General features: G+C 42.4%; 1 protein-coding gene across 4 annotated transcripts; it reads right to left on the bottom strand.

Annotated features, from left to right (window-relative positions):
• Positions 1-39,157: 39,157 nt before the first annotated feature.
• LOC130276188 (spindle assembly abnormal protein 6 homolog) lies at positions 39,158-138,636 on the bottom strand. Of its 4 annotated transcripts, XM_056525204.1 has the most exons (17): positions 138,141-138,635; positions 137,119-137,233; positions 120,952-121,012; positions 117,960-118,039; positions 117,180-117,284; positions 106,838-107,009; positions 104,360-104,437; positions 95,519-95,638; positions 95,109-95,300; positions 92,548-92,742; positions 86,861-86,950; positions 86,595-86,774; positions 83,398-83,479; positions 80,978-81,114; positions 51,219-51,316; positions 40,705-40,793; positions 39,158-40,306 (listed from the first exon to the last, which is right to left on the bottom strand). In XM_056525204.1, the coding sequence occupies exons 2-17, from the start codon at positions 137,157-137,159 to the stop codon at positions 40,215-40,217; spliced, it is 1,812 nt and encodes a 603-aa protein (XP_056381179.1). In that variant the 5' UTR covers positions 137,160-137,233; positions 138,141-138,635; the 3' UTR covers positions 39,158-40,214. The 4 variants fall into 4 exon arrangements, with proteins under 4 accessions (XP_056381179.1, XP_056381172.1, XP_056381189.1 ...); XM_056525197.1 differs by lacking the exon at positions 137,119-137,233 and having other exon boundaries at positions 138,141-138,634; XM_056525214.1 differs by lacking the exons at positions 39,158-40,306; positions 40,705-40,793; positions 51,219-51,316; positions 137,119-137,233 and adding an exon at positions 51,372-52,120 and having other exon boundaries at positions 138,141-138,636.
• Positions 138,637-144,179: the final 5,543 nt, after the last annotated feature.

Below are 144,179 nucleotides of genomic sequence, written 5' to 3'. Positions count from 1 at the left end.
ATATAGCAAAAAATAGTGTCGTTTCTTGACAGCGAGGGAAATCCATGTAGTGCTAAATACTTTTGTGTCAAAATATTTCAAAGCATTTTAGGAGTGATATCTTCACTGTCTAACAAAAAATATATATATATGCAAGCTTTTGAAGTACAAAGACTTCTTCCTCAGAATTTAGGATTACAGATTTAGGATATGTTTACTTAAAGCGTACCTGTCCCACAAAAAAAAAAAAAATTATGCTCAGTACCTAATCCTGACCATGTACATAAATGTACATTTTTATGCCTTTATCACCAATCTATATATATAAAACTCAACGTGTATGTATGTATGTATGCTCCACAAAAACTTCCAAACGGCTAAAGATAGTAACATGAAACTTGGCACACATGTTACTTATATGTCAACTACAAACATAGGATAGGTGATTTAACCCTTACTTACCCCCATTTGCCAGGGGCGGGGTTTATGTTTAAAGTCCTATACAAGTCTATGGGAAATATATGTTACTGCATAACTTCCAAACGGCTGGAGATATTTCGATAATACTTGGTCACATGTTACTTATATATACACTTAAAATATAGGATAGCTAATTTAACCCTTAACTACCCCCATTTGTGAGGGTTGGGGTTTTTGTTTAAAGTCCCATGCAAATCAATGGGAAATGTATGTTCTCACATAACTTCTGTACAGCTGGAGATATTTCAATACCTGGTACACATATTACATATTATCACATATTATATGAGGACAGGATGGGAGGTCGAGATAGGAGGTCAAGATAGGAGGACAAGATGGTCAGGATAGGAGGTCGAGTTAGGAGGTCGGGATATGAGGACCGGATATGAGGTGGAGATAGGAGGATGGGATAGAAGGATGGGATAAGAGGTCGAGATAGGAGGTCGGGATAGGAGGTCGGGATAGGAGGTCAAGATAGGAGGACGGGATAGGAGGACGAGATAGGAGGTTGAGATAGGAGGTCGGGATAAGAGGTGGAGATAGGAGGACGGGATAGGAGGTCAAGATAGGAGGTCGGGATAGGAGGTCGAGATAGGAGGTCGAGATAGGAGGTCGAGATAGGAGGTTGGGATAGGAGGTCGAGATAGGAGGATGGGATAGGAGGTCGAGATAGGAGGTCAAGATAGGAGGATGGGATAGGAGGAGGGGATAGGAGGACAGGATAGGAGGTTGGGATAGGAGGTCGGTATATGAGGTCGGGATAGGAGGTCGGGATAGGAGGATGGGATAGGAGGACAGGATAGGAGGTCGAGATAGGAGGTTGGGATAGATGGATTGGATATGAGGACGGGATAGGAGGACGGGATAGGAGGTCGGAGTATGAGGACGGGATATGAGGATGGGATATGAGGACTGGATATGAGGTTGAGATATGATGACGGGATAGGTGGTCGGGATATGAGGACGGGATATGGGGTTGGTATATGACAACAATATATGAGGATGGGATATGAAGTCAAAAGCTTCCTCCTTTGTTTATTTTCCTCCCCAACAAGGATTAGGAAGGTACTCAGCTAGTATTTATTATAAAAATACCTCTTTTCATTAGCTCACGGTGTTAGAAATCCTCTCATGGGAAGGGGACTCATGGACAAGCCTGATGCTGTTGCAGAACTGGTTAGTGTCCCAGTAGGTATGGAGACCCCTAGTGGTGGGATTTTCCAGAGCTGTTTTCTTTATTAAATATTCAAACCTATTACAAAAAGTCTTTAATTTTCATCAGTAACAACATATAAAAAATGTTGAGTGTATCCGGTGGGAGTGTATTTTTTTAACTATGCTTATTGTGTAGTATATAAAAAAATAAACCGTTACTCACCTCCGGGGCTCCTGTGGTACCTCCAGTGTCGTCCTGCTTCTGTTCCTGGTGTGATCTTCTCCCTGCTTCTGTGGGTCGACATATCATGCTGCAGCTCAGCTTATTGCTGGTTACAAAGATGTCCCGCCTTGTCCAGGGATTGGTTGAGCCGTAATGTGATGTATATGGCCTGGCCCCGGTGTTCTTCCTGGTGCTCAGGCCCAATATGTCATACTTGCGCACAGCCTATCACTGGCTGAGGAAGGACATCGCTACAACCGACAATAGCTGAGCTGCAGCATGACATGTCAACCCCCAGAATCAGTAAGAGGATCACATTGGGGATAGATGAAGAAAAATGTATCCCCTATCCTAAGTGTCCGATCGCGGGGGATCCGTTTGCTTGGACTCCCTGTGATCTCCTGCCCAATGCCCCGGCTCTCTTCATGAAAAGAGTGGTGTAGACCACAGCAAAAAGCTGTTGATGACATGCCCCCTCCATGCAGCTCTATGGCAGAACTGGAGATACCTGAGTGCAGTGCTCCAGCTCTCCCTAAAGGTGCATTCACACCATGTTTCCAAGATTTGGCTGGGAAATTTAAAAACTGGGCACTTCTGTATCCTAGCCGGGCTGCGCTGAATCTCATTCATTTAAAGTCGCCGACTGGAGTCAGCTAGTGACTCTGGTTGGCTCATTTTGCCCTGTATCTGGTTTTGTCACTGCTTTGTGCGGTGGTCGACATGCCCCATTCAGTAGGAGACCTGGGGCACCGCTGGGAGATCACGGAGGGTCCCAGCAGTCGGACCCCCTGCGATCTGATACTTATCCTTTATTTAGAATAGGGGATACATTTCTCAATCCCAGAAGACTCCATTAAAGAAGCACTCTAGGTTTTGTTTTTTTGCACTCATGCACTCTGACCAACACTAGCCATATAGCACTATTTGTTTTACTGGAGTTTATATGTTCATTACTCAAATTTTGTCATGTAGTCACCAGTATGATACACAGAAGATTGCCGTGCTTAAAATGATCAGTAGATAAAAAAAAAAAATGCCCCAGACTTACTCTTTACTTGGTGCTGATTTTGTCTGTTTTTATCCTTTTATAGCTCCTAGTTCACTCGTTTATGTTACTTAAAAAAAAAAATAAATAACTTTTAAAAATGAAATGAGAAATCTTATTGGCAACTGGTCAACTTTTCCTCTGCACAGGTTTTAATATCTTTCCCACTATAATGTTATTATCTACATACGGTAATATAAAAAGATTTTGCAACTGACAGTGCACATTCAATGTGTCAAGAGCAAGTCAAGTCCTGGGTGAGTTGACTTCCACTGAACTACAGAATTAAACTATCACTGTTCTTTAAACTGTAGTTATCACTATGGGATCAGGACATATCTATATATATCAAACTCAATGGGGGAGAATTATCAAAGCTGTCTATGTTCTGCATCAATATAGACCAAACTACAGAGGGTTAGGCCGGTCTATTGTGCGCTTAATTTATCAAAAGGCGCACGGCTCTTGATAAATTCTGTGCATGGACTTCAGGATCTATGCTTTAGATTTTGTATTAAACCTGCTCCAGCTTGGTCTGACATTTCAGCGTACTTTCGGCTAGTGCGACTTTTCGTAGAAAATACATTTTGTTTGTCTAAAATAGACTACAATGGGTCATGTTCTAAAAATCCTCTATAGCAAAAGTTGCAAAAAAGTCACGCATGTTTAGACTGAGACTTTCTTTGCAACATATTTAGATGGGAAAAAACTGCCTAAATCTATATATATAAAACTCAACGTGTGTGTGTGTGTATGTGTGTGTGTGTGTGTGTGTGTGTGTGTATGTTCCACAATCACGTCCAAACGGCTAAAGATATTAACATGAAACTTGACACACATGTTTGTTACATGTCAACAACAAACATAGGATAGGTGATTTAACCCTTACTCCCCACTATTTGCCAGTGTCGGGGTATTTATTTAAAGTCCCATACAAGTCAATGGGAAATATATGTTACTGCATAACTTCCAAACGGCTGGAGATATTTCGATAATGCTTGGTCACATGTTACTTATACGTCCACTTAAAATATAGGATAGTTAATTTAACCTTTAACTACCCCCATTTGTGAGGGTTGGGGTTTTTGTTTAAAGTTCCATGCAAATCTTTGGGAAATGTATGTTCCCACATAATTTCTGTACGGCTGGAGATATTTCAATAACTGTTACACATATTACGGGTCGGGATAGGAGGTTGGGATGGGAGGTCGGGATAGGAGGTCGGAATAGGAGACCGAGATTGGAGGTCGGGATAGGAGGATGGCATAGGAGGACGGGATATGAGGACGGGATATGAGGTCGGGATAGAAGGTTGGGATAGGAGGTCGGGATAGGAGGTCAAGATAGGAGGATGGGATAGGAGGATGGGATAGGAGGACTGGATAGGAGGATGGGATAGGAGGACGGGATAGGAGTTCAAGATAGGAGGACGGGATAGGAGGTCGGGATAGGAGGTCGCGATATGCGGACGGGGTATGAGGTCGGGATATGAGGACGGGATATGAGGACAGGATATGAGGACGGGTTATGGGGTCAGGATATGGGGACAGGATATGGGAATGGGATATGGGGTTGGGATATAGGGATGGGATATGGGGACTAGATATGAGGATGGAATATGAGGACGGGATATAAGGAGGGGATTTGGGGTCAGGATATGAGGAAGGTATATGGGATCAGGATTTAGGGAGGGGATATGAGGACAAAAGCTTCTTCCTTTGTTGCTTTTCCTCCCCCACAAGGATAAGGTAGGAAAAACCGGGCAGCGCCAGGTACTCAGCTAGTAGTAGATATAGTAAATCTTCTGAGGTGGTGTTCACACATTGTATTTCTATTTTTGCCATGATTCTCTCCAAAAATTGCTTTTCTACAGCAAATGACGGTAAAAAAAAAAGTGTCATTTGTACTGCGACTTTGGAAAATCACAGCAGAAAGCCATAATGTTGTGAAAAACTGGTGATAAATGCTGTAAGCATTTAACATGCCAACATAACCTGTAGACTTTAAATCTTCATAAATATCTCGGCTGTGATTATGGGTAAAACCACTTTTGTCTTATTTCAATATTTCTCATAAACAATGCAATTTGAATAAGAAAACCCTTTAAGGGTCTATTCACATGTACAGTATCCTGACATATTTGATGCACAGGATTTTATGAACAGGATTTGAAGCTGTGTTAAGTGATTCAGTTTACATTGAAATCTGCAGCATCAAATCCTGCACATTATTTATGCACAGTATCCTGTATGTGTGAATACACCCTAAAACTGCATGTAGTGTGAACTGCTACCAACCCACAAATCACTACATTATTTTTGGTGCTGTTTAAGTGCAGACCTGTCCCCTTACTACGCATGCAAAGGAGAGCACAATCTGATGATACACCTGCTTTAAACTTCAGACAACTGATTGACATAAAAACCTGACTTATGGACACAGTTACCAACCTTCAGATAAGGTTTATACTTCAGCTATAGAAATAGGAAAACTGAGTGGACAAGTTTTTCTGAATGACACAATTTTAGTGTTTCATAGATACATAGCAGAATAACATAACTGAGTTATCAGAAAAACTACTGGAAATCCTCTGCTACAGAGCATAAAGAATAGATGAAGGCTGGACAGTTGAATATGTTTAGAATCAGCAATCAGAACTACCTGGCATCACAAGGTTGGCATCCTCGAAAACACAAGTTATAATCCCCCGAATGAAAACAAGATAACGGGACACAATTTATTTCTGTATTCCAAAAGAATAGAAGAAACATGTATAGTAGAGTTGAAAATGATTTACATTACACAATAAAGATGGTAATAGAAAACCAGTAATCTATACTATAGGCCTAAATATCTCTTTATTCTGAAAATCTCAACATCTTATTCTAGTAGCAGAGCTGAATGTTGAAAGCAATGTCATAGAGGGCAATACCACAGGTACAATTCTCATGGAGCTAATATATATACCCTACCCAGGGGTGTAGCCAAAGATGATCCTGAGTTAGAGGGGGAACTCCGGTACATAACATCTTATCCCCTATCTACAGGATAGGTGATTAGTGTCGGCCCGGTGCCCCAGTGTTCTGAACATTCAGAACACCAACTCTTTTCTTGCTCGGAGCGGCCATGTTCAACATGTCACTTATATGCATCTCTGTGGGAAATCTTTGTGTGGGAGTCAGCAGGTTCCCTTGTGCAGTTGTCAACAGTCTCCTTGCACAAGGAGAACTGGAGTGTAGGGCAGGAGATCGCAGGGAGATACCAGTGGTCGGAGCCCCAGCACATGGCTGGTAAGGGTTTCTGTTACAGATATCTGGAGATTGGATGTTGATACAGGGATTTATTCTGATTACCTCATTTGGAGTCAGGAAGGAATTTTCCCCCTCATATGGAACGATTGGCTCCTGCCTCATAAAGGTTGTTTGCCATCTTCTAATTCAACACAGTTGCGTTTTAGGTTAAACTTAATGAACTCATCTTTTTTTTACACTTTTAACTAAGTAACAGAGAATTTAAGTCCAGGGTTATACCTATTTACTTGACAGATATGTTCACACCACGTAATTTCTTCAGGAACTGTCCGGCAGTTGAAACATTACAGCAATGAGGAAGAAGCAGAGCGCAGCGGCAGGGAACAGGGCAGGTGTATATAGCTGCTTTTTTATATTCACTGCAGCTGGAGACATTGGCTAAAGATGCCTCCCAGCGTGGGGTTTAAAAAAAAAACCTTTAAGGCAGCTTAGGTCTCTTCTTCAGGCATTGTGTTATTTTTATTTCTGGGTTACAAATTTGACATTACATACTTGACATAAGGTTTGGTTTTTTTGCTGACTGCTTTTTTGTGGTCAGGGTTAACTTTCACAACCCATCCAATTTCATTATTTTTAGTTGTAATTTAGCAGCACAACATTAAAGCAGACCTTCAGACCAGGAAGACAGCACAAGACTAGATAGAGTTTTTCATTGGAATTCCAGTGAATTCCAGTGAATTCCTCCATCCCATCTTGCATCCTTCCCCCAACCTTTTCATTCAGAGTGGACACAGAGACAGCAAATACGAGATAGGCTAGCTAATCCCAGGCTCTTGCAGAATGCTCACTGGGCCTCATTTACATATTAACAGAAAGGCTTATACCTCTGTTGGGAAGGCCCATGGAGATAAAAATTAAATAAAAAGGTATGCCCATAATCCTGATAAAAGTCCTCTCTAGTTATGGGCTTATACATAGCCCTGTTTTCCTATTTACACGATGCTCATAAATCACAACTAATAAAAGTGAAATCATGGTCTTGCCCTAGCCAAATAGTATATATCCATACCTGTGCCTTGTTTGACTGTAGTAAGTGTAAGTATATAATGTAAATAGTCAATGGGCCTCATTTACAAAAATGTTTCCAAAATGTGGTGGATTTGAGCTCTGGAAAACCCACCAGCGCAAATCAGGTGTAAAAAGAACAAAATGTAGGGAAAATCACCAAATGCAAGATACAATAGTAAATACCATGGAAAAATATCTGTAGGAAACAAAAACCCACAAAGAAAACTACATTCCACCCTTAATAAATTAGGCCCACTCTGTCAGGTTTTCCAGAGCTGAAATCCATTATATTTTACATGGAAACATTAGTAAAGTTCTAGTTAAAAATGTTTTTCAAATGTAGGTTTTATTTGGATACACCCCCTTTTTACTGATGCCCACACCCCTTTGTAATGTTTTTAGATTTTGTAGCAGAAATTCTGGTGCCCAACACATCTGGATGAAGGTTGCGGGAATCCCTGGCAGAGGGTGGTGCCTGTACTTGGCTGACAGCTTCTAATGGCATCATAAGCTGTCAGCCAATACAAGACAGAGGCAGTGCTGGCAGCTAAGATGCATAGTCAGGTTGAGGAGGAGGAGACTGCTGTCTCCTCACTGTACAGGAGTGTCACACCCTTCCCCCTTGCATTCATCAACAGCCGGGACTGTTCTAAATACAAGCAGAAGTTTCGCCTCCTGTCCTCTATCCTCCTTGTTTGCAGAGCAATTCAGGAGGAGCAGGAGGCAGAGGATGGGACTCAGGAGGAGACAGCAACTCCTGCTTCTGGTGCACCAGCTTTCATGTTCATGTGAGGAGGGCAGGTGGGTAGCAAAGGGCCCCCTCTCTAGCCCAGGCCCTTGGGCAGTGCCCGAGTGCCCAACTTGTCAGTCCACCTCTGGTACACACATTTTTGAACAGGAGTAATATTATATGGTATGGTTTGTTTAATATGGTGCATAATAGTTTTATGTGAAACACGTTAAAAATAACAGACATGTTTTGTCTGATCACTAGTTTTCTTAAAAAGAATATTGCAAATTTAGCCCAGAATATGTAAACTTATGAACACAACTGTATGTCTAACAACTATGATAACTTTAGATCACTGGAGATATTTGTTTTTTATTTTCCTGTAGATCAGTATATGTGTCTTTTTACATTTTCTGTGATTCAATGTTGTGACATTATAAATCATGAACTAGTCCAATGGGGTGCATATTGTTTAGTCACTGTACATTCACATTTCAATGTCACTCACAGGATAAAGGCAAATTATTACAAAATGTCAGTGGCTGTAATGGTCATTAATATTATTATTATTATAATAATAAGATAAGTATTATTGTTGAATGGTATAGTAAGACAGGGACTGTCCATCATCAACTCGCATGGTGTTATTTTCACAGCACCTACAAAATGTAATGAAGCTTGAAGAGATTCAGTCACTGTACTTGGCAGAATAAACACAGGTTTTGTGTGATTTAAAGAAAAACTTAATAATAATGCTCTGTCAGACATCAAGATTAGATTTTAAACTATATTGGGAAATTGACTCAATGTATTGCTAAAGGTCACTTTATCCTCATAGAGGAAAAACTTACTAGACCGTAAGCTAAATAGTACATATGAAGGCTGTTACAATTGCCACTGACTGTCTTGAAAACTACTCTAAAGGGTTAATTCATTTTTCACACTTATCCTTATATGCACATTTCATATTAGGCTAAAAAATATTTGCACATCCCAAAACCAGTACACTTTTCCACGTAAAACTTCTGGCTACCACCACTAATGGTTAGGGCAAAAAGAGATGCATTGCGATTACCGTATTTATCAGCGTATAACACGCACTTTTAAAACTTAAATTTAAGGCAAAAAGTCTGCCAGCTTGTTATATGCCGATAAATATTCCGGTCACTGATTTAAAGCGGCCGCAGCAGCGTCTGCTTGTTAAGTATTAACAGCACGGCCGCGGCCACTTTGAATCAGTGACCAGCGGCGTCTCCTCCCCGCACTGTCACTTGTTTTCTCCTGCACTATCCACAGGTACTGGTGTGGTGGATAGTGCGGGAGACACTGATTAAAATAATCTTTTAATCAGCGTCTCCCGCACTATCCACTAGTACCTGTGGATAGTGCGGGAGAAAACAAGTGAGTTTCACTTTTACTTTTACTTCATTCCCCCCTCCCTCCCCCTCCCTCATCATTCCCTCTTTCCTGCTTTTTATAGTTTTGTTTATTTTCCTTCCCTTTGGCAGGTCAGGTCAGGTGGAGGGTCTTGCAGGCAGTGAAGCAGATGAGTTACGTCCTCTCCCGACATCACTCACATCACTTTTCATTTCCTGTAGTCTCCTCCGAAAAGTGACGTGCCGCACAGAGAAGCCGGGAGAGGACGTAACTCATCTGCTTCACTGACCCCGCAAGACAGCCGAAACGCAGACAAGTAAGGAAAGGGGAAGAGTGGTCTTCAACCTGCGGCCCTCCAGATGTTGCAAAACTACAACTCCCAGCATGCCCGGACAGCAGTTGGCTGTCCGGGCATACTGGGAGTTGTAGTTTTGCAACATCTGGAGGTCCGCAGGTTGAAGACCACTGGATGCCATAGGAGGAACATGATGGGGGGATGATGAGACAGGGGGAAATGATGAGGGGGGGATGAGACAGGGGGAAATGATGAGGGGGGAGAATGATGGGGGGATGAGACAGGGGGAAATGATGAGGGGGGAGAATGATGGGGGGATGAGATGGGGAAATGATGAGGGGGAGAATGATGGGGGGATGAGACAGGGGGAAATGATGGAGGGGGTGAGACAGGGGGAAATGATGAGGGGGGAGAATGATGGGGGGATGAGACAGGGGGAAATGATGAGGGGGGGATGATGGGGGGAAAAGATGAGGGGGGGAATGAGACAGGGTGGGGGAATGATGGGGTACATGATGAGACAGGGTGGGGGGATGATGAGGGGAAATGATGGGGGACATGATGAGACAGGGTGGGGGGGATGATGAGGGGGGAATGATGGGGACATGATGAGACTGGGTGTGGGGATGATGAGGGGGGAATGATGGGGGACATGATGAGACAGGGTGGGGGATGATGAGGGGGGAATGATGAGGGATATGATGAGACTGGGTGGGGGGATGATGAGGGGGGAATGATGAGGGACATGATGAGACTGGGTGTGGGGATGATGAGGGGGGAATGATGGGGGACATGATGAGACAGGGTGGGGGATGATGAGGGGGGAATGATGAGGGATATGATGAGACTGGGTGGGGGGATGATGAGGGGGGAATTATGAGGGACATGATGAGACAGGGTGGGGGATGATGAGGGGGGAATGATGAGGGACATGATGAGACAGGGTGGGGGATGATGAGGGGGGAATGATGAGGGACATGATGAGACAGGGTGGGGGACGATGAGACAGGGTGGGGGGGGATGATGAGGGTGGAATGATGAGGGACATGATGAGACTGGGTGGGGGGATGATAAGGGGGGAATGATGAGGGACATGATGAGACAGGGTGGGGGATGATGAGGGGGGATGATGAGGGACATGATGAGACAGGGTGGGGGATGATGAGGGGGGAATGATGAGGGACATGATGAGACAGGGTGGGGGACGATGAGAAAGGGTGGGGGGATGATGAGGGGGGAATGATGAGGGACATGATGAGACAGGGTGGGGGATGATGAGGGGGGAATGATGAGGGACATGATGAGACAGGGTGGGGGACGATGAGAAAGGGTGGGGGGATGATGAGGGGGAAATGATGGGGGACATGATGAGACAGGGTGGGGGATGATGAGGGGGAATGATGGGGGACATGATGAGACAGGGTGGGGGATGATGAGACAGGGGGAAATGATGGTGGGGGAGGCACTAAAGGCTTGATGTCTGTATGGCTAGTGGTGGTCTATGACAGGGGGAAATTATGAGACATGGGGGGTGGCGATGAGAGGGGTAAATGTGGCACAGGGACTGCTAAAAGGGAAGGAATGATGTGGCACTGGAGGGGACAGGACCAAACTGAGGTGCAGAAGAAAATGAAGTTGGGGGGATGATGTGGCATTTAGTCCAAGTCATTTATTTTACATTTTATCTTTTTTACTTAAATTTCCCTGTTAAAATGGGGGTGAGTGTTATACGCCGATAAATACGGTAATTTATTAGCTCCTAAGCCTATTCTTACAGAATTGAAATTCTCTCTGAGTATCACAAATAATTGACAAGCGTAGAAAACAAGCAAGGGCACACCACTTAGTATACAACATATGTAGTTCGGCAGGTTATGAATAGTTTTCATAATAGTTTAATTGATGTTATGTTTAGAATACAGGTAGAATATGCCCATATATGCATGCCCTGAGTGTCATGACGTGTGCTTGAGGCCAGAAATGCACAGCATAAAACAGCAGTTGTCTCTCATGCCATTGTTGTTTGTACATAACCCTGCTTTTATTTATGTAAGTTCAACAAATAAACATATATGGTATCACCATGTGTGTAATCGTATGAAATATCAAAATATAATGGTATATAAAAATACCAAGTTCAGAATAGTGTTTTCATAACCAACAAAAAAATGTAATTAAAAGTTATTGAAAAGTTTGCTCTATGACAAAATGATACAGGTAAAAACTACAGATTATCGTAAAAAAAATAACTTTCATACAGCTCTGTGGACAGAAAAATAAAAAAAAAAGTTATAGGGCTCAGAAAATGGTGACTTTAGTAATATGTATTTTTTATGTTTATAATTTTTTGAAAGTATTAAAATTTCATAAAAACTATACAAATTAGATATTGTCTTAATCCGACTGACTTGACAAATACAAGTAACATTTTAATATTACTGCACAGTGAACAGCATATAAACTACACACCCTCAAATTGGCATAGTTACTTCTTTTTTTTTTCAATATCACCTCGTAAGCAATAGTTTTACTGTTTTGCAGTATATTTTATGTTAAAATGAGTGGTGTGGTTACAAAGTACAATTGATCCCTCAAAAAACAATATTGCTCTCATATTGCTTTGAAGATGGAAAAATAATTAAAAATAATTGGGTAAAGGGTTAAAGATTAAACATTATTCATAACTTTAGTCCATATAAAAGGTTAAAAATAAGACAGCTGGTATAAATGTCCAGGTGTCTCAATGGCTAAAATTACTTAAAAATCATACAATTAAAAAATAAACTAGGTAGTCACCAGAAAAAAAAAGAATATCAGGTTACTTCCTACACATAAGGTTTAAGAGTCTGGTAAGTAGGTAGGCATAGGCTCGTCTCCAGTCTACAAATCCACAACACCTCCTCATGAAGGAAACATTGCTCCCAATTGCCATTCCTCTGATGAATTTTATCTTCTAATTCTAATGAGGAAGCCATTGGCCATTTCCAAATCATGATGGGGTGGAACCTAAAAAATTATTATGTATAAGGAAATAGGCTGAAAAGCCTTAGAGACAAAGAGACTTACAAGCAATTAGCCTTGGAACTGAACAAGCTCTTTCATCATCTAATAAATTTGTTCACAGAGGATGTGAATCAGGGTATCTTTAGTGACAAATAAGCTAAATCTTAATATTTTATGGACTTCCCAAAATTCAAGAAAATTCTCTACACATAATCACAGGAGTCAGTTCCGTTAATTTGAACTTATGAGAATGGGTGGATTTGTTATTATAGCCAAAAGTTACTAGGGCTACATAGAAGGGGTTATTCAGCATTTTGCAAACATTCACATCTTGCTTAAGCTGGGAATAAATAGAAAAAAACAATACTTACCTAGTCTTAGTTCCCTGCAGCTCCCATCCAGCTCCATCCTGTCCTCTGATCTTTTGTCTTCTTCCTATCTCAGAGACAAGTGTTTGGTGCAGGGCCTGACAGCTTAGTCAATCACTTGCTGTGATAGGACACCAGGGAAAATTATTGGCTGAGTTAGCATATCCTGTCTGTGTACTTGTCTCAGGAAAATGGCCAGATCAGATTGGGAGCTGCGGAGGACTGGGGATAGCTAAGTATAGGATTCTTCTTTCTAATTTTTCCCTGGCCCCAGCAGAATATGATTTCACTTTTAGTGACAATACGATCATTTACCAGAAAATGATTTAATAAACTGTAAGAATCTTGTTGCCAAAAAAAAAATAGGTGGAAACTTTATCATAAAAAAAATTATTTTAACCTCTTAGTGATCACGAAATACTGAGATTGTGGGAGCTCAGCTATCAGTATGACAGTCGCGCATCCTTCGTAACTGCCAGGACCACTTAAACCTCTAAACCTTGCAATTTAACGCCTAATGTGTCGTGGTCAAATTGTGACCGCAGCATGTAATGGATCTGTGAGGCTCTGTGACCCAATTGGCAGTCCAGCAACATGATCACCAGGTTTTGATAGCCTTCCCACAAAGCTGGGGCTTATGAAGGCCCCAGGCCTGACATGTATATGCCAGTATTAAACCGTCACCATAACGCTGACAGGCACAATACACTGCACCACAATGGCAGTGCAGCGTAATATATGAGTGATCAGTAGAATGCAGGTATAAGTTTTTTATTACACTAGCTAAAAATAAAAATAAAGTTTAATAAAATAATTTTAAAAAACACCCGCTCCCAAAAAAAACCCCATCAACTCCTCTTAAAAATAAATTGTTGTATAAAAGAGAATTAAGAGTAACTTTAAAAGCCTATTCATACTTGGTATCGCCACATCTGTTATGACCTGAACAATAAAACATTTATTTTTTATTCTGCATGGTGAATACTGTAAAAAAAAAAAAAAAACACACACAAACATACAAAAAGAATGCAGAAATGGCAGAATTTTATTAATCCACTACCCAAATTTTTTTTATATAGAGATCAAAAAGTCACATGAAACTGGATATGTTACCAATATAAAATGCAGGTTTTTTCGTCATAGATCAAGCCTCCTCCCAGCTCTATCAAGAAAAAAAGAAAAAAGTTATAGGTCTTGGAATAAAAAACACAATATTGTTAAAAAAAAAATTCTCTGTTGTGCCAAAATGTTAAATTATAACCCACTCAGCCAATCCCCAGGCTAAGATGAGACTCCGTTCCCGCTCGTCTAAGAAGGTGTTGACCAGATTGCTCTGAAGACAGGTGAGTTGCTGAGCCCCTTACAGGATAGGCCCAGCAAGAGTCCTGACTGCAATGCAGTTGAATATCTCTGAAGAGACCTGATAATGGCTCAATCTAACCTGACAGTCTCTATCTAACCTGACATAGTTTTAGAGGATCTGCAAAGGGAAATGAAAATACCCAAATCCAGGTGCATAAACCTCATGGCATCATACCCAAGAAGACTGGAGGCTGTAATCGCTGCCAAAGGGGCTTCAACGAAGTACTGAGAAAAGGGTTTGAATACTTATGCAAATGCAGTGTTTTGGTTTTTCCATTAAATTAGCAACATATCTAACATTTTGTCTTCACTCTGTCATCACGAAGGGGGAACACTTTTTTTTATTTTAGCACAAGGCCGCAACATAACAAAATGTGAAAAAAGTGAAAGGTTCTAAAGACCTTCACAACGCATTGTACAAGGTAAATCTTATTACATATATTCATTTATCCTAATGGACATTCTTTCTTGACATTTCTTGTAGATTTAGGTAGTTTTTTCTTTAAAAAATTTTTTCATATAATACCTTCTACTGTTTTGCTGTGCTACGACAATGCACTATTTCAGTTTATATTATCTTGAATTAAGAAAATGAAATATAAAGGTTAATCCAGAATCCTGGTTTATAAAGGTCTGAGAAGGAGAAGAATATAAATGCAATAAGTAAAAACCTAAAAAGTCCCCAGTTTTATTTTTCACCTTGCAGAGGAGATATATGCAGGTATAGAATGACCTAGTTGGCTATGTATTCTGTTTTCCAAATGAACACATAAGATTGATAAATGGATTTAAAGATTTACAAGCACCATCATAACTTGCCAATAAGGCACTATATTTCTTCTGTCACTAGCCCAGGAGCTATGGAAAGATTAAAAGCTCTTGGGTTATTCATTGTGTGTTATACTGCCCAGAGATTAAATGAAATTATGTTGCTGTCATGTGAAACATGTGAAGATGATTTTCCAGAACCAGCAAGCATCCTCATATTCCCATGACAGTCCAGGAAGGCCATAAACCAAATAAGTCGTTTATATGTGCAGCTTTGATTTCTAAAATCTGAAGAAAAGAACCTTGATTTGCTAGAGCTGAATGACTAAAGGACTCAAATAATTTCTCAGATCTAAACATTATTTTGAAAGGCATGATATCAAACTTAGAATGTTCCTTTATAGTTTTTATTGAAAGGTTTCCATCAAGAGTTTACAATTCTTACAGAAAATATAACTTGCAACTACCTGCCCTGACTGCCCAATTCTACACATCCTAATAAAAACAAAAGTGAGTGGGCATCTACCTTGGAGTTATCTCAGGGCACAAGTGATGACTGTCCGGGCCTCTACTAGAATAAGGAGAGTGCCTCCAGCCATGGTCAGTTTGAGCAATTCGTTGCTGACAAAAGGCTAAACTGCTCAATATATTCGATTAGTACTATGTCCTTTTCATTTAAAGGCGTACAAGTCCTGGTTTCCATTACAGAGATGCTCCGGAGGCAGTGATGCTATGTTGCTAGACAGGTTCCTTAGACAGAGCTTGTCACTCTGCTTCCTACTTCCAAGAAGGACTGGTGTTGACAGTGATGGCCCACTCTGGCCACAAAAATGATATGTATTACTCAGTAACAGGCTGAGGGTAGTTTCACTGTCAAGACAAGTCTATCTCAGAAGTAGGTAGTAGTTCACGGAGCAGGGGATATCTCAGCTAGATCTTTGAGGTATGTCTTTGTATATTTTTTTTTACAGTTGCCCAAGCAAATTATGAAAAATGATCTAGATCCTGAACTGATGACTTTCTAAGTAAACTCATTCTATCCCCCCCCCCCCCCCCCCAACGGCGTAATGTGCTCCAGGTGCACTAGTAGGGTTTGTTGGCTGGCTTACCATTTTAAAGGGGTACTCCGGCATTAAGACATATTATCCCTTATCAAAAGGCCCCGCCCCCTCTCATAGATTTGCATTGAGGGGAGTGATGGCACAAGGGGGTGGAGTAGTGATATCAAGAATCTCTGGCCCCGTAGTCATGACCCTTCTGACACGGAGCGAACATCGCTCTGTGCAGCTGCCACAGTTGGGTGTCTGCATGAGAGATTACGGAGGTCCCCAGCGGCAGGACCCCCGCAATCGGACATCTTATCCCCTATCCTTTGGATAGGGGATAAGATGTCTTAGGGCCGGAGTACCCCTTTAAGTGGTGTTACAACTGACCCTCCCACTTATCTTGCTGAATACTATGGGGCAAATCAGCACAATTACAAATTTGTCACTTAAATGTGAGGGGCGGTTGCAGCATTAGCTTATCTGATGCTCTGTTAGTGTAGTGACCTCTGTTAGTGTAGTCTGCATGGCTTGGCTGTGTCCTCCCTCCTCCACCTCACTGGCTAATGCTAATACAAAGGTTACATCAATTTAGAGATGGAGGCAGTGAACAGGGAGTTAAAGCTTGTGGGTAGGTGGGGTTTAGCTGTACTAATGCGAATCTTTGCCTCGGGAAAAAAAAAAATAATAATAAAAAATAAAAACCTAGCTACACCTCTGCCCCGATGACAGAGATGGTAAACTGCACTATTTTCCTCAGAAGACATTCTAAGAAACATTCAGCTGCTGGTGTTTTAGCGTTTGTTGGAAGTCTTTGTGACCAATAAATTTGCACAAAGGTGCACAGCTGGACTCAACAGGGAAGTAGCACATATCATTGGATTTGAAAGCACAGATTTTGCTGGAATGGTTTCTTACACATAAGCACAATTTGTATTCACAGCTCTACAGACATGTAGAAACAGGGCTTGGCACTGCTAGCTTAGTCCTGACTGCCAATCAAGCAGGGACAGTGGCCCAGAGTTTTCCATTCTCCCTCACCATTGTTATGTTGAGATTGAATGGAAAAGAGATAAAGCATGCAATCTGCCACTCCATTGAAAGTCTATAGGACTGACAGAAATAGCCAAGTACTGTTTTAAGCTGCTCCATCCAAACTTCTTTTCAGTGCAGTCATGACTCAAAGGGGTTCTGTAGTAAAATGTAAATTATCCCCTATCCAAAGTATAGGGGATACGTTATAGATCGCGGGGGGTCCGATCACTGGGACCCCCTGCGATCTCCTGAACGGGGCCCTGGCAGACTGCCGGACCCCGTTTAGGAGATAAGGGGGGACCCAGTGGTCGGACCCCACTTGATCTTTAACTTCTCCCATATGCTTTGGATAGGGGATAAGTTTCATTTCGCTGCACTACACTTTAACCCCTTAAGGACCAAGGACGTACCGTTACGCCGCGCACTATTAAAACTTTGGCCGCGCGCTCAGAGCTGAGCCGCGCAGCTAAAAGCGAAATGAGTTTGGGATAGCTGCGGCGAAATTGCGGCATCCCGAACAGCTTACAGGACAGCGGGAGGGCCCCTACCTGCCTCCTCACTGTCCGATCGCCGAATGACTGCTCATTCCATGAGATCCAGGCATGAGCAGTCAAGCGGCAGAATCATCGATCACTGGTTTCCTATGGAAAACCAGTGATGAATGATAAAGATCTCCCTATGCGAGCTATAACACTGCAAAAAAAAAGTGGAAAAAAAAAAGTGAATGAATATCATTTAACCCCTCCCCCTATTAAAAGTTTGAATCACCCCCCTTTTCCCATAAAAAAAAAACACAGTGTAAATAAAAATAAAAATTAACATATATGGTATCAACGCATGCGGAAATGTCCGAATTATAAAAATATATTGTTAATTAAACCGCTCGGTCAATGGCGTACGCGCAAAAAAATTCCAAAGTCCAAAATAGTGCATTTTCGGTCACTTTTTATATCATTTAAAAATGAATAAAAAGCGATCAATAAGTTCAATCAATGCAAAAATGGTACCGTTAAAAACTTCAGATCACGGCGCAAAAAATGAGCCCTCATACCGCCCCATACACGGAAAAATAAAAAAGTTATAGGGGTCAGAAGATGACAATTTTAAACGTATTAATTTTCCTGCATGTAGTTATGATTTTTTCCAGAAGTGCGACAAAATCAAACCTATATAAATAGGGTATCATTTTAATCGTATGGACCTACAGAATAAAGATAAGGTGTCATTTTTACCGAAAAATGTACTACGTAGAAACGGAAGGCCCCAAAAGTTACAAAACTGCGGGTTTTTTTCAATTTTGTCACACAATGATTTTTTTTTCCGTTTCACCGTAGATTTTGGGGCAAAATGACTGACATCATTACAAAGTAGAATTGGTGGCGCAAAAAATAAGCAATCATATGGATTTTTAGGTGCAAAATTGAAAGAGTTGAAAGGAAAAAACCCCGGTCCTTTAGGGGTTAAAGAGGCGCAGGGCACTCTGTATCCCCATTTTAGAAATCTTCGGGGGCCCAATAATGTATCATATATTTATTACCTACCTTGAGGTTAGGTGATAAATATTTATGTGAAAACAAGACTACGTTTTTCTTTGGCTAGAAATCCAGTGGAATAAAGTGGTTACAATTATAGAAATGCAAAGTTATCCACTGCTCTATAGATTGCAAACACTGGGGCCCCCTGCAATCTTGAGGATGGGAATCCCAGTCTATGTATGCAAACTACCGCTTCACTTGTTCTCTATGGGAGCACAGTGTTCTGAGGATAGGGGATAACTCTATCTGATGGGAAAACCCCATTAATCACTCTGATCCCTGGATACAATGGCTAAAAATGACTGCAGCAAATAGGCAGCACCAGTGCACCAGTCCCTTCTGTCCTCTGCCCCCTCTCAGGAGGCATTAAAGTAATGCTGTTTATTTGTGAAGGCCTTTGGGCCAGCTATGTTTGTGCTTCTATTCCAACCTGCCACAGGGTGTAATAAGGTAATAGGAGATTGGCAACTTGACAGTATACTGTCAAGAAATACATCAGTACTTCAGTTAAAGAGGTACTCCGCTGTTCAGCGTTTGGGGGGCTTGCTTTGAGGGGGTGGGGTGTGATGTCATGAGGGGGCAGGGCTATGATGTCATGAGCTCCTGGCACCGGCTCCAGCGTTCGGAACAGTTTGTTCCAAACGCTGAGCGGCAGAGTACCCCTTTCACTGTGCAAATAGCAATATATTCATGTTCTCTAGAGAAACAAAAAATAGCAGAAAAAAAAATGAAAATTGAGTTGGAAGGAATAGGTATAAGCAATTGCAGATACGATAATGGCCACATTAGATAGCCTTAGTCCATGAACATACAGCCAAAGTTTATGGCATAGGCATTGCTCAATGACAGGTGTAGGTACTTAGCAAACTCAAAATGTAAAGGTATAGTTCATGGCACTCCACCACTGTGTTGTTAAAAACAAGTGCTTTATTAAACATGCTTAAAAGTCCATAAGGTGTAGGAAAAGACATTCACAGTACAAATGTAGACGCTCAGGAGGTGTGAACACAGTTACAGCCATTTCAGGCGAATATGCCTTATCAGACTCCACCTGTATAATGAAGCGCATTCGTGTGAAATGGCTGTAACTCTGTTCACACCGCCTGAGCGTCTACATTAGAACTATGAACATCTTTTCCTTCACCTTATGGACTTTTAAGCAAGTTTAAATAAAGTACTTGTTTTTAACGGCACAGTGGGTAAGTGCCATGAACTGAACCTTTACATTCTGAGTTTTAATTTCATAAACAACATCTGAAAAAGTTGGCATACAACAATTTAGATCATGTTTTTAATTTTCTTTTCTCACAAAGAACAAACTCTCAGCAAGGGAAATAAATGAAGGTGATAAAACGTATGGAATAAAATATGTGACATAAGCTATCCATATAGAAAACACCTGCTTGGATAAGCAACCGTCTGAAGAAAAATGTCATAAAAAAATGGCAGGTGCTGATTTTTAAGTGTAAACAGGGCTTTAGGTGAATTTGAGTATTTTTGCTTTATAGAATTGAACATTTTCATAAAAATTTGTGACACATTTTTAGAGCAGTTTTAAACCTTACATTTGATATTGGCAAGATTTTTTATATCTGTGATATATATTAGAAAATGGTTGCAATTACGGTATCTGATTAGTGACAGAAACATGTTTGGAACCAGATCATCTAATGACAAGTATAAGTAAATAGACAAGAACTTGATACATTTCTATTGCTGGTTGCCTCTATTCCATCTGCTGAGCTTGCTATAGTGCTATGTGCTGCAGATTTAACCTTTTCACATGCTTGCTGCATTTTTGCTTGATGATTTTACTTTTAAGGCCTGTCAAAAGAGCAGCGATGGCCTGTGCTCATCATGACAATTATTCATGGTAGATTGTAAGCTCTAGAGAGCAAGTTCTCATTTCTTATCTTATTGTTTGTGCAAGCTATAATAACTCAACCTATTTTGGTCCGAAGGGTTAGGCTATATTCACACTACACAATATCCACGCGGAAAATCTCTGTGCGGACATTTCACAAACTGCAGGTGACGACATAGACATGATCATTCTTTCCGCGGAAATTCGACCATATGCACAGTGTAGAAGAATCCCATTGAATTGAATGGGACTCTGCTGCAGCGGAATCTCCATGCCGAATTCCAATACGGAATCTTTTCACAGAAATTCTGACGTATGAACATGGCCTTAAAGGGGTTATCCAGGAATAGGAAAACAGAGCTACTATCTTTCAAAAAACGCTCCCTGTCTGTCTCCAGGTTGGAGCTGGAGACAGACGTGGAGCTGTTTTTGATAGATAATAGCAGTGTTTTTCTATACCTGGATAACCCCTTTAAACTTTTCTAGGTTCTGGCTCACCTTGTGTTAGGTTGCTGTGGTTACACCCTGACCTATCCGTGGTTCTGTCTCAGATACCTTGTGTGACCACACCTGTTCAGCTGCCTGTTTAAGCCTTCACTGGCTAGTGCACCTTGCCAGTGAAAGAATTCTGTCTTTGTAGCTTACATCTTTGGCCTGCCTTTTGCATTTCCTCTTGATAACCTGGTATTTTGTGACACCGGCTTTTGTCTTAGGATATTCTGCCTGGTTATCTTCTTGACTCATATCTGTCCTCTTGGTTCCGACTCGGCTTGTTGACAATCCTGTTTGTTTTCCCTGACTTTTGTATAGTGTGTGTTTTCCTTTTGTATTCTTGACTATCCCCTGACCTGTGACTGAGTTTTCTGTAGTTTGTTATTTTGACAGGATGCTCCCAGCACTTAGGCAAGAACCATCTTAATGGGTTGTGGATCTGTTGCATAGGGCGAATACGCAATAGGAAGGGACAGGGGCTGCCGGTGGTTTAGGAACTCACTACTTCCCTGTCCATAACTGACACACGCTTTGTAAGATTTATAACACATAACATAATATAAGTAATAATTTATAGAGCTAACATTTTCTGCAGCGTATTTAATACCATGTTAGTAATTATGGGCATAGAGCTAAAATTGTATATGGTTTTAATATGTACATGGTTATTTTATCTATAGATAGTGTGTGCATTTTGAAAAGAAACATTTTCTGGAAACATTCCTAGAACTGTCTATTGAAAAACTGCTTGAGCACATTTTTCCTACTGAAATTAATGAGGAGAAACGGCATAAAAACACCTGAGCTATGCAGCTAAAAACTGCACATTTGACTAATGCAATATGTGAGTGAGAATTCATCACTTCCTGTTTACTAACACTGTATAAGCTACATAACTAATCACCAATAAAGATGTAAATAGAAAAGAGCAAATCCAAAGAAATAGAAGTAAAAGTGTTGGAATGTGTTAAAATCAAAAGCCATCAGTAAATGTTTTTTATTTTTTGTATCAACTGGTGCCAGAAAGTTAAACAGATTTGTAAATTACTTCTATAAAAAAATCTTAATTCTTCTAGTACTTATCAGCTGCTTTATACTGTACTAAAGAGGAAGTTCTTTTCTTTTTGAATTTCTTTTTTGTCAGACCACAGTGCTCTATGCTGACACCTCTGTCCATGTCAGGAACATAAAGTAATTTACAAATCTGTTTAACTTTCTGGCACCAGTTGATAAAAAAATATTTTTTTCCACCAGAGTACCCCTTTAAGGGAATCTGACAAAAGGATCACCAAATTAAACTGTTTATACAGGTTAATAGTGTGGGTGACCCTAATAACCTTTAGCCTTCATCTGTTAATCTTCAGCTTTGCTAATATGCAAATCTTTTTCTCTGCACAATGGAGGACTAATCCAGAGATTCTAGCAATCCTACCTCAGTCCCTGTGGTTGGTGGAGATCGGCAGTGCAGGATAGAGAAGATTGTGGCTGAGGGATCTGTAATGTTGGTGTGGAAGTCACAAGATTTGTGTAGAAAGTGGAGCTATACTTTGCATCTAGACCCTCTTTAATCCCTTAAGGATCAAGGACGTATCGGTACGTCCTGAGTCCTCTCCCTTACTATCTTGGCGTGTCGAACATAGCAACGTCCGGGACCCGTGGCTAATAGAGCAGGCACTGATCGCGGCTCCGCTTGCTATTAACCCTTCAAACACAGCGTCTAAAGTGAAACTTAATTGCTGCCAGTTAGCTCAGGGGGCTGTTCGGGATCGCTGCGGCGAAATCGCAGCATCCCGAACAGCTGTAGGACACGAGGAGGGTCCTCTTACCTGCATCCTGTGTGTCCGATCGCCCAATGACAGCTCAGTGCCTGAGATCCAGGCATGAGCAGTCAAGCGGCAGAATCATTGATCTATGTCATCCTATGGGATAATAAACATCAATGTAAAAGATCAGTGTGTGCAGTGTTATAGCCCCCTATGGAAGCTATAAAAAAAAAAGTTAATAAAGATCATTTAACCCCTTCTCTAATAAAAGTTTGAATCACCTCTTTTCCCATAAAAAAAAAATAAAAAAAAACAACTGTGTAAATAAAAATAAACATATATGATATCGTCGTGTGTGGAAATGTCCGAATTATAAAAATATATAGTTAATTAAACTGCACGGTCAACGGCGTGAGCGCAAAAAAATGCCAAAGTCCAAAATAGCGTATTTTTGGTCACTTTTTATATCATGAATAAATAAATAAAAAGCGATCAAAAATAGTACCGCTAAAAACTTCACAGGGCAGATCACAGGGCAAAAAATGAGCCCTCATACCACTCCGTACACGTAAAAATAAGTGTTATAGGGGTCAGAAGATGACAATTTTAAATATATAAATTTTCCTGCATGTAGTTATTTTTTCCTAAAGTACAACAAAATCAAACCTATATAAGTAGGGTATCATTTTAATCGTATGGACTTACAGAATAAAGATAAGGTGTCATTTTTTACCAGAAAATGTACTGTGTAGAAACGGAAGCCCACAAGTTACATTATTGCATTTTTCTTCAATTTTGTGGCAATGATTTTTTCTTTCCGTTTCGCCGTAGATTTTTGGGTACAATGACTGATGTCATTACAAAGTAGAATTGGTGGTGCAAAAATAATCCATCATATGGATTTTTAGGTGCAAAATTTAAAGGGTTATGATTTTTAAAAGGTAGTGAGGAAAAAAAGAAAGCGCAAAAATGGAAAAATGCTCGGTCCTTAACCTATTGGAGACGAAGGGCGTATGCATACGCCCTTCCGTCCCGGTACTTAAGGACGAAGGGCGTATCCATACGCCCATGGGAATTTCGGTCCCCGCCGCGCCGGGTGGGGACCGGACCAGGGTGACTGCTGATATCTATGAGCAGGCACTCCGTGCAAATGCCCAGGGGGGGACATTAGACCCCCCCCCCATGTCGGCAATCTGTGCAAATCGCAACTGAATTCACACTTGCGATTTGCGCCGATTCCGGGACATTACGGGTCTATGGTGACCCGGTGACCTGGAATATAAGGGGGATCGCGGTTGTCTAAGACACCTACGATCCCCCTGAAGGGATAGGAGTGAGGTGGCAGGGGTGCCACCCCTCCTATCCCTGCTATTGGTGGTCTAGACGCGACGACCAATAGCAGATCGGGGGGGGGGTTAACTTTAGTTCTGCCCACCACCGGTCCTGCCCACCAACAATAGGCGGGGCAGAACGGGGAAACCGGCGGGGACCGGCACCGAAGATCACTTACCCGTCCGGAGGCTGCGGGCGGCAGAATAGGACGGCTCCTTGGATCCTACAGAAGCCGGTAAGTTGCCTTGCAACATCTGGAGGGTTGCAGTCTTAGACCATAATACAGTGGTCTCTAACCTGTAGCCCTCCAGATGTTGCAAAACTACAACTCCCAGCATGCCCAGACAGCTGTTTGGGCATGCTGGAATATGTAGTTTTGCAACAGCTGGGGGGCTACAGTTTGAGACCATTATACAGTGGTCTCTAAACTGTATCCCTCCAGATCTTGCAAAACTACAACAACTAGCATGCCCAAACAGCTGTTTGCTGTCTGGGCATGCTGGGATTTGTAGTTTTGCAACATCTGGAGGGTCACAGTTTGGAGCAGTGGTCTATAAACTGTAGCCCTCCAGATGTTGCAAAACTGCAAATCCCAGCATGCCCAAACAGCAAACAGCTGTCTCAGCATGCTGGGAGTTGTAGTTAAGTACCTCCAGCTGTTGCATAACTACATCTCCCAGCATGCCCTTCGGCGATCAGTACATGCTGGTAGATGAAGTTTTGCAACAGCTTGAGGCACACTGGTTGGAAAATACTTAGTTAGGTAACAGAACCTAACTGAAGGTTTTCCAACCAGTGTGCATCCAGCTGTTGCAAAAGAACAACTCCCAGTATGCACGGTCTGTCAGTACATGCTGGGAGTTGTAGTTTTGAAACAGCTGGAGGTTTGCCCCCTCATGTGAACGTACAGGGTACATTCACACGGGCAGGTTTACAGTAAGTTTCCTGCTTCAAGTTTGGGCTGCGGCAAATTTTTCGCCGCAGCGCGAACTCCTAGCGGGAAACTCACCGTACACCCTGCCCTTGTGAATGTACCCTAAAAACACTACACCTACACTACACTAACACAAAATAAAGTGTAAAACACTACATATACACTCCCTTACACTGTCCCCCCCAATAAAAATGAAAAACATATTGTACGGCAGTGTTTCCAAAACGGAGCCTCCAGCTGTTGCAAAACAACAACTCCCAGCATTTCTGGACAGCCACTGACTGCCCAGGCATGCTGGGAGTTTAGCAATAGCTGAAGGCACCCTGTTTGGGAATCACTGGCGTAGAATACCCCTATGTCCACCCCTATGCAATCCCTAATTTAGTCCTCAAATGCGCATGGTGCTCTCTCATTTTGGAGCCCTGTCGTATTTCAAGGAAACAGTTGAGGGCCACATATGGGGTATTTCCGTACTCGGGAGAAATTGCACTACACATTTTGGGGGGCTTTTTCTCCTTTTACCCCTCATGAAAAGGAAAAGTTGGGGGTTACACCAGCCTGTTAGTGTAAAAAAAATATAAAAAAAATTTACACTAACATGCTGGTGTTGCCCCATACTTTTTATTTTTACAAGCAGTAAAAGGAAAAAAAAGCCCCCCAAAATTTGTAACCCCATTTCTTCTGAGTAAGAAAATACCCCATATGTAGATGTAAAGTGCTCTGCAGGCGAACTACAATGACTACCATTCCAAATGAATTATCTTTCCAAAAGCTCAATGGCGCTCCTTCTCTTCTGAGCATTGTAGTTCAACCGCAGAGCACTTGACGTCCACACATGGGGTATTTCCATACTCAGAAGAGATGGGGTTACAAATTTTGGGGGGCATTTTCTCCCATTACCCTTTGTAAAAATCGTAAATTTGGGGAAAAAACTGCACTTTAGTGAAATTTTTTTTTTTCATTTACACATCCGATTTTAACGAAAAGTCGTCAAACACCTGTGGGGTGTTAAGGCTAACTGGACCCCTTGTTGCGTGCCTTGAGTGGTGTTGTTTTCAAAATAGTATGCCATGTGGGGATTTCTGCTGTTCTTGCACCATAGGGGCTTTCTAAATGTGACATGCCCTCCAAAAACCATTTCAACAAAATTCACTTTCCAAAATCCCATTGTCGCTCCTTCCCTTCTGAGCCCTCTACTGCGCCCGCCGAACACTTGACATACACATATGAGGTATTTCCTTACTCGAGAGAAATTGGGTTACACATTTTGGGGGGGGCTTTTTCTCCTATTACCACTTGTAAAAAATCAAAAAAGGGCTCTACAAGAACAAGCGAGTGTAAAAAATGAAGATTTTGAATTTTCTCCTTCACTTTGCTGCTATTCCTGTGAAACACCTAAAGGGTAAACACGCTTACTGAATGTCATTTTGGATACTTTGGGGGGTGCAGTTTTTATAATTGGGCAATTTATGGGGTATTTCTAATATGAAGCCCCTTCAAATCCACTTCAAACTGAACTGGTCCCTGAAAAATTCCGATTTTGAAAAATTTTTGAAAAATTGGAAAATTGCTGCTGAACTTTGAAGCCCTCTGATGTCTTCCAAAAGTTAAAACATGTCAACTTTATGATGAAAATATAAAGTAGACATATTGCATATGTGAATCAATATATAATTTATTTAGAATGTTTATTTTTCTTACAAGCAGAGAGCTTAAAAAAGTTAGAAAAATGCAAAATTTTCAAATTTTTCACCAAAAAATGATGAAAGTATTGATGAAAATGTATCACTACTATAAAGTATAATGTGTCACGAAAAAACATTCTTGGAATCAAATTTATAAGTAAAAGCATCCCAGAGTTATTAATGCTTAAAGTGACAGTGATCAGATTTGCAAAAAATGCTCCCGTTCTTAGGGTCATAATGGGCTCCGTCCCCAAGGGGTTAAAGGTGTACTCTACTGCCAGACATCTTATCCCCTATCCAAAGGATAGGGGATAAGATGTCTGATCGTGGGGGTCCCCCTGCTGGGTCCCCCACGATCTCCCGTAGCACCAGCATTCTAAACAAATGCCTGGTTCCGATGGCAGTGGTCGTGACGTGACAACCACGCCCCTTGTTACGGCACGTCACACTCCCTCAAATCATGTTATGGGAGGGGGCTTGTCGGCCGTCACACCCCCTCCCATAGACATAAATGGAGGGGGCGTGATGTGATGTCACGAGGGGTGTGGCCATGACATCACAATCACGGCCGCTCGCTCCAAGCGTTCTGAACAAAATGTTGAGAATGCTGGGGCACAGGAGTACCCCTTTAAGGAAAAGACACTCAAGTCATTCAGGTGTGAGTGAAAACTAACATATTTGCAACCTAAAAAGACAGTTCACACAAGTTGGCACTACCCATTCATAGTATAGCAGTTCACACTGAGCAAATCTCATATCTGTTGATATCCAGTGGATATCCATGGTGCTCAGCAACCCATAGATAATAGAAAAATAGATGAGCAGCAGAATGTTTTCAAATCAACTGGTGCCAGAAAGTTATACAGATTTGCTAATTAAATCATATATAAAAATCTTAATCCTTCCAGTACTTAGCTACTGTATGCTCCAGAGAAAGTCACATACCGTATATACTCGAGTATAAGCCGAGTTTTTCAGCACGATTTTTCGTGCTGAAAACACCCCCCTCGGCTTATACTCCAGTGAACTCTCCACCCGCAGTGGTCTTCAACCTGCGGACCTCCAGAGGTTTCAAAACTACAACTCCCAGCAAGCCCGGGCAGCCATCGGCTGTCCGGGCTTGCTGGGAGTTGTAGTTTTGAAACCTCCGGAGGTCCGCAGGTTGAAGACCACTGCGGCCTTCGACATCATCCAGCCCCCTCTCACCCCCCTTTAGTTCTGTACAGTACTCACCTCCGCTCGGCGCTGGTCCGGTCCTGCAGGGCTGTCCGGTGAGGAGGTCGTCCGGTGGGATAGTGGTTCCGGGCTGCTATCTTCATCGGGGAGGCCTCTTCTAAGCGCTTCGGGCCCGGCCTCAGAATAGTCACGTTGCCTTGACAACGACGCAGAGGTGCGTTCATTGCCAACGTACTTCTGCGTCGTTGTCAAGGCAACGCCTCTATTCCGGGCCGGAAGCGCGGAGAAGAGGCGCCCCCGGTGAAGATAGCAGCCCGGAACCACTATCCCACCGGACCACCTCCTCACCGGACAGCCCTGCAGGACCGGAGCGGAGGTGAGTACTCAGAACTAAGGGGGTGAGAGGGGGCTGGATGATGTTGAAGGCCGCAGTGGTCTTCAACCTGCGGACCTCCGGAGGTTTCAAAACTACAACTCCCAGCAATCCCGGACAGCCGATGGCTGCCCGGGCTTGCTGAGAGTTGTAGTTTTGAAACCTCTGGAGGTCCGCAGGTTGAAGACCACTGAGGGCGGATGATGAGAAGAGGATGATGAAGGGGGGGTGTGGGATGATGACAAGGGGATGATGAAGGGGGGGGTGGGATGATGAAGGGGGGTGTGTGGGATGATGACAAGAGGATGATGAAGGGGGGGTGTGGGATGATGACAAGGGGGTGGGGATGATGACAAGGGGATGATGAAGGGGGATGTGTGGGATGATGACAAGGGGATGATGAAGGGGGATGTGTGGGATGATGACAAGGGGATGATGAAGGGGGGATGTGTGGGATGATGACAAGGGGATGATGAAGGGGGGTGGGGATGATGACAAGGGGATGATGAAGGGGGGATGTGTGGGATGATGACAAGGGGATGATGACAGGTGATGATGATGAGGGTCTGGATGATGACAGGCGGTGATGATGATGAAGATGTTAATGACGGGTCTGGATGATGACAGGGGGGAATGATGTATTTCCCACCCTAGGCTTATACTCGAGTCAATAACTTTTCCTGGGATTTTGGGTTGAAATTAGGGGTCTCGGCTTATACTCGGGTCGGCTTATACTCGAGTATATACGGTAGTTATTTCCAGTCTGATCACAGTGCTTGCTGCTGCCACCTCTGTCCATGTCAGGAACTCTCTGGAGCAGGAGAGCTTTGCTATAGGGATTTGTTTCTAACCTAAACAGTTCCTGACACGGACAGAGGTGTCAGCAAAGAGCACTGTGGTCAGACTGGAAATAACTACTAAACTTGCTCTGTAGTATACAGCAGCTGATAAGTACTGGAAGGCTTAAAATTTTCATATAGAAGTAATTTACAAATCTGCATAGCTTTCTGGCACCAATTGATTTTAAATATTTGTCTTTATTTCCCAAACTGCTGACACTCTTAGATATTAGTTAGGGCAAGGAAACACATGGTACATCTGTTATATCTGTTTGTGCAGCCATAATGTAGGAACATACTTTTATTCTCTGGTGCAAAAGAGTCAAAGAAGTGTTCCCAAGCCCCTGAAATGCTGAGGGCTGGAATGCCTACTCACATACTTGTTATTTCTGTCCCTTTAAAAAATTGCTGCCTTACTAAAAGAAAGAAATAGTCGTGACTATTATTTACTATTGTTTTCCTGCCTTTCATAATTCTGAATACTTTAAAAGACTTTTAAAGCTATGACATTCCACCTTTAAGTAATTCACCTAATAAAAAGCAGCACTGCGTACTAACACTTTTCAGGCTTTGTTCTGTAAAGTGATTTACAGGCACAATTAATTCTCATATTATTATCACCCAATTATAACTGGCATCTCTTTTATCTAACAAAGAAAGATAAAAGACACTTACTCTTTGAGAGAGCTGAGCTATTTGCATAACTGTTTTTCAAACTACTTTTCCTTAACTTTGCTTTATTTAAATGCAGGTCTCAGGATTATTGGGATAGTGTGGAGAACTGAATACAATATCTTGATTAGACAGTGTTCAAGTACTTTATTCTTCAGGTGCAATTTAAAATATGTCTGTTAATAACCCAGTAATAGGAACATTCTTTACCTGACACCATATAAAAAGCTTATTTTTCTATTTTTGGTACATGATTTTTTAAAGTCTTTTTAAATATCACTTGCTCCATCTAGTGGAGTTAATATGGTTGCTTGAACTAAACGGCTGCAAAAAAAAAAAAAAAAAAGCCTCTAAATTTGTGTCAAATGCCATTACAAAGTTTGTCCTCATTCATAAGCACTCTTTAAATGGAAGGCGTCAACTAGATATTTTTTTTTAAGTATTGAAATCAGAAACTAAACAGTCTGTGTTCTAATCTTTTTATTTTCCGATTGTAGGTTTATTTTATTTTGATACATTATTATGGGATCAGTGATCTGGTCTGGAATTGAACCACTGATTTTTGTATTATGCAAAGTAGCTCTCCACCAGAAGAAAAAGGGTTTAATCTCTGTTGCCACCCAGGCATAAGAAGTGGCTTCCCTGTAAATCAATGCTCAACCCATTGAAACATGACCATTACCTAAGCCAGAATATCTTCTAAAGGGAAGAGTATTCATATGTCGACAACTTTTTTTTTTTTTGGGGGGGGGGGGGTTCTTGCTCCTTTACAGTACAGAACACTATGCTGGCTGGCCAGCCAGCAGAGAGGCCCTTGTCCTTAAAGTGGAACTCCAATAAAAAATATATATATATTTTCAAACCAACTAGTACAAGAAAGTTATACATATTTGTAAATTACCTCTATTTAAAAAGTATATATAAAATAAACTTAAGCCTTCCAGTACTTTCCAGTCACAGTTTGATTGAAGACATTGGCTCTGCTTCTCTAATCCTGGAAACCCTCTTTAAAACAATTTAAATGCATTACTGTCTTTTAATGCACTCCTGGATCAAAACCGATGCCCATTATACATACATATCACTGGAAAAATTGAGTGGTTAAGAAACAAATATAATAATCCCAGAGCGCAATGCCTGGGGTACAGATATCCCTATTGAGAGGGGATTCCTAAAACATAACTTTTATTAGTATACGTTATAATCCAACCAAAACAAATGGTGCTCAAAAGTGAATTTAAAAACCCATGTACCATATGCCTAATTGTTTTATGTAGATTGGTGGAACACCACTCTCATTATTTCTTATTGTGGGGTTAATATGTAAAAACCCACAAAGAAAGGCATATGTGCATGTTCTTAAAAACAATCAATGCCACCTTTACATGTTACAGCGATAAATCGCCGTCATCAGGTGGTGTGGCAACGCCTAACCACGTGCAAAGCCCCTTATTTATAGACACAGGTTGTGCTGTCATCCACCTGTGCCCGCTCAACATCCAATGGACCGTCCGTTTGTTATAGCCAATTACAACAGGCAGTGTAGCCCTACCTCATAGGTGCAGATGTCCATGACGTGGCTTCAACACAGGTGTTTAATCACCTGTATATACAGCTCCACATTGGCGTCATTTGGCTGCGCCGAACCCAATCCCGCAATGCCTATGACTCCCGCGCATGCGTGAGTACTTAGAAGCCGGTCAGCAGTGAGGTAACTAGTGCGCCGGCGCGGGAATATCGCGCATGCGAAAAAACTTAGTGTCCATCCCAGGCTGACCCTACATCAAGTAAAGCAGTAACTATTGTATCTATAGCTAGGTAAATAGGGACATTAAACCCACCACAAATAAATAATACACCATATGTGGTCTGAATACATAAATACTCCTCCTGTGTTCGTGTAAATAATAAAAATGGTAAGTAATAGAAAGGAATAAGTTATAGATGAGTATATATAAAGAATTTTTTTGTCAATACAGTCAACGCATAAAAGAAAAATAAGTATATAGTGAAACATAAATCACAATCTATAACATTACCAGTGATTACAAGACAAATAATTATGAATATTGAAATACTAGGTCAGTAACCATAGTCAACAGAAAATGTGGAAAGAACTCCTTATGTCACCTAAGAGTGTGTGAGCCACAAAGAACTATACAAATTGTGTCATATCAAAAGACCACTCTATAGTCGTCATCAGACTTGTGATTATTGTATAATACCATAGTTAATATACCAACCTTGTTGCCAAACCATTACCCACCAATGGCTAGTGAACAGTCCATCAATCACCACTAGTAAAAATGAAAAGTAATGTAAGGCTATACATCAAGGGTAATATAATATATGTATAGTACATAATGATAGATAGGATAGATCGGGATAGATACACGGTTACCAGAGAGTACGATGGACAGCTAATCAAAACTAAAGAGCCTGTATGTAACAATGGGAGGTAGAACATCCCACCTATATGGGATATAGATATGGATATGTTAAATAGATACTTAGGGGCCATAAGTGGTTAGACCGAAACATCTGAGTACCAACCTGTATTAGGGTTACTCATAAAGATATTGAAAAAAATACATACTTAAACTAGAGGAAGGCTGCATAAGAATATCCTTCATTAATCCCCACTGGGGCCATACATTTAAGTCTCTGAATCCAACGGGCCTCTTCTTTAAGAAGGGCTGAGTCGATATCCCCCCGCCTGGGACCCAGCTTGAGCTGGCATAAGCCTATAAATTTGAGATCACTCAAAACACAATTATGTGCAGATTGTAGATGTCGTGATATAGGAGTGTCCCTACGTGTGCGTATTGAGCTGAGCTTTGGAGAGATGCGTCTCTTGAATGGTTGAGTGGTCTTTCCAATATAAATCTTGGGACACTTGCACATGGCAACATAAATAATATTACTGCTACTGCAGTTGATGAACTGTCTGATGTCATACCTACGGGAATCTATAGGATTAATAAAATCCCGTGTCTTGATGACATAGGGGCAAAGAGCGCAGTGGCCACATGGAAATGACCCCACTACCTTGCTCTTAAGCCATGTAGCGGGCCTTGTCTCAGTCTCCAAGTGGCTTCTCACTAGATGGTCTCTTAAATTACGGCCCCTCCGATATGTAATACTTGGTCTCGAGGTAACAACATTAGACAGTTCCCTATTGGTGGTAAGCAAATGCCAGTGGCGACGAAGAATGCCATGTATCTTATCCGTATATCCATCAAAAGTGCCAATACATCGTATCAGCTTATTGTCATCTTGGACTCGATCATGTGAGAGGAGCTCCCTCCTATCCCATTCTTTTGCTCTCTTGAAAGCTTTTTTAAGGTATTTCCTTGGATATTGACGCTGCCGAAACCTGCGGAACAGATTATTACATTCATCCATGAATTTATTATCGTCGGAGCAGTTTCTGCGGGCCCGCAGATACTGTCCGATAGGTATACCACCCTTCAGTGGTTCAGGATGCCAACTCTGCCAATGGAGGAGGGCGTTGGTGGAAGTGGATTTCCTATAGATCTGAGTATCAATGTGACCGGAATCATCAATATAGATGTGCAAATCCAAGAAATTTAAGGACCTACCACCAAACTCAGAAGTAAACAGCATGCCAATCTCATTAGTGTTAAGCTGCAAAACAAACTGATCAAAAAGTGCTTTATCTCCGTCCCACAACAGAAGAACATCATCGATATACCTACCCCAAAATAAAATGTGACTAGTGAACTCACTCAAAAAATCCCCAAAAACAATAGTATCTTCCCACCACCCTAAAAACAAATTAGCATAATTAGGTGCACAAGAAGACCCCATAGCGGTACCCTGTGTTTGGTGATAGAAGGTGCCATTAAAGAGAAAGTAATTATGTGTTAAGACGAACATAAGTAGTTCGAGAAGAAAAGAATTGTGCTCCAAATAAAAAGTACTTTTAGTGTTGAGAAAATGTGATACTGCTGTGATCCCAAGATTGTGCTGAATGTTAGAGTAAAGGCTTTCAACATCTAGAGAAGCCAGTGAAGTCGAATTAGTAACCACAACATCTTGTAAGTTCAAAAGAGTATCTTTAGTGTCTTGAAGAAATGATGGGAGCGCTGTCACAAAAGGTGCCAGCGCCTCATCAACATATCTGCTGGCTCCCTGTGTCAGACAGTCATTGCCGGACACTATGGGCCGTCCACGTATGGGAATGACATTTTTATGCGTTTTTGGAAACGCATAAAATGTGGCGATGGTTGGATTGGGGTTGTACATGTATTTAAATTCATTATTGGAAATGAGTTGCTTATCCTTGGCAGCTGTAAGAAGTTGTTTGAATTCACTTCGATATCTGCTGGTGGGATCAGAGGCTAGAACCTCATATTTGTCAGTATCTGTAAGTAGGTCAGAAACCATGGAGACGTAGTCCGATCGGTCCATGATCACGACGTTGCCACCCTTATCGGATGGCTTAATGATCACTGACCGATCAGACCCAAGCGTCTCCAGGGCCACACGCTCCTCTTGGGACAGATTGGAATTGACACGGCGGCTATCCGGTCTTATGCGTTCTATATCAAGAGAGACCAAGTTGACAAATTGAGCAAATTGTGAAAAAGCAGGAGTCATTAGTGATTTTGCCTTAAAATCAGTAAAGGGCGCCTCAAAGCCCACCTCAAAACCTTCACTTTCGAGGTATAGTTCATGCAACGCATGTCTGGCTTCCTCTTCTCGTATAAGATGTGTACGTGCATCATTATCTAGTCTTAAGTGCCATTTATGGAGGGCCAACTTCCTCGCAAAGAGGTTGACATCCTTAAGCCAATTGAAGGCATCAAATCTGGGCACCGGAGTAAATGAAAGTACCTTCCTTAGTAATGACACTTCTCCCTGGCTCAGTTCACAGGTGGACAGATTGAATATCTGTAGAGAGTTGTCACCTAACTGTGAAGCCTCTATAAATTCAGCATCGATCATGAGATTGTCACTCACCAATGCCTCTATAGGGGAAGGGTGTATATAAGATGCATCAGTGTCAACTATTTGAGCTTCAACATCAGGCCCCTCATCATCCAAGCACCCCCCCATCGACAGGGGATGTTACTTCATCTGGGGTAGCCCTAAAAAAAGGCTGGACTGTGGAAGCAGTTGTACTGGAGGGTAAGAGGGGACCCGACATTTTAGAGGATGACATAATCGTGGGCAGGAATTGAGGCAGATTGGTAACAGAACCCGCTGGAACCGTGTAGTTCTGTCCCGCTGGAATCGCGTAATTTTGTCCTGAGGGTGCATGTGCCATTGTCATCCGTGTACTCAGATAGGAGGACACAGAAGGATATTGTGAGGAGGAATACAACAAACTCAGAGTATTTGGTATTGCTTGATAATGACCACTCATTGCCCCAACTGGATAAGTGGTTGGGCATTGTGTCTTCAATTCACCCTTAGCAGATGCTATTTGTGGGTTATAGGGTCCCCTCCTAGACTGTGGTTGTTTATGTCTAAATGATTTATTTTTCCTCTTGGTATTAGGGCGTTGACTAACAGTATCTGAGGCTGCCCCCTCAGTACCCGAAGTTAACATATCCATATCTATATCCCATATAGGTGGGATGCTCTACCTCCCATTGTTACATACAGGCTCTTTAGTTTTGATTAGCTGTCCATCGTACTCTCTGGTAACCGTGAATCTATCCCGATCTATCCTATCTATCATTATGTACTATACATATATTATATTACCCATGATGTATAGCCTTACATTACTTTTCATTCTTACTAGTGGCGATTGATGGACTGTTCACTAGCCATTGGTGGGTAATGGTTTGGCAACAAGGTTGGTATATTAACTATGGTATTATACAATAATCACAAGTCTGATGACGACTATAGAGTGGTCTTTTGATATGACACAATTTGTATAGTTCTTTGTGGCTCACACACTCTTAGGTGACATAAGGAGTTCTTTCCACATTTTCTGTTGACTATGGTCGAGTTACTGACCTAGTATTTCAATATTCATAATTATTTGTCTTGTAATCACTGGTAATATTATAGATTGTGATTTATGTTTCACTATATACTTATTTTTCTTTTATGCGTAGATGGTATTGACAAAAAAAATCTTTATATATACTCATCTATAACTTATTCCTTTCTTTTACTTACCATTTTTATTATTTACACGAACACAGGAGGAGTATTTATGTATTCAGACCACATATGGTGTATTATTTATTTGTGGTGGGTTTAATGTCCCTATCTACCTAGCTATAGATACAATAGTTACTGCTTTACTTGATGTAGGGTCAGCCTGGGATTGACACTAAGTTTTTTCGCATGCGCGAGATTCCCGCGCCGGCGCACTAGTTACCTCACTGCTGACCGGCTTCTAAGTATTCGCGCATGCGCAGGAGTCATAGGCATCGCGGGATTGGGTTCGGCGCAGCCGAATGACGCCAATGTGGAGCTGTATATACAGGTAATTAAACACCTGTTTTGAAGGCACGTCATGGACATCTGCACCTATGAGGTAGGGCTACACTGCCTGTTGTAATTGGCTATTACAAACGGAAGGTCCATTGGATGTTGAGCGGGCGCAGGTGGATGACAGCACAACCTGTGTCTATAAATAAGGGGCTTTGCACGTGGTTAGGTGTTACCACACCACCTGATGACGGCAATTTATCGCTGAAACATGTAGAGGTGGCATTGATTGTTTTTAAGAACATGCACATATGCCTTTCTTTGTGGGTTTCTTACATATTAACCCCACAATAAGAAATAATGAGAGTGGTGTTCCACCAATCTACATAAAACAATTAGGCATATGGTACATGGGTTTTTAAATTCACTTTTGAGCACCATTTGTTTTGGTTAGATTATAACGTATACTAATAAAAGTTATGTTTTAGGAATCCCCTCTCAATAGGGATATCTGTACCCCAGGCATTGTGCTCTGGGGTAATTGTGTTATATTTAGTTCAGATCCCGGACTTCCTTTTGGGGACGTTTGTGATTAGGTAAATATAATAATCTTTACACTAATTTATGCTACTGTAAAAGAAAAAAAACTCTACTTTGACAGATAAAAGAAGACATACTTTTATTAAGGTGAACATGTAGGGAGTAAATAATTGTTGCTTCCAACACCATTGAAGACTGAACGTAACACTGCTGCCAGATCTTCAAGGTTATGATTAGCCTGAGGACATACAGTATCCGACACTAATGAATCGGCACTGTTCCTTACTGACACCAGGAAGTAAACATTTTAATGTTAGTGAGAATTCTGCAGAGAATCATATTAAAGTTATACAGTTCTATTTGCTCAGCTCATACATTTTACCAAGAGAGAGATGTCAAAACATTCACAGAGAAAAAAAGTTCACCAGTTGTCTATAGTAACCAGTTAGATTGATTCCTTAATTTTTAAAAGGGCCTCAGAAAATAAAAGAAGCAATCTGATTGGTTGCTAGGGACAACTAGTCACTGACCTTAAATATCTAGCTAAAGCTACACTTGTTCACACTGGTGGATTTCGTGTAGATTTTCATTAACATATTTGCTGCAGTAAATCCGCAAGAGATTTTGCTACCATTGACTTCAATGGGTCAGCAGAAAATCTACAATTGTGGCAGATTTGCTAATATTCCTCTGACCGATCAAAATCAACGGTAGCAAAATCTACTGCGGAATTATGCAGAAAACATGCAGTGGAAAGGCCACAGGAAATCTGCCCATGTGAACAAGTCTCTAAAAGGGTTTTTTCATGATTAGAAAAGCAAAGCTGATTTCTTCAAAAAACACCACCACCCGTCTTCAGGTTGTGTGTGCTATTGCAGCTTATTTCCATTGAAGTGAAAAGAGATAAGCTGTAATACTACACAAAACCGGACAGATGTGGCACTGTTTTTGGAAAAAAATAAGCTGTTTCTCTATTTCTAGATAACCCCCTTTAACGTGAAAGAGTTGGAGCAGTTTTGCATGGAAAAAATGGCCATAAATCAGTGTGTAGACGTGCTTAGGTAATAAAGACATCATTTGAGATTTCCACCTGTAACTGCAGCAAAATGTGGCCCCCACAAAGTATTGACTTTAAGTAGCAAATACTTATGAACACTAAAGGTCTTGTGTCAGAGTAAAAAATTAGTTTGTAACTTCAAAAGTGGTCAGCATGTTGTATAAATCAAACCTGAAATATCCATTTACTTCCCAATATACTGTGTGTGTTAACATACTTTAATAAGGTTGGCAGAACATCCAAATTTAAACACACTACATGGGTAATAAAGACTGGCACATTTCTTTATCCATATTATAGCCGCAAGTCCGGTAATGGTGGACATCTGAGATTCCTCCAATGTCCATCATTTAAATAGTTAAATGCTGCGATCTATACAAATCCCTGGTGTTTAATGGACCCATCGGCACCGCCACAATGTAACTCGATTGCTATTACTGTTTTGTGCTAAGCATAGACAAAGCAATGATCAGGAATATTGGCAGTATATTTCTATGTTCTGCTAGAAGACAGACCATTTAAAAAAAAAAAAAAAAAAAAAAAAAAAGATCCCCAGGCGGTTGTGACACCATCTTGACCCATTGGATGCCTGCAATCGTGCTGCGGGTGTTACAAAGAGTTCAATACAGTCTCCCTAATACTTAAGATGCTGAGATCAGTATTGATCATAGCATCTAAAAAGGTAATGCAGTACATCGGTGTCTTAGCTTATGTCCGCCATCAGCGGCAGAGAGCAGCCAGGACCGGTAGTCTATAAAGCCATCACAGCTCTGGATGCTCGCCTAATATACAGTAAACCCATTGCACCATTGGAATGAAAATTTACATTGCTGAGTGCTAAAGTACCAGGGCACAGTAAAGTACGTATATTTATTATATCTATCTAAAAAGTCCAGAAATCACCGCACAATCATCATGCTTGATAAAGGCTAATGTTGCCGAAACGTTGCACCTTATTTGGGAATAAAAAAACACCAGCTTTTATTGATCCAAGACCTGCTTATGCGGTTATTCCTGGACTTTTTGGATTGTCATCCCTGGCTGGCAGCCTGGGCAACCACATGCACGGAGGTCGGTCCCTGGTGCGGTCTTACCATTTGAGATTAATAAATATATATATATATATATATATATATATATATATTATATATTTATTTAATATCTCCACCCACAAGCTTTTCCTTCATCCACATGTTCCCTCCCCTGGTTGAGCTTTTCAACTGTACAGTATTACCTTATATCTTGTATTGGGAAAAAGTTCACAAACACACAGATACCATTTTAAATTCATAATCAAAATATAAATACTTTATTATTTTACAGACATTACATACATGTATAACCATGGAAATAGTGTATTTATATATGAAATGTTAAACACACAAGTCCTGATGTAAACATCAAAATATGTATAATAAAACCATATCAGAAAATGAAGCAGGAAAAGACAGAAACGGAACAGAATAGACAAAACAACCAGTTCTTCATCATTACAGGTACAATAGAATAAAAAAATCCAGCCACCCATTAAATCGGCTATGTTTGAAAGGTTAACTAAATGCAAGATGCCTTAAACTGTGTGTGCCCATCAGTTTACTGTGAACATTTTAATAACACTTAATACTGACAAAATTATATTAGTATTTATAAGAAAATATATGGCACTTATAAGTAGCACTACGAATGTTCAAAGGAAACATTAATAATGTAGCTTGGTATAATAAGAGGAAATAAAGGGGTCCGGATAATGTATTTTCTCTCCGTAAATCATAGCCAAGATGGATGTCTAATTGATAGTGTTATACAGCAGCAGATCCATTATCTTACTTGTACTCCGTTTATCACTTGACATTTGTTATGACTATATGAATATTTCCACCATCACTGAAATAATCATAGATCCTTTAGAATTCCAGGTAAATGTGCCGCAAATGCAGGACAATGGCAACAATTCGCCATCTCTCTTACATATGTTATATAAAACAAGTCCTGTTAAAATGTGCTTGCAGTATATCTTGCATTATATGTTGTTAAGCTCAATAATATGTATAAATAGCAACAAATACACAAACACCCCTTTAAGCCTGCTTAAGCATTGTAAACGTCTATAACAAACAATTACAGTTGTGCATATTTTAGCACCAAATACATCTTGTAACATTCCATGTCAGCTTATGGTTCCCATTTATTTTGAAGATCTAGAATGTTCTGATAAACATTACACAGATTATTATAGTAAGAAATATTCAGTTTGGATACAGCACTTTGGTCTCTATGGCAGTTTTAAACAACTGCATATCTACCCAAACCAGTGTTCAGTTAGTTGCAGCCAACAATACTCTGTTGCATTTTAAGAGGCAGGAAGTCTGGGTTGTTGCCCTGGAAAATAAGCTGATAATATTGGAGAAGATCCTGATTTTGCTAAAGCTGGCTTTGGTACTCCTGCAAGATAAAAACAAAATAAAAATGATATGTGTATGTATACAAAATTAAACCTTTTTTTTTAATTTTTTTATTTTTTTTAAGGCTAACTACAATTCATATTTTGTCTCCCAGCAGTAACTCTCTTCCAAAATATTGGCTGTACAGAATATCCAAGTAATTATTCATTGACATTCCAGGGGCCCCGATCATGTGATCCAGGAAGGAAAGGGCTCACAGTTTGATCCAGGTCAGTAACATAGGCACAGAGTCGGCTAACGTAGCTCTATTGTTTGCTGTGACAGAGGTTTCATGATCCACTGTCCATGGTATAGGTACAAGTTATAAGGGTGCAAACATATAAAAAAATTAAAAATCTCTCTGTTGTGAAGCAATGACACGTTGCCATTTAAACTCACCTGAACTTGTGCCATTCACACTCTTTGGTACTTTGATAGGCATACTTGCATTTCTTTTAAGGTATTTCATATCTAATCCAGTTGGATCACTGTGAACAAGAAATCATTTCAATAAAATATGTAGAGTCTGTAGGATTCTTAGGGTCAGATTCACAAAGCAAAGTACATTTTTTATATATAAAAGTAGAAAAGTATAGGTTAAATTAGTTTTTAAACAAAAATCTGCTTCATCCCTTAAGGACCCTTGCGTTTTTCTGTTTTTTCCTCCTTACCTTTTAAAAATCCTAACGCTCAATTTTGCACCTAAAAATCCATATGATGGCTTATTTTTTGCGCCACCAATTCTACTTTGAAATGACAAAAAATGTACAGTGAAACAAAAAAAAAAAAATCATTGTGCAACAAAATTGAAGAAAAAACACCATTTTGTAACTCTTGGGGGCTTCCGTTTCTACGCAGTACATTTTTGGGTAAAAATAACACCTTATCTTTATTCTGTAGGTTCATACAATTAAAATGATACCCTACTTATATAGGTTTGATTTTGTCGTACTTCTGGAAAAAATCATAACTACATGTTCGAAAATGAACACGTTTAAAATGGACATCTTCTGAGCACTATAACCTTATATTTAAGTATGAGGGCTAATTTTTTGCGCAGTGATCTGAAGTTTTTAGTGGTACCATTCTTTTTATTGATCAGACTTTTTGATCGCTTTTTATTCATTTTTTCATGATATAAAAAATAACCAAAAATACGCTATTTTGGACTTTAGAATTTTTTTGCGTGTACGCCATTGACCGTGCAGTTTAACTCCTTAACGCAAAACAAGGGGTATACCAGTCGGCTGCTGAAGTGGGTTTGTGCAGAGCAACGGGTATAACAGTCGTTCACATATTTGCAGCTGCTGCTGCATCCCGGGGGCTGAACTTTTCATGTCCGGTTGTCTCCGGCAGGTGAGAAGTTCTGCTTAATGATATATTTCTATAGTTTGGACAGTTACACACGCGGCGATACCACATGTTTATTTTTATTATGGTTACATATTTTTTATATGGAATTTGGGAAAAAGGGGGTGATAACTTCAACCCCTTAATGACCAAGGACATAGATTTACGTCCTTTGCCGGCTCCCACGATATAACGCGGGGTCAGGCAGTGGGGACCTGGGGCTAATAGTGCGCGACAGTGATCACGGTACCGCACGCTATTAACCCTTTAGACCCGGCGTTCAAAGTTGAATGCCGCGTCTAAAACGAAAGTAAAAGCTTCCCAGCTGCTAAGTGGGGCTGATCGGGACCACCGCAGTGAAAATGCGGTGTCCCGATCAGCTGGGACGCGAGCGGAGGTTCTCTCACCTTCCTCCGGCGCGTCCCTTCAGCGATTGATTGCTCCAAGCCTGAGATGCAGGCTTGAGCAATCGACCGCCAATAACACTGATCAATGCAAAGCTATGGCTTTGCAGTGAACAGAGTAAAAGATCAGTGTGTGCAGTGTTATAGCCCAGAGTAAAAGATCAGTGTGTGCAGTGTTATAGCCCCTATGGGAGCTATAACACTGCAAAAAAAAAAGTTAATAAATGTCATTTAACCCTTTCCCTAATAAAAGTCCAAATCACCCCCCTTTTCCCATAAAAAAAAAGTAAATAAAAATAAACATATGTGGTATCGCCACGTGCATAATGGTCCAATCTATAAAAATATATCGTTAATTAAACCGCACAGTCAATGGTGTACGTGCAAAAAATTCCAAAGTCCAAAAACAACATATTTCTGGTCACTTTTTATATCATGAAAAAATGAATAAAAAGCGATCAATACAAAAATGGTACCGCTAAAAACTTCAGATCATGATGCAAAAAACGACCCCTCATACCGCCCCATACGTGGTAAAATAAAAAAGTTATAGGGGTCAGAAGATGACAATTTTAAATGTATAAGTTTTCCTGCATGTAGTTATGATTTTTTTCCAGAAGTACGACAACATCAAACCTATATAAGTAGGGTATCATTTTAATCGTATCGACCTACAAAATAAAGATAAGGTGTGATTTTTACTGAAAAATGTACTGCGTAGAAACGGAAGCCCCCAAAATTGACAAAATGGCTTTTTTTCTTCAATTTCGTCACACAATTTTGTTTTCCGTTTTGCCGTAGATTTTTGGGTAAAATGATTGATGCTACTGCAAAGTAGAATTGGTGGCGCAAAAAATAAGCCATCATTTGGATTTTTAGGTGCAAAATTGGAAGGGTTACGATTTTTACAAGGTGAGGGGACAAAAACGAAAGTGCAAAAAACGGAAAAACCCAGTGGTCATTAAGGGGTTAAATAAGGAAGGGGTTAATGGGTGTTTTTTAAAACTTTTTATTCAACTTTATTTTCACACTTTGCGTTCCCTTAGGGGACTTTTAGGAGTAATCATTAGATTCATCATACAGATCAATGTGGTTTCATAGAACCACATTGATCTGTGTGCTCTGCCCTCGATTGATAAAGCCTGGTCCTGCCAAGCTTTGTCATTCACAGCGCAGCAGCCGGCATAGGACGTGAGGTAAGCTCTTCGGCTAACTCCGCAGTGGATCGCCCATCCCCCCCCGATCGAAGTGCGGGCGGCGATCCACCCCACTGGACCACCAGGGATGGTTTAAATGTCCCTTTAGACGCCACTGTCAACTTTGACAGTGGCAATCTAAAGGGTTAATAGCCGGACGCGGAAATCGCTGCATGTCGGCTATTAACACCGGCCCCCAGCTTAAGAAATCAGCTGGGGGCCGGACGGTATGACGCGGGCTCGAATTGGGAGCCCGCGCCATACAACAGTTGTCCTTAGACGGCAACCAGTTAAACAAAGATATGAAAACACTAATACTATCTACTGATTATATGGCTTGAGTTGTAAAGTGCAAACCTCACAAATAACTTCCAGAATTTGATCAGATTTTCAACAAACATTACCCTCCCGAGACATAAAACAGATTGTCTACAACTATATTCCTGATTACTTGGTCAGTTGGTGTTGCCTAACTGAAAGCATGCATAAAGAGTGCCTATCATGAAAAAAACTTTTGATAATGTTCAACATTTAGGCATTTAGAACACTTTTCTAAGTGTATATAATAAAAAAAATATATATAAAATAAAAAAAGTATATTTCCTAATGAATTCTCTGTTTGTAAAAGCTACCACTAGAGGTCTCCCTAGATGTTTCGGGCCGCTGTCGGGCGTGAGGTCCGAGTGGGCGGCCTCGAACACAGAAGCCCGCACACAGCGTTCGGAGTAATAAACTTCCGGACGCTGAGAGCGGAGCTCAGGAAGGCAGGGCAGTGGAGAACCCCTTTAAATCTCAGACTGCAGCCGGGACACGTGACACGCACAGCGCTGCTCCCTGCCTGTATCAGACAGGCGGTAGCAAGCGCTGTGTGCGCTGTGCGTGCTGCTGGGCTTACTTGCTGCCGAGATGAGTTCGTACCCCTGCCACTCGAGCCCATCTGAGAAGAGCTCAGGGACCCCACAGCATGCAGCAGAGCAAATTGCGCTCCTGACATGGCCGCCGCATCATCAAGCTCTTCCTTTCTGAGGAGAGCCAACACATGCTGGCCATGACTGACTGAGGATCGGGTCTGCCTTCTATGATCGAGGTCTTCTAAAGACCCCCAAAAAACGTTGCAGTGTACTAATAAGTTGCTACTTTAGTGTTTCACAAATAGGGTGCCTCCATCTGCTAGTAGTAGTTTTGAAACAGCTGGAGGCACCATGGATATGAAACACTGAGAAGGAAGAAGGGCGGAAGTGAGCCTGGTCAGGCTTCAGATGACTTCTCGCCTGCTGGGCCACTCCCCTTTCCTGCCTCGCACACAGCAGAAGAACTGAGCAGCCAGTAATGGTTAAAAAGGTATTTATGATCATTGTTATATCAAAATAAAGACAGGGATAGAGTTAGTGAGTGTCAGGGACAGATTTTTTTTTTTTTTGGGGGGGGGGGGGGGGGCTGGGGGTGTCAGGTGATTATGTAGTTGTCTCAGGAACAGAGTCCACTCATACCAGGAGGGTTCCAGCTGCTATCTGCAGCTGACACCTGCCAGTGATAACGTAGATTACTCTGATGCCAGTCATTTAACCCTAGCGACCAGGTGTAACACCAGCCCATGGCCTCTGCTAGGCCTCAACGCCTGCTCTAATTATACAGTCGTCCTTACGCAAGCTGTGCCAGCAGTGTGTGGATGTAATATAATAATGCATATCACTGATCTATATAAAAAATCAAATGTTTGCTTATAAAAGTTCCCTGTGTGAGAGTATAAAGATATAAAAATCTTCCCATATGAATAAAAACACACACATATCTATATATATTTATTACCAATAACAAAAGCATAGTTATTAACAACGTCATCATCAACAATAACACTGGTATTAATGTGTGCAGCGCTGTCCAAACTATTAAATTATAGCATTCCTGATTCTGCACGGTCAACAGTCAAAAACATCAAACTCCAATACCAAAAGCCATAACTGAAACTAAGAAAGATGGAATACACATTGAGCAACAAGTCAAATCTATGTGCATAACTGGAAAAAAAAAATCTACAGGTCACGATGCAAAAAATAAAAAAAAGTTAGCGTGTCAGGACATTTTTTTTTTTTTTATAAAAAAAACCTATACAAATTGGATATCCCTGTAATCATACAGACCAAAAAAATAAAGATAACATGTCAATTTTACCACACAGTGAACGGTATAAAAACAATGGGGGAGATTTATCAAAACCTGTGCAGAGGGAAACTTGCCCAGTTACCCATAGCAACCAATCAGCTCGCTTCTTTCATTTTTATGAAGGACTGTGAAAAATGAAAGAAGTGATCTGATTGGTTGCTATGGGCAACTGGGCAAGTTTTCCTCTGCACAGGTTTTGATAAATCTCCCCCAATATCCTTAAAAGGAGACGTCGGGTGCGGACTATTCCTACTCCATCCTGCCCGGGCTGCAAAAAAAGAGAAAAACTTTCACTTACCTTCCTACCTTCCCCCGGAGCTCCGCAAAAGCTGATCGGTCGGCCGGGCTGTCTACTTCCTACTTCCCTTAGCCCGGGACGTCACACGGCGCTTTAGTTTATCACCGACCACAGCGATGTCCCGCCTCGGCTGGTGATAGGCTAAAGTGCCCTGTGACGTCCCGGGCTAAGGGAAGTAGGAAGTAGACAGCCCGGCCGACTGATCAGATGTTGCGGAGCTCCGGGGGAAGGTAGGAAGGTAAGTGAAAGTTTTTCTCTTTTTTTGCAGCCAGGGCAGGATGGAATAAGAATAGTCCACACCGGACATTTCCTTTAAAGTGTACCTGTCAGATCACCCAAAAACAAAAAAACTGTTATATGTTGCTCAGTATCTCATTCTGATCATGTACATATCATTTTTATGGGTGTATGACCTGTAATTCTCTCTGAATTAGCTTTATTTCTGAATTACCTTAATGTTGTCGACCAGAACAACTCTCCTCCGTCACTGGTCTCGGGAGTGAGCATCTGTAACCCTTTCCTTTTTGGTTTTATGCCACACACACACACACACACACACACACACACACACACACGCCCTGATTTACTAATGTCAACCCGACTCCTTTTCTCGCGTTGTGCGACCAAATTTGTGTCGCATAGCCCATGCAACACTTTGTGTGACACAATTTCCCGGCAAAAGATATCATCACTCAGTGTGTTTTTTAAACCTGTCAAACCAAAAAGGGGCTTGTTCGCGACAAAAAAGAAAAAACATTACGAGCATGATGAAAAACTCACAGGAAAACCTGTGAATTTTGCTTCACCAAAACCCAACAGCTCTGAGCTGTCGGGAAATTACTCAAAACAGAATGAATCCTACCCCCATCATGGCACAGAGTCTGCTCCATGTTGGGGATAGTAGTACAGGGGCTGAGGGACTGATTGCATCGGGTCTCACTTCTGAGACCCGATGCGATCAGAAGTTATTAAGCAGGGCATGCTCTGCTCCCCAGCGATGTATTTTACTTTCATTTTTAATACCCTGCAGGAGTCCTGAATGGCCGGTACTGAGGAGCCATTCAGGGCTCCAAGGGGGGGTTCTCAAATAGAAGAAGAGCTGCGGTGGGGAAAGATATATAGAATTGCTGGGGTCGGGGGGGGGGGGGCGGGAGCGTATAAGTCTAGCCCCCCACAGCTTCTATATATCTTGCCCCCTGCTGTGCTATATGTCTTGTCCCCCGCAGCGCTGTCATATACCCACCGCAGCGCATGTATATATTCCCCCTGCGCTGTCATATGCCCCCCGCAGCACGCATATATATTTATATTTATTTTCCCCCACGTTATCATATTCCCCGCGCAGCACAATCATAAGCGGCCGGCAGCGCTATGAATGACAAGCATTCTATTAGCTGCGCATCTGACCCGGGAAGCTGGCTGCCCGATGCGCTGCTTAAAGAAGTCTTGTCATTCATAGCACTGTGGCGGCATATATGTATAGATGCGCTGTGGGGGCCACATAACGCTATATGTCTGGCCCCCAGAGCGCTTCTATATACATATGCCTCTGCAGCGCTATTAATGAAAACAAGTGGGAAACGACTTATATAATGCGATTCAAATGGACCCCTCTTCATTTGGAAAGTATTATTGGAATTGGTTTGAAAGAATTAGCATTTATAAAGATGTTTATGTAATGATTCCTATATAATTGCCCAAGATTCTCTTGACTAAGTTTCGCAAACAAATGTCTGCATTCTTGTGGAACCAAGCTAAACCTAGAATATCAGCACTGCTGATGAATAAGAAACCAGAGAATGGAGGAGCAGGTTTACCCAACTTGACAGCGTAATCACAGGCTATCCTTTTAAAACAGACTCTAGAATGGCTGAAACCTACATCAGACAGGAAACCTTAAGAGTTGCTAGAGGAATCCCTGTCCAAAATAACAAAACCACACTACGACTGAACAGAATAATATCAGATTCCATTAGAGTATGGTCCCCTAGACCTACTGACAGGCCAAGCCCATCTACTGATATAATGACTCACCTGTCAGACTCTGTTAAACATTTTTCTTCCCTGACTAATGTTGACTTGTGGATAAGTAAAGGCATAACCTCACTACACCACATGTTTAGAGCTGAAACTCTCTGCACATTTGCAGATATTCAACACTCATACGATCTTCCGGATACTGAGAAACGGACATCTCTCCCTCTAGTCAAACATCTAAAATCATTTAACTACACCAAAAGAAGAAGATACCAGTATACTGATTTGGATACAAAAATAGTGGATAAACTTTATTCAAGTGCATTATAAAATCATACATAAAATACAAGGTACTATACAGATGAAAGCTACAGAAAAAGGTAGTGGTACTAAATCCACAATGGTAGACAATACAGACGGCAGGGATACAGTCCACAGATGTCAAATTGCAACATGCCCATAAGTAGTAGAAATAAATAATACAACATACATATAATGAATGTATAAAGCTGGTATATGTCCTCAAAGGGGCTATGGATAAAGTGCAAATAACAAATTGTATGGCACCTAGCCCTATTCAGAGGTTAGTCAACAGCATTAGATAACAACGAAGATAAGAGCATGAAAGACAGCATAAAATAACAAATACCTGCCATACACCAAAAGGGGAGATCACTACCTGTACCCCAACGCGCGTTTCGCGTATGGGCTTCCTCAAACTAGTATTTCCGTTCCACAAGAATTGAATAACTTAATGAAATTGTCGACTGACTATTGGCAAGTTGACTACTAGGCCTTTGTATCAATTTTTCAATAACTACATTTATGTAAACAATATCCCTCCACACACTAAGTAGGAAAAGGAACTGAATATTATAATTACTAACTATGAGTGAGCCCAGGCATATTCTATATTGAAAAAAGAGACGTCCTGAGTAGGACATAAAGAACAGTTTTTTAAAATGACGAGTAAATGGTACTACACACCAGCCAAACTACATTCCATGATACCTACATGCTCACCTCTTTGTTGGAGAGGGTGTGGACAGAACGGAACTATTGGTCACATATTTTGGACCTGCCCCTTACTTCATAAATTTAAATGAGACATTAGCGAATTAATACAAGTAATCTTTGCAAGTCATTGTCCAATAAACTAGCCCTCCACTATGCAGAACCCAAATACAGAACACCTATTTGCCATGTACTGATTGTATATAGATCTTATTAGATTTATAGCTATATAAATTGCGTCTAGATGGAAGTCTACAAATATTCCTACCTCTGCTGATGTGATCGACATGGTGACCACTAACTGCTTCTATGAGACTACCTACACTTGACAAATTCCGGACCGAACTGTGAAGACAACTGGAAAAGATGGAAGAAGCTGTTTCCAGCTCTGAAATAACACTACCTATTATATATCCCCCTCCTGAACCTTCCCTATTACCCCATATAACAGGTGTCTTCTTGCTGTTGACTGCACTCATAAATCCCCATTTCCCACATATTTGAGAGTACGGTATGATGTTTCTATATTGTTGTGTTTATGTGGTTCTACTCAAACTTACTACAGGTTATTTGCAGGACGAGGGAGGGGATGATCACAGACTACGGATGACTCTGATTGTAGCCTGAGTACAGTTATGACTGTTAATACCTGATTAGGTAAATTAAGCTAATTTTTTACACTTACAGCTGGTCTTTAGTGTGCTACGTTATTATCGTGTATGAATGTCAATACACAATTATAATTTAAATTTCAGGTCTCTACAGGACATTTCTTTAAACCGAGTGATGTTTTCATACTATTATATATATATATTAATGTAAACATATAGGTTATAATTTTTTTTATACTGTTTTCTTTTTTGTCATATTGTTGTAATGGCCTTGTTTATTGTATTGTAAAAATTCTATAAAAATTCTATAAAAACCATTTGAACCTATTAGAGCGCATCTGGCCGGGAAGCCGGCTGCCCGATGAGCTGCTAAAAGAATACTTGTCATTCATAGCGCTGCAGAGGCATATGTATATAGAAGCGCTGTGGGGGCCAGACATATAGCGTTATCCGGACCCCCACAGCGCATCTATATACAAATGCCTCTGCAGCACTGTGAATGACAAGTATTCTTTTAGCAGTGCATCGGGCAGCCGGCTTCCCGGCCAGATGCGCTGCTAATAGAATGCTTGTCAATCATAGCGCACACACACACGCTGCGGGGGGGGGGGGGGGGGTGGCATATGATAGAGCATGAGGACTCCTTTAAGTTTCTCATTCAATGTAATTACATAAATCCTTGAAAGCAGAAAATTAGATATATTCTAAATTAAAACTTGCAGAACTTTTGATTACATAATGATTAAGATGTTATTTGCTAAAGTTTGTATAAAAAAAAACACTCTTTGCAACTGTTTTATACTGCAAATAAGCCTGGCAGACCACGATTTTTAGTCCGTGTCAAAAATCGGATGTGCTGAGAAAATTACTCGATCATAGTCACTAGCTGACTACGATCAAGTCTGCAGCCCCATAGAAGTTAATTGGTACATACCTGTGTGTGCACAGATACGCTTTCAGCAGATTTGAGCTTCAAAAATCTTATCTGTGCATCACAGTCTCAAATCGTGATGTGAACCCAGCCTAACCAGTTTTACAAAAACTCTGCAAGCAAAAACACACAAGACAGCAAGCAGACTCATAAAGAGGCCACTACTGTTGTAAGTCTCGTGCAGACCAGTCTCCCCTGCTTACTTACGGCTGAGTAAGATCTATGTCAGAGTGTACTGTGAGGCTACCATCACTGGGAAGGGTGACGGATGCTTTTTTCCACTAGGAAATTCCGGGCACATTCCTGCAGCCACCTGCTCGGTGACAGCGCCAACATATTCTGCTGTCGACAGTAAGCACAGACTCTTTCACTACAGCGCAGTGCTGAGACTATTGTGGATTCCAACAGAAAATTTAACATATTTAATCTTCTAGTGGAATCAAATTTTGGTGAATGGAGCAACAGAATCACACTAATATCAATGGGAGTCTGCTGCAAGTGGAATCTACATTGAAATTCCGTAGTGTGGACAGGTCCTTACAGTATAAAGAAAGGATGTAAAAGGGTTATTCTGACTTAATCTTACATATCTTCTATCCATAGGATAGGTAAATGGATGTCTGTCTGCTGGGCCCTGACGATCGCTAGCAAATGTACTGACACTACATTAATTGTCTATAGAGCCACCAGGCATAGACAGAGTACAGTGATCAATTCAAAACAAAGGAGTCAGGGTGATTTCATGCTAATCCCCTATTTTTTGAAAGGAGGATAAGTAACATTTAGGGTAAGGTTGAACAGCGCATCTGCAGCGTATGCCGGCAATCACAGAGCGACTGCAGATAGAGCTCTGTGCTTCGGCCAGGTAGCTCTTTGTGCAAAAAAAAGTAGTAATTCCCTAGGTGATACATTCATTCTAAGGGCATGAGAGATCATTGTGAACTTATCCAAATTTACTTACAAACATACCATGAGGTAGGCGGCAAAATAGGAGTAGATGTAGAAGGAATATGTCTGGGATCAGGAGATGGACTGCAGTCAGAAGGAAAATTTAAACTGAATCTCACCTATAGAGGAAAAAAACAAAAAAACAAAAAAAAAAAACTTACATTATTGTCCCATAGTAAAACTCTTAAGTGACCCTACAATGGAACAAAATGGTCCTCATTTACTAAACTAAAACTCACTAGTTTTTGTCAGGTTTTTCCAAGTTACTTTGGTGCATAGTGTCTGAGACTGAGACATGTCTCATTGTGCGACAGTGTGCACCAGGAAAACTCAACTAACCCCACATTGCATTGTGAAAAGCCAAAAAGGAGGCATGGTCTCTCACAAAGAGGGTGTGGCTGACCCAAAAAGGGTAGTGGTTTCACAACCCGGCCTATTTACTATTGAATTCACAGAAAATCCTGTGAATAAATGGCTGGATATTTCCACCTAGAAAAAGCTGGTCAGAAAATATTCCCAGTAAACATGGTGGAATCCTGCAAGTCTGAAACAACATTTCACAGTAGTAAAAACCCTACAATCTTAGTAAATGAGGCCCAATATTGTAATAAATCCAAAGATGACTCGTAACACAAACTGAACAGAAGTTTTTCTGCAATAGTATCGATGAATGTTGAGTAAAGTGCTTCTATATTCACCATAATTAATGTACCAGAAACAAAACCCAAGTGTTAAAATAGTGATAAAAAAAAAAAAAAAAAAGTGCCTGCCTGAGGGCCAAGCCTTGGACCACTAGGGCCTGATGCACTTGCTCGTAAAGCAGGGGTAAGACTGTTGGAATAGTACTTAGATGTTATAAAATGGCCAACTGGATGAGACGCTGCTGAAGCAAAATATGGGTCATTACCAGAAGAAAACGGAGGCTGGAAAAAGAAAAAACCATCAGAAATTCCATCAAATTTTTCTTTTTGTTAAACATCTTGATTATAGTATTTTGTAAGAAATAATGCATTGCACAGTATGACATTTGTGGCAAAAAACTAAATATGCATGCTATTTAAACATTTTACACAGGTTTTTCAATTGTGAATATTGTTGTTTTTTTTGTCCAATTCCTCTTTTTAATGTGTTAATGTCATAACATTGCCTTAACAACAGACATTTGCTTGGGCAGAAGTGACGCATATCTTGGGAAATACACTTCTAGCTTATTAAAAGTTAACTGTCATTTTAGAAAACTTAACATTCATTGCCAATGAGCCACCGGAGCTCCGGTACAGGTGTTCGGTCCCCGGGCTGTATTCTTCTTACTTCCTGTTAGCCCGGCACATCACACGGAGCTTCAGCCTATCACTGGCCGAGGCGGGACATCGCTGCGGCCGGTGATAGGCTGAAGCTCCGTGTGACGTGCCGGGCTAACAGGAAGAAAGAAGAATATAGCCCGGGGCCGAACACCTGTACCGGAGCTCCGGGGGCTCGTTGACAGGTAAGAGAAAGTGTGTTTTCTTTTATTTTGCAGCCCGGATGGGATAAAATGAAAAAAGTGCGCGCCGGACTACTCCTTTAAATGCAACCTTTATTTGCCTCATACCATTTCTATTTACAGTTGTTACATACATTTGCATTCAAAACAAATACCTGGACTGCACAGAGCTTAATTGACTGATAGATTGTTAGAAATATTTGCAACTATGCTTTGCAGACTAGGGAAATGATCAGAAATGATAGCAAAGGACTGAAACATATTCATAGTTAGAAAGACTTGCTTACACTACCAGAATGTGGCACAAAGAACAAGCCATCACTGTCTGCGAGCAGATTCCTGAGGAGACGGTGGTCAAAAACCCTTGAGGGATTTGGCATCAGCAGACACTGAAGTTTGTGTTTGTATATAAGGCACACACTAAATGCTGAAGGTCTTAAAGGGGTACTCTGCTGGAAAACATTTTCTTTAAAATCAACTGATGCCAGAAAGTTAAAACAGTTTTGTGAATTACTTCTATTTAAAAATCGTAATCCTTCTGTATCCTTCAGCTGCTGTATGCTACAGAGAAAGTTCTTTTATTTTTTAATTTCCTTTCTGTCTGACCACAGTGCTCTCTGCTGACACCGCTGTCAATTTTAAGAACTGTCCAGAGTAGGAGCAAACCCCAATAGCAAACCTATCCTTCTCTGGACAATTCCTAAAATGGACAGAGGTGTCAGCAGAGAGCACTGTGGTCAGACAGAAAAATGCATAAACAAAATCTGATAAGTACTGGAAGGATTACGATTTTTTAAATTGAAGTAGACCACGTTGTGGTACTGCATTTTTGAATTGGTGATACCTGAGCCAAGTCTGCCCTGGATGTGGACACCGATCTGGTTGAGTGCACTCTTTACACCAATGGGGCAAGGTAAGTCCTGAGCAGGGTTAACAGTCTGAAGTCACATTCTTGACTTGCCTTGACATAGAAGTCTTTGAAGCACCTTTTTACATGCCGCATGTACAGTTTCTCCTATTTTTCAATTTGAGGTGGATCACAAAAGCTGGAAAGAAATATTCCTTGATTCAAAAGAAGTCCTAAAACCACAGCACCAGTCAGGCCATGGATAAAAGCAGGAAATCTTTATTGTCCCTTTCACAAATGCAATGTTTCGGCAGTTTTAGCCTTTATCAAGATAGTGCAAATGAATAAATTGCACAAATACACTCAGTTACAATTCATTGGATATAAAACGAATGATCCAAATTTACAATTAATTATAAAACAAACCTCCAAGGAAATACATAGGTTCTCAAACCCATTAATCATAGTGATGTTACCATGGAGACCAAATATATATAATACATCATATTAAAAATTAAAGGTGGAGATTTATCAAAACCTGTCCAGAGAAAAAGTTGCCAAGTTGCCCATAGCAACCATATTCCTTTCATTTTTAACGAGGTCTGTGAAAAATGAAAGAAGCGATCTGATTGGTTGCTATGGGCAACTCAGCAACTTTCCTCTGTGCAGGATTTGATAAATCTCCCCCAAAGTGCTCAGTGCAATCTAATGTGCAAGTTAAATGTCCATTACACAGCTACCTTCACAGTCAGCCATACAAAATAGTGCATTGCCTGTCCATTCAGCCCATCACAAATTACCGTATATCTTCCACGGGAGCAATTGCTTGTTTGTAAACAAATCTACTGTGCACGAGGCAGTGACGCATCAGTGCACTACCCTACCAAGCGTATCCTGATGGGTCATCTATCTTCAACTGAATTTGCGCCGACAATGCTTCTCAGGCGCATCGCTCACTATTACTAGTACATAAAGACAATAGTTGAATGAATGAATGAATGCAATTTTTATTCTAAAAAGTAAAAACACAATGCATTGAACCAGTGCATTAAAACACAACCAAATTAAGATTATAGCAAAAAAAGCTAAATTAAATGACTTCAGGGTTTTGAACAAGGCTGCAGTGAAGGTTCTTAACAGATAATCTTGTTATTGAATTTCTTGTCAAATATAGGTGCCTATTAAAAAAAAATATATATATTATATTTCCAACGAACATGCATTTAAAAAATGAAAAATAGAATAAAAAAGGTAAAAAATTTTAAGAAAAAAGGAAACCAAAAAAGGGGAAATAGATCAAAATAGAAATTAAAAGAAAAAAGGAAAACAGAAAAAAAAAGGAGGTGGGAAGGAAGAAGAGGGAAGAAAGGGCGAGAAGGTAAAAAAAAGGTAAAAAGAAAAGAGAAAGGAAAAAAAAAGAAGAAAAAGAATCAGTAAAAAAGAAAAAAGGAATAGGATATTGAACTAAAGTCCACATTGAGGCCTTTATGATCCATTGTATCCAAATAGATCCATTTTAATTATTTTTGGAGCAAAAGTTGAGCGCTTCATTGGGGGACACAGGACCATGGGTTATATGCTTCCTGCCACTAGGAGGCTGACACTAGGCAAAACAAAAAACAGTCGGCTCCTGCCAGCAGGGTATATAACCCGCCTCTGGACACAGCATACCTCAGTTTTGAGCTTAGTGTCAAGGAGGCAGACACAGGTCTGGTTGCTCCAGACCTGGTCTTTTTTATTATTTTCTTAGTTAGGGCAAAGTTAGATTTTCTTTCCCTTTTTTATTTTCTCTAGCGTGGGGCGACTGGAGCATGGCGCTACCTGATCCCCCACTTGCGAGCTAGGGGCACGGGCATTTCTGAATGACCCGTTAACCCCTCCTCGCCAGCGGCAGGTGTACACCCTGGGTCTTGGTTCCCCAAGATCCCTGTTCGCCCCTTGGGGCTAAAGGCAGGGGTCCTATGCTGGCGAACTCAGATGGAGATCCTGAGGCAAGTACCCTAGGTGAGTAGGGTCCCCCTCTCCCCCCGTGGGCTTTGGCTAGGGATTAAGGGGTTAACAGGGGTTGAATAGGGAGTTTTTTTATTTAACAATTTTCATCACTTTTTATTTATTTCTTAGAACTACTACGCTGAGGTTCCTCTTAACTAGAAGAACCTCAGCGTGGCCAGCAGCTGCCGGCTTGCACTGTCTCCCCTGCAGCGAGGGAGGGAACGGAGCTCCCGGCAGGGCAGACAGCATAGACTCTCGGCTCGAATAGCAGGTGGAACTATGCCTGCGGCTCGGGCTCCCCTTGTCGGGAGTGTGCTACGGATTGCAGCGCCGCTCGGAGACCTTATCCAAGCCACAGGGCTCAAATTGGGCCCGCGGCTTGGGCCTTAGAACGGACCATAGCTCCGCCCTGACCTCACTCGCGGCTGCGTCTGCAACATGATTACAGGAGGTAGGGGCGGTCCTTCCCCCTCCTCCCGGCCGGCACAGCTGATTCCTACTGGATAGGGGCGGGGTTGATTAGGGGGAAGGCCAGGGAATCTGCAATGCGCGCAAACATCTATAAAGCGCGCGCTGTGGGCTCAGTAGCTGTCAGAAGCAGACAGAATACACAGTTCGGCTGCGCTACTCTCCAGGGACACAGGACCCGTAAGTTTTGCTGTGTCCACTAAGTTGATACTTAGCGCAATGTCTGACCCCAGACCCGACCCCCCCCCCCCCTCCAGGCAGGTGACCATTCCCTTGGTCACTTACTATACCTGTGCTACCTGTTTAAATAAACTCCCATGCGGTTCGGTTAATCCTATTTGCCTATCCTGTAAGTCCTTGCGTGCCACCCCCTCCCTTCCTGCCGCTCAGGACGGGCCCCCCACTGGCGGACGGTCTGACCCACCGCCAGAATGGGTTGCCTCTCCTGCCCAATCCATCTCTAACTTGGCCAAGGTTTCCCAGGACATGGTCTCGGCCATGGGGCGGTCTTTCATCCCCTTGGCCCCCAGGGAGTCCACATCAGATTCTCCCTCTCGCCCTACCCTACTGCCCTCTCAGGACCGTCCAGGGCGCCTCTCCTCTGCTTCCTCTCTTGAGCCAGTCCAGGTGGGATCTTCCCACCATAGTCCCTCTCGGGATCACCGGACGCCTTCTCCCAGGGAGCGCTCTCGATCTCCTCTTCCCTGCTCCTCCTGGTCCAGGACCCCCTCGGGACGTTCCCGGTCTCTGGGTATCGAGTATTCAGACACTGAACCCTCTGTTGACTCGGAAGAACTTTCCCGTATGTCAGACATGGTGGAAACTCTGGTGTCAGCAGTCAGAGACACTTTCCACCCTCCGGACCCTAACGCTTCCGAGGCTACTCCCGGAGTCTCTTTCCGCCCGGTTCCCAGGGCTACCCCTCTTTTTAGCCCTCATGCTGAATTTGAGGAGCTATTAGAGGTGGCATGGAAGCACCCACATAGACAGTTCAACGGAACCAGAAAGATGAGGACTTTGTTTCCCTTTCCTCCAGATCTTGTCTCCAAGTGATCTTCACCTCCTCAGGTGGACCCTCCCATATCACGGCTCTCCAAGACCACTACTCTACCTCTTGCTGATGCGGCGTCCCTTAAGGATCCATCAGATAAACGTATTGAGAATCCGGTGAAATTCGCCTTCGAAGCAGCGGGATCCGGTTTGTCCCGGCTTTCGCTTCTACCTGGGTTGCCAGAGCCCTCTCGGCCTGGGCCAGCCAATTATGCCAAGGAATCTTGGCAGGCGCTTCCGCTAGTGACTTGATGGCATTAACTCAGCAAGTCTCTTTAGCTGGGGACTCTCTTTGTGTGGCCTCTTTGGATTCCGCTCGCTGCATGGCCTCTGCCACGGGTAACCTGGTGGCCCTGCAGCGTTCCATGTGGCTTAAGGCTTGGAACGCTGACCCAGCTTCAAAACGTTCCCTCATAGAGCTTCCTTTTACAGGATCTCAGCTCTCTGGTAAACGCTTAGATGATATCATCTCCGATGCCACAGGAGGCAAAAGTTCCCTTTTGCCCCAAAATCGTCCATGCCGTTCTGACTTACGGCGTAAAGCTCCTCCCTTTCGCTTTTCAGGGCATACGGATAAACCGGCAGCCCCCCAGGAAAGGAGGGTCCCTTCCTTCAAGACTCGCTTCTGGAAGTCGGGCCCCTCTAACCGCCCTGCTTCTTCCAAGCTCGGACCTCGTAAGCCCCCTTCTGCCTGAAGGGGCGCCCCCATCCGAGGCATCGCCTCGGGTGGGGGGGGGGACGTCTGTCTCTTTTTCGGGACGCCTGGGTTCGGGAGGTCATCTCCCAGGGCTATCACAGAGTTCACTTTTCCCCAGAATCGTTTTTTCCGGTCCCGTCCTCCACGGTCCACCCGAGCGTGCAGAAGCCTTTCAGGGGGCCCTTCATTCTCTGTTGTCCCAGGGCGTGATCATACCTGTTCCTCCGCAGGAATGGTTTTTGGGGTTTTTACTCAAACCTTTTTGTGGTCCCCAAGAAGGATGGAGCGGTCCGCGCGATCCTCAATCTCAGACTCTTGAATCGCCATATCCGTCTGCAACGGTTTCAGATGGAATCCCTACGGTCCGTGGTGGCTTCCATGGATCAGGGGGAGATCCTTTCCTCTGTGGACATTCGGGATGCTTATCTACACATCCCAATCTTTCCAGCCCACCAACGTTTTCTCAGGTTTGCCGTTCCTGCGGGTCATTTTCAATTTGTGCCACTTCCCTTCGGTCTGTCGCCGGCACCCCGGGTATTCACCAAGGTACTAGCCGCAGTGGTAGCTCTTCTCCACTCCCGTGGCGTCTCGATTATCCCCTATCTGGACGACCTGCTTATCAAGGCACCCTCTTGGGAGCAGAACCAGGTCAGTCTAGACATCATCCTGGACACTCTGACCAGGTTCGGATGAATTATCAACCGTGCAAAGTCCAACCTGTCCCCATCCCAGTCCCTGGTATTTCTGGGACTTCGCTTCGACACGGCATCAGCTCGCCTCTCCTTTCCAAAGAACAAGCTACAGGAGCTCCTCTCCAAGATTCGTTTTCTCCAGCGACCAGGGCAGGTGACTATCCACACCTGCATGTCGATCCTCGGCAAGATGGTCGGCGCAATGGAGGCCCACTTTCGTTACCGCCCACTACAGTGGGCCACTCTCTCTCAGTGGGACAAATCATCTCAGTCCCTCCACCAGAGCATCCGGCTTCTCTCTTCGGGTTCGCCGGTCTCTTCTTTGGTGGCTTCAGTCCCCCCTCATCCAGGGGGGGGGGGGGGGGGGTCGCTTCTTCCTGCCTCTCAATTGGCATGTCTTAACAACAGACGCAAGCCTGCTGGGGTGGGGAGGCATATTTCGGGACCAGACGGTCCAGGGTCGCTGGACTCTTTCAGAGGCCAGGCTCCCCATCAACATCCTGGAGCTCAGAGCGATCTTCCTGTGCCTCCTACATCGGAGCCCCCTGCTTCAGGGTCTCCCAGTCCGAGTACAAACTGACAACGCCATGGCCGTGGCATACATAAACCACCAGGGACGCACCCGCAGCTCACGGGCCATGAAGGAGACATCAAAAATTCTCAGTTGGGCGGAACTTCACGTTCCAGCCATTTCCGTAGTACACATTCCCGGGGGTCGACAATTGGGAAGTAGACTCTCTCAGTCGCTCCACCGCTGATCCGGGCGAATGGTCGCTTCACCCGGAAGTTTTCAATCAGATTTGCCACCTGTGGGGGATTCCGGACGTCGACCTGTTCGCGTCACGTCACAACAGAAAGGTCCATCACTTGATATCCAGGTCCGGGGATCCTCTGGCTCTAGGGGTGGACGCGCTCGTTGTCCCTTGGACTCCCTTCGTCCTCCCCTACCTCTTTACGCCACTTCCGCTTCTCCCCAGGGTGATGCGGAAGCTCAAAGCGGAGGGGGTCTCGGCAATTCTAGTGGCTCCGGATTGGCCCAGTCGCGTGTGGTACGCAGACGTGGTCAGTCTTGTGGCAGATGTTCCCTTCTGTCTTCCCGAATCGTCCCGATCTTCTCTCTCAGGGGCCCTTCTGCCACCCCAATTCACTTCCGCTTTGTTTGACGGCGTGGCTGTTGAGACCACGGTTTTGAAGGCACGGGGGTTTTCGGACTATGCTCCGTGCTCGGAAACTTTCCTCTGCCAAGATTTATCACCGTACTTGGCGGGCGTACTTCCGTTGATCTGAGGCTCGCTCTCTCTCTCCCCCCCACCATTTTCTTCTTGCCATATCTCTTGTCCTTCTTACAATCTGGGCTGGAGACACGTCTCGTCCTCAGTTCCCTTAAAGGGCAGGTTTCGGCTCTTTCCTTTCTCTTCCAACGCCCTCTTGCAACAGATCGCAATTTTTTACAGGGTGTTGCTCACGAGATTCCTCCGTTTCGGTCCCCTACAGCTCCTTGGGACCTTAACCTGGTGCTGGACGCCCTACAGGGCGATCCCTTTGAGTCAGGTCTCCCTCAGCTTCCTTTCCTGGAAAATGGCATTCCTCGTGGCGATCACCTCAATTCGCCGCGTCTCTGAATTAGCGGCTCTTTCTTGCTGTTCTCCTTTCCTGGTTATTCACCAGGACAAAGTGGTACTTCGCCCTGTACCTTCCTTTCACCTGAATGAGGACAATCATCTTGCCTTCCTTCTGTCCTTCCCCTTCTCATCCGAGGGAGCACAAACTTCACAAGCTGGACGTGGTTCGACCGATTCGGACCTATTTGTCGGTCACTTCTTCCTTTCGGTGGTGTGACTCCCTGTTCGTGCTCCCTGACGGTCGGCGGAAGGGACTCCCGGCCTCCAAGGCTACCATCTCCCGATGGATTCGCTCCACCATTTCGGAGGCGTATCGCTGCAAGGGTCAGGTGCCTCCCTTTCGGGTTACGGCTCATTCTACCCGCGCAGTGGGGGCCTCCTGGGCAGTCAGCCATGGGGCTTCGACTCTTCAGGTTTGCAAGGCAGCCACCTGGTCGTCTCTTCACACGTTTGCCAAGTTTCATCGTGTGCACACCTTTGCGCCCTCTGATGCCAGTTTAGGCCGCAGGGTCTTGCAGGCGGCAGTTCAGTCGTCCGCCTGAGTTGTCTTTCCTTTGGGTTGTTTTTTCCCTCCCCAGGGATGGCTTTTGGACATCCCATGGTCCTGTGTCCCCCAATGAAGTGCTCGAGAAAAGTAGATTTTTTTTACTTACCGTAAAATCTCTTTCTCGGAGCTTCTATTGGGTGACACAGCACCCACCCATTGGTTGGTTTGTGTTCACCTGGTGTTCCCCTTCCTGGTAGGGGTATTTTTTGGTGGTCAGATGTTTTCTGTTTATTTCAGTCATAGCTTCTCCTTATGCTTTGGTACAAAACTGAGGAATGCTGTGTCCAGAGGCAGGTTATATACCCTGCTGGGAGGAGCCGACTTGTTTGTTTTGCCTAGTGTCAGCCTCCTAGTGGCCGCAGCATATAACCCATGGTCCTGTGTCCCCCAATAGAAGCTCTGAGAAAGAGATTTTACGGTAAGTAAAAAAAAAATCTACTTTTCTCACGATCGCCACCGTACTGTAAGGGGAGGGGGGGGGGGGGGCATGATCAAAATCAGATTTGACTCGCATTGTGTCCCATATCCAGATAGTGTTAAATAGGTAAATTGATTCTCTTTTATTGATTTATGTCCATTACGAAACAGCCGGTATTCATTAATTGTCACTAATTAATTGTCAACATAAAGCAGACCAAAAGGACACACTAGCGGGGGGGTGTCCTCTGGGTCATCGAATGTCTCCTCGGTGGCCGAGTGTTGTCGTGTGATCATGCCTCCGGTTCCTAGGTTTTCTTCCTCTCCACCTCGTCTTATGGGCAAATCCCTACCACGGGGTAAAAAAGGCCTTTAACCCCTTAAGGACGCAGGACGTAAATGTACGTCCTGGTGAGGTGGTACTTAACGCACCAGGACATACATTTACGTCCTGTGCATAACCGCGGGCATCGGAGCGATGCCTGTGTCATGCGCGGCTGATCCCGGCTGCTGATCGCAGCCAGGGACCCGCCGGCAATGGCCGACGCCCGTGAAAAAAAAAAGTGAAAAATCCCCTCCCCCAATAAAAGTAAAACGTCCGTTTTTTTTCCTATTTTACCCCCAAAAAGCGTAAAATTTTTTTTAGACATATTTGGTATCGCCGCATGCGTAAATGTCCGAACTATTAAAATAAAATGTTAATGATCCCGTACGGTGAACGGCGTGAACGAAAAAAAAAAAAAAAGTCCAAAATTCCTACTTTTTTAATACATTTTATTAAAAAAATAAATTATAAAAAATTAATTAAAAGTTTTTTATATGCAAATAAGGTATAAAAAAAAAAGTACAGATCGTGGCGCAAAAAATGAGCCCCCATACCGCCGCTTATACGGAAAAATAAAAAAAAGTTATAGGTCATCAAAATAAAGGGATTATAAACGTACTAATTTGGTTAAAAAGTTTGTGATTTTTTTTAAGCGCAACAATAATATAAAAGTATGTAATGAGTATCATTTTAATCGTATTGACCCTCAGAATAAAGAACACACGTCATTTTTACCATAAATTGTACGGCGTGAAAACGAAACCTTCCAAAATTAGCAAAATTGCGTTTTTCGTTTAAATTTCCCCACAAAAATAGTGTTTTTTGGTTGCGCCATACATTTTATGATATAATGAGCGATGTCATTACAAAGGACAACTGGTCACGCAAAAAACAAGCCCTCATACTAGTCTGTGGATGAAAATATAAAAGAGTTATGATTTTTAGAAGGCGAGGAGGAAGAAATGAAAACGTAAAAATTAAATTGTTTGAGTCCTTAAGGCCAAAATGGGCTAAGTCCTTAAGGGGTTAAAGAGGAGCCATCAGAAAGTCAGTATCTAATGCTGTAGAAAGGAAGCCATCCTAATTAGAATTAGGTTTAGTACAATTATGTGGACAAGGCCTGCAACGGCAGTGACCTCCTTCAGTCTCTGCATTAGATTGCCATTAAAGGGTTACTCCGCTCCCCAGCATTCGGAACATTGAGTTCCTGAACGCTGTGTGCGGGCTTCCATGTTCATGCCCGCCCCCTCGTGAAGTCACGCCCCATAATACGACGTCACATCCCGCCCCCTCAATGCAAGTCTGAGAGGGGGCGTGCCGGCCATTGCGCCCCTTCCCATAGACTTTCATTGAAGGGGCAGGCCGTGACATCACGAGGGGGCGGGGGCAAACACGGAAGCCCGCACACAGCATTCAGGAACTCAATGTTCTGGATGCTGGGGAGCGGAGTAACCCTTTAAATTGGTTCAATGCATTGAGCTTTTTGAGCTTTTAAAATAAAAATAACTTTCATTAATACACCTATTGTCTTTATGTATTAGAAGTACAGGATAGACTCGTACATGATTATAGTAGTGAGTGATGCACCTGTGCGCATTGCAGGCACAGACACAGATGGCTCTGTGTGATTAGTTTGGGTATGGGCACAGTGTGCGTCTGTGCAGCTTTGTCAGCGCAGACTCAGTTGGAGATAGATGAACCATCAGGGTATGGGAATGCAATGGACCTATACTGAGCTTGGGAGAGTGGTGCGCTGATGGGTCACTGACGTTGTAGATTTGTATACAAATGAGCGATTGCTCCTGTAGAAGCTATAATTTATAATCGGCTGTACAGATGGGCAATCCACTATTTTGTATGGCTGACAGAGAAGGTATCTGTGTAATGGACATTTAACTTGCACTGAGCACTTTATTTTTTAGATGATGTATTGTATATAGATTTGGTCCCCATGGTAACATGACATCACTATAACTGATGGGTTTGAGAACCTACGCAGTCTCTTGGGAGGTGTGTTTATAATTAATTGTACATTTGTATCACTTGCTTTGTATTCAATGAATACTGAATGAATTAGCACTATGCTTGATAAAGGCTACTACTGCCAGAACGTTGCATTTGTGAAAGGGGACAAAGATTTCCAGCTTTCATCACGATCCATGGCCTGACTGGTGAGGTGCTTTTGGGACAACATCTATATTTAATCCTGGGCTGGCTGTTGGGTAATCACTTGCACAGAGGTCAAACCCCAATGCTGTCATACACCTTCTTCTATATTCCTTGATTTAGGTTGTCATAAGAACTTTGGTAAGAAAACCTGACCTGGTTCTCACAATTAGGCAGTCTAATAATTCTGTAATAGGGATCCCTTCAAATACTCCTACAAGTTTGGCTGTAGTTATTACAACTTAAAAAGAGTCTAAGAGAAAGACAATGGTTCAAATGATGCCTGGTCAAACCTTGAGAAACTACTGTCAAGTCTTAAGATGCTAAGGGATGTTTGATCAGAAGAGCAACTCCTCAGAATCTGTATTGCGGTTTTAAAACCAAGCCCTTCTGGGCCACAAAGAATCACTAATATTATTGATTCATCCTCCACGATCTCCATCAGGACCTTTAGTATTAAGGAGAAAGGGGAAAACATATAAACATACCAGTTCAATTAGCTGATTGACAGTATGTCCAGAAAGTCTGAAGAATCCTTCCTGTTGATAGAGCAGATCATTGCTTTCTCCCTGTAGTATCTAGAGGCCATTGCATCGATCTCTAAAAGCCTAAACTTCCATGTCATCTATTGGAAGGGCTCCGGATGTAGGCAAGTTTAATGTAGACTACCCCTACCCTACCCTACCCCCCCCCCCCCCTCCACAGTCTCCGTGAGCGAACTGGGCAAACTTTTCTTTACGGGGAAAAAAAAAAAAAATACAGAAATATCAGTCAGATTACACCTCATCTTTAGGTAGGCATATGACATGCGAATCATCTAAAGAATGTGATATTGCCATGTGCTACACCTTAGGTCTCAGACGTTGTGTGGTGATGATCTTTAATTGCTTAATCATTTAATTGTTTAAGGTTTCATCTGCTGAACAGGATGAGCTAACCTAATGAAACCATATATTACCCTATTTAACTAATGCAAAGCGTCAATTTATTCATCAAGCACCATAAAATTGATCTCTGGATTTGAGGTAACATGTTAGCTTATAGACATGAGACATTTTTTTTTTTTAGTAAGAATACGTGAAGGAATAAACATTAGGATTAACAACAAGGATAAACCTGTGCATTTTCCATCAGAGGTGCAACAGATGGTCTTATTGGAAAGAAGAAAAAAATAACATTTATATACTGTTTTTTGACTCATCATAATTCCTACAGTCGAGAGCAAAGTGTTCAATATCTTTTTTCATGGAACCTGAGGGATACATTTTCTACTTTAAAACACCTGTCCATATATTCTTAAGAATTGTTTTCTCCTTCAGATTACCATCAAATTTAGTTTACAGCCATCTGTTCTACACCTGAGAAACTGTGTGTACTGCACACTTGGGAGTCATCTAAAAACAAGATCTCCTCTACTTGGATTGCTTTTAAAGAATTATTTAATTAACATAACACATTTCAATAGATATGCAAGTTGAAAAATCACATTGAAAAAAGGCTATGGACACCTCTGAACACATTTAAAAAAAATTATTATTGCACTGCACGTTTACATTTTTTTCCCCATGAGTTTTACTACTAGTTAAAAGGGTATTCCAGGATTTTTTTGTTTGACCATGCTACAGGGGCTGTAAAGTTAGTGTAGTTCATAATACAGTGTATGTTCCTGTTTGTGATGGTTTTCTAACATTTCTTCTGTGATTTTCTCCCCAATATTTATTTTTAACAGCATACAAAATTACTCAGGTCTACTGATTTCCCAGGTTGCAGTGCGTCAAGATGTGACATCACTAGTCAGGTGATCAGAGGGAGCCTGTCCTGCTTCAATGAGTGGAGTAACTGCTGGGTGGGAGAGAAATCATTTTGCAACAACTGTAGGCACCCTGATTAGAACACACTGGTCTTTTGAATGAAATTTAACTCATTTGTGTTTTAATGGGTGGGGTGGCTGACATGTGGGAGGGAGGGAGGGAGGAAAGTGACCTCACACTTACAAACTATAGAACTATGGAACTTGTAGTCTGAGAACGAAATCTAACAGGAAATACACAGTATACAAAAAGATAGCCACAACATTATGGTAATCTCACAACAATTTAGCCCCAAGACAAGCACATATCCTTCCTAAGCATGTCCATTTCTGTCAAGAAGGTATGTACTAAAAAAAAACCTTGTGGTGGATAACCCCTTTAAGCTGCGTTTCTTTTCAGCAGAATTCATGTTTTTACATATTAGTACAGAATGCTCTGCCAGGTTCAGTGTGAAATTAATTCAGTCTCAAGCCCCTTTCCTCTATTAATGAATCGTTTAAGCCAATTTATGACCACATCAATGCTGACCAGCTTGTCTAATAGTTTGTACTCTGAGCAGGACAGAGCATTTACCAGTTAAAAAAAACTCCAGAGCAGACTTGTCTCTTTCACCTACATGTATCATTGTGAGCTTCTTGTACTCTCCAGGAAGCCTCTTAGTTTTCCATGACAGTCATCCCTAAAAAGAAACCACTGATGTAGAACCTAGATCTCCAAACTGCAGAACTTCAGTTGTTGCAAAACTACAACTACCAGCATGCCTGGACTCCAGAATCTTAAACATGATCTGGTAAAAGAGACTAAATGTGTTTTTGTCCATCAGAAGAGTGTCTTTTACAAAATATTATGTCAGGGGGTTGCATCGCGGTGGCGGCGATAGGACTCAGGACCGGCAGGGGGAGAGAAGCGGGCAGCAGTCTCTGGCACCGCAAAAGCCGCTGCAGTTCATTCATTTAAAGCGCCCGCTTTAAATCAATGATCTGCAGCGGTGTTGCAGGGGTTAAATAGCCGGAACTTATACCGGAATATCGGTATAAGTTATCAGCCCTAACCTCCACAGAGTAACGGTATCGGCCCTACAGCTGATAGCAGCCGGGACCTACAGTGCATGACGCAAGAATTGCTCCGAGGCTCGCGGTCATGTACAGGACGTAAATGTACATCCTGGTGCGCAAAGTACCTCCACACCAGGATGTACATTTACGTCCATGGTCATTAAGGTGTTAATAAGGGGGAGGGGGGTTCTACGGTATTAACACTGGCCGTAGGAAACAGGAACAGGGTGCATGAAGAAAGACAATAGATGAAAGCCTATCCCATATATAGCATATCATATTAAAATAATTTAGTTCTTAAGGTAAAATAGATACATTGGGGGAGATTTATCAAAATCTGTGTAGAGGGAAAAGTTGGCCAGTTGCCCACGGCAACCAATAAGATCACTTTTCCTTTTGAAAATGTTCTCTGAACAATCTGATTGGTTACTATGGGCAACTTTTCCTCTACACAGGTTTTGATAAACCTCCCCCATTATGTATTAGATACTATATTTTTGTTATACAAAGGGCAAGACAATGCACAGAACACTGACAGCGTTTGAACAAGCCTGTTGGTGTATTTATCGATTTTTCAGAATTTGAAAAATAATTTTTAAAAATACCTGAAATTAATGGAATCTTTACAAATATTTTATTTTGTAATATTTTGTACCTAGGTGTTTTTTTCTAGTGTTCTTAAAGTCATATAGAGGAATACATGTTATGTCAGACTTTATTTTAAAGGAATATGTTAAACTGCTGTTTAAAACATGAGTAGGACAGGTTCACATAGGCCTGTTGCTTCAGAGCCTATGTACAGTGCATAGTGAAAGTATTCGGCCCCCTTGAACTTTTCAAGCTTTTGACACATTTCAGGCTTCAAACAAAGATATAAAACTGTAATTTTTTTGTGAAGAATCAATAAGTGGGACACAATCATGAAGTGGAACGAAATTTATTGGATATTTCAAACTTTGTTAACAAATATAAAACTGAAAAATATGCCGTGCAAAATTATTCAGCCCCTTTACTTTCAGTGCAGCAAACTCTCTCCAGAAGTTCAGTGAGGATCTGTGAATGATCCATTGTTGACCTAATTGACTAATGATGATAAATAGAATCAACCTGCACTGTGATAGTCTCAGAGGTCCGTTTAACCCCTTAAGGACCGGGGGTTTTTCCGTTTTTGCATTTTCGTTTTTTGCTCCTTGCCTTTAAAAAATCATAACTCTTTAAATTTTGCACCTAAAAATCCATATGATGGCTTATTTTTTGCGCCACCAATTCTACTTTGTAATGACGTCAGTCATTGTGCCCAAAAATCTACGGTGAAACAGAAAAAAAAATCATTGTGAGACAAAATTGAAAAAAAAAAAACGCCATTTTGTAACTTTTGGGGGCTTCCGTTTCTACGTAGTACATTTTTCGCTAAAAATGACACCTTATCTTTATTCTGTAGGTCCATACGATTAAAATAATACCCTACTTATACAGGTTTGAATTTGTCGCACTTCTGGAAAAAATCATAACTTCATGCAGAAAAATGTATACGTTTAAAATTGTCATCTTCTGACCCCAATAACTTTTCTTTTTTTCCGTGTATGGGGCGGTATGAGGGCTCATTTTTTGCGCCGTGATCTGAAGTTTTTAACGGTACCATTTTTGCATTGATAGGACTTATTGATTTTTTATTCATTTTTATTCATTTTTTCATGATATAAAAAGTGACCAAAAATGCACTATTTTGGACTTTGGAATTTTTTTGCGCACACGCCATTGACCGTGCGGATTAACTATATATTTTTATAATTCGGACATTTCCGCACGCGGCGATACCATATATGTTTATTTTTATTTACACTGTTTTTTTTTATGAGAAAAGGGAGGTGATTCAAACTTTTAATAGGGAAGGGGTTAAATGAGGTTTATTCACTTTTTTTTTGCAGTGTTATAGGTCCCATAGGGACCTATAACACTGCACACACTGATCTTTATCATTGATCACTGGTTTCTCATAAGAAACCAGTGATCGATGATTCTGCCGCATGACTGCTCATGCCTGGATCTCAGGCACTGAGCAGTCATTCGGCGATCGGACAGCGAGGAGGCAGGTAGGGGCCCTCCCGCTGTCCTGTAAGCTGTTCGGGATGTCGCGATTTCGCCGCGGCTATCCCGAACAGCCCACTGAGCTAGCCGGGATGCTTTCGTTTTCACTTTAGACGCGGCGTTCAACTTTGAACGCCGCGTCTAAAGGGTTAATGGCGCGCGGCACAGCGATCAATGCCTCGCACTATTAGCCACGGGTCCCGGCCGTGGCCCCGCGTTATAGATCGGGAGTGGACACATGACGTTCCAGTACATCATGTGTCCTTAAGAGGTTAAAGCCCAGAGAGCATCATGAAGAACCAGGAACACACCAGACAGGTTCGAGATACTGTTGTGGAGAAGTTTAAAGCTGCATTTGGATACAAAAAGATTTCCCAAGCTTTAAACATCCCAAGGAGCACTGTGCAAGCGATAATATTTAAATGGAAGGAGTATCAGACCACTGCAAATGTACGAAGACCTGGCCGTCCCTCTAAACTTTAAACTCATACATGGAGAAGACTGATCAGAGATGCAGCCAAGAGGCCCATGATCACTCTGGATGAACTGCAAAGATCAACAGCTGAGGTGGGAGACTCTGTCCATAGGACAACAATCAGTCGAATACTGCACAAATCTGGCCTTTATGAAAGAGTGGCAAGAAGAAAGCCATTTCTTAAAGATATCCATAAAAAGTGTTGTTTTAAGTTTGCCACAAGCCACCAGGGAGACACACCAAACATATGGAAGAAGGTGCTCTGGTCAGATGAAACCAAAATCGAACTTTTTGGCAACAATGCAAAACGTTATGTTTGGCGTAAAAGCAACACAGCTCATCACCCTGAACACACCATCCACACTGTCAAACATGGTGGTGGCAGCATCATGGTTTGGGCCTGCTTTTATTCAGCAGGGACAGGGAAGATGGTTAAAATTGATGGGATGGAGCAAAATACAAGACCATTCTGGAAGAAAACCTGACTGAGACTGCAAAAGACCTGAGACTGGGACGGAGATTTGTCTTCCAACAAGACAATGATCCAAAACATTAAGCAAAATCTACAATGGAATGGTTCACAAATAAACATATCCAGGTGTTAGAATGGCCAAGTCAAAGTCCAGACCTGAATCCAATGGAGAATCTGTGGAAAGAACTGAAAACTGCTGTTCACAAACGCTCTCCATCCAACCTCACTGAGCTCCAGCTGTTTTGCAAGGAGGAATGGGCAAAAATTTCAGTCTCTCGATGTGCAAAACAGAGACATTCCCCAAGCGACTTACAGCTGTAATCGCAGCAAAAGGTGGCGCTACAAAGTAGAGATGAGCAAACTTACAGTAAATTCAATTTGTCACGAACTTCTCGGCTCGGCAGTTGATGACTTATCCTGCATAAATGAGTTCAGCCTTCAGGTGCTCCCGTGGGCTGGAAAAGGTGGATACAGTCCTAGGAGACTCTTTCCTAGGACTGTATCCACCTTTTCCAGTCCACCAGAGCACCTGAAAGCTGAACTAATTTATGCAGGATAAGTCATCAACTGCCGAGCCGAGAAGTTTGTGACGAATCAAATTTACTGTAAGTTCGCTCATCTCTACTACAAAATATTAACTTAAGGGGGCTGAATAATTTTGCACGCCCAATTTTACAGTTTTTTATATGTTAAAAAAGTTTAAAATATCCAATAAATTTCGTTCCACTTCATGATTGTGTCCCACTTGTTGTTGATTCTGCACAAAAAAATTAGTTTTATATCTTTATGTTTGAAGCCAGAAATGTGGTAAAAGGACGAAAAGTTCAAGGGGGCTGAATACTTTCACTATGCACTGCATAATACTTGTCAGAAGATGAGGTTATATACAGCCTGCAAAATGCAAGAATAAAAATGTGCAAAGATATTTGAAGGTATTATCTCCTAGAATTAGTTCACTTCATAGTCAATGTCACCAAAGTTTCCGTATAATAGAAGATCGTATTAAAAAGTGACATATTGGACACCTGAGTACTGTTTTAATGACATACACAAATTAGGAAAAAACAAAAAGTAATAATACAGACAGATTAGTTCATAGACCAATTATATAGATCTGTGTGGATCAAGAAACTTAACAAAATACAGATACAGTTTCTGTGATTAAACAAGCTATTGACCTGGTAATTAAAAGCCACAAGAATTAGAAGATGCTCAGTCAATTTGAATTTGTATCTGATCTTTTAAGAGCATTCACCTTAGCCAAGGCCAATAAATGATAATTTGCTAGGAGCTTGTGAAATATACATAGTTAGGACCTCTGACAAGGTTCTTATCCCAGTGTGGATGTTAGCAGAACTAAATAAATTATTATTATTTAAACCAGAGAGAAGGGGGAGCACCAAGACTCTAGGCAAGAAACTATTGTGGGTTTAAAGGGTTTGTCCGGTGGTTCTTTTATAGTTCTATGGTGCAAATCATTATATTTAGCTTACCAGTTCTGTGCCTGGTTTCCTTTCCTTGTCTGGTGTTCTTTTGTAGTTATTTCAAAATCTTCCTGGAAGATACTGTTTGTTACTGCCTTCCCGTAACTGGCACTCACATTTTATTCAGTGTTGTCGGCCATGTTGTGAGTGCCACGTCACTTACTCAGCTGTGACGTTTTCTGCTGCACCTCCTCCCAGCTGCTGCTCTTCCGTGCCCCTCATTAATAGGGTAATCACATTTAGGGATGTCCCGATACTAGTATCGATATCGGGGCCGATACTAGCCATTTCCCTGGTATCGGGGACTCGTTCAATGTTTCCGATACCAAATCCGATACCTGCTGCAGCTCCGCTGCCCTGTTCTCTCATCCTCCCGTCTGCATCATGGCGTTCAATGGAGGAGTGGATATAGTGTGACAGTCCAGCTCACCTCACCCTGGAATTCCGCAAGGATCCGCACTCAGCCAGGTGCCCAAACTTTGGAAGAAAGAAGAAATGATCCAGCGAAGTAAATATATCCAACTTTATTCAAGGCACGAGTAAAACCGGTACAACAACCCAGGCATATCAGACGCGTTTCAGGCGCATGCGCACCCTTCGTCAGTGATGTCATCCCCTCACACAGGTGCCCGTTAAATAGTACTCCCAATGAAGAGGACATTAACCCCTTCCTAGTGTTTTGGAGAGTATCAAAAGTAACTGGACTTCTGGGGAGGGGAGAAGCAACTAATACCATACACATTGTAAGTAAAAGTAAAAGCTAAAATAATGAAACAAGAGCGAAAATTGCAACACATGGCTAAATAGATACATAGATGAAAAATTAGCACGTTAAATATACATGATAAATACAAACTTATAGTTTACCCCGAGTGAGTTAGCTATGCAGGGTTAGTAGTGAAACAGCAGTTCACGTTTAAGGTTCATACCATTCGGGGAACTAGTTCCCAACGTGAACTGCCAAAATGCTTCTCTTTCTAATAGTTTCCTCCGCATAGGCTCATCCACCAACATGTAGTCCCTATCCCTATCGTCCCATCATGTATGGTCTCCCCAAAACACACAAAAATGTGGTACCTCCCCCCATGCGACCCATTGTTTCATCCTGCGGTTCACTATTGGAAAGGTTGTCCATCTGGGTCAATCAGCTCCTCCAGCCATTGGTCCAAAGGGTACCTGATTATCTGAAGGACTCCAGAGACGTCCTCAGATCCTTTGAGCACATGGTGTGGGAGGAGGAATTCAGCTGGCTTAGTTGTGATGTGGTATCTTTATATACCAGCATTCCCTGGCATGTTGCCCGGGAAGCGTTGGGTGACCACTTAGAAAAACACAGCAACTATACTGCTGAATTACAGGAATTTATCAGAATGTGTATTTGGTTCCTAATGACACATCACTTTTTTTCCTTTGACCATACATTTTACATTCAAGTTAGTGGTGTTTCCATGGGAGTGAGACATTCTCCATCCCTAGCTAATCTGACCATGTCTTATTGGGAATACATTTTTTTGTTCTCAGCCACAAATCCATTTCTATCCCACGTGCAGTGGTATGGCAGATACATAAATCTTCTAGTTTGGAGGGATGATATGTCTGCCATACCACTGTACCTGGATTATATTAATGGAAATTCATTTAATTTAAAATTCACTCATTTTTCAGATGCATCCACTATTTCTTTCTTGGATTTGCAACTCACTGGCATTAAAAATAATGTTGTTTCTATAGCCACTTACAGGAAACTGTCAACAGGGACTACCATTCTCAGGGCAGACAGTAATCACCCACCACATACGGTAAAAGCCATTCCGGTAGGGGAATTTACGAGGATCAAACGCAATTGTAGTGATCCCTCTGTCTAGGAGTCACAAATTTGCGGAGCTTGGCAGCGACTCGTAGACAGAGGTTACTCTTCTCGTTGCCTATCTAGTGCCAAAAGAGTGGCTGATAAAAGCGCAGGTCTGACCTTATCACCCCCAAAAATATAATTAAACACACTGAAGGAGAATTCATTAAAAAACTGTAGTTGCTATTACATTTTCATCTCAATTTAATGCCATAAAAGAAATTATTCATAGACACCTTCTTTATCTACGACAAAATGATACTATGGCCAACATTCTTTCCAAGGGCTGCCATGTGGTGCCGAAGAGGGCCAATACACTGGGGGACTTCCTGTCCCCCAGTTTGGTACTCTCTGACACAAAAACAGAGAGGGGCTGGCTTAGTCACAAGGGCTTTTTTAAATGTGGCAGTAGGATATGCAGAACTTGCAATCATGCAAAAGTATGTACACAATTTTCAAATGTGACAGAGAACCAGAATTATGCCATTAAGCATTACATTAACTGCAACCATTGCAATGTGGTATATGTCATATAATGCTCAGAGTACCACCTTAAATATGTGGGATGTACCACTAGAAAATTGAAGGTGAGGGCGCTTGAGCATTTAAATGACAGTGCTAGTAATATCATACGTAAATCGGTCAGCAGCATCTATGCACTTTAAAAATGTACATGGAGGTAATGTTAAGCACTTTTGTATTTATGCCATTGAGCGTGTCACTTTGGGACCGAGAGGAGGTTGCATGCGGAGGAAACTATTAGAAAGAGAAGCATTTTGGCAGTTCACGTTGGGAACTAGTTCCCCGAATGGTATGAACCTTAAACGTGAACTGCTGTTTCACTACTAACCCTGCATAGCTAACTCACTCAGGGTAAACTATAAGTTTGTAGCTATCATGTATATTTAACATGCAAATTTTTCATCTATGTATCTATTTAGCCATGTGTTGCAATTTTCGCTTGTTTTTCATTATTTTAGCTTTTACTTTTACTTACAATGTGTATGGTATTAGTTGCTTCTCCCCTCCCCAGAAGTCCGGTTACTTTGATACTCTCCAAAACACTAGGAAGAAGTTAATTTCCTCTTCATTGGGAGTACTATTTAACGGACACCTGTGTGAGGGGATGACATCACTGACGAAGGGTGCGCATGCGCCTGAAACGCGTCTGATATGCCTGGGTTGTTGTACCGGTTTTACTCGTGCCTTGAATAAAGTTGGATATATTTACTTCGCTGGATCGTTCCATGGAGGAGCATGTGACACACACGTCACTCCACCTCCTCCACTGCGCCCAGCGTAACGCTACGGAGGAAGCAGAGTGACGTGTATGTCACATGCTCCTCCATAGAACGCCATTCTGCGGACAGGAGAACAGGGCAGCAGCAGCACCAGTCAGAGGACAGCCGCAGGTGAGCTGTTTACAAAAGGTGGGGGCTGCTACTAACATCTGCAAGGAGCCTGCTGTCTAAAGGGGGGAATGCTACTAATGTCTACAAGGGGGTGCCTGCTGTCTACAAGGGGGGGGGGGCTGCTACTAATGTCTACAGGGGGCTAGTGTCTGCAAGGGGATACTACCTAATATTAAAGGCAATCTTACAGCAGAGTCACCTGCACTAACTTGAATTTATAGGTAGATCACATTAGAATTTTTATTTTTCCTTACACTGAGTTATCGGTTGTGGCAGTCATTGGCTAATGATCAGCCAATAGCTGTTCAGAATTGATTCCGCAGCACCTATCTTCTTACTTGTGCGCATGTCTATTCCTTGCTGTGCAGCGTCTTTAGCAACAGACTGACTTCTGAGCAGACTCCTGCAGTGCTGAGGGACTACTACTACTCCCATCATGGAACAGGCTAGTTTCCCTGATGGGAGTAGTAGTTCCCCAGCTGCTGGAGTCTGCCGTCAGCTGGGGAGGCTACATTAGTGTTTGTACTACTACCCCCATCATGGAACAAACTCTGTTCCATGTTGGCGTAGTAGTACAGGGGCTGAAGGATTGATCACACCGGGTCTCAATTCTGACACCCGATGCGATCAGCTGTTATAAAGAAGGGACCGAGCAGTATGCTGCGCTACTCTGCAATGTATATACTGTTTAAACTTTCATTTTTAAATCCCCTGCCGGGAGCCCTGAGTGGCCGGCACCAAGGAGCCATTCAGTGCACCCGGCAGGGTTTTTACACTACTACTGTGTTAACCCTAAATCATCAGTATATGCCATCAGTATATAATGATTCAGTATGAGGGGGACCTTAGTAATTTTGTTGAGGGGGTTATTCCTGATGCGGGGGAGGAGCCTGTGATATACCTAAAGAGGATAGGGAAGGCACCTCCCCCGCATCAGGAATAACCCCCTTAGCAAAATTACTAAGGTCCCCCTCATACTGAATCATTATATACTGATGGCATCCCTCCTTTTTTGATTAAATCTGTATATTTTCCCTCCTGGGAGGGCATACCTTTCCATATTGCATGCATGGGAAAATAGGTCATCTTAAAGGACAAGTCTCACAGTAAAAAATTGTTCAGCTTTTAGTGCAGAAGGTAAAGTTATACAGGTTTGTAAATCACTTCCATTACCAATACTGCTTAGAAACAAGCTTTTTCTGCATTCTTCTGTCTGACAGGAAATTCAGCTGTTCCAGGTTTTCATGACTTTCGACCCCCTATTCAGGCTGTTATCAGCAGCATCCAGGGGCCGTGACGTGACAATTACCCAGAAAACCCCTGTGCTGCAGAGAGCTCCCTGTGCTCGGCCTTAGCCCCTCCCATCTGATGAATATTCACACTGTCCTCCCTCTGTTCTGCAGTGATTGGCTGAGCAGCACTGCCTATATGCCGGCGGATTCAGATCATAGCAGAGTCAGCAAACAGGCTGATTCTCTCCCCTCTCCATGCTAATGTTTTTACACTGATAACGGAGGAGAGGGGGGAGGGGAGGGAGCTGTCACACTGAGCACTGGGGAGAGAGGAGTGCAGGGCAGAGAAGGGGGGAGGTGATTGTGCCACTGTAAAGCTATTTCACTGAGAGGAGGAGGGGGAGGGAGTGATTTTACAGTGTAAAACTGCAGCTTTAACTCCAGGGTCCCTCTCTCTGAGCACTGAGATTAGTTTGTTTCCTCTTGGCCACCCTGCTATATAGGGCTATGATTGGAGCTCAGTGTTATGTGGGAGTGGCTAACATAAGTTAGGGGTGGTAACAAGCTCTCTGCTCAGGCAGCTGAGAGCAGGAAATGTGAGCAGTGCATGCAGGGAAATGTAGTCTTTGAGATCACAGGCATAGCCACCATAACCAGGAAGTAACTGGAATTTATGAGCTGAATAGCTGGTGAATGGGGGCCAGAAAAAAAATCACAAACATGTCAGAGAGGTGGTAGGTGAATATACTATGGAATGGCTAGGTATTTTTCTTTTCTTTGCTGCATGGGATATCTTCTTTAATTCCATTGTGGTTTAACCTATTAATATTCTATTTTTCTTAATCATCATTTATTGTTATTTTTATATAATATGGCCATCGAGCCTAATATGCCATATCTTAGGCATTTTCAAAATGTATATTGTGCCATTGAGCCAGAATGCTCTATAGCAAATCATAATAATTGAACTGAATGTATAACTCAGGTGTTGGAATAGGAGTGAGGCATTTTCTTTTTATGTGAGTGGCCTGGAGGAGGTTTGTATGTCCGGTTGCCGTATTATGGATATGCTAGTAACCATTGCCAATAATACAGAGTGTGTTTCTATCTAAGTTATATACCGTACCCGCAAACATAGACGGACGTGAGGGTGTGTACTCACTGCGCCATTAGGCCCCGCCCACTCCTAGCATCATGGAGGGGAGGCCCGGGGGAATCCAGGAAGTGGCCGGGTATTTAGCTACACGCCGGTGTGTGATTATCGCGCCACGTGGGGAGACTGGACCCGGAGACCTGCCACTGCAGGCTTAACAGGAATTTTCACCATCCTTGACGACATGTGAGTAGTGCAAACAACAGATGAGCTCGCGTGTCGGGGACTCTGTGCTAGTACAGTGTGTAAGCCTAGCCTATTGCTATTTCAGGTACACCAGTCCATGTTTTGATTAGGGCTGAACGCTCCGGACATGTAAGTAATGTCCACACATTTATGTGATAATCTCATCAGATGGAAATTAAGGTACTAGACACTATTGTATGTGTATATGTGCTTTTTTGCAGATTGGAGCCCAGCTGACGGCTGCGGACTACATGGCATTGGGGCATTATGATTTTTTTATGTTCATATTCTGAGTCTTAATAATATACTGTTGCTATGTCAATGCAAGACAATTTATGACATCATAGCAATTTTGCCTGATATATCTGTTACTTATTGGTATACCCTCATTTGTGAGTTAGCACCAGATCCCCTGAGGACATCCCCCTGTTGCAGACTTTGCAGAGGAGGACAGAAACGCGCGTTGGGAAAGTGGGTTTAGCTTTTGTAGTAAAGCGAACATTATATACTACAGGGTACAGATGTGAGGTGTTGCTAATACATTTATCTTATTTTTGAGAATCACGTATTTAATTTTTGTGGTGTATTTTAATGCATATCAATTAAAAGTGAATTTTTAGGCACTACCCCCCCCCCCCCTTTCTATATTTCACCTTACAGACTTGTAAGGCCGAGGCCCTCTTGCGAAGAGTGGAATGGACTGAGACCCGGAAAGGCGAAGTCTTCCCTTTGCAACAGTAGGCTTCAGAAATGGCAGAAAGGATCCACCAAGAAACAGTTGCCTTAGAAGCAGGAAGTTCCTTTGGAAGCACAAAAAGTCACACTGACGAAAGGCTGACATGCCCGAAAGGTAGGTCCGAACAGCCCAAACCACGTCAAGACGGTGAAGCTCCCTGGGATGCAGGGCAGAAGGACAATATTCTCATTTAGGTGAAAAGAGGAGACCACCTTAGGCAAAAAGGTGGGGATTGGTTGGAAAACGACTGTCCTGGTGCAGGACCAAATAGGGGGAACGGCGGGACAGAGTCGCTAGCTCTGAAACCCACCAGATGGATGTGAATGCAATGAGACAGGTCACCTTCCAGGAAAGGACGCAAATAGGAACGTCCCGGAGCGGTTCAAAGGGAGCACCTTGTAAAGCACTGAGCACTAGATTCAGTTCCCATGGGGGAGTAGGGGATCTGTACGGCAGAGCCGCATGAGATATGCCTTGCAGAAAAGTGCAAATGTGAGGATCGGACGCCAGGGGGGCGCTGAAAGAATGGAAAGAGCAGACACCTGACCCTTAAGGGAACTGAGGGCACAGGAGGGAGAAGACAACTAGAGAGAAGGAGATTCACACCAGCGAAAGTAAGACCGCCAAGTACAGTGATAAATCTTTGCAGAGGAGGGCTTTCGAGCCCTGATCATTGTGCAGATCACTTGGGGAGAGAACCCTCTGGCCCTCAGAACCGCGGTTTCAAATGCCACGCCATCAAATGCAGCACCAGTAAATTGGGGTAGAAAAGGGGACCCTCAGATTGCAGGTCAGGACGCACTGGGAGACACAGTGGCACGTCTGCCACTAGGCAAACGATGTAAGCGTACCACGCTCATCTGGGCCAGTCAGGAGCCACGAGAATGGTCGAGACTCCCTCCGCTTTGAGCTTCCTCAGGACCCTGGGAAGGAGAGGAAGAGATAGGGGAGGATGAAATGTGACTAGGGAATCACTAGTGTCCACGGCCAGAGCATCGAGGGACTTTGCGACGAACTTTCTGGTTGTGGCAAGACCTGAAGAGGTCTACGTCTTGAGTCCTCAAGAGGTTGCAGATTTCCATGAACAGCATGGAGCGGCTAAGAAAGTCTGCCTCCCAATCGTCCACTCCCGGAATGTGAATCACCGAGATGGAGGGAACTCTGAGTTCCACCCAGAGCAGAATCCTGGAGACCTCGGACATCGATGCGGGGCTGCAAGTGCCGCCCTGGAAATTGACATACGCCACAGCCGTAAAGTTGTCTGATTGGACACGAACAGGGCGGTTCTGGAGAAGTCACTCCCAATGGAGGAGGCAAAGGTAAACCAACAGAACGTTGATGGAGGATAAGACATTCCTGAGAGGACCAACGGCCCTGGACCGTCCGATCTTGGATCCTTAAAGGAGGCCACATCCGCCAATGGTAGAGTAGTCGATTTTGACATACTGGAAACTGGAGGATCTACAGCAGGCGGTGTCGACCATTTAGCAATAATGTCCTTGGCAAAGGGAAACTGCCCCTGAACCTTCTTAGTCCCTTGGAAGAGTTTGGCTGGATGCTTCCATGCCGCTTCCAGCAAGGCGTCAAATTCACCATGAGAGCTGAATACCTTAGGAGAGCGACGGAAGGAAACTTCTGGAGCAAGGTCCAAAGTTCCGGGGTCCTCTAGGTGAAAGGTGTCTCTGATGGCTGAAACCAAACTGTCCACCATGTCAGGCATGCTGGTTCGGTCCTCTTCCAACTCCCCAGAAGAATGGGAGTGGGTGGAGGCAGCCTTAGATGAAGGCGAGGCGGACCTGGCACGTAGATCTTGAGACCTAGGATGGCGACCAAGAGAGGGACCATTAGAGCAAGGGCGCTGTCCGGGTGCCGGGGAGGAGGAGGAGCGGGACCCATGAGGAGAGCACCTGTCCAGAGCTTGGGATTCTGGAGAGGAGCCAGAGGATAACACCTTAGGGCGCTTGTGAGGACAGAACGGAGGGGCAGCGAGCCTCCCTGGAGGGTGGGCGCAAGGAAGATTGCTGTAAGGCAGAAACCATGGAGCAGGAAACCTGCGTCAGTTCGGAAATTGACTGGGAAAGGGAGGAAACCCATTCCGGGCGGGAGAAGGATCTGCACGTTCTGGTGGAACATCCTGGGTGGAAGTACCAGGGGGGAAGGGCACACAGAAGTGCAGGTGGAACTGGTGGATTCAGCAGAACCACCGGGCATTTTAGTTTTGCAGCTCACACAAGTGTAATAAGTGACCAGGACCGCAGTGACCTGTCTAGAGGAAGGGTCAGGTCTGGGTTCGGACATAAGTGCAAGCCAAAAAAAATGACAGCAGAGAAATTGCGGTTTCTGTGTCCCACAGATGGAGAGGAGAAGCAGGCTTCAACGAGAAGCAGGCACTCAGTCGAGAGAACGAGAGAGAGGGAGGGTCCAGCATAAGGAGGTGGAACCCTTCATGGAGGAAGTGGAGGAAGAGGAGGGAGACCCCTAGGATAACCCCTGCAGCATGCACACTGCACTGATAGGAGGTCAGTGACCCCCAGTGCACACTAATAGGACGGTGGGAGAAGGGTCCAGACCCCGCCGAAAAGCCTGGCCGGCAGGGAGTGGGTGGAGCTAAACCTGCGGTGGAGCTAAACCATTTGCGTCACCGTGGAGGCGGCCGAAGAGTAACTGTCAGCCATGCACGTGTAGCGCAGCCGTCAGAGAGCGCATCACTCACTTACTGCCAGCTGTGAGCGAAGTGAAAGTAATTGTCGTCCGTGTACTTACAGCGGAGCCGACAGGGAAGAGGTGCCTGTGAACTTACAAAAAATTGCATAATTGCGGTTCCTGGGAAACATTAGAAAAGATGGCCCCGGGAACTGCAAGGGAACCCCGAGCAGGAGAAACAGGTCACTGCACAGAAAATATATGGGCCAAAAACAGGGGGACTCTGAATAAATATATACCCCAGGAGAAGATGGGGGTGGGGGGATGGGGGGAAAATACTCACCCCGTCTTGAAGAAAAAAAAATAAAATAAAAACTTACCTACCGAAGTCTTCAGCCAGCCATTAAACACCTGCATCATTCCAGGCTGAAACAGGGAGACGAGCAGGGAAGATAGGGAGACCTGGAACCAAGGTACAACCCCAGGATTGACAGTGCATAACACTATGCCTGTGCCCCTTCATCGCATATGGGGGGGGGGGGGGGGGAATACAGTGAGTGCTAAGCTCCTGGACTCCCTCCCACCTAAAAACAGGAAATAAAAAGGAGGGGAAAAAAACACTTCCCTGAACTAAAAAATAAAAATGTAAAAGACCAGGTCTGGAGAACTCCAGACCTGTGTCTGCCTCCTACGGACACCAAGCTAAGGTGTAGGTGGGGTATATCCTACCAGGAGGGGCCGACTTTCTTTTGTTTCCTAGTCTCAGCCTCCAAGTGGCGGCAGCAGCATATACTCACGGTCTCTGTGTCCCCCCCACCCCCCAATGGAGCTTTTACAATCTTTATGCTTTACCAAAAAATAAATAAAAAGGACCTTACCTGGTTGTTCTGAATTGAACCATTGTTTGGAGCAGGACTCTTTGTTTTAACTAAAGCAGGCACTTCACACACAGTTTGTGGTCCTTGTAGAGATGCAATTTTATTCTCATTCAGCTGCTTGTTAAGCCAGGAGATTACTAGGAGGTAAAACATTTTTAATAAGTCAAGTAACCTAAGAATTGTATTCATTTTAAAACTGATAAAATGTTTTATAATGAATTTAATGTTATAATAGCCTTTCCCCATGACATCACAAAAAGCTGTTCATAGCTGACTAGTCACAGTAGTACACAAAAGCAAAGCAGTGTGTGCTTACACTCTGATAGAAGCAAGGGCGCAGATCAACCAATTATATTCATGGCCTTCACAGATATCGTTTGCATTAATTTTACTAGTAAAACGGGAACAGTCAGAATAAAAAACTTTTATATGTTTTATATCTTGCCAAAACATAACCTAATATCCCTAATAAGAACATTTTAATAGAAACCATGGCTTATAAAATCATGGCTTTTTCCACGCTGAAGCACAGGCATGGACAAAGTCCAGTAAGTGAGGGTGGTCTAGCACTCCTCAGTCTGATAGGACAGGAGAGAGCACAGAGGAGTGCTAGCTGACAGGCGAGAGCCCAGAGGAGTGATATCAGACAGGAGAGAGCGCAGAGGAGTGCAATCAGACAGGAGAGAGCCCAGAGGAGTGCAATCAGACAGGAGAGAGCCCAGAGGAGTGCTATCAGACAGGAGAGAGCACAGAGAAGTGCTATCAGACAGGAGAGAGCCCAGAGGAGTGCTATCAGACAGGAAAGAGCACAGAGGAGTGCTATCAGACAGGAGAGAGCACAGAGAAGTGATAGCCCACCCTCACTTAATGGACTTTGTCCATGCCAGTCCTTCACAAAGACATGATTTTACAAGCCATGATTTATATAAAAAGGAAATAACATTTTCTTTTGAAGTATATAAGTAAAGATAAATATTTTGCCAAGATATAAAACATATAATAAGTTTTTGTATATGCCACCAAATTAAACTGGCTTTTTCCAGCCACCTCTGGCCTGTCTGTGGCCGCCGAAGGTGATCAGGAAAAGTCTAAAGCGGCAGAAGTAAGGAAGTCATGTAGTTTTAATAACTCCCATTGTTTTTAATGGGAGTTGCTCAAACCCCCAGAGTTAAATAACTAGAGCCGCCCATGAGGCTACGACAACTTCTATTAAAATCAATGTGGGGTTACGCAAATTGCTTAGCTTCCCCGCTTTGGCTGCTTCCGTCTTTTCCGACCACCTCTGGAAGCTGCAAACAGGCAGGATCTGGTCAGAAAAAGCAATTAGACAAGGTGGAATGACCCATTTAATAACACACTATTCCGTACCAAATGTTTCAGTCTAGGAAGATCTTTTTCAGCCATGTATCTTCAGAGATATAAATCAGTAATATCTAGACATATGCCCACAGCATCCAGGACATCCAGTGGAAGAATGCCGTGGGCACACGGTTACATGTTACCGATTCCATCTCTAGCCTGAAATGTTCAGTACTAATTCAGCGTGATCACTCTGCTTTCTAACTTTGCAAACCTGCTGCTAAATTGAAAATGCACTTAATTGTTGAAAAGGACAAGATCTGTGAAAGTCGTGAATTTCCTGGGACAGTAGTACATAACAACCAAACTTTTCTTGTTGAGCTCCATAGTCTGACCAATGACATTTTTCTTTTTACTCTTACATTGCAATTAGATTGAATGTATGTACTAATAACTATGTTAATGAGCCTTTTAAATAATGGTATGATCCATTTAATCCATTTAAACTGTATATAGTAAAGATTATCTTTATAATATATCCAATACACAGTTATGTACATTTTCACTAGACCATACCGTAAAGTAACCCTGTAAAACTAGTCCCTGCATTTTTCTTATATTTTAATTGCATAGGATGCAGGAAATAAAATAAAAATAAATAGATAAATAAAATAAAAAAAACACGGATGGACAAGTCAAACATGACAAGATCCCCATGGAGAAAAGCATAACAATAGCAATATGTGTAGCAGAAGCAGAAATACTTGCTGTAATGAAAGCCTTGTTTTTAAAATCAACTAGGCAGCTTGATGAACTGCAAATACCAATAGAAATATAAACTACACATTACACAAATTTCAGACCTCAGAAGCAAGTATTGTATGCTATATTCTATATTAGGTATAAAAAAATCCAGAAGAAAATATGTGATTATATCGTATTATATCCATTCAGGTAAAAATCTCTGTAACCTTTGTTGTTGAAATTACAACACAGGCAAAAGCTTAACAGTAATGTGGAGAGTTGGGATGGAGGAGGCAAAGCATCCAGGAGCACTAAATCACTTTTGTGCCTCATTTACCAGTAGATAAGGCTACAAAAAATAGTTTTGCAACATTTACCATTCTCATTTGTCTTTAACAGTTGCTTGCTTTCTTCTAGTTTTTCAGTTGTGCAACTGAGCTGCTCTTGTAACTTCAACACCTAAGAGATACATTTTCAGATAGGAAAGATGTCAATTGTACAATTTTTTCATAATGAATCAATATTAAACTTGGACCGAGGCATAAGCACTTTCAATAAGAGCAAAGTAAGGAAAACTGAAAATAAAGGTGCTCTTGTTTTCCTCCAATAGTAGCCGCAGAAAATGTCATGCGTACTAGAGTCCAGCTGCAGTGAAAGCAAGATTTTTAATGACACGTTCAGGTGTAGACTGCCTTCAGAAGCATCTTTATACTATATACTAAATATTTAAAAACACATCTTTCACATGTTAAACTACCAACACAGGGTAAAAGGGGGTAGTGTCCACATGCATGGCATACCTTTGTTTTGGGTGGCTTTATTGCAATATTCCTGAGTGTCAGACGTGTGGCTTGGGGTTCACCATGTCCCAGGGCCGCAATGCTCTCCCCTCTAAAGGCACACTGCTCTGCCCAATGATTGACACACACAACTCTTTTATACCTAGGCTGATAACCAAGACAAGGGGGCATCCAGAAGAAAGTAGGTTTTACCATCATCACAGACAAGGATTCTTTACTGTAAGAGCAGTGTGACTAACTCTCAAGGGGGGCCCTGGATGTTTTTCTGTAAAAATATAATACTACAGGTAATGGATACTAGAGCTATGGGGATAGAACTTTGATCCAGGGCTTTATTCTGATTGCCATATTGGGGTCGGGAAGGAATTTTTCATGTCATGGGGCAATAGCCATCAGCCTCATGGGGGGGGGAGCAGGGATGCCTTCCTCTGGATCACCCACAGTGGGGTTTTAGGTTGAACTCTGTGGGCTCTTGCTTTTTTTTCAACCTTATAAACTATGTTACTATGACTTACCTGCTAGAAGCAGCCCTGTATCGATTGCAAGCAAATGCACAATCAATGAGTATTGAAACCCACTCTATGCCTCTAGTGACAGGACTACCTAGAGAATCAGACTCTCAGTGTGTTCCACAATACCCATTCACAATGCATGCAACTTACACAGGACCACTGATAAAAAAAGGCAAGCCCTCTATATGTCAATTACTGGGAAAAGCGTGTTGCAGGGCATAGCTGACCCTGGGACACTAAAAACATCCATAATATGGGACAGTTCAAAATGGTTTTGCTTCTTCAAAATCTTAGCTTATGTCTATAGATGAATCTTATCGCCATGTTTATAAATGGATTGTTCGCAATAGCAGAAAGTGGCAGAGTTGATGATTGAGGCTATGTTCACACGGCAGAATGTCAGTGTGGAATTCCACATGAACATTCCCCACGGATTCAATGGGATTCTGCTGTACTGTTCTTGCGGCAGAATTTCCATGGCAATCCGAATTCCAGTGTTTGCAAATACATTGAATCTTTCAATGTTTTTGCAGATTCCACTCAGAAATGCATTGCAGTCTACGAGATGGCGCATTATCAGGCACCCCTAGCCCAGCATCTTCTGACAGTGCTCCGCTGTCTGTGGACAGCTATCTGAAGAGGTGAGACCAACATTCATTTGTTTTTATGATTAAGCCCTTAAGGACATGGGGTTTTTCCGTTTTTGCACTTCCATTTTTTCCTCCTTACCTTTAAAAAATCATAATTCTTTCAATTTTGCACCTAAAAATCCATATGAGGGCTTATTTTTTGCACCACCAATTCTACTTTGTAATGATATCAGTCATTTTAGCCCAATAAACTACGGCGAAACAGAAAAAAAAAATTGTGCGACAAAATTGAAGAAAAAAATAATTTTTTTTAACTTTTGGCGGCTTCCGTTTCTACACAGAACATTTTTCGGTAAAAATGACACCTTCTCTTTATTCTGTAGGTCCATACGATTAAAATGATACCCTATTTATATAGGTTTGATTTTGTATTACTTCTGAAAAAAAATCATAACTACATGCAGGAAAATGTATACATTTAATACGGTCCTCTTCTGACCCCAATAACTTATTTTTCCACGTTTGCGCTGTGATCTGAAGTTTTTAGCGGTACCATTTTTTGTATTCATAGGACTTATTGATCTTTTTATTCATTTTTTCATTATATATATATATTTTTTTGCGCGTACGCCATTGACCGTGCTGTTTGATTAATTATATATTTTAATAATTCGGATATTTCCACATGCGGCGATACCACATGTTTATTTTTATTTACACTTTTTTTATGGAAAAAGGGGGGGGGTTTTCAAACTATTAGGGAATGGGGTTAAATGATCTTTATTAACAATTTTTTTTTTCACTTTTTTTTTTGCAATGTTATAGCTCCCATAGGGGGCTATAACACTGCATACACTGATCTTTTACATTGATCAATGGTTTATCATAGGAAACCAGTGATCAATGATTCCGCCGCTTGACTGCTCATGCCTGGATTGGGAATGAACTCATGAGGTACAGGTACGCCCTGGGTCCTTAAGGGGTTAAAGGTAACCTGCCTGATGTACATCCATTGCGTACCTACCTGTAATGTCTGAGTTGATTTTATGTATTGGAAATAACACATGCAGGATTTCAGAGCATTTACATTAGACAATCCCATGTTTTAACAAATAAAAATTACCACCAAATATGGATGTAAAAAATTATCCAACACAAGTTCATTAAGTTTACAAAAGAATTAAATTTTTTTTCTGACCCCTGCAACAACCCTTGAGAAAATATTAAGAAGTTTAAACTAACTTAATACATATAAACCTAAAAACATACTGCACATCACTGTAGTTCCTTTTTGCAACAATGTAATGAGTTGCATGTTAAGGTGGCACTATTTTGGGGTAGAAAAAAATAATACTGAAAATTTTTGTCTGTTGATAGCAATGGGGAGAAAAATGATATCACTTTCCTGTCTGATCACTGACCGCAGGTAGCATCTAACAAGGATAAATAGCTGGGATCAGAGTTACCTCTGACCCAGTCTGTCAGAGTGGGGTGATGGATGTATTATACAGCTGGAACCTGCAATGACATGGACAAAATTATTGTGCCAGTGTCATCACTAGCTCATAAATTTCCTTTAATTCACTGGATCAAGCTGCCGACTATGACAAATAAATGTCAAAAGTGGGTAAAAAAAAAAAAAACAATGTTCATAAAATGTGTTTAAAAATACCTCCTCCTCTTTAGTTTTCAGGATGTGCTTTACATTGGCAAGCTCTGCCTTCTCCTTTTGCAGCATCTGATCCTTCTCTCCCAAAAGCTTTTCTTGTTGCATTGTCACAGCATTTTTTAGCTTTATTTTGTCTACCAATTTCTTCATATCTGTTTGCAACTTTTTGATAATTTCATTTGCCTGTAAGGAAGTCAAAGTGTATAAACAATATTTTGCCACAAAAAACAAGGGGGAAATAATGACGAACATTCTATAAGTGATCCTACTTTTATCAGCTCCTCAGAAAGAGATTTCACAGTGGATTCTAGCTTCCCAGCTTGTAGTTGTTTTTGTTCAAGAGATTCTTCTAACTTTTTCTAGAAAAAAAATCATTGAATAAAGCAGATGCTGAGAGCATGGTTATAAATTCAACCAAAATAGCAAGATATATAACTAAAAACTATCAGTCTCTAAAATAAGCATTGATTCATTTGATTAACATATTTACATCTCCAGCATTTAGGTATGTTTACTGGAGAAAAAGAAAAAAAAAACAACCCCTTTGAGGACATAGACCAGCTTTATACATTTCATTATATGTATGTTGTATTATTTATTTCTACTACTTATGGGCATGTTGCAATTTGACATCTGTGGACTGTATCCCTGCCGTCTGTATTGTCTACCATTGTGGATTTAGTACCACTACCCTTTTCTGTAGCTTTCATCTGTATAGTACCTTGTATTTTATGTATGATTTTATAATGCACTTGAATAAAGTTTATCCACTATTTTTGTATCCAAATCAGTATACTGGTATCTTCTTCTTTTGGTGTAGTTAGGTTATTTAGGATCCAGTTTACGCAATTGCCTGTTAGCCAATTGTGTTTGTTCAGTGACAGTGACATTACCTGTTTTCGTTACAGAGTATCTCCATAGCAATATGGATTTTACGGCAAGGGAAACCGCATGGCGCTCCCAGGCAGATAATCTCTTTGGTACTATGATGGCTACAGGTGGATCTGATTCGGAGTCCACTCGTGTTTTAAAGAATTCCTTACGTAATTTAATACATCGGCGCACAAAGATATGGTGGAACAGGACTTCGCTTGAGCAGTATAAATCCAGGGGTCTTATCCCCCGGGGGCTGCGTATCCAAACCTTCCCCGCATATGGTAAAGAGGATGAGGTCTTTTCGAAAGCTTGGGAGGAGGTATGTCATAAGAGTGCAATGACTTTTATCCAGCTGATTGTTGATCTTAACACAAGGACCTTGGATGCCCTGTCGGGTGAAATTGATTCAGCCATGAAGCAGATACAGGAGATAACATCATCGCAGGAATATGATATATTCCTGAAAGAAATGGAGGAATCCTTTGTGGTCTGGGAAAAACAGATCCAATCCCAAAAGTCGAGTAAGTTCCAACGAGATGTGAATGATTACCAGAACCAAAAGGTGTATAAGTGGAAATTTCATACTAGAACTAGGAGTGAATCTGTCTCCTCACGGGCCTCTCGGGATACAGTCTCAGACATTTCATCTATTGCATCCACATCATCACGGGTCCAACCACATAGAAGCAAAGAGAACACCTCCTCTGGGTCATCCTCTCGCAGACGATATGAACGAAATACTCACCATGATAATCAGCGACATTCCATGAAGGTAATAAATTTATCTGATCAGGTGTTGTCGGAGGCTCAAATGATGGTTCTAAATCATGGTCTATCCTTTTCCCCTACTACCAGCGTTGATAGGTTAGAGGCTCTTAAAGATGTACAGCTCTTTGCACGAAAACTGATTTTTAAAAAGATGTTCCATAACTCCACCTCTGCCTCTATTTGTGACACGCGTGATGAATTACTTGCACTTCAAGCTCTTGAGGACTTATCGGGTGAAAATGAAATACAGAATGATGACTGGTTCCCCACGCAACTGTATTCTAGATCAAGTAAGTTCCCTTTGTTGGCTACTTACCCTAATGTAGATACTTTTGTACAATTGGTTTCAAAAGACATTGAAAAGCTGTCACTTATAGCTCCTTTCAATAATTGTTCTCATGATGAGAGACAGGCCATTCAAGAGTTAAAAGATATGAAGGATATCACAATCAAACCCTCCGACAAGGGGGGTAACATTGTACTGTGGCCTGTCAAACTATATGAAAAAGAAGTGTTCAAACAACTGAAAGACACATCATGCTATAAACGACTGACATATAACCCTCTTTCCAAATTTCAGGCTGAGTTACGACAAATTTTAAATCAAGCGAAAGATGAGGACATCATCACCTCTAAACAATACGACTCTTTGTGGATTGACAATCCGATGATCGCCACCTTTTATTTACTGCCAAAAATCCATAAGCATGCCACTACACCACCAGGTAGGCCCATCGTGTCAGGATGTAACAATTTTTGTGATAGAATCTGCAAATTAATAGACCATGTATTAAGAAAAATTGTTGAAACATTACCGTCCTATCTCAGGGATACGACGGATGTTTTGAGACGAATGGAACACATCCATATGGACAGCGATATGCTTATTGTAACATGCGATGTAGAGTCACTCTATACTTCTATTCATCACGTTGATGGTCTAAGAGCGGTCCAAGCTTTCTTGATGATGTCTGAAGTGGATGATAATCTGAGTAGGTTCATCACAGATCTTCTTAGTTTTACCCTGACACATAACTTCTTTATTTTTAAAGAAGTTTTTTATCTTCAATTGCGGGGGACCGCTATGGGCGCGGCTTGCGCCCCAGCTTATGCCAATCTCTTCTTGGGATTTTGGGAGCGGTCTATTTTCCTCACCGAATCCCCTGAATTCATCGAGCGAGTACAATTGTGGGCACATTATATCGATGATATAATTTTTATCTGGAAAGGAAGTGTGGCAGAATTGGAAACGTTCATCCAGATCTTGAACAATAATAGTCTTAACATAAAACTTACTTACAAGGCAGGCCGTAGTAATATGGATTTCCTTGATGTCTCTTTCAGTGTGGACGACCAGGGATATGTCCAATCCAATCTGTTTCGAAAACCAACCGCAACCAATTCTCTGCTGCATGCACAATCAGCACATCCACCGAGCCTAATTAAAGGTATACCTATTGGTCAATTCCTGAGGTTGAGAAGAGTATGTTCCACCGAAGCTGATTTTGAGAAATGTGCCCTTAATCTGTTTAACAGATTCAGAGAACGAGGCTATAAGGAACAATGGCTCAGGAGAGCATATTTGAGAGCGAAACACACCAAGAGAGATGCCCTTTTGCAACCGAAGCCTCGCGTGAAACGGGATAACCAGGTGAGACTTATTTCCAGGTACCATGCACAAGTCCCTGAGTTTCGGAATATTCTATCCAAATACTGGGAGGTCCTCCTGATAGATCCAATTCTCAAGCTATACTTACCCCCAAGACCATCAATCACCTTCCGACGGTCACCGAACTTACGGGACTTGTTGGTCCAAAGTCATCACCGAGCCGCAGCTCAGAAACCTGCTTTTGAGAGACCTAAACCCAGATGGGGATCTGCTCCCTGTGGAAAATGCAAGGCCTGTGTCAATATTTGCACTGATACTGTATTTTCTAATTCAAATGGCTCACGCATTTTTACCATCACCCACAGGATTTCATGCGATACCATAGGGGTGATATATCATGCAACATGCCCCTGCGGCCTCATATACATCGGGATGACAACTAGAGAGCTTCGAAGACGTACACGAGAACACGTACTTGGTATTTTGGCAGCCAAAGAAGAAATGGATACCACAAAATTAACAACAATTCCACGGCATTTTAAACAATATCATGACAGTGACCCACATGGATTCTCGGTAAGAGGGATTGATCGTATCTTCATTGGTACTAGAGGTGGTGATTGGAAAATACAGCTTGCCCGCATGGAGACTAGATGGATATATAAGTTGAAAACTTTGCGCCCCGATGGCCTTAATGATCATGCTAGCTTTGCGCCATTTCTGTAGCTAGATATATTTATAAGTTGACTCCGTTTCATTTTGTGTCTAGTTTACTCCTTGATTGGAGTTTTTTATTGTTTTTTGATTTTAATATTTTAATCTTATTCTTCCCTTTCTCTTTTTCTCTCCTTTCCATTCTCTTTATCTTTAGGATGTTTTGTCTTGTGGTCTGAGGGGCTGAACACTTCTGTGTGGATGGCCATACCGTTTCCTCCCGTTGCTCATCTGTGACTGTGATTTGAATGAATGATTAATTCCTGCCATACACCGGGGAGTTTTATAATGTACTAATAGATAATGATTATCACTAACTTAAAATTGGTTATTCTACTTGGTTATTCTATCTATTTATTCATATTAATTATATAATGAGTTTACTATCACATGATTGTACACATTGATAGAATTATTGACTTTCTTCTATGGATTATTCTGATTTAGTAGCTGTTTCACTTCATCGACTCTGATGTACTTATATCTTGGGTTCTAACTTAATTTTTAACTTTTAAATATATGATGCTTCTCTTGACGCACCATTATATGAATTTTTGCATAAGTTCACTACTGCACATTATCTACTGTCTTATACACACCCTCACAGGGGCTATACATATATATATGTATGTGTATAATTATATGCATATGTGTGTTTATACGTATAGATATATTCTTTTATACATATATTTTTTACATATAACCTCTCCACTGTAATGATGCATTTTGACTTTTACTTTAATCACTTTGTGGTTTGCATTTGTGGGTTCATATATGTTTCTATGAGCTGTGTTTTTATTCATTTATTTTTCATGGGACTAATTTCATATTTACTACTACTATCCTATTGGGTAAGTATATACTTTTATTGATTCAGCACTACTTTCACGTTTGGTTTTTTGCACCTTGAGCACCTTTCACTGAGTTTTTTCACTTATTGGTGATGTTTTTTCTTTCTTTCTTCTTTTTTATTATTATCAATTTACTATCTATTTACTGGTTATTACTATTTCTTATTTACATCGCTTTGCTATATCAGTCATGTGACTACTATCATGTGACCGTATTAGCTATCTCTTCCCTGGTAGTATGGCTGGCGCGGACAACGATCGCGTGAGCTGTGCTCATCACGTGATCGGCTGACTCATTTGTCGTCGGGCTGTAGCGGGATCTCGTGGGTATGATGCGCCATGGGACGCTGTGGTGCATCGGTCATGTGATCTCGGCTCGATGAAGTGTGGGTCAGGTGATCGGGAGCCAGACCGGATATGGCGCTGGAGGAAGTGACGTCACCCGCCGAGTTAGCGGGCACCAGCGCCACATGCGGTACTTGTCCTATCATTTAGGCTGTCTGAACGGATGCGCATCTACAAGTAGGTGATTTTGTAATACACCTACCACCATTGGCTGCAATAGCTGCCCCTCAACCTTACCCTAACCAATTATGTTTGGAGGACCACTATAAATAGGGACACTCTTTAGCACTAGACACGCCCCCTGACGAAGCCCATACGCGAAACGCGCGTTGGGGTACAGGTAGTGATCTCCCCTTTTGGTGTATGGCAGGTATTTGTTACTTTATGCTGTCTTTCATGCTCTTATCCTCGTTGTTATCTAATGCTGTTGACTAACCTCTGAATAGGGCTAGGTGCCATACAATTTGTTATTTGCACTTTACCCATAGCCCCTTTGAGGACATAGACCAGCTTTATACATTTCATTATATGTATGTTGTATTATTTATTTCTACTACTTATGGGCATGTTGCAATTTGACATCTGTGGACTGTATCCCTGCCGTCTGTATTGTCTACCATTGTGGATTTAGTACCACTACCCTTTTCTGTAGCTTTCATCTGTATAGTACCTTGTATTTTATGTATGATTTTATAATGCACTTGAATAAAGTTTATCCACTATTTTTGTATCCAAATCAGTATACTGGTATCTTCTTCTTTTGGTGTAGTTAAAAAAAAAACATCCAACAAACCTTGTGTTCTAGAGCACTTTCACAAGCCTCTGTCGTTCTTATCACAACTTCCTCTTTATCTTTTACTTCCTGTTCTAGAACAGCTGTCCGCATTTTATACTGGTTTAAATGTTTCTCTTTCTCATGGCACTCTGAGTCCAGGGTAGAATTCTCTCTTCGAAGAGCAGATACCTCTTGTTTTACTCTATGATTTTCCTTAAAATCACCAAAAAACAAAAAAAAAAAAAATCATAATATAAAGTAAAATATATATTATACATATGTAAAATTTTATTTAATTTTTTTATTTTTACGCACTAATTGTGTTTACACACAATTTTAATTGTTTTAACTGTCAATTCACTGGAAAATCTTTGAGAGAAGCAGATTATGAGCTCACTGAGCAATAAGATTAACTCTGTCCATGTCAGGAACTGTCCAGAGCAGGAGAGGTTTGCTATGGGGATTTGCTCCTACTCTGGACAGTTCCTGACATGGACAGGGGTGTCAGCAGAGAGTACTGTGGGCAGACAGAAAATAAATTCATAAAGAAAAGAATTTCCTCTGGAGCATACAGCAGCTGATAAGTACTGAAAGGATTAAGATTTTAAAACAGAAGTAATTTACAAATCTGTTTAACTTTCTGGCACCAGTTAAAAAATAAAATATAAGATTTTCCACCAGAGTACCCCTTGAATGTAAAGAGCAAGGGAGGAGGAGAAGGCTGCTGTAGTAAAAGAGATGCACAGAAACACAGTTATTCTTCTGCTTTTGTTTATCTAGAGAGTCACCCCAAACTACACAGGTACATTTCTCAGTACTGCGATACAATGGGGAAGATTTATCAGATCAGTGCAATCGGCTTGCTTCTTTCATTTTGAAAAAGGTCTCTGAAAAATAAAAGAAGCAATCTGATAGGTTGGTATGGGAACCCTCCTTCCTCTACACAGGTTTTGATAAATCTCTCCCATTGTCTCATCAAAAGATACATAGACATGTCACAGGCAATGGATCACCCTCGTGACTACTTAGCCCTGTCCCAGCAGGGGTTTTGACTGCATAAAACATGTAAAAAGGTTCCCTATAAACCCCCCCCCCCCCAGTACTTATCCAGTTGTACACAAAGCTTTATTTATTTTTTTCTTTAATGCAATTGCAGTTTGACCCATAGCCAGAAGTAGATGCAACAAGTGGGAAGATCCTTCCCATTTATTTCCAAGCAACTTCTAGCTTTGACTAAAGAGGGAGTTGCTCCTAAAGTCTCCCAGCTCATACTAGATTGCAGCTAGGTCAATGATTTAATAAATAACAGCAAAAGCATACTGTGCTTGTTTACACCCCTTCCCAACCCATGACATACATGTTAGTCATGACCAGGAAGGCTTTCCTGACCTATGATGTACATGTACGTCATGCAGCTACTGGCCGCTACTCGCGTCATCCCGCCACGCCAGGTAAGATGGTGGCTATCACTAATAGCCAGCCATTTGCCTAGTGATCTTGGGGGGGGGGGGGGGGGGGGCTGTACCCCCGCCACCCTCTCCATGATCGCTCCTATCAGCTAGTCAAATCTGACTAGTTGATGGCAACGTTTGGCACATGAAAATCCTGAACAGAGTGGTGTGTGTGTCCAGATCACAGGGATCGGGACACACATACTGCCCGGCTAAGTGTCCCCAGTGTCCCTTACCTGTACCCCATACCGAGCTCAAGATGCTGTGTTCTCCAGCATGCTTCACTTCTGCGTGAAGCGAGTGCAGTAATATTTTTTTTTTTATGTATTTTTTTCATTTGTAAATGGAGCTGTTTAGTTGTAGTGTAGTGTCCTAAACCTGCTACTGCATCTTTTGAGCTTGGCAGGGCAGACTCTACGGGGGCAGACACTACGGGGTGCTGTTGTTCAGAACAGATACATACATACATACATACATACATAACACACACATATTCAGAATTCAAGTGGTCCTTAAAAATAAAATAAAAAATTTGATTTTCAACTTTCGTAGAAAATTTGAAAAAATGCTCATAATAATATAAGCCTTCTAATGTTGTAAAAAAGTTAAAGAATGTTTAGCAAATGATGCCAGAATAAAAGTAGACATGTTGTGGATGTGAATTAATAGCTAAATTTATTTGGCATGACTATTTCTCTTACAAGTAGAGAATTTCAAACAAAGAAATTAAAATTTTTACAATTTTTCACAATATTTTAGAGTTTTTCATAAAAATTGCTTCATGTATAAACAAAAAATTACCACTAATATAAACTACAATATGTCTGGAAAAAACTAAAATCTCTGAATCCCTTTGCCAGGTAAAAGCAGTCCAAAGTTATTACCAGATATGAAAAAACGGACTGGGTCACGAAGGTCAAAACTAGCTGGGTCATGAAGGGGTTAAACACTCCACCAATCTAACAACAAAATTCAGTAGTCATTTATTATTACTTCATAATCCCACAATAAAAAAATAAAAAATAAATAAAGACTTTACAATATCAATATCAAGAGATATTGATAAGGTGTAAACTGAAATGTTTACATTTAAATTCTCGCCGATTCCCCCTGCAGAAGACTACACACCTCTTCCATTGTAGTAAGTTTGCCTTTGAGTTCTCGAATGCATGATTCAGACTTGTATTTTCTTTCTGTAAGGTCTTTGTTATATGCTTCCAACTCAGACACTCTGCTTTCCAAGTGCTTTATTGTTCGGTTACTTGATGATTCTAGCTCCTTCTTTTGCTGGTCACACTGCTGCTGGTACTGAGTCTGAATCTATCAAGAAAGGTACTTGTTAAGACTTTTGATAAAAATTAAACAAACCTCTTCTTACTTGGCTTTCACTGTGAAGTTCTTCAGGTGTAAACTACATTCCAAGTTAGGCAACAGAGGAATACAATTCATTGCATTACACACGGTGCTTCTATTGCACCTTTTACACTTCCACCTTGTTTAAATAAAATAAAACACAAAGATATGCTAAAGCATCAAACCTGTAAAACATTCTCTCTTTCAGCTGTTATTTCTTGTGTATGTCTACTGGTTAGTAATGATGTCTGTGATGCCCAATCATTCCTCAGCTTATCAAGTTCCTTACATTTTTCTGCCAGCGCCTGTAGGAAGGAAGATGTCAATTAGCTGAGAAATGGAATTCGGCTTCTCGTTTAGGATTTACATAAAAACATCCTCGATTCGCATAGGTGACTTCATTGACAGACTGGGTTTTAAACTCCATTACTTTTAAAGGGGTACTCTACTCCCCAGCGTTCGGAACATTTAGTTCCGAACGCTGGTGCAGGCTTCAGGGGTCACCACGCCCCCTTGTGGTGTCATGCCCAGCCCCCTCGTGACGTTATCTCCATGCTGCACCCAGTGTTCATTTAAAGCGACGGGTTCAGGATAGGGGATAAGATGTCTGATCGCGGGGGTCCCGCCGCCGGGGACCCCCATGATCTCTGATGCGGTACCCCAGACATCCGGTGCACGGAGCGAAATTCCCTCTGTGCCGGATGACTGGTGATGCGGGGCGCAGCCATGACGTCATGAGCCTCCGCCCCGCATCACCAGTCATCCGGCACAGAGCAAATTTCGCTCCGTGCATCGGATGCCTGGGGTACCGCATCAGAGATCATGGGGGTCCCCAGCGATCAGACATCTTATCCCCTATCCTTTGGATAGGGGATAAGATGTCTGGGGGCAGAGTACCCCATTAAGTTCTCTGACAAACTTCCATCCATGTTGGCTTAGGAATCTGACTTGGGTTGCACTTATGAGCTGAAAGAATGGGCCCAAATGGCTGTTCCTACTTCTAAACTATCCATTAATGTAAACTTTAAGGAAGCGGGCTAAAAGGTTTTGCTTCGATTGTACTTAGTTCCTTCTAGGATTGCTAAGACGTTTCTCTTGGCCTCTCCCCTTTGTTTCCGTAAATGTCAAAATAGAGGCATCATGCTTCACGTATGGTGAGACTGCCTCAAGTGTGATGCTTTTCAATCCGCACATACCAGAGGGACCAGTAGAAGCAGTGGTGAACTGCGAAACGGACATAGTTCCGTTCATTCCCCTCCCTCGCTTTTATGGTCTGATGTCCTTGAATTGAAATAAAGAAGTGGGATAATTTACTACAGTATGTGAGTGCCATTGTCTTCTCAGCTACTATTTGGTAAACTGCATGGACATGTCTTTTGGACAATTGAGCACCCGGAGCTACTGTGGAGTGTAAAGCTGAACTGTCACACGGGACTTCCGCCTGTTGCAAATGACTCCTGCTGTACCAATTAGTAGTGCCGACTTTCTTCTCTTACTTTGTGAATCCGTATAGATCACTTAATTTATTATGCTACAGGAGTCAACCTTCATAAAAGACTTAAACTATCCATATTGAATGCTTCAATACCTGAGGCCTCTAGGAGGAGTCAGAAACGTATCTTCCTGGCTGTCAAGATCATCATTGTTACGAGCGCTGTCTATTCCCATTCATTCCGTCAGATGCAAATTACATTGGATAATGGCTAATGATAAACTGACCAGTATTCTTAAAAAACATTTGACACTACTTGGCAGCCACAGATGGAGTATCTAGGCGTCCCCCCCCTTAGGTCGTTCTTCTATTCATATTTGATCAGTCTCTTTACAGAGGCAGGGTTCTTCACAAACTCCCACTTGTATAAAATTTAATAAAACTCTTTGAAAAGAATCAAAATCTCAAAAACTTGTCCTCACTGCATGCAAGCTAGATCTGCTCTAAAATTTAACTGTGTCCCATCAGTGAAGGGGAACTATAATTTCATCAAACTTTGGACAAGTTATGGTAGCTTGACAGGAAAATTGCTGGGTATTGGTATAAGTGCCAAGATCTTCACTAATCACTGAAATGAAAAAGGCATAAAAAATTTTGTGTGTCTAACTGGCTTTCCTTGAGAGCTGAGCAAGTGATGTACAGACTATAGACATTCTGGCATGTCAAACATTTGATGAAATGATATACTCTAACATTAAAGCACAAATTCCCAAAAGTGAGATAAAGATAAAGCCATATTGACAAATAAGGGGCAAACTATTGAAGCATATTTGTACCTTTTGCCATATGAAAAGAAATTACAGTGGTCCCTCAAGTTACAATATTAATTGGTTCTGGGATGACCATTGTATGTTGAAACCATTGAATGTTGAGACCATAACTCTATGGAAACCTGTCTGGGCATGTCGGGAGTTGTAGTTTTGCAACAGCTGGGGGCACCCTGCTTGGGAAACACTGGTCTATGAAGAGTACAGGAGCTTCTTCAGGGTCCTGTACAGTACACACAATGTCCTAAAAAAGTAAAATGAAGTTGCCCTCACCTGGTGTCCAAAGGAGCAGGTAACCCTGGTACAGGTAAAGCCTTCAGAACATGTAATACCTCCCTGTACTGTAGGGGGCGCTACCAGACATCAGTCAATGCATAAGCTTCAGTAATACAGGTGTTTTACTAGTAAATTGCCCATTCAGATTGGTCAGTTCTTCCAGCCATTGACATGTTTCACAGATCTGGACTGTCTGTAGCATTGTATGTTGAGTCTGGTTTCAAGTTACAATGGTCAAGAAAAGACCATTGAATGTTGAAACTATTGTATGTTGAGGCCATTGTAAGCTGAGGGATCACTGTATATTTATTTATTTATTTTTTAAGGACATAGGAAACATCTTATATTGTAGCTCATTTCCCACTCAATAGAAGAGGATGAGTTGCAATACCAAGAAACTCCTATTTCTGGACAAAAAAATACCTTTTTAGTTTTTCTAATCCTGGACAGTTCCTTTTTAAGTTGATTTTTTTGAATGGTTTCTGTACTGCTTCACCTGTTTTTTCTGACATACTTGCTTGTGAAGGTGCAAAGTTAGATCTCAGTGGATACCATTTTTATCACTAAATATACTGCTCAAAAAAAAATAAAGGGAACACTTAACCCCTTAAGGACTGAGCCCTTTTCACCTTAAGGACTCATTGCCATTTTTTGCAATTCTGACCACTGTCACTTTAAACATTAATAACTCTGGAATGCTTTTAGTTATCAATCCGATTCCGAGATTGTTTTTTCGTGACATATTCTACTTTAACATAGTGGTAAAATTTTGTGGTAACTTGCATCCTTTCTTGGTGAAAAATCCCAAAATTTGATGAAAAATTTGAACATTTTGCATTTTTCTAACTTTGAAGCTCTCTGCTTGTAAGGAAAATGGATATTCAAAATAATTTTTTATTCACAAATACAATATGTCTACTTTATATTTGCATCATAAAATTGACGTGTTTTTACTTTTGGAAGACATCAGAGGGCTTCAACGGTCAGCAGCAATTTTCCACAAAATTTTGAAACTCGCTTTTTTTCAGGGACCAGTTCAGGTTTGAAGTGGATTTGAAGGGTCTTCATATTAGAAATACCACATAAATGACCCCATTATAAAAACTGCACCCCCGAAAGTATTCAAAATGACATTCAGTCAGCGTTTTAACCCTTTAGGTGTTTCACAGGAATAGCAGCAAAGTGAAGGAGAAAATTCACAATCTTCATTTTTTACACTCGCATGTTTTTGTAGACCCAATGTTTGAATTTTTGCAAGGGGTAAAAAGGAGAAAATTTTTACTTGTATTTGAAACCCAATTTCTCTGGAGTAAGCACATACCTCATATGTCTATGTTAATTGTTCGGCGGGCGCAGTAGAGGGCTCAGAAGGGAAGGAGAGACAAATGGTTTTTGGGGGGCATGTCACCTTTAGGAAGCCCCTATGGTGCCAGAACAGCAAAAAAACCCACATGGCATACCATTTTGGAAACTAGACCCCTCGGGGAACATAACAAGGGGTAAAGTAAACCAGATTCAGAAAACACCCAATATGGTGGTGAAAAGTGCTCTGCTGTCGCACTACAGGTCTCAGAAGAGAAGGAGTCACATTTGGCTTTTTTGAAGGAAATTTTGCTCCGGGGGCATGCCGCATTTAGGAAGCCCCTATGGTGCCAGGACAGCAAAAAACCCAACATGGCATACCATTTTGGAAACTAGACCCCTTGGGGCCACGTAACAAGGGGTAAAGTGAACCTTAATACCCCACAGGGGTTTCACAACTTTTGCATATGTTAAAAAAAAAAAAAATAAAAAAAAAAAAAAAATTACCTCAAATGCTTGGTTTCCCAAAAATTTTTTATTTTTACAAAGGGTTAAAGCAGAAAATACCCCCCAAAATTTGAAGCCCAATTTCTCCCGATTCAGAAAACGCCCCATATGGGGGTGAAAAGTGCTCTGCTGGCGCACTACAGGTCTCAGAAGAGAAGGAGTCACATTTGGCTTTTTGAAAGCAAATTTTGCTCTGGGGGCATGCCGCATTTAGGAAGCCCCTATGGTGCCAGGACAGCAAAAAAAAAAAAAAACACATGGCATACCATTTTGGAAACTAGACCCCTCGGGGAACGTAACAAGGGGTTAAGTGAACCTTAATACCCCACAGGTGTTTCACGACTTTTGCATATGTAAAAAAAATATATATTTTTTTTACCTAAAATGCCTCTTTTCCCAAAAATTTTACATTTTTAAAAAGGGTAAAAGCAGAAAATACCCCCCAAAATTTGTAACACAATTTCTCCCGAGTACGGAGATACCCCATATGTGGCCCTAAACTGTTGCCTTGAAATACGACAGGGCTCCAAAGTGAGAGCGCCATGCGCATTTGAGGCCTAAATTAGGGATTGCATAGGGGTGGACATAGGGGTATTCTACGCCAGTGATTCCCAAACAGGGTGCCTCCAGCTGTTGTAAACCTCCCAGCATGCCTGGACAGTCAGTGGCTATCTGGCAATACTGGGAGTAGTTGTTTTGCAACAGCTGGAGGCTCCGTTTTGGAAACGGTGGCGTACCAGACGTTTTTCATTTTTATTGGGGAGGGGGGCTGTGTAGGGGTATGTGTATATGTAGTGATTTTTACTTTTTATTTTATTGTGTGTTAGTGTAGTGTTTTTAGGGTACAGTCACACGGGCGGGGGTTCACAGTAGTTTCACGCTGGCAGTTTGAGCCGCAGCTCAAACTTGCAGCCGGATACTTACTGTAATCCTCCGCCCATGTGAGTGTACCCTGTACGTTCACATTGGGGGGGGGGGGGACATCCAGCTGTTGCAAAACTACAACTCCCAGCATGTACGGTCTATCAGTGCATGCTGGGAGTTGTAGTTTTGCAACAGCTGGAGGCACACTGGTTGTGAAACACAGAGTTTGGTAACAAACTCAGTGTTTTGCAACCAGTGTGCCTTCAGCTGTTGCAAAAGCTACAACCCCCAGCATGTACGGACAGCGGAAGGGCATGCTGGGTCTTGTAGTTATGCAACAGCTGGAGGCATACTACTTTGGCTGGGGATGCTGGGGACTGTAGTTATGCAACAGCTGGAGACACACTGGTTTGCTACATAACTCAGTGTGCCTTCAGCTGTTGCAAAACTACAACTCCCAGCAGTCACCGACAGCCAACGGGCATGCTGGGAGTTGTAGTTATGCAACCAGCAGATGCACTACTACAACTCCCAGCATGCACTTTAGCTGTTGGTGCAAGCTGGGAGTTGTAGTTACACAACAGCTGAAGGTACACTTTTCCATAGAAAAAATGTGCCTCCAGCTGTTGCAAAACTACAAGTCCCAGCATGCCCATAAGGGCATGCTTGGAGTTGTGGTGGTCTGCCTCCTGCTGTTGCATAACTACAGCTCCCAGCATGCCCTTTTTGCATGCTGGGAGCTGTTGCTAAGCAACAGCAGGAGGCCGTCACTCACCTCCAACGATCCAGCCGCACAGGTCAGTCCCTCGTCGTCGCCGCCGCGGCCGTCGCTCCTGGGGCCCCGATCCCAACATTGACGCCGGGGATCGGGGTCCCCAGCACCTGGGGTGCACAACCCGCACCCGCTCACGTCCTCCGGAAGAGGGGCGGAGCGGGTTGCGGGAGTGACACCCGCAGCAGGCGCCCTGATTGGTCGGCCGGTAATCCGGCCGATGAATCAGGGCGATCGTGAGGTGGCACCAGTGCCACCTCACCCCTGCAGGCTCTGGCTGTTCGGGGCCGTCGGAGACGGCCCCGAACAGCCTGTAATTCCGGGTCACTGGAGACCCGATTGACCCGGAATCTGCCGCAGATCGCTGGACTGAATTGTCCAGCGATCTGCGGCCATCGCCGAAATGGGGGGGCATAATGACCCCCCTGGGCGATATGCCCCGATGCCTGCTGAACGATTTCAGCAGGCATCGGGCACCGGCTCCCCTCCAGCTAGCGGCGGGGGGCCGGGATTTGACAGGACGTACTCAAACGTCCTGAGTCCTTAAGGGGTTAAACAACACAATGTAACTCCAAGTCAATCACACTTCTGTGAAATCACACTGTCCACTCAGGAAGCAACACTGATTGACAATCAATTTCACATGCTGTTGGGCAAATGGGACAGACAACAGGTGGAAATTATAGGCAATTAGCAAAACACCCCCAATAAAGGAGTGGTTCTGCAGGTGGTGATCACAGACCACTTCTCAGTTCCTTTGCTTACTGGTTGAAGTTTTTGTCACTTTTGAATCCTGGCGTTGCTTTCACTCTAGTGGTAACATGAGAAGGAGTCTACAACCCACACAAGTGGCTCAGGTAGTGCAGCTCATCCAGGATGGCACATCAATGCTAGCAGTGGCAAGGTTTGCTGTGTCGGTCAGCGTAGTGTCCAGAGCATGGAGGCACTACCCGGAGACAAGCCAGTACATCAGGAGATGGGGAGGAGGCCGTAGGAGGACAACCCAGCAGCAGGACCGCTACCTCCGCCTTTGTGCAAGGAGGAGCAGGAGGAACACAACCAGAGCCCTGCAAAATTACCTTCAGCAGGCCACAAATGTGCATGTGTCCACTCAAACGGTCAGAAACAGACTCCATGAGGGTGGAATGAGGGTCCGACGTCCATAGGTGGGGGTTGCGCTAACAGTCCAACACCGTGCAGGACATTTGGCATTTGCCAGAGAACACCAAGATTGCCAAATTCGCCACTGCCGCCATGTGCTCTTCACAGATGAAAGCAAGTTCACACTGAGCACATGTGACAGACGTGACAGAGTCTGGAGATGCTGTGGAGAATGTTCTGCTGCCTGCAACATCCTCCAGCATGACCGGTTTGGCGGTGGGTCAGTAATGGTGTGGGGTACCATTTCTTAGGGGGCGGCACAGCCCTCCATGTGCTTGCCAGAGGTAGCCTGACTGCCATTAGGTACAGAGATGAGATCCTAAGACCTATTGTGAGACCAGATGCTGGTGTGGTTGGCACTGGGTTCCTCCTAATGCAAGACAATGCTAGACCTCATGAGGCTGGAGTGTGTCGGCAGTTCCTGCAAGAGGAAGGCATTGATGCTATGGATTGGCCTGCCTGTTACCTAGACCTGAATCCGATTGAGCACATCTGGGACATCATGTCTCTCTACATCCACCAACGCACCACAGACTGTCCAGGAGTTGGTGGATGCTTTAGTCCAGGTCTGGGAGGACATCCCTCAGGAGACCATCCGCCACCTCATCAGTAGCATGCCAAGGCATTGTAGGGAGGTCATACAGGCACGTGGAGGCCACTCACACACTACTGAGCCTCATTTTGATTTGCTTTAAGGACATTAAATCAAAGTTGGATCAGCCTGTAGTGTTTTCCACTTTGATTTTGAGTGTAACTCAATATCCAGACCTCCATGGGTTGATAAATTTGATTTCCATTGATAATTTGTGTGCGATTTTGTTGTCAGCACATTCAACTATGTTAAGACAAAAGTATTTCATACGATTAGCTCATTCATTCAGATCTAGGATGTGTTATCTTAGTGTTCCCTTTATTTTTTTCAGCAGTGTATATTTCCGTTGTCATTAAATTTTCACTAACATCTTTTTTAGTCCCCACAGTAAAGAAGACCCCATGATGATAGCAGGGGGCATAGGTGAGGAGACTTCTGGCTGCCATCTCGGCTGATCTGATCTCCCCAGCCATGCCGCGGGAGATCAGATTAGCCACCGGAACCACCACATTGCCGTAGACGCCTTGAACAGAATTGATAATAGCATTTGAGGGGTTATTGGTGGACATCAGCGGGATCGCTGATGTCCACCATTACTGTCAGGTACCTGGCTACTGATAGCAACCGATGAGAGCACATCTCCTGCACTCGATTCATAGCCGAGGTGGGACTCCAGATGTACAGGTACATCCTGGTGTGCTAAGTACAAGGCGTCCAAGGCGTACCTGTACGCCCTGCATCCTCTAGGGTTGAAGACTGGACAAAAATCCACCAGAGCAATGCATGCGACTAGTTCGCCATACAGGATGAGTCTTGAAGCTGTTATTACCAACAAAGGCTTTTGTACAAAGTATTAAATAAATATCAGGAAATGATTTCTATACTGTTTCCCTGTGTCATTTTACATAACTTAATTTTGGAGCTTGTTTGTTTTTGTTTCTTGTATGTATAGATTACTTGGGCTGTTATTAACATCTGGTGAAAATATATTAGTAAGAAATATATTTAGTGAGAAAAATGGTGGCATGTTCTATACTTACTTCACCAGATATTTATGTATGTAATCTATATAATATATTTATATACACACACATTTTCAGGGCCCACATTCCTAAGACATTCTATTGGAGAAAGAAAAATCTAGAGACAGAGTTGTACGGGTATACAATTTTCAGCCAGTAAATTACTGTACATGTACAATAAACTTGTAAAGAACAAAAAATAAAATACTACTTCGGAGCTAATATTTAAAATGCTCATTATATTTAACAGTCTCTGTGTAATAGTACTAACCTGTTGTGTTGAGGATAGTTTTTGAGTAAAGTCCTCTTCAGATTTCTTTAATTTTCCATTAAGGACACAATTTTCCAACTAAAAATATGCAAAACAATACCTTGTATATTACACATGTAATCTCTCTGCAACCAAAAAAATGCAGTTCTATTCTTGATATTCAAGAGCTTTTGTTAGGAAGGTAAGTTGACCAAATTACAAAAATGTGGTTTTATTTTATTGTTGGTTTTTACTGCTAAAGTAAGCTTGAAAGCCTTTTAGTATAAGGCATTATAGTACCTTTAGTTCACTCAGTAAATCCATAATAGAACAATGAAAACAGCTTTTTTTCCTTTTCACTCACAGATATTCCCAAATATTTCCAGTATACAATTCACTTGTCAGGCCCAATGTGGGGTAGACAGGGAGGCCCACAGCCTGTATTCATATGATACCAAAATGCACCCAATCCTAAAATGCCAGGCTATAAAATATAGTGTAGCTTTTAAAGGCAACACTGTAGGCTGCAAACTAATGGCACTACTACTGATAATTAGAAGGGAATTGGGGAAACACCACTCCCTATGATAGGCTGTAGCTGACAAGCTCTTAACATCCTAATAAAAGGAGGGAAAATAAAAGATGCGCTTCCTGAAGTCTTGAATAGGATTATGGGAGGTCATATAACAAAAAAACAAAAACAAAAAAAACATATCTTGTATGTGTATAGAGCAATGATAAGGCTACCCAAGAATACATTAATACATAGGAGCTCCCAACAATGGCAAGAGGAGGTTGGATATATATATAGTAGAGAAAGGGTGGGAGGTAGTATTGAAGAATATTAATTATGTATCATCAAATATGAATCATAAGTTAATAAAATTTTATATCGTATATAGACTTTATTATACGCCATCTTTTTGGGGAAAAATAGGAGTTTGGAAGGATAGCAAATGTAAGAGGTGTAAGAAGGAAAAAGCAGGATACATTCATATATTTTGGAGTTGTTCTGAGATTGTTCAATATTGGAGGGAAGTATTTGACAAAATTTCAGAGATAATTGGTATACGTATGGAGTTCTCCCCCAGGATAGCAATTCTGGGGGATGACACTAAGTTGAACGTGAACAAAAGAAAAAAAAGAAGAAGAAGATGTTCGAGAATGTTTTTTATGCCCGTTTGTTGATTATTGATAGAATATTTTAGTTCTCGGCTTCCTGGCACCTTGTCCCCATTGTCGATTGATTATTGTAGGAAAGGTGGGGGGGGGTTGGGTAAGGGTGTAATTTTGTATTCACGTAGAGGGATATGCTTTTGTATTGTTGTATATTAGGATTTAAAAAAAATGGTTCTTTGCACCAGAGGCATTATTTTAAATGTTCTCAGGCTGTGTAATACATCACACTGCTGCTCAGAAAATCTCTAGCTGCAGTGGGGCCCATCCTCAGCCAGTGGTCAGCTGAGCAGCAATGATTTATACATTTCGAGAGCACAATACATATGGTTCCACCTGCATATTTTGCTATCCCTGTATCTTCAGGCACCTTAAAAGGTACACAATCCTTTTCGCTGACAATTCCTCCATTACTCATCCTCCAGCTGCCTCTAAGGCTGCACTCATCACATTTTGGCCCTACGGCTCTAGATATCCTCCCGATACATATACCTCTGAAGAACATTGCAAAACGCAGTTCAAAAACAGCCTTACCTGTTACTGTTCAGATTACAATTTACAACACATTAGGAAAGATTGTTAACAATTTAATAATACAGAGTATGTCATTAAAAAAGCAACAAGGGATTGATAAAATCTATGTTTAATATAATTACTTCCAATAGGCAGATACAGCACCGGCACAGCCATTTAATGAGGCTGACGAGTCAGGCATGCACCTGAGCCAAAGAACTGCGCAGCGTTCAGACACCCGAACCAACCACTTCTTAATGCGGTGTTCAATCCTCCCAGTATAGCACAAATACAGTTCGTAGAAGAAAAGAAATGAGGAGGCACTCGCGTACAGATTCGTGGAGATTGGTTTCCTTTATTTTCAGTGCAGCATAGAACAGCAAGCGTGGGACGCCAGAGCAGCGAGGTGCGGACCGTGACAATTGTTTCACACCCCTCTGGGCATTTCTTCAGACCAGAGGGGCGTGAAACAATTGTCACGGTCCGCACCTCGCCGCTCTGGCGTCCCACGCTTGCTGTTCTATGCTGCACCGAAAATAAAGGAAACCGATCTCCACGAATCTGTACGCGAGTGCCTCCTCATTTCTTTTCTTCTACGAACTGTATTAATATAATTACATCTCTCTAATATGCCTCTACAAATCCACATCAGTAGGCAATTTGTTTTCCTGAAACTGGTCTCATGTAGTCTCTGTTAGATTTTTCTTCTTTTTAATAACATTTAGTGAACTGGCTTCATTTTTAGGTAGAGGACCTGAAAACACTTACTATGAATTTTTAACACATAAAATTACCAACATGATGACTAACCTTTAAGCTTTTAATGCAGCCAGCAAGATATTTTTTTACATCACTGTCATTCCCTTCTAAAAGTTTCAATGAGAGGTGAACAAGGTGCTTAAATGGATTTGTTTCAATTATATTCAGGCTGGCTGACATACAGTCATGTCCATTTGAAGTTGTTAGAAGCTGCAGTAAAAACCTTTAGAGAAAAAAAAAATGTGATACACGATAAAAAGATTAGTAATGTACAAAATAGATAGCTTTAGATATATATCATATTTATTCAACTGACAAGGTGCCTGGTCAGAAATAATTTTCCGTATATCAGAAACCTCTCCAAGCCTTTAAGAATCTTCTTTGTGACAAAAGCAGCATGTGGAGGGCATAATCCTTTTTCCTAGCCCAGCATGATGTTCCACAGTAAAGCAATCAATTTGTATATGCCTTCAAATAAACAGCACGTCTAAACTTATATCACTCACAAGCACTCTACAGCAATTGCTAAAGAAAAATCCACTTAACAAGAAAGGCAGTGAAAAGGGTACAAACAAACCCTAAAATGAGTGTATATTTTCCCTTCTTGAAGAAGGCATACTATCTGTATATTATTAGAGAGGTGCTCATGGAGAGAGAGTCATTTCTTGTTTCTCATCAAACATCTTAATAACTCCTGTCCAACCACATGCAGAATACACCTCCTAAGGTGTTAAACATTGGAAGTGTTATCTTTCAAGGAGTGATGACCCAGGGCAGAAACAAGTACGCATGCAATCTTCCAGCAGATCGATACAATGAGCTAAAGAACACAATAAAATCTTGTACTATAGAGCAGTCTCTAAGCGTCTTATTTTTCAAATAACAAATTCTGACAGCAATGCTTCAACTGTAATCTAAACTTCATACTTCCCTTAAAAAATAGCTGTTGTACTGGAATGAACACCAAAAAGCTTAGTGGGAGGGTAAAGCTTCATATATTTATTTCTGTATTATTTCTGTCCTATAATGACTGGCAAAATACTACTGAGCCTCCTGTAATTTACATAAACATTCCACCTAGTTTATCATACACATTTTTAGCCCTGACTACAGAAGTATTAGCCCCTCCAGCATATTTAAATCTCTCTATCACTAGACATTGCTACCGATTTCCAGCATTGAATACAATCCCTAAGCTTTTAAGTTGGTGTATTTTATTACATTATTGTACACCAATTAATATGCAAACCTATTCTTAGGCTTCTTAAGTCATGCTACAGCTTTTCATCCCAAAGAAGAAGGAAAAAAGTTAAAAGCTTTAGAAGTAAAATTGATGATGGTACACCTTAAAGTCTACTTGTCATAAATAAATTAGTAAAGGTTTTGAACTTGGTGACCAACGTTTATCATTGTCTTTAGACTGTTTTTTGTGTCTAGAATAGGAGCAAAAAAAGGAGCAAGCAGTGTTTATTTGCGCCTTTTGGTTTACACATTTCTGCCGATTTTGAGTTGCAATCCACAGATTTTGGCAATACACATGATATGGAAGGGTTTTATCAACTGTGCCTTTTTTGTAAAAAGGCGCAAAGCCACTGAAAAGTCTCAAACTACACCAGCCCAGACTTAGCTTTTTGGTGTATGTAAAGAGAGAAATTTCAGAAAATGTGACCTGCACAAAATGTATCAAATGCTCTGTGACCATATAATAAATGTGGTGCTCCTACACATTACCAGCACACACACAGAAAAGGTGTATAAAAATGCATCAATTACACCTACAATGATAAAAGCTGTCAGGTATGCTTAACCCCTTAACGACCACGGACGTAAGTGTACGTCCTGGTTTGGCGGGACTTTCCACACCAGGACGTACATTTACATCCTGTGTATGTCCGCGAGCATCGGAACGGTGCTCGCGTCATACACGGCAGGTTCTTTAATGCAAAATACTCACATATACAAATGAAACCATGGAGGAGAGGGATCGACCCCTCTCCCCCATGGTTTAATTTCTATATGTGAGTATTTTGCATTAAAGAATCTTCTTGGAGAAGACTGGTGAGTGCCGATTGTGTTTCCATACTTCTTTACCATTGGATTATCGCACTTGTTCACACCAGTCAGAGCACCACTTCAACTCCATAGACTGTTCTCCTGGACCTTGCATTTTAATCTGCCCAGTCCAGTTAGTCAGCTGCAGCAGTGCCGGACATTAGGGATCGACCGATTATCGGTATGGCCGATATTATCGGCCGATAATCACGATTTTGGGCATTATCAGTAATGGCAATTACCTTGCCGATAAGCCGATAATGCCCCACACCGCCCCCACCGCCCCGCGACCGCCCCCCCGATCCGCCGCCCCGCACCGCGACCGCCCCCCGATCTGCCTCCCCGCACCGCGACCACCCCCCGTAGTGCTGGGCGGTATACCGGTATGGATTTTTGCCCATACCGCTATACCGGTCGGGCCTCTCCCCCACCCTCCGAGTCAATAAAAAAAATTAATTAAACTTACCCGTAATGGGGGTGGTCCGGGCCATCCATCCTCCCTTCCTGTAGTGTCCGGCGGCATTCTGGGTGGAGGGTGAACCGGTCAGGGCTGTCCTTCTCCGGCGGTCATCTTCTCCACTCCGGGCAGGCTCCGGCCTAGTACGATGCATAGACGCCGCTACGCCGTGACGTCAGGTGTGTCGCTGCGCACGGGCGTCACTGCGTAGCGGCGTCTATGCAGCGTACTAGGCCGAAGCCTGCCCGGAGTGGAGAAGATGACCGCTGGAGAAGGACAGCCCGGACCGGTGCACCCTCCACCCGGAATGCCGCCGGACACTACAGGAACGAAGGATGGATGGCCCGGACCACCCTGACAGGTAGGGGGAGAGAAGCAGGTGGTGGCGGCGGCGGCCTATGGCACCGCAAAAGCCACCGCAGTGCATTGATTTAAAGTGCCCGCTTTAAATCAATACTCTGCAGCGGTGTCGAGGGGGGATAAATAGCCGATAACTTATACTGATATTCTGGTATAAGTTATCGGCCCTAACCTCCACCGATTATCGGTATCGGCCCTAAAAAAACGATATCGGTCGATCCCTACCGGACATTCTCTCTTTTTTTTGTAGATTTGTAAATGACTTCTATTAAAATATTTGTCCTACCAGTTCTTATGCTACAGAGGAAATTATATATTTTTTTTATTTCTTTTTTTTGTCTTGTTCACAGTGCTCTCTGCTGACACCTGCTGCCCATATCAGGAAGTGTCCCGAGCAGAAAAAAAATCCCCATAGCAAAGCTATGCTGCTCTGGACAGTTCATGACACAGACAAGAGTTGTCAGCAGAGAGCACTGTGGACAAGACAAAAAATTAATTCAAAAAGAAAAGAATTTCCTCTGTAGAATACAGCTGCTAATAAGCACTGGAAGGATTAAGATTTTTAAAAATAAGTAATTTATAAATCTGTTAAATTTTCTGGCACCAGTTCATAAAAGTTTTCCACTGGTGTACCCCATTAAATCTAAAGGGCATAGCGGTAAGGATAAGTTTCCACTAGTTTTTTTTCTGGCAGTTTTTTGAGTACTGCCACTGCAGTTTTTGAGCCAAAGAGGAATAGGACATATAAAGGAAGAACTTACACTTCTCCTCCTTTTTGGATCCACTTCTGACTTTGGCTCAAAAACTGCAGTGGCAGTTATCCAAAAACTGCCCCAAAAAAAAAAAAAAAAAAAGTGGAAACTTAGTCTAACAATGTAAAGGGCTGTGCAACATTAAGCCCTGTTTATTACTGTATCCTGTATTTGTATGGGAAAGAACATGTACACGTGATGAATATCCGATCGGTAGGGTCTGGAGATTTTGTGTGTAAAACAAATAGTGTTTATTTCACAAGATAAAAATCTTGATATAGTCACCATTTGTACATTTACTTTCAGGTTGTATAGGGTACACCTTTCCACATACTAGTTCTCGTCTGGTCCATCACACATAATCTATTGTTTGAGCTACCTATACTCTTTCACTTTATATTACAAACTCAGGCATACCTCACTGACCAATGGGCTAGCAGTCAGTCGTAGGTCATCACAAAATTAGATAGGTATCATGCAAGTATGTAACAGGTTGATACAATAGTCATAAGGTAGCTTTACCTCAGCAATGTTATTACTGTACATGAAACTATAAAATCCTCTCAAAAAGGAACTTCTGTGAAATATACAAACACCATAACCTCTTATTTACTTATATCAAGGAAAAAAAATAATTATTATCTGCCTTTTAAAATATATATTTATTTAGAATGATGTATCAAGTATCAATCGTGTAATATAAAGTTTACATTGAATATAGATAAACCAATTGCCGCGTGGTGACCGATTCTAAATGTCTGGCTCCAGCATTTAACACATCCCCTAACCTGTGGAGAGAGGATACAAGTGTCTGATAATGGACCTCTGGGACCCAGTGAAGCTCTAGAAAAACTCCAAACTGTACTTAGAGCAGGGTAGGCATGTGCTCCATGAATTCTCTATGGGAGCCCCAGCGAAACACTATCATTGTACTTTTGGTATCTTCGCATATTTAATCAGATACTTAGAGGGGTACTCTGGCGGAACACTTTTTTTTAAATCAATTCGCCCTTAGAACTCAAAAAATTTTGTCCTTATAACTCAAAAAATAACATTAACCCCAATAACTCTGAAAATCCCATTAGTGAGACTATATGTGTAAAACTTAATGGAAATGTAAAGTGTATGTTCACAAATGCCAGAAGCCTAGCAAATAAAATGGGGGAGCTTGAGGCCTTGATACTGGAGGAACATATTGATATAGTTGGGGTCACTGAGACATGGCTGGACTCCTCGCATGACTGGGCTGTCAATCTGCAGGGGTTTACATTGTTTCGCAAGGATAGAATGAACAGAAAAGGTGGTGGAGTCTGTCTGTATGTAAGAAGTGGTATGAAAGTCAGTGTGAACGATGCCATAGTGTGTGATGATTCTGAGGATGTGGAATCATTGTGGGTAGAATTACAAAAGGAGGGAAATATTGAAAAAAAAATAGTATTTGGTGTAATCTACAGACCCCCTAATATCACTGAAGAGATAGAAGGTCGGCTGTATAAACAAATAGAGAGGGCCGCCCGGGCAGGTACAGTGGTAATAATGGGAGATTTTAACTATCCAGATATAGATTGGGGCCGGGGGCTGGCTAAAACTACAAAGGGGAGAAAATTCCTAAATTTATTGCAGGATAATTTTATGGGCCAGTTTGTGGAGGACCCAACAAGAAGTGATGCCTTGTTGGATCTGATCATTTCCAACAACGCAGAGCTGGTTGGTAATGTAACTGTGCGGGAAAACCTTGGTAATAGCGACCACAATATAGTTACTTTTGACTTAAAATGTAGAAAGCAAAGACAGGCGGGGAAGGCAAAAACTTTAAAAAGGCAAACTTCCCTGGGCTGAGGGCTGCACTACATGACATAGACTGGGGGGGAGGTGTTCTCAAATACTGATACAGAAGGTAAATGGGACATCTTTAAATCAACTCTAAATAACTATACAGCTAAATATATACCAAAGGGGAACAAATATAAACGATTAAAACTAAATCCTACATGGCTGACAAATGATGTTAAAAGAGCAATAAACAACAAAAAAAATAGCCTTCAAAAAATTCAAATCTGATGGGTCAGCTATAACATTTAAACAGTACAAGGAGCTTAATAAAATCTAACAATTTAATAAAAACAGCAAAAATTCAAAATGAGAGACAAGTGGCCAAAGAAAGCAAAACTAATCCTAAATATTTTTTTAGATATATAAATACAAAAAAACCAAGGACAGAGCATGTAGGACCCCTTAATAATGATAATGGGGAGGTTGTCACGGGCGATCAAGAGAAGGCGGAGCTACTGAATGGGTTCTTTAGTTCTGTATACACTATGGAAAAAGGAGCTGACATTGGCCAGGTCAGTGCTGGTAACACATCATGTAATGTACTGAACTGGCTTAATGTAGAGATGGTACAAGGTAAGTTAAGTGATATAAATGTAAGCAAATCTCCAGGGCCGGATGGACTACACCCAAGAGTTCATAGAGAGGTAAGTTCAGTAATATCTGTACCCTTGTTCATGAAATTTAGAGATTCTCTGGTGTCTTTTATTGTGCCAAGGGACTGGTGCAAGGCTAATGTGGTACCAATATTCAAGAAGGGCTCTAGGTCTTCGCCAGGCAATTATAGACCGGTAAGTCTAACGTGCATTGTGGGTAAATTGTTTGAAGGACTAATAAGGGATTACATACAGGAATACATAGGGGATAATTGTATTATAAGTGATAACCAGCATGGGTCTACTAAGGTTAGAAGTTGTCAAATCAATCTAATTTGCTTTTATGAAGAGGTGAGTAGAAGCCTTGACAGAGGAATGGCTGTGGATATAGGGTTTCTGGATTTTGCTAAAGAATTTGATACTGTCCCTCATAGACGTCTGACAGGTAAGTTAAGGTCTTTGGGCTTGGAAACTTTAGTTTGTAACTGGATTGAACACTGGCTCATGGATCGTACCCAGAGAGTGGTGGTCAATGATTCGTACTCCGATTGGTCCCCGGTTATTAGTGGTGTGCCCCAAGGTTCAGTACTGGGCCCGCTGTTTAATTTATTTATCAATGATATAGAGGATGGTATTAACAGCTCTGTTTCTATCTTTGCAGATGACACCAAGCTTTGTAGCACGGTACAGTCTATAGAGGATCTGCATAAGTTACAAGATGACTTGGATAGACTAAGTGTCTGGGCATCCACTTGGCAAATGAGGTTCAATGTGGATAAATGTAAAGTTATGCATCTGGGTACTAATAACGTGCATGCATCGTATGTCTTAGGGGGGATTAAACTGGCAGAGTCACTGGTAGAGAAGGATCTGGGTGTACTTGTAGATCACAGACTACAGAATAGCATGCAATGTCAGGCTGCTGCTTCCAAAGCCGGCAGGATATTGTCATGTATAAAAAGAGGCATGGACTAGATGGACAGGGACATAATACTCCCCCTTTATAAAGCATTGGTACGGCCTCACCTGGAATATGCTGTTCAGTTTTGGTCGCCTGTTCATAAAAAGGACACTGCGGAGTTGGAAAGGGTGCAGAGACGCGCAACTAAACTAATATGGGGCATGGAACATATTAGCTATGAGGAGCGATTAAAGGAGTTACAATTGTTTAGTCTTGAGAAGAGACATTTAAGGGGGGATATGATAAACGTATATAAGTATATAAATGGTCCTTACAAAACATATGGAGAAAAACTGTTCCAGGTTAAACCCCCCCCAAAGGACAAGGGGGCACTCCCTCCGTCTGGAGAAGAAAAGGTTTAGTCTAAAGGGGCGACACGCCTTCTTTACCGTGAGGACTGTGAATTTATGCAACGGTCTACCTCAGGAACTGGTCACAGCAGGAACAATTAACAGCTTTAAAACAGGGTTAGATACATTCCTGGAACAAAACAACATTAATGCTTATGCAGAATTATAAAACTACATCCCTTCCCCTTATCCCCTTACACCCTTCACTTCAATTCCCTGGTTGGACTTGATGGACGTATGTCTTTTTTCAACCATACTAACTATGTAACTGGTGCCAGAAAGTTACAGATTTGTAAATTACTTCTATTAAAAAAATCTTAATCCTTCCAGTATTTATTAGCTGCTGAATACTACAGAAGAAATTCTCTTCTTTCTGCGCAGAAAGCCGACAGCTTCCGTTCTCCTGTACTTATTAACTGCTGAATACTACAGAGGAAATTATTTTCTTTTTGGAACACAGAGCTCTCTGTTGACATCATGACCACAGTGCTCTCTGCTGACATCTCTGTCCATTTTATGAACTATCCAGAGCAGCATATGTTTGTTATGGGGAATTTCTCACAGGGGTCACAGGAGGAGAAGGAGAGCAGCGCCTGCAGGTAACATGATCAGCCCCCCGATGTGGGGACAGCACTGCAGCTGATAGTTCATTCCTTAAAGGTGGGAGGGGCCCGATCGGTATTGTGGTATATGGAAGAATCCATATCGTAGAGAAAAACACACGGGTATTCGGTATGAACCGGTATACCACCCAGCACTAGCTGGCGGTGCTTTCACTCTAGTGGTAGCATGAGATTGAGTCTACAACCCACACAAGTGGCTCAGGTAGTGCAGCTAATCCAGGATGGCACATCAATGTGAGCTGTGGCAAGAAGGTTTGCTGTGTCTGTCAGCGTAGTGTCCAGAGCATGGAGGCACTACCAGGAGACAGGCCAGTACATCAGGAGATATGGAGGAGGCCTGCTGCTGGGACAAACCAGCAGCAGGACCGCTACCTCTGCCTTAGTGCAAGGAGGAGCACTGCCAGAGCCCTGCAAAATGACCTCCAGCAGGTCACAAATTTGCATGTGTCCACTTAAACTGTCAGAAATTGACTCCATGAGGGTGGTATGAGGGCCCGACGTCCACACGTAGGGGTTGAAGTTAGAGCCCAACACCATGCAGGACACTTTTGCCAGAGACCACCAAGATTGGCAAATTCGCCACTGGTGCCCTCTGCTCTTCACAGATGAAAGCATGTTCACACTGAGCACATGTTACGGAGTCTGGAGACGCTGTGGAGAACGTTCTGCTGCCTGCAACATCCGCCAGCATGATCGGTTTGGCGGTGGGTCAGTAATGGTGTGGGGTGGCATTTCTTTGGAGAGCCGCAAAGCACTCCATGTGCTTGCCAGAGGTAGCCTAGCTGCCATTAGGTACCGAGATGAGATCCTTAGACCCCTTGTGAGACCATATGCTGGTGCGATTGGCCCTGGGTTCCTCCTAATGCAAGACAATGCTAGACCTCATGTGGCTGGAATGTGTCAGCAGTTCCTGCAAGAGGAAGGCATTGATGCTATGGACTGTCCCGCCCGTTCCCCTGACCTGAATCCGATTGAGCACATCTGGGACATCATGTCTCACTGCATCCACCAATGCCACGTTGTACCACAGACTGTCCAGGGGTTGGCTGATGCTTTATTCCAGGTCTGGGAGGACATCCCTCAGGAGACCGCCACCTTATCAGGAGCATGCCCAGGCGTTGTAGGGAGGTCACACAGGCACGTGGAGGCCACACACACTACTGAGCCTCATTTTGACTTGTTTTAAGGACATTACATCACAGTTGAATCAGCCTGTAGTGTGGTTTTACACTTTGATTTTGAGTGTGACTCCATATCCAGACCTCCATGGGTTGGTATATTTGATTTCCATTGATAATTTGTGTGATTTCGTTGTCAGCACATTCAACGAAAGATGAAAGTATTACATACGAATAAAGGGGTACGAATCAACTGGTGCCAGAAAGTTAAAACAGATTTGTAAATTACTTCTATTAAGAAAACCTAATCCTTCCAGTACTTTTTAGGGGCTGTATACTACAGAGGAAATGCTTTTCTTTTTGGATTTCTCTTCTGTCACGACCACAGTGCTCTCTGCTGACCTCTGCCGCTTTTTAGGAACTGTCCAGAGCAGGAGAAAATCCCCATAGCAAACATATGCTGCTCTGGACAGCAGAGGTCAGCAGAGAGCACTGTGGTCGTGACAGAAGAGAGATCCAAAAAGAAAAGCATTTCTTCTGTAGTATAGAGCGCCTAAAAAGTACTGGAAGGATAAGATTTTTTAATAGAAGTAATTTGGTTAACAAATCTGTTTAACTTTCTGGCACCAGTTGATTTATAAAAAAAAAAAAAAGTCCACAGGAGTACCCCTTTAATTCATTCAGATCTAGGAGGTATTATTTTAGTGTTCCCTTTATTTTTTTGAGCAGTGTATTACAAGTATTTTTGAGGCACTTTGTGCTAAAAATGAAAATTAAATGCAAACGTCTTTACAGTTTGTTGTTTAGACAAAATTAAACCTGATGTATCAAAAAAATGGTTAAAAAATAATTTAGATGAAACCTTATAGCTTGCCTGTTTTAGCAAATACATGCAATCCCTGAAATACCTGATCTTAAAGCTCTGTGTCGTTCCATTTTACTGCTGTTCATAATATAAATGACTAAATATCCAAGTGAACAGCACCAGCAGATGGCGTGATCCTGCACTGTCTTGCACGGTCAGCTTTGACTGGATAGTCTAAGGACACCCCCTCGAACTAACAACCAGATAGCTATTTAGTCATACAAAAAATACTAATAAATTAAATTAAATAAAACAGACAAAATGCCAGATAAAAATAAAGTCAAAGGCAAGTTTTGGGGAATTTTTCTAGAAAAAAAAGGAGGAAGCAACACTCAAGTTACATATTTACAGCTGAACTATTGATTCTGTGTTCTACATATTAAGCATTCGACACACATGGGCATTTAAAGAAATAAATGTGTCACATACCTAGGCACGGTCTTTGCTTGTTCAGATATACACTGCTCCAAAAGTTCTATGAATCTTTGTGGAAATGAAGAATATTCCACTAGTAATCCTTGCTGGTTTTTAAGACTATGATACAAGAAAAAAATATGACAAAACTGACAATTTACATACACACACACTTAAAAAAGGATAGGGTCACATGTAACGTATATGCAGCATATATTAAGCTACGCAAAATCTGCTGCACAGTGGGAAATACACTGTTTATTCTATGAGCAGACACACAGGGCTACCCGTGGCAGCCTTGTGTATGCTGTGAGGTTTGGAGGCAGGGCCAGCATGAAGACATGACTGACATGCAGGCCTTCCTCCAAACCTTACTGTGCACACAGAGTGGCCGCTGGGTAGCCATGTGTGTCTGCACATAGGAGAATACACAGCATATGTCCCGCTGTGCAGTGGATTTTGCACAGCCTGAAATATGCTGTGTATACAAGATTAGAAAAACAAAGCAGATTTATTTATTTATTTATTTTTTAAACCACCAAACATCAGATTGTGTGTGGTACTGCAGACCAATTCTATTGAATTGAATGGAATGGAGCCTGGTTGTAATACCACACACAACCTTAGGACAGGTAGAAATCAGCTCTGTTTTTCTATTTCTGGATAACCCCTATAACTTTTACTTAGAATGTTAACATTTTCAACCTTTTCTTCTTCAATGAACTGCACAGCATACATAATTGATAAAGTACACGTACATACTAAACACTTATTCAAACATTCCTTCAAGGTTACCTTAGAAAATCTTCTTCCCCTAGAGTGAGATTGTATAGGAAAAACGGATCTGTATCATCCGAAAGACGAACAATTAGGTCCTAACAGGAAATGAGAAAAAAAATAATAAAAACACCTTATAAATCTCATCTATATATCTAAACCAAAACAAAAAAAATGTTTCTCACAGATATTAACTTTCAACCTGCTAATTCTCTTATTTAATCCAAAAACCTGATATTATTCATATTTACAACAAACTATGCACTTACACAGACTTTAGCTACAATCTCAGTCGACCACAACAGGAGCACTAGAGTAACCCACCTGGGAAATCACAGGCTAATTGATTTTTCTATGGTACAAGCCTGTGACACCGCTCATCAGCAGAAAAAGACTGACCACAACAGGGCAGACATAGCCGTAACTTTGCTATAGGGCATGTTTTAATCATGTATTTGTTGACTACTGCAATAATTTAAACAAAGCTGTCAGGTGAGTGCATACAGGGCTGTGGGAATTGCCTAGTTCCTGCTTTCTTCTATTTTTGCATATTTGTCACACAAACTAATAGGTTCTCTATCAAAAGGGCCACCAATCGGCAAAGTAAATAGGACTACATGAGACAAGGCCCATCAGTCTATGCAGAAAAATCAGCTTGTCGCACAAATAATGGGGATCAATGTTTAAAAGGAATCTATCAGAAGGCTAGGATATTCTAGACTAATAGGGTAGTTTATACAAAGGATTATGCTACCTTTTATTAGCATAAAGTTTACAGAGCACCGTTTTTTTTTAATGCCTGTTTTATTGACATGCAAATAAGACAGTTAAAAGGAGAACTCCAAAATATAAAAATTGTCCCCCATACTGCCGGCAGAAAAAAAAATAAAGATGTACATACCTTCCTTCGCTCCCCCGGTAACCGTCTCCGGTCTCCGCCGCGATCCTCTTCATGGTTGCCGGTGGTCAGCGAGTCATACTGCGCTCAGCCAATCACCAGCCGAGACAGGACTTCACTGCAGCCAGTGATTGGCTGAGTGCAGTGGAATCTCAGACCACCGGCAACCAGGAAGAAGATCGCGGCGGAGGCCGGAGCCGGTTACCGGAGGCCCCTGGGTAGCGAAGGAAGGTATGTACATTTTTATATTTTTTACTGCTGGCAGTATAGGGGACAATTTTTATGTTCTGGAGTTCACCTTTAAGTACATTGGGGCATTCTATTACACCTCAACTCATGGCCGCCCGCTCCTCTGACAACACCTCCTCATGAATATTGGGCTGCTCCTCAATATTCATGAGGAGGTGTTCTTAGAGCGGAGCTGCATTAGAGCACCCTTGGTAAAGGAACGCCCCCAGTGCATCAATAAAATAAGTATTACAAAGAATCGGTACACAAGAGGGCCTGATTAACCCCTTCATTCTCGTGCCATTTTTAATTTTTGCACTGTAGTTTTTTTCCTCCTCACTTTCTAAAAATCATAACACTTTACATTTTCCATCTACAGACCTATATGAGGGCTTGTTTTTTGCGCCAATTTAACTTTGTAATAGCATTAATCCTTTTACCACAAAATCTAAGGCAAAACCAGAAAAAATATTTGTGGGACAAAATTGAAAAAAAAAAAAAATATTTTGTAAATATTCTGGGCTTCCGATTCTACGCAGTACACTTTTCGGTAGAAATGACACCATATCTTTATTCTGTATGTCCATACGGTTACAAGGATACCTAATTTATATAGGTTATTTTATTTTACTACTTTAAAAAAAATTATAACTACATTCACCAAAATTAGTATGTGTAAAATTGTCATATTCTGACCTCTATATTTTTTAATTTTTCCATATACAGGGATGTATGAGGGCTAATTTTTTGTGCCATGATCTGAAGTTTTTATCAGTACCATTTTCTTTTGATGAGAATTTTTAAAATCGCTTTTTATAAAAAAAAAATTTAGGGTATACAAAATGACCAAAAAGACGAATTTTGGACAATTTTTTACTTGTACATCATTGACCGTTTTAAACATTACATTTTTACAGTTTGAACATTTACGCATGCGGTGATACCACATTTTAATTTTTTTTACATATTTTATTAAATGGAAGAGGGGGGGGATTCAAACTTATTACTGAAGGGGTTAAATCACACACTAAAAAAAAAAAATATATATATATACATACACACACACACACATTTTTCTTCTCTCTACACTTTTTAGTCCTCATAGAGGACTATTACATGCAATACTTTGATTGCATACACTGAACAATGCTATGCCATAACATAGCATTGATCTGTGTTATCTGTGCTCGATTGCTCAAGCCTGGATCTCCGGCTTGGAGCAATGAAGCGACGATCGGACGGCGGGAAAAAAAGGTAAACACCCTCCCATTGTCCTCTCAGCTGTCCGCGACGCCGCGATTTCACCGCAGCGGTCCCGGACAGACAACTGTGCTAACCGGCAACGGCAATCTTCCATTTTAAACGCAGCAATCAACTTTGATTGCGGCGTCTAAAGGGTTAATACCGGACATCAGCCCAATCGGCAATGTCTGGGACCCACCGGGTATGATGCGCGCTCACCCGCTGAGTGCGCGTCATACAGCGGGAGCCCAACGCAGACATAAGTATATCTCCATTTGCGGGAAGGGTGTTAAAGGCAGAATAATCTTTAGTGTAAACTCCCCTATTAGATTCTCTTTAAACATACGTTATGTATGCAGGAATGTCAGTTTAGACACATCTATTAAATTTCCTTTTAGTTAAGGAGAACCTATTCAATTTATATGACAAAGAAGGCTTTGCTAATGGCATTTAATGCAGTTAAGTGCTTCAACACAGAGCTGGATGTGGGTACTGAAGGACATTGAATATTCACATGGTGCAGGATCCAAACATATCTACACTATGCCTTTACAGTGGCATCCATTGGAGATGGGCGATGCAAATCACAGCGTGAAAGCAGCCACACAAATATTAGATTTTGGCAACTCAATTTTTACCTACCTTTTTATACACAGGTTTTGAAAATGAATGTGTTTCTACAGTCAGTCTGACAGTGGATCTCCTGAATGAAAACAAAATTTGTAAAATAATAAAATTATACATCTTTTTTTCAAAACACACAGTATGGCCAAAACAAGTATGTGCACATGACGCCTAACCCATATTGCGAACAGGTGAGCTGACAAGTAGAAAAAAAAAACCACTATTGTTACCCCCTCACTATAGAGTTGCCAGCTGTGCTGGGAAGTAACATTAGAACAAGATCTGTGCATCAGGAGCTTCATAAAATGGGCTTTCATCATGGTCAAGTAGATGCACACAAGCAAAAGTTTACATTGCACAGTGCCAAGCATTGACATAGTACCGGACTCAGAGCAGAGCAGAGGAAAACAATCCAGAGTGAATTACACATTTCAATGATTTACAGGCTTTGGGCTAGGGCCTTTATTTCCAATGAAGGTAATGTTAAAGGGGTGCTCCCACCAACACAACCTATTCGTTATCACCAGGGGAGGGAATAAAAGGCCCTATTACATAGCCTGAAACTGTAGAGTAAATGAACAAACTTGGTATTGTGCTCGGTGATGTAAGGCATGCATGCAATAGCATGGCCATGAAGCTACTGATGCAAAAATATTTGTGCTGATTTTAATACAAGATTAAGTTTGGAACTCTGCAGAGCTGTCGATTTTTATGCACTATGCATCTCAGTACTCAGCGCGCTATATAGATATATTTTTTTAATACCTTTACACAGTCTGCCTTTGTGGCTGAGATACGATTGTTCACAAAAACGTTTTCACAGACAAAACACATGTAAAAGCCCCTAGGTGTAGTGGTCAATGTAGGATGTTAATCCTTTGACATCCCACAAACATCAGTTAAAGGAGGTAGTCCAGTGAGAAACAACATCCCCTATCCACAGATCTTCTGCCCGGCGCCCTGGCTCTGTGAGAGGCATAAGGCGGCATAAGGCACATGCTCCATTCATATCTATGGGAGCACTGTACAGATGCCCAAGTAAAGCACTCTGGTGCTTCCACAGAAGTGAATTAAGTAAAATGTAGAACGTGCTCCTCTCAGAGGTTAGATTCCCCACCCCCCCTGCGATCCTGTGGATTGGGGATAATTTGTATTTCCCTGGACTACCCCCTTTAAATTACATTAATTAATAGATTGGGTTAAAATTCAAGTCCTATCTTACTCTGCAATTGTGATTTGTAGGTTCCCAGAAGAGTGGAGGCTGTTTCCACAAAGTCGGGCCAAACGCCATATTGAGACTTATGGTTTTGCAGTAAAGAAAAAAAGTGTACAGTACTGTATTTACTTTTTTGGATCTACAGAAAGTAGATTTGTAACAAAACTAATAACAGGGGAACACTTCAACTATCCAAAGGGTTATTACACATGTTCACACATGAAAACATCGAAAATGAAAAATCCAATAAACTAAAACAGAACAATGCTGATCACATGTGGCCATATGCAGAGCTTCCCAAGATAGAAACAAGAAAGAATATATTTATATTATACAAAGATTTCAATTACTGTTTAATACCAAACAATATTTTAGACAAAAGAGAAGACAAAGTGCTGAAACATCTGTGAATGCATATGTAATTGTGTGAAATTCATTACTAGATAGATACACAAAAAAGCATCAAGGTCAAAACAAGAAACAATAGCAAAGGCAACAAAACTATGCTGCAATGCAACACACTAACCAGAATATGCAGTAGAAAATATTTTACCAGGTTTTTTTTTTTTTTTTGTGGGGGCATTTTTCACCTTTGGTAGCCAGGACAATTTTCACACTTTATGACATTTACAATTCCCTCCTGCTGTTTAAAGCGACACACCGAGGTCCTGTCTACAGTTTTCAGGATTGCAAGAGTTAAGCTGCAGCCATTTATGCTGCATCATTGGCATCATAATAAAATATAATTTATAAAAAGGAATTAGGGCTGGGCGGTATGACTAAATGTGTGTATCACGGTATTTTTTTAACTTTTGGCGGTTGCACGGTATATCAGCCCACATCCCCATCAGGGTACTACTCACATGTCACCCGCATGCGCTGCCCTCCTCGTCTTGTTTGTTGCGGCCGCCGGCACTGGCACTCTATACTGTGCGGTATCCCTATGCCCGGGCTGCAGAAGGTAAACAAAAACTTTAACGTACCTACGTCGGCCTTAAGCTGGGGACAGGAACGTCGGAGAGCTGTCAGCCTATCACCGGCCGCAGCGATGTTACACCTCGGCCGGTGATAGGCTGAGCCCACTGTCATGTAAGAAGCCGGCTTCTTACATGACAGTAGGCTCAGCCTACCACCAGCCGAGGCAGAACATCGCTGCGGCCGGTGATAGGCTGACGGCTGTCCGACGTTCCTGTCCCCAGGAAACAAGTGAGGCCGGTACCAGACCAACGGGAGGTGAGTTAAAGTTTATTTTGTTTATTTTTTGCAGCCTGGGAATAGGGATACCGCACAGTATAGAGCAGTAGTCTCCAACCTGCGGACCTCCAGATGTTGAAAAACTACAACTCCCAGCATGCCCGGACAGCAACATCTGGAGACCACTGGTATAGAGTGTCAGTGCCGGTGGCCACAACAAACAGGACGAGGAGGGCAGCGCATGCGTGTGACATGTGAGTATTTACCCCGATAGGGACAGCGCTGGGCTAATAATTGTGTGTGTGTGTGTGTGGGGGGGGGGGGGGGGGGGGGGGGGGGGCAGAACAGCGCTGGCAGGTCACATAGGATTAGTTCTCTGATGTGGGGACAGCGCAGCGCTGGGCTGATTCATTCATTCCCGAGGAGGAGTGGCCAAACCGGTATTGCGGTATGGGTTGAAATTCATATCGTGTAGCACAAAAATTTCGGTATTCGGTATGAACCGGTATACCGCCCAGCCCTAAAAGGAATGATTTTTTTTTTTTTTTGGAAGAAAAAAAAATAAATACTAAATTGCATATCGTTCCCGGATTTAGAAAATCCCTGGTTATACCTTACAAATACAGAATATTGATCAAATAGTCAACATGAGAATTGTATTCCAAAACATTATTGCCCCCCAGTGTTACAGAAGCCATTTTCTGCCAGTTCTTGAAAGTACATACCATAGCAAACAAAGGAACAATAAACACGTCAGACAAGTCTTCGCTTTTCTTAACCTGTTTGCTGGTTTCATACACTATTTAGCAGAAAACATTTTTAAATGGAATTTGAACTGTTTTTCTTATCTTTTGAAGTAAGAAACACTACGACTAGATGTTACTTTAAAGCGCAACGGTCACCAGTGTTTTACTCCAACTACCCTCATGAGTTTACGGTTGTGAACATGTGTAACGCAGCCATACCTTTCGCTGCGCTTCTGGCTGCTTTGTCCGTGCGAAAATCATATTTGGATGCCGGTCAGCAACAGTCACCATGCCTATCCTCTAGAGGTGTGAATCGCCAAGAATTTGGCGATACGATTTGAATCGCAACACCAGTGTGGCGATTCGATATATCCCGATATATCGCGATACCGTCTAGGTGACGATACATCGCCCACCTGGGAGCATTCATAGATCCCAATAGACACCGCTGTCAGCTTTGACAGCGGCGATCTAGTACTCCGGTGCGCACTTTTCTCATTTTATCCCGTTCGGGCTGCAATATAAAAGAAAACACACTTTATCTTACCTGCCAACGAGCCCCCGGAGCTCCGGTACACTCCAGTACAGGTGTTCGGTCCCCGGGCTGTATTTTTCTTACTTCCTGTTAGCCCGGCACGTCACACGGAGCTTCAGCCTATCACCAGCTGAGGTGGGACATCGCTGCGGCCGGTGATAGGCTGAAGCTCCATGTGACGTGCCGGGCTAACAGGAAGTAAGAAGAATACAGCCCGGGACCGAACACCTGTACCGGAGCACCGGGGGCTCTGTTGGCAGGCAAGAGAAAGTGCGTGTTCTTTTATTTTGCAGCCCAGACGGGATAAAACGTGCGCTGGACTACTCCTTTAATAGCCAGCCGCGGCGATCGCCGCATGCTGGCTATTAGCGGCGGCCCCTGGCTACTGAGAACAGCCGGGGGCTGCAGAGTATGGAGTGGGCACGAGTCCGGAGCCCGCTCCATACACAATGCAGAGCACCGCATGCTGGATATTAGCGGCGGTGATGCATTAGCTGCCCCCGGCTACTGAAATCAGCCGGGGGGTCGCAGAGTACGGAGCGGGCACGAGTCTGAGCCCGCTCCATACACCCAGAGCGCTGCCGCATCAGATCCGGCCTGCCCGACTCCACAAATGTGGAACTTGTATCTTCTGATGCCCAGGACATGCTGTTCCGGGCGTCAGGAGATAAAAATTCCACATCCCTAAAAGAATCGATTCAAAAATATTTTGAATCGATTCAGTATCGGCAAATGAAAAAATTGCGATAATCGCGTGAATCGATTTTTTCTTACATCCCTACTATCCTCCCTATGTCACCACTTGGACAGCTGCCAGAGAGACAGAGGTCCTCAGCACATGTACCCAACGTCCTGGATGCGCGCACGGCCCGGCATGACTTCCCAGAAAGGGTGCTTGCTCCCTCTGCAAATGCTGCCTCCTGCCAGCTGCAACCGCCTGCACTGTGCTAACGAAGCTCTCTTCCACTAGCACAGAGCAGGTGCACGGAGGTTTCAAATGGCAGGGAGCAAGCACTCATTCTGTTAAGTCACGCTGGGCAGCGGGTTCGTCCAGGACGTCAGGGGCGCATGTGCTGAGGACCTCTGTCTCTCTGGCAGCAGTCCAAGAGGTGATCTAGGGAGAACTGTTGCTGACCGACATCCAAATATGACTTTCTCATGGACAAGGCAGCCCGAAATGCAGCTAAAAGGGATGGCTGCATTACATGTGTTAATAACAGTAAGCTCATGTGGGTAGTCTGGGGGGTAAAACACTGATGACAGTTGCCCTTTAACCTCTTAAGGACATCAGGTCCAACAGCTATAACATTTTCAATTTTACACCTACAGACCCATATGAAGACTTGTTTTTTAGCATGAACAATTGTACTTTGTAATGACATAATGTTACCACAAAACCTACAGTGAAACACAAATAAAGTTAAATACAAAAAAGCCATATTGCAAAATTGGGGGCTTCTGTTTGTAAGCATTGCACTTTCCGGCAAAAAATACACATTAGCCCTGATTTACTAACATGATGCAGACGCTTTATCGGTCTGCTTTACAATTTGTGTCACACGTCCTTTGTGACACACTTAACTTTACATGTACGCCTTCGGTCCCTGGTACTTAAGGTCCCAGGGCGTACCTGTACCAGGCCGGGCGGGGATCGGACCGGGGTGACTGCCTATTATCGATCAGCAGGCACCTCGAGCAGATGCCCATGGGATCATCAGACCCACCCCCCAACGTCAGCGATCGACGTAAATCGCAACTGAATTCACAGCTGCGATTTGCGCCGATTCCGGGTCATACAGGTCTATGGTGACCCGGTGACCCGAAATATAATGGGGATCGCGGTTGTCCATGACACCCACGATCCCCTTGAAGGGATAGAAGTGAGGTGGCAGGGGTGCCACACCTCCTATCCCTGCTATTGGTTGTCAGAAGCAACGACCAATAGCAGAACTGGGACGGGGGGGGGGGGGGGGTTAACATTCGTTTTCCCCGTCCTGCCCACCCACAATAGGCGGGACAGGACGGGCGAAACCAACAGGGACCGGGCGCCGAAGATCCACTTACCCATCGTCGACGGCTGCGATCGGGACGGGGATCGGCGGAAGAAAAGGATGGCGATGGGGCTCCCTGGATCCTACGGAAGCCAGTGAGTTGCCTAGCAACATCCGGAGGGCTACAGTCTGAGACCATTAAACAGTGGTCTCTATACTGTAGCCCTCCAGATGTTGCAAAACTACAGCTCCCAGCATGCCCAGACAGCTATTTGCTGTGTGGGCATGTTGGGATTTGAAGTTTTGCAACAGCTGGAGGGCTACAGTTTTAAGATCACTGTGCGGTGATCCAACTGTGGACCTCTAGATCTTGCAAAACTACAACTCCTAGCATGCCCACACAGCAAACAGCTGTCTGGGCATGCTGGGAGTTGTAGTTTTGCAACATCTGGAGGGCTACAATATAGAGACCACTGTATAGTGGTCTCAGACTGTAGCCCTTCAGATGTTGCAAAACTGCAAATCCCAGCATGCCCAAACAGCAAACAGCTGTCTCGGCATGCTGGGAGTTGTAGTTGAGTACCTCCAGCTGTTGCATAACTACATCTCCCAGCATGCCCTTCGGCGATCAGTACATGCTGGGACTTGAAATTTTGCAGCAGCTGGAGGCACACTGGTTGGAAAATACTGAGTTAGATAACTGAAGGTTTTCCAACCAGTGTGCCTCCAGCTGTTGCAAAAGTACAACTCCCAGCATGCATGGTCTGTCAGTAATGCTGGGAGCTGTAATTTTGAAACAGCTGGAGGGATGCCCCCCATGTGAATGTACAGGGTACATTTACACAGGCAGGTTTACAGCAAGTTTTCGGCTTCAAGTTTGGGCTGCGGCAAATTTTTCGCCGCCCGCCAGTGTGAATGTACCCTAGAAACACTACACTACACTAACACTAAAAAGGGTAAAACATAACATATACACTCCCTTACACTGTCCCCCCCCCCCCCCCCCCAATAAAAATGAAAAACCTATCGAACGGCAGTGTTTCCAAAACGGAGCCTCCCGCTGTTGCAAAACAACAACTGACTTACAACAGCCACTGACTGTCCATGCTGGGAGTTTAGCAACAGCTGGAGGCACCCTGTTTGGGAATCACTGGCATAGAAACAGTGATCCGAGAAAATGAAAAATTTAATTTTTCATTTGCACAGCCCACTGTTCCAAAGACCTGTCAAACACCAGTGAAGTGTAAATACTCACTGCACCCCTTCTTAAATTCTGTGAGGGGTGTAGTGCACATGGCCCCCGACTTCCATTCCAAACAAATTCTCTTTCAAAAGGCTCAATGGCGCTCCTCTTCTTCTGAGCATTGTAGTGCACCAGCAGAGCACTTGACGTCCACATATGGGGTATTTCCATACTCAGAAGAAATGGGGTTACAAATTTTGGGGGTAATTTTCCCCCATTACCCCTTGTAAAAATGTAAAATTTGGAGAGAAAAAAAAAAAAGCATTTTAGTGAAAAACTTACACCTGTGGGGTGTTAAGGCTCACTGTACCCCTTGTTACAATCCTTGAGGGGTGTAGTTTCCAAAATAGTATGCCATGGTTTTTTTTTTTTTTGCGCTGTTATGGCACCACAGGGGCTTCCTAAATGCGACATGCCCCCCAAAAACCATTTCAGCAAAATTTGCTTTCCAAAAGCTAAATGTGACTCCTTTTCTGAGAATTGTAGTTCGCCCGCAAAGCATTTTACGTCCTAACATGGGGTATTTATATACTCAGAAGAGATGGGGTTACAAATTTTGGCGGGCATTTTCTCCCATTACCCTTTGTAAAAATGATAAATTTGGGGAAAAAACTGCACTTTAGTGAAAAAAATTTTCATTTACACATCCGACTTTAACAAAAAGTCGTCAAACACCTGTGGGGTGTCAAGGCTTACTGGACCCCTTCTTACGTGCCTTGAGGGGTGTAGTTTCCAAAATGATATGCCATGTGGGGGTTTTCTGCTGTTCTGGCACCATAGGGGCTTCCTAAATGTGATAGCCCCCCCCCAAAACCATTTCACCAAAATTCACTCTCCAAAATCCCACTGTCGCTCCTTACCTTCTGAGCCCTCTACTGCGCCCGCCGAACACTTGACATCCACATATGAGGTATTTCCTTACGAGAGAGAAATTGGGTTACAAATTTTGGTGGGCTCTCTCTTCTATTACCCCTTGTAAAAATAAAAAAACTGGGTCTACAAAAACATGCGAGTGTAAAAAAAAAAAAAAAAAATGAAGATTTTGAATTTTCTCCTTCAATTTGCTGCTATTCCTGTGAAACACCTAAAGGGTTAACACACCTTCTGAATGTCATTTTGAATACTTTGAGGGGTGCAGTTTTTATAATGGGGTCATTTATGGGGTATTTTTATTTTTTATTTTTTTTATAAGAAAGCCCTTCAAATCCACTTCAAAACTGAACTAGTCCCTGAAAAATTCAGATTTTGAAAATTTTGTGAAAAATTTGAAAATTGCTGCTGAACTTTGAAGTCCTCTGATGTCTTCCAAAAGTAAAAACATGTCAACTTTATGATGAAAATATTAAGTAGACATATTGTATTTGTGAATCAAAATATAAATTTATTTGGAATGTCTGTTTTGCTTACAAGCAGAGAGCTTCAAAGTTAGAAAAATGCTAAATTTTCAATTTTTTCATCTAATTTTGGAATTTTTCACCAAGAAATGATTCAAGTATCGGCGAAAATTTACCACTAACATAAAGTAGAATGTGTCACGAAAAAACAATCTGGGAATCAGAATGAAAGGTAAAAGCATCCCAGAGTTATTAATGTTTAAAGTGACAGTGATCAGATGTTTAAACAATGGCCGGCTCCTTAAGGGGTTAACTAGTAAAGACCCAAAGTTTTTCCAATTACTCTGAGTATTTTTTTAACCAACTAAAAGGGGCGTGGTTTGCACAGTTAGGGGTGTGTTCCCAATATTTTCCTGAAAACTCGACAGTTGTATTTAAAAACCCACCAGAAAAATAGTGAATTACTGAACTTAAAAACCCAAATGCCTTGAGGTGTGGGGAATCTGTTAAAAAGTGTGGGTTTTTTGAAAATCCTGTTACTTTGTCCCCTTAATAGCTTTTTATATTACATTTTTCATTTTTTTTAATTAGTTTTTTGGGAATTTCTCTTTTTTTCTAAATCTTGGATTTTATATATTTTTTACTTTGTTAACCCATTAACGACCATGAATGAAAAGCTACGTCCTGGTGCAGAGTTACTTTGATTTATTTATTTGCTTTACACTTTATTTTTCCTGTGCAACACTTTTTTTACCCCGTGCGATAGAATTTAATATCGTGTGACAGAATTTTCCTGACATGTGCGAAACATTGATAAATACGTGAGAGAAAAAAATATTCTGGGATAACACACTGAAAATAACCTGACACTTAGTAAATCAGGGCCATTATCTTTATTCTGTAGGTTGTTATGATTAAAATGAGACCCAATTTATATAGGTTTGTTTTCTTTTACTACTTTGAAAAATTCTAATTTTTTTGTACAAAAATTTGTATGCTTGAAATTTTCCTCTTCTGACTCCTATAACACTTCATTTTCTGTATACAGGGGCTGAGGGCACGTTTTGTTTGAAGGGGATCTGTAGTTTTTATCAGTATTTTTGTTTTGATGAGACTTTTTGATAACTTTTTTTCATATATAAAGTGACCAAAAATCTGAAGTTCTGAATTTTGGTAGTATTTTACACTATTGACTGTGCAGTTTCATTCACATTATATTTTAATAGTTTGGACATTTATGCACGCAGCAATTCCACATGTTTATTTTAGTTTTAATGGAAAAATGGGGAGAGATTCAAAATTTTATTAGGGAAGGGGCTAAGCATCAATGACATTTTTTTCTTTTTTTTTCTTCTATATTTTATTTACCATTTTTAGTCCCCTTAGGGGATTATTAGGGTATGTTCACATGGTGGAAAATTTGCAGACAGATAATCTGCCAATTTCAATGTTCTGACGGCGCTAGGAACACTCTCCATAGACAACAATGCATTTGCGAGCGGAATCCGCAGGAAAAAATACTGTATTTATCGGCGTATAACACGCACCCCCATTTTAACAGGGAAATTTAAGTAAAAGTAAAATAAATGACGGAATAAATGCCACATCATCCCCCCAACTTCGTTTTCTTCTGCACCTCAGTTTGGTCCCGTCCCCTCCAGTGCCACATCCTTCCTTCCCTTTTATCAGTCCCTGTGCCACATTTACCCCTCTCATCACCACCCCCCCCCATGTCACATCATCCCCCCATGTCTCATCATTTCCCCGTCATAGACCACCAGTAGCCATACAGACATTAAGCATTTAGTGCCTCCCCCAAACATCATTTCTCCGTCTCATCATCCCCCACCCTGTCTTATGTCCCCCATCATTCCCCCCTCATCATCCCCCCCCAACCTGTCTCATCATGCCCCCCCCCCCCCTCATCATTTCCCCCTGCCCACAAGACCCCCCGCCTGACCTGACCTGCCGAAGCGCAGCCAGGTAAGGGAAAAAAAAAAAAAGTTGGGGAGACGCTGATTAAAAGGTAGGGCAGATCCAGACAAGGTAGGGCTCATTTTAATCAGCGTCTCCCGCACTATCCACCACACCAGTACCTGTGGATAGTGCGGGAGAAAACAAGTGACAGTTTTCCAGAGCGGGGAGGAGACACCGCTGGTCACTGATTTAAAGTGGCCGCAGCCATGCTGCTAATACTTAACAAGCAGCCGCTGCTTTAAATCAGTGACCAGAAGATTTATCAGCGTATAACACACAGGCAGGCTTTTTGCCTTAAATTTAAGTTTTAAAAGTGCGTGTTATACGCCGATAAATACGGTATGTTCACTCTTTCTGTAGATGCCAAAATCAGGATTTCCACAGCACATGTTTCTGTTGAAGAAATTCCGCCATGTGCAAACCAATTGGATTCTGCTGCAGCATTGAAATCCAAGCTGCATATTTTAGCGGAATTCCAGTCAGAAATATGTGAACATAGCCTTACATGCCAAATACAGTATAACAACAACAAAAAAATAAAAAATAAAGAAAAGAAAAGAAAAAAAGAGGCCGGAAGAAGCACACCTACTGTGCGAAAACAGGTGTTTGCCTCTGAGCACCCCACATCAATGATGTCTCCCTGCCGGAATGGACTGACTGTATGAAAAAGTCTACAGGGTCGGTGCAAGCTTCTTTTCTTATAATGTGTTTTGCACGTAAGGCTAAGAAAATAATCTTGCACTCACCGCCCCTGTAGACTTTTTCATACGGTCAGTCCATTCCGGCACGGAGACTTCATTGATGCGGGGGTGCTCAGAGGCAAAAAGCAGTTTTCGCATAGTAGGTGTGTGCTTCTTCCGGCCTCTAAGGGCACCCCGCATCAATGAAGTCTCCCTGCTGGAATGGACTGACCGTATGAAAAAGTCTACATGGGCCTGGTCAAAAAGCCTATTGTCAGACAGTACTGGAGCGGGGGCGTCCTCTACCAGACCCAGCTTTACAGTATGGTCATGACACAGAGGCGGTTTGAGGCCATTCGGAAATGCCTGCATTATGTGGATAATGCAGCATGTCCCCCCGAAGGTGATCCCGCCTATGACCACCCAAATTTTGGGAGGCCTACATACCCCTCAGGAAGCTCTCGGTAGATAAGTCTTTTATCAGTTTTAAGGGGAGACTCCTCTTCCGCCAGTACATTCCCTCGAAGCGGGCGCAGTATGACGTGAAGCTCTATAAACTTTGTGAGAGTACCCCCAGGTACACTTACAAGTTTAGAGTATATGAGGGACGAGATTCCCGTATTGAACCCCCAGAATGTTCCCCCACTCTGGGTGTTAGCGGGAAACTCGTTTGGGACCTTGTGCACCCATTGCTGGATAAGGGTTACCACGTGTACCTCTGTTCAAATCCCTTGCCGCCAGATCCACGTCCGCTTGTGGGACTGTGCGGAAGAACCAGAGAGGCCTCCCTCTAAATTTTCTGCAGAAACCTATCCCAAAGGGTGAGTCCCGTGCCCTTACCCATGAAAACCTGTTGCTGGTCAGGTATAAGGATCAGAGGGATGTCCGTATGCTGACCACTATTCATGGTAACGGCAGCTCACCTGTCCCTGTGCGAGGTATCACAACACCGGTACTCAAGCCTGATTGTATTCTGGACTACAGTCGGTATATGGGAGTTGATCTTTCTGATCAAGTCCTCAAGCCATACATGGCCATGTGGAAAACACGGATATGGTAAAAAAAAAAGTTGCGGTCTACTTGGTAACTTGGTACAGGTTGCAAAGTACAACTCTTTTGTACTGTACCAGAACGCTGGCAACAAAGGGACATTCCTTCAGTTCCAAGAAGAAGTCCTAAATGCCCATATCTTTGGCGACCTGGAAAGAGCAGGCCGGACTTCCCAAGGAACTTCAGTTATAGGTGCCAGGATCGTCCCAGACCAGCACTTTCCAGGTGGAAAGAAGGGACGAACCCAGAAAAGATGCAGAGTGTGTCACAAGAGGGGGATACAGAAGACACCACAACTCAATGTGACACTTGCCCCGATCATCCGGGCCTGTGCATTAACTGCTTCAGGCAGTATCACACTTCCATGCAGTACTAAATTTTCCCTCTTGATTTAAATTTTCCATAATTTGACTCCAATGTACCAAGTCTAGAGTACATTCCAAGTTTTAACCCCATAAAACCACTAAATTGCCCAAAAAAATTCTATAAAAAAACCTGAGCGGGGTGCACATTTGAGGCAACAGGTTAGGGACGGCCACACACATCACATTCCCAGAATGATGATTCAGAGCATAGGGTTTGGGGTGGGCATATTTTTCAGATTTGGCTATGCTCTGGGTCATCATTCTGGGAACATAACTCTTTTATGATTTTATGTCCCACTTGTTAGTAATTCACCCCATGTAACGCTCCTTGGGGGGGGGGGGGGTCCCGCTGTTCTGGCTCCATAGGCAGCTATGTAGAAGCTCAAGGCCCCCTTACTGCGCTCCTGCTCTTCCGAGACCAGTGTGCACCCGCAGAGCTGTTTATGCCCAGATATGAGGTATGTCCATACTCCAAAGAAATGTATTTACAAATTTACAGTGACATTTTCTCCTAATACCACTTGTGAAAATGAAAAATTTGGGGTAACCCCAGCATTTGAGTGTACAAAATAAAATTTTTCCTTTTAACATCCCACTTTAACCCCTTAAGGACGCAGGACGTAAATGTACGTCCTGGTGAGGTGGTACTTAACGCACCAGGACGTACATTTACGTCCTAAGCATAACCGCGGGCATCGGAGCGATGCCCGTGTCATGCGCGGCTGATCCCGGCTGCTGATCGCAGCCAGGGACCCGCCGGCAATGGCCGACGCCCGCGATCTCGCGGGCGTCCGCCATTAACCCCTCAGGTGCCGGGATCAATACAGATCCCGGCATCTGCGGCAGTTCGCGATTAAAATGAACGATCGGATCGCCCGCAGCGCTGCTGCGGGGATCCGATCATTCATAACGCCGCACGGAGGTCCCCTCTCCTTCCTCCGTCCGGCTCCCGGCGTCTCCTGCTCTGGTCTGAGATCGAGCAGACCAGAGCAGGAGATGACCGATAATACTGATCTGTTCTATGTCCTATACATAGAACAGATCAGTATTAGCAATCATGGTATTGCTATGAATAGTCCCCTATGGGGACTATTCAAGTGTAAAAAAAAATGTAAAAAAATGTAAAAGTAAAAGTAAAAAAAAAAGTGAAAAATCCCCTCCCCCAATAAAAAAGTAAAACGTCCGTTTTTTCCTATTTTACCCCCAAAAAGCGTAAAAAACATTTTTTATAGACATATTTGGTATCGCCGCGTGCGTAAATGTCCGAACTATTAAAATAAAATGTTAATGATCCCGTACGGTGAACGGCGTGAACGAAAAAAAATTTAAAAAGTCCAAAATTCCTACTTTTTTAATACATTTTATTAAAAAAAAAAAATTATAAAAAATGTATTAAAAGTTTTTTATATACAAATGTGGTATCAAAAAAAAGTACAGATCATGGCGCAAAAAATGAGCCCCCATACCGCCGCTTATACGGAAAAATAAAAAAGTTATAGGTCATCAAAATAAAGGGATTATAAACGTACTAATTTGGTTAAAAAGTTTGTGATTTTTTTTAAGCGCAACAATAATATAAAAGTATGTAATAATGGGTATCATTTTAATCGTATTGACCCTCAGAATAAAGAACACATGTCATTTTTACCAGAAATTGTACGTCGTGAAAACAAAACCTTCCAAAATTAGCAAAATTGCGTTTTTCGTTTTAATTTCCCCACAAAAATAGTGTTTTTTGGTTGCGCCATACATTTTATGATATAATGAGTGATGTCATTACAAAGGACAACTGGTCGCGCAAAAAACAAGCCCTCATACTAGTCTGTGGATGAAAATATAAAAGAGTTATGATTTTTAGAAGGCGAGGAGGAAAAAATGAAAACGTAAAAATTAAATTGTCTGAGTCCTTAAGGCCAAAATGGGCTGAGTCCTTAAGGGGTTAATGAACATTTATGAAACACCTGTGGGGTGTTAAGACTCACTGTACCCCTTGTTACGTTCCTTGAGGGGTGTAGTTTCCAAAATAGTATGCAATGTGTTTTTTTTTTTCTGCTGCTCTGGCACCATAGGGGCTTCCTAAATGCGATATGCATGCCCCCCCCCCCCCCCCATTTCAGCAAAATTTGCAAATGTGACTCCTCTTCTGAGCATTGTAGTGCGCCCGCAGAGCACCTGACATCCACGCATGGGGTATTTCCATACTCAGAAGAGATGGGGTAACAAATTTTGAGGGGCATTTTCTCTTATTACCCCAGTAAAAAAGTAAAATTTGGGGAAAACCAGCATTTTAGTGAGAAAAAAAAATAGATTTCATTTACACATTCGATTTTAAGGAAAAGTTTCAAACACCTGTGGGGTGTTAAGGCTCACTGTACCCCTTGTTACGTGCCTTGAGGGGCATTGTTTCCAAAATAGTATGCCATGTGTTTTTTTTTTTTATATTGTTGTTCTGGCACCATAGAGGCTTCTTAAATGTGACATGCCCCCCAAAAAACATTTCAGAAAAACTCACTCTCCAAAATCCCAGTGTCGCTCCTTCCCTTCTGAGCCCTCTACTGCGCCCGCCGAACACTTTACATACACATGAGATATTTCCTTACTCTATAGAGAAATTGGGTTACAAATTTTGAGATGATTTTTCTCCTTTTAATCCTTGTAAAAATTCAAAAACTGGGTCTACAAGAACATGCCAGTGTAAAAATTGGGTGAGATTTTGAAATTGGTATTTCTAATATGAAGGCCCTTCAAATCCACTTGAAACCTGAACTGGTCCCTGAAAAATTCAGATTTTGAAAATTGTGTGAAAAATTGGAAAATTGCTGCTGAACTTTGAAGCCCTCTGGTGTCTTCCAAAAGTAAAAAAACATATCAATATGTAATTTGTTTGGAACATTCATTTTCCTTAAAAGCAGATAGCTTCAAAGTGAGAAAAATGCTAAATTTTCAATTTTTTCATCCAATTTTGGAATTTTTCACCAAGAAATGATGCAAGTATGGACAAAAAATTACCAATAACATAAAGTAGAATATGTCACGAAAAAACAATCTCGGAATCAGAATGAAAAGTAAAAGCATCCCAGAGATATTAATGCTTAAAGTGGTCAGATGTGCAAAAAACGCTCTGGTCCTTAAGGCCAAAATGGGCACCGTCGTGAAATTTTTTTTTTATATGTTGTAGTACTTAAGTACTACAACATATCTCTAATATACTTTTATTTAAAAAAATGCTTTTAAAACATTTTAAAAGCAATTTGAAATTCGGCCACTAGGGGTCGCCCTCCTGACCATTCTGACTGATTCCGGCAGGGCATCAGTTGTAATTTTGCGCAGGAACATCCAGGGCTGCGCATCGGCTCTCCGCACTCGCTGACGGCCCTGCTGCAAGGTACCGGGGGTGGTTGGATGGTACTCACCGAGCGGCAGGAAGAGGCTCCCCCGCACCCGTCCCTCCCGCATCGGCTCCTGGCACACTCCTTCCCCCATGAAGCTCCTGTCCTGGGTGCCTCCAGTTGTTTTACCACTACAACTCCCAGCATGCCCTGACAGCCAATAGATGTAAGGGCATGCTGGGAGATGTAGTGGTGAAACAGCTGGAGGCACCCCAGCAGGCATCAGTGACGTGGTGCCTGCTGGGGAAGTCTGCCTGGTAGTGAGCACACTACCAGGCAGACTAAATTACATTTTTAAAATAGTTAAAAAAATTAAAATAAAGGCAGGGAGGGTGTTAGGGATAGAAGGGCAATAGGCAGGGACAGGTAAAAAAAAAAAACATGATGGTGGGAGCTACCCTTTAAGGGAATAAGGTGTATTCCACATTTATTTTTAATAATGGTGCTGCTAAAAATAATACTTACCTACCCTGGTCTGGTCCCCTTTGTCCCCATGCTTGTAGCATCTTCTGAGTAGGGCCTGCCCGCTCAGCCAATCACTGGTCACAGCAGTGTCCCCAATATGTTGCCTCGGAAGCAGCTACAAGTGGGTGACAGTGGGGGAGCAGTGTAGGTATTTTTTTTTTTATCATTATTAATTGAAACATATAAAAGATTTTTAAATCCTGGAACACTTAGGGTATGTTCACACTGGTTAAGATGTTAGCGGAATTCTCGCTGATTAAATCCGCTCAAAATGACGGTCTTTTTTCCGCGCTGAATTCTGGGCGGAAATGAAAGGGGATAGGACACACAATAAAATGCGCAAATTCCGCACGGAAGCTGGGCAGACTGCCAACATTTTTTACATTTACTTCAATGGAGTTACGAGCCGAATTCCACATGAAGAACGAACATGTTCATTCTTCATGCGGAACGGGATTCTGTGACAGAATTCCGCTAGCGGGATTTCCTCAGTGTGAACTGAGGAGAGGAAAGTTAACTACATACTATGGGGTATGGCACTGCTGTATGAATTGGAGAGGAATAAGCGAGCAGAATTACATGTGGAAATTCCTCTCCAATTCCTCAGTGTGAACATACCCTTACTGTAAGGCCAGCTGGGGAGTCCTGTTGCTATACTCTCTATAGTACTGACAAACCACCAGCACCATTAGAATAGGGCAGGGCAATACCAGATGAGATCAGAATGGCTGTCCTCTTCCCAGGGGTGCCCCTTACTCCTGGGAAGGTGTGCCAGTCTTTGCCAACTCTGGATGATGACTTCTTGCCACTAGGGCTATCAGACCACATGGTATTGAGAGGTCAGCAACAATCCAGCTCACATAAGTGAAGTATATGATCAACTATTACGACGAGTCACCAAGTAATGTGATCACTGCTATGTACAGAGCCCTCCATGACTACCACACTGACACCCTCACCCACCGAGATGTAAGGAAGAGTATGGGGCTGTGCCCACTGCTGTGTGTACGGGCGGCTCTTACCTCTCCTCACAGTCCCGGCACTTGATGAGAATGGAGACCACTTTACAGAACAGCTCCTCCACCATGGTGACTTCGTGCTCTCCTACTCGGACATGTCCTGCTCTGTCCCGGGAGCTGCGGTGTCACGTGGAGCAGCACCTGTTAGCTGCACTCAGGCCGTACACCATGCTCTTTTTGCGGAATGAGGCGCCTTACCTTGGTCGCTCGGCTCCCCTCCCCCTTCACCTCCCCTTCCCTCACAGCCGCGGCTCCCGTGAAGATTCGCGCCACCTTCCCGCCGCCCGCAGCTCTCTCGCCTTTCCTCGTCTCTCTTCCCAGCTCCACCTTCGGCCACAGCTCCGGGGAGTGAGGGGCACAATGGAGCACAGCACATCACCTGAGGACAGGTGTGCAAATACAGGCTGGAGCTGAGCGCAGGCAGCCCATGCCTGATAAGCCATTCATGTCCCTAATACCAGCTACAAGCTGTAATAGATGCCACATGTCCCTTTCACTTCTGCAGCCCCTCTCACATTTATGTCCCACAGCCCCTCATGGTAAAATCTTGCAGCCCCCCCCCACATTAAAGGGGTACTCTGGTGGAAAATGTTTTTTTAAATGAACTGGTGCCAGAAAGTTAAACAGATTTGTAAATTACTTCTATTAAAAAATCTTAATACTTTTAGTACTTTTTAGCAGCTGTATGCTACAGAGGAAATTCTTTACTTTTTGAATTTCTTTTTTGTGTTGTCCACAGTGCTCTCTGCTGACACCTCTGTCCTTGTCAGGAACTGTCCATAGTAGCATGGGTTTGCTATGGGGATTTTCTCCTTCTCTGGACAGTTCATGATACGGACATCAGGTGTCAGCAGAGAGCACTGTGGTCAAGACAAAAAAGAAATTAAAAAAAATATTTTCCTCTGTAGTAAACAGCTGCTAATAAGTACTGGAAGGATTACGCTTTTTAACCCCTTAAGGACTCAGCCCATTTTGGCCTTAAGGACTCAGACAATTTAATTTTTACATTTTCATTTTTTCCTCCTCGCCTTCTAAAAATCATAACTCTTATATTTTCATCCACAGACTAGTATGAGGGCTTGTTTTTTGCGTGACCAGTTGTCCTTTGTAATGACATCACTCATATCATAAAATGTATGGCGCAACCAAAAAACACTATTTTTGTGGGGAAATTAAAACGAAAAACGCAATTTTGCTAATTTTGGAAGGTTTTGTTTTCACGCCGTACAATTTATGGTAAAAGTGACATGTGTTCTTTATTCTTAGGGTCAATACGATTAAAATGATACCCATGATTATATACTTTTATATTATTGTTGCGCTTAAAAAAAATCACAAACTTTTTAACCAAATTAGTACGTTTATAATCCCTTTATTTTGATGACCTCTAACTTTTTTATTTTTCCGTATAAGCGGCGGTATGGGGGCTCATTTTTTGCGCCATGATCTGTACTTTTTTTTGATACCACATTTGCATATAAAAAACTTTTAATACACTTTTTATAATTTTTTTTTAAATAAAATGTATTAAAAAAGTAGGAATTTTTGACTTTTTTAATTTTTTTTCGTTCACGCCGTTCACCATACGGGATCATTAACATTTGGGTGCGGCCCAAAGACTGGTTTGAGTGGCATTGGGGCCGCTCTGCCGGTGGGTCACTCCCCACTGTGGGCATTGGTGTCGCGGCGGTGGTGGTCCATTTTATGCTAGGGACGTTAGGGACCCACTCAAAATAGGTGGCCTTGACGTGGCGAGTGGGCTTGTACTTTTTGATCAAAAATGTATACTAACAACCTGTTAGTTTTTGATATTATGCTGAGAAGCAATCAGATCATTATACAAGATTGTAGATGTGCACCATGTCTGTTTTTCTACCCGAATTCACATTGTGATTTCTATCCCCTCTTTTTTTTTGTTTTTTTTTTTTTTTTTGTTTGAACATGTTGTCTGCACTCTTCCCCACCCCCTCAGCCCAACCCTATATAAGTAGTAGTTAGCTACACATGGGTCATTTCTTTCCTAGCAGCCTCCCAGTCTGACTGGGAGAGCATGGTAAGTGAGCCATTACACCCTGTTCACACTGGTGTGGTGCTGTGCGGTGTCCGTTACTGCCGTGGCGCCGTGTCTGCGGGGGGGTGCGGCCCAAAGACTGGTTTGAGTGGCATTGGGGCCGCTCTGCCGGTGGGTCGCTCCCCACTGTGGGCATTGGTGTCGCGGCGGTGGTGGTCGCCGCTCGGTGCTGCGCCATTTTATGCTAGGGACGTTAGGGACCCACTCAAAATAGGTGGCCTTGACGTGGCGAGTGGGCTTGTACTTTTTGATCAAAAATGTATACTAACAACCTGTTAGTTTTTGATATTATGCTGAGAAGCAATCAGATCATTATACAAGATTGTAGATGTGCACCATGTCTGTTTTTCTACCCGAATTCACATTTTATTTTAATAGTTCGGACATTTACGCACGCGGCGATACCAAATATGTCTATAAAAAATGTTTTTTACGCTTTTTGGGGGTAAAATAGGAAAAAACGGCCGTTTTACTTTTTTTATTGGGGGAGGGGATTTTTCACTTTTTTTTTTACTTTTACTTTTACATTTTTTTACATTTTTTTACATTTTTTTTTACACTTGAATAGTCCCCATAGGGGACTATTCATAGCAATACCATGATTGCTAATACTGATCTGTTCTATGTATAGGACATAGAACAGATCAGTATTATCGGTCATCTCCTGCTCTGGTCTGCTCGATCACAGACCAGAGCAGGAGACGTCGGGAGCCGCACGGAGGAAGGAGAGGGGACCTCCGTGCGGCGTTATGAATGATCGGATCCCCGCAGCAGCGCTGCGGGCGATCCGATCGTTCATTTAAATCGCAAACTCCCGCAGATGCTGGGATCTGTATTGATCCCGGCACCTGAGGGGTTAATGGCGGACGCCCGCGAGATCGCGGGCGTCGGCCATTGCCGGCGGGTCCCTGGCTGCGATCAGCAGCCGGGATCAGCCGCGCATGACACGGGCATCGCTCCGATGCTCGCGGTTATGCTTAGGACATAAATGTACGTCCTGGTGCGTTAAGTGCCACCTCACCAGGACGTACATTTACGTCCGGCGTCCTTAAGGGGTTAATAGAAGTAATTTACAAATCTGAAGAAAGCAGGTAAATGCCAGCGAGGGCATCTACCTGCTTTCTTCATACCTTGGAGGATTATATTGCCGTGCTGTGGCCGGGTGAGCTGACTATCTTTCTACTTTGCTCTAATTTACAAATCTGTTTAAGGCTGGGTTCACACTACGTTTTCCCCCATACGGGAGCGCATACGGCAGGGGGGGAGCTAAAAGCTCGCGCTTCAGTATGTCACCGTATGCGCTCCCGTATGTCATTCATTTCAATGAGCCGACCGGAGTGAAACGTTTGGTCCGGTCGGCTCATTTTTGCGCCGTATGCGCTTTTACAACCGGACCTAAAACTGTGGTCAACCACGGTTTTAGGTCCGGTTGTAAAAGCGCATACGGCGCAAAAATGAGCCGACCGGACCAAACGTTTCACTCCGGTCGGCTCATTGAAATGAATGACATACGGGAGCGCATACGGTGACATACGGGAGCGCGAGCTTTTAGCTCCCCCCTGCCGTATGCGCTCCCGTATGGGGGACAACGTAGTGTGAACCCAGCCTAACTTTCTGGCACCGGTTCATAAAAAAAAAAAAAAAAAAAAGTTTTCCACCGGAGTACCCCTTTAATATTCTGCAGCACCTCTTTGTGTCCCACAGTCTCTCATGTTTGATAGCCCCTCTAGGTAGTGTCCCCCAGCCCATCAGTAATGTCCCACAGCCCCTCTTGGTAGTGTCCTGCAGCCTCTTTATGTGCCACAGCAACGTCCAGCAGTCTCTCACATTAATGTTCCATAGCCCTTCTTGGTAGTGTACCCCAGCCCCTGTCGGTAATGTCCCCCAGCCTCTCTTAGTAGCGTCCTGCAGCCTCTCAATGTGCCGCAGCCACTCACAGCAACATCCTACAGCCTCTCTTGGTAGCACACTTGGGCGACATATGGGATATTTCTAAAAACTGAAAAATTGTAGTAATACATTTTGATTTGAATTGTTAATACCTGTTACGGTACAAAACATTAATTAAAATGGAGGGAAAAAATGGCAAACGTCATTTTTACTTTGCTATAAAGGAGAAGTCCCAAGTATCAAAATGTATCTCCTATCCAAAAGATAGGGGATAAGTGTCTGATCACTGGGACCCCCTGCGATCTCCCGTACAAGGTTTGGGCTCTCTTCGAAAAGGAGCGGGGGTTAGCACGCTCCCTCTATTCACCTCTATGGGATAGCTGGAAAAAGTATGAACTCGTGTATGTCTGGCTCTCCCATAGAGATGGATTTAGGGCACGTGCCGACCTCTGCTTTGTGCGTGAGACGAGCCTGAGCGCCATATAGGAGATCATGGGGGTCCCAGTGGTTGAACCCCCAGCGATCCTTTGGATAGGGGTTACATATTCCTACATGGTACTTCTCCTTTAAATCTTGTGCACCACCTAAAGGGTTAATACATTTTGTTAATGCCATTCTGAATACTTGGAGGGGTGAAGTCTTTGAAATGGGGTGATTCATAGGGGTTTTCAGCATACAAGCCCTTCAAATCCTCTTTAGAATTGAAATGGTCCCTACAAAAATCTAATTTAGAATTTTACTTAAAAATTACTCATTATATTATAAGCCTTTTAACCACTTAGGGTGCGTTCCCACAGGGCGTATATGCAGCATATTTGACGCTGCGCAAAATTTACGGCAGCAGCGGGAAATACGCTGTGTATTCCTTGCTCACTATACACACAGGGCTTTCCGGCGGCAGCCCTATGTGTGCAGTGAGTTTTGGAGGCGGGAGCCGCGTGTCACAGTCACGCCGGCACACAGCCCCGCCTCCAAAACTCACTACACACATAGGGCTGCCGCCGGAAAGCCCTGTGTTTATAGTGAACGTATACGCCAGGTGGGAACGCACCCTTAAGGACTCAGGGTGTACCTGTACGCCCTGAGACTGCTACCTAGATAGGAAAACAGAGCAACTCACCACACCGATCCAGATATTCTTTGCAAGTGGTTTCTTTATTCCATGTCTTCAAACATAGGAAACAAGCAGGGGAGAGTGAGCGTGGGACGGGGGGTATACTCTCGGTAACGGGACCGTTTGGCGCCGAGGCGCTTTGTCAGACCGGGATACAAGTATCCCGGTCTGACGAAGCGCCTCGGCGCCAAACGGTCTTGTCACCGAAAGGATACCCCCGCGTCCCACGCTCACTCTCCCCTGCTTGTTTCCTATGTTTGAAGACATGGAATAAAGAAACCACTTGCAAAGAATATCTGGATCGGTGTGGTGAGTTGCTCTGTTTTCCTATCTCTCTGCTACACACATAATTTACAAATCTGTTTAACTTTCTGGCACCAGTTGATTTAAAAAAAAAATCTTTTCCACCGGAATACCCTTTTAAGGGGTTAATGCCCTAAAAAGTATGTTTACCAGATGATACCAACATAAAGAAGGCAAATTGTGTATTAATAACAAGTTTATGGGCTAAATTTATATGGCAGAGAATTTCAAATCTAGTAAAGAACATTTTTCAAATTTTTCATTAAATTTTGAAGTTTTTCACAAAAAACACTGAATATATCAACCAAATGTAACCATTTATATAAAGTACAATGAGGGAGATTTATCAAGACCTGTGCAGAGGAAAAGTTAGGCTGTTGCCCATAGCAACCAATCATATTGCTTCTTTAATTTTTAAAGAGGCCTCTGAAAAATTAAAGAAGCAATCTGATTGGTCGCCATGGGTCAACTTTTCCTCTGCACTAGTTTTGATAAATCTCAGAATCGCTTGGATCAGTACAATCATTCCAAAGGGGTTAACCCCTTCCCGCTATAAGACGTATGCATGCATCCTAGGAAGGGGTGACTGTCATCAGAGCGGGATTGTGACACCAAGGGCCTCAGCTAATAGCCTGCAGCAGCAATCATTGTTGCTAGGCAATTA

The sequence above is a fragment of the Hyla sarda genome, chromosome 1 (assembly GCF_029499605.1).
Source record: "Hyla sarda isolate aHylSar1 chromosome 1, aHylSar1.hap1, whole genome shotgun sequence".
In the NCBI taxonomy this organism is placed as follows: domain Eukaryota; kingdom Metazoa; phylum Chordata; class Amphibia; order Anura; family Hylidae; genus Hyla; species Hyla sarda.
Note: the sequence above shows the minus strand (reverse complement) of the source record. Positions and strands in the feature narration are given on the sequence as shown.

Excerpts from the sequence above, each read along its gene's own strand:
- LOC130276188 (XM_056525197.1), bottom strand. The coding sequence starts at position 138,205 with ATGGTGGAGGAGCTGTTCTGTAAAGTGGTCTCCATTCTCATCAAGTGC. Across the intron at positions 83,480-86,594 it reads TGAAAACTAAAGAGGAGGAG|GTGTTGAAGTTACAAGAGCA; the intron begins GTATTTTTAAAC and ends TGTATCTCTTAG. Across the intron at positions 40,794-51,218 it reads ATTTTGCCGCCTACCTCATG|TGATCCAACTGGATTAGATA; the intron begins GTATGTTTGTAA and ends TCTTGTTCACAG.